The sequence below is a fragment of the Mytilus californianus genome, unplaced genomic scaffold (assembly GCF_021869535.1).
Source record: "Mytilus californianus isolate M0D057914Y unplaced genomic scaffold, xbMytCali1.0.p SCAF_17, whole genome shotgun sequence".
NCBI classification, from domain to species: Eukaryota; Metazoa; Mollusca; class Bivalvia; order Mytilida; family Mytilidae; genus Mytilus; species Mytilus californianus.
The window spans coordinates 7,168,349-7,312,527 of NW_026262659.1; the positions used below are offsets into that span (position 1 = coordinate 7,168,349).

The following is a 144,179-nucleotide window of genomic DNA, read 5'->3' on the forward strand; positions in this document are numbered from 1 at the left end:
ACAAATTTCCGGAAATGCACGAAGTTGCATGTGATAAACGTCACGGAAATTAACGGAAAGGCATGTGATAACATTCCGGAAGCAGTCAATAAAGGTTCCTCTTATCAGCTCGCTGAGGAAATTCTTAGGAATCTGGTCAATAAACCTAGTAATCCTTCCATAGCCTATTAACATTTTTAAATGTTATTGAACAGTTAAATTTTAGTAATATTTTATACAAGTATATGATAAATATATATATACAAGTCTAAATTGAAAACAACGTTCAAACCTATGATTGCATTGGATAAAAACCGCAATTTTTATACGTGTGCATGCAAAACAAATTTCTTGGTAGAGGGGTCTAAATACAGCACAAACAACATTTTTTCCAATAGACCAAAAAAGTGAAAAAGTATATTTTAACAAAACACATTTGACTAGCAGGTCGAACAACGGATGTTGTTAAACCCTGCTGACTGCAATTGGCGATTGCCAAATAAACGGATCACCAGATGTAACAAAATGGATCTTTACTATTAATTTAATACCAAACAGAAAACAATAAACTTGCGGAAAAGATCGTATACCGCAAACAAAAGGTGCAAAAATTAGTACACCATATCCGGATTTCGACAATTAATGTCTCTTCAGTGATGTTAGGAATCGAAACGGTATTTGGAAGGCCATATAATTTACCTCAATTTAGGATAGACTCTTGAATTTTGAAGAGTCGAAATAGGATGAACGGATCATATAAACCCGAAGGCAAATATAATACAAGCCCAAACGAAAAAATATAAACAAGTCTAAATTGAAAACAACGTTCAAACCTATGATTGCGTTGGATAAAAACCGCAATTTTTATACGTGTGCATGCAAAACAAATTTCTTGGTAGAGGGGTCTAAATACAGCACAAACAACATTTTCCAAAAGACCAAAAAAGTGAAAAAGTATATTTTAACAAAACGCATTTGACTAGCAGGTCGAACAACGGATGTTCTTAAACACTGCTGACTGCCATTGGCGATTGCCAAATAAACGGATCACCAGATGTAACAAAATGGATCTTAACTATTAATTTAATACCAAACAGAAAACAATATATATATAAGATAATTACAAACAAACAAATGAGGCAAAGGCTAACTGTAAGTTGATTAAGTACCTGTATAAATTTACAGATACTTTTTCTTGGGGAAGGGGGGGGGGGGGGGGTGCAATAATTTACAAAATTTACCTACATTTCTTATGCTGTTAGTAAAGAAATTCAAAAACTGCTCCAGAAGTCTTTGACATAATTATTTTACTTATGTAAACATAATGAGATACGGTAAGAACACAATTGAAACAAATATCCACCAACAGATAAACAGACAAGGTCACCGTACGGGCTTCAACATTTAGCAAATCCTATACCGAATAGTAAGCTATACAAGATTGTGGGATAACAAAACGTGAAACAATACAATAGAGAAAACAAAACAGCCTGCTATGAGCTAATAACATTAAACCAAATCCAATAATGGCAGACGGCAACCAACGACAATCATTGGAGTAGTCTTCTGGCTTTGGACAAGCACATAAAGAATGTGGTGGGGTCAAACATGTTTGTGAGCGCTTAGCCCCTCTTATTTTCACACCTAGGACAGCACAACATTAAAACTGTAAAATTGAGCTGTCAATGGTCTCAACATATCGGTACAAAGCACAAGACATCTAACAAAAATAAACCAGAGGCTCCAAGGAGTCTTTATCGCTCACCTGGAATTGTTACATAAAATTTATACTATAGTTACCACAAAAAAGCAATCAATTGGTAAGCATTATCATTAAAGGACAAAACGTCTGCAAGTAGTTGACTGACGTTTTCGGCCTTGTTGACTAACAGTTTTGTAGATCTTATCTATCTGATCAGGTGTGCTGTTTATTTTTTTAGTTTTCAAGATTAAAGCAAAAATCGCCAAAAAATGAGACAGAAAAAAAATGTATTTAAAGAGCAAACATTCCTTCAAGGAATCGACTGAAGATTTCGGCCATTGACTTGCTAGTATTTGTAAATCTTTTCTTGCTGATCGTCAGTTTTTTCTCCTTAAATTTCTCTCTATCTATTTAAGTTTTAAAGATGATAGAACAAAAATCGTAAAAAATGTAAAAAATTATCATTAATGGGTTAAAATTCCTTTAAGGAATCCACTGACAATTTTGTTAAATAAATGGGGACTGTGTCCATGGGACACAGATGATGCCCCGCTTGCATATAACATTATAAAGGGACATAACTCAAGAACGGTAAAAGTGATGCTACCGAAATTTGTACTTGATCTGAATTTTGTGGTAATAAGCATTTGTATAAGTTTCATATTATTTGGGTGAGGCAAGCATAAGTTACAAAGCGGAAATGAAAAATTCAGCAATTTGTCCATTTGTAAAGAGGCATAACTCTAGAACGGTAAAAGTTAAACCACCCAAATTCAAACTTGATTTGTGTTTTGTGGTAATAAGCATTGTGTATAAGATTCATAACATTTGGTTGAGGCAAACTTAAGTTAGAGAACGGAAACGAAAAATTCAGCAATTTGTCCATTTGTAAAGGGGCATAACTCTAGAACGGTAAAAATGAAACCACCCAAATTCAAACTTGATCTGTGTGTTGTGGTAATAAGCATTGTGTATAAGTTTCATAACATTTAGTTGAGGCAAACTAAAGTTAGAGAACGGAAACCGATTTCGGGACGTACGGACGTACAGACGGACAAGGGTAAAACTTAATGCGCCCTCCGCTACGGCGGGGTCATTAAAAATAGTAGAAAGTAGATCTTGACATTCTAAACATATTTGCTCGTGCTAGATTTTTCTCAAATGCAGAGCAGCAACAAATCAATATTGCTGGGTTGTAAATATTTTGAGGAGCTTAACCGGCCTTCCATTAACCTGGGACGGTGGTTAAACACCACTGCATTAGAAAATTTATACTAAAGATTTATGTTGTCCACTTGACAAATGGTGTTAAAGGCTTATGCTCCTTTACTTGAACAGTTATGTTATAGACTCATGGTCCTTCACTTGACCAGTGATGTTATAGACTCATGGTCCTTTACTTGACAAGTGATGTTATAGACTCATGGTCTTTTACTTGACAGTTTTGTTATAGACTAATGCTCCTTTACTTGACAGTTATGTTATAGACTCATGGTCCTTTACTTGACAAGTTATGTTATAGAATCATGGTCCTGTACTTGACCAGTTATGTTATAGACTAATGCTCCTTTACTTGACAGTTATGTAATAGACTCATGGTCCTTTACTTGACAAGTTATGTTATAGAATCATGGTCCTGTACTTGACCAGTTATGTTATAGATTAATGCTCCTTTACTTGACAGTTATGTTATAGACTCATGGCCCTTTACTGACAAGTTATGTTATAGACTAATGCTCCTTTACTTGACAGTTATGTTATAGACTCATGGTCCTTTACTTGACAAGTTATGTTATAGACACAAGGTCCTTTTACTTGACCAGTTAAGTTATAGAATCATGGTCCTTTAGTTGACAAGTTATGTTATAGACTCATGCTCCTTTACTTGACCAGTTATGTTATAGACTCATGCTCCTTTACTTGACCAGTTATGTTATAGACTAATGCTCCTTTACTTGACCAGTTATGGGATAGACTCATGGTCCTTTACTTGACCAGTTATATTATAGACTCATGCTCCTTTACTTGACCAGTTATGTGATAGACTCATGCTCCTTTACTTGACCAGTTATGTTATAGACTCATGCTCCTTTACTTGACCAGTTATGTTATAGACTAATGCTCCTTTACTTGAAATGTATGTAATATACTCATGGTCCTTTATGTGACCAGTTATGTTATAGACTAATGTTCCTTTACTCGACCAGTTATGTTATAGAAAAAATGTCCTTTACTTGACCAGTTATGTGATATACTAATGCTCCTTTAATTGACCAGTTATGTTATAGACTAATGCTCCTTTAATTGACCAGTTATGTTATAGACTAATGTTCCTTTACTTGACCAGGTTAGTTATAGAATCATGGTCCTTTACTTGACCAGTGATTTGATATACTAATGCTCCTTTACTTGACTAGGTATGGTGTAGACTCATGGTCCTTTACTTGACCAGTGATGAGTGATAAACTAATACATCTTTACTTGACCTGTATGTAGTAGACTCGTGGTCCTTTACTTGACCAGTTATGTGATAGACTAATGCTCTTTTACCTGACAAGTTATGGTGTAGACTCATGCTCCTTTACTTGACTAGTGTTGTGATAGACTAATGTTCATTTACTTGATCAGTGTTGTGATAGACTAATGTTCCTTTACTTGACCAGTAATGTTATAGACACAAGGTCCTTTACTTGACTAGTTAAGTTATAGAATCATGGTCCTTTACTTGACAAGTTATGTTCTAGATTAATGCTCCTTTACTTGACTTGTATATAATAGACTTATGGTCCTTAACTTGACCAGTTATGTTGTAGACTCATGGTCCTTTACTTGACCAGTTATGTTGTAGACTCAAGGTCCTTTACTTGACCAGTTATGTTATAGACCCATGATCCTTTACTTGACCAGTTATGTTATAGACCCATGATCCTTTACTTGACCAGTTATGTTATAGAATCATGGTCCTGTACTTGACCAGTTATGTTATAGACTAATGTTCCTGCACTTGACCAGTTATGTTATAGAATCATGGTCCTGTACTTGACCAGTTATGTTATAGACTAATGTTCCTGCACTTGATCAGTTATGTGATAGACTTGTGGTCCTTTACTTGACCAGTTATATTATAGATATTGCTAATTTGAACTTTAATCTGTTGAGTATATGACTGACAGGCTTATCTGGAGTTTGAATTTGCTAGTGACAACGTACCAGTTTTTATAAAAACATGTCACCATACCAGGATATAGTAGTCCATGCATACCAGTCTTTTCTAATGTGTTTAACGGAGATGAAGCAAATCAATTTTGAAGTCTTTGATTAGACTTGTATGGGATCTTTAATATTCATTTGACATTAACATTTTGTGAAATATTCTCCATAAAACTAGTATGTAGACAACAATTAAAGATGTCAACTTTAACCTAAAGCCCTTGCATGATGATATGTTGTTACGATATAAATCAACATCCCTTTAATTATGAAATTCATCCAAAATTAAATATTGCAAGCATAAAATTGATAATTTGACAATATAGCTATAGACTGTGGTTTACTATCATATTAATAACGGGAAAGGGGTAGAATCTATTTCTCTTATGATTTAATGAAAATTAGAATATAATATCTCAATAAATTGCTTCGCCGAGCGCAGCTGGATACGACCGCAGAGGTCCAACCCTGAACAGTTGGGGCGAAAATGGACACAATATTCGCGCTTGATACAGGTCTGAATTTGGATTGTAATTAAATATTTGACACATAATAGGTTTCTGACGCAGAATGACTGTAGTCAAAGAACTTAGAATTGGTTATATGATTTGAATTTATATTCAATTTTTGCTTTTGTGCAATACACTATGCTGTTGCAAATTGTCCTCCCCCCCATTTAAAAAAAAAACCTGAAATCTTGAGGAGAAAAAATTGTCCCCCCCTCCAATTTTTTTCCCCCCCCTTTTTCCAAATCAAAATTCCTTCCCTCAGTCATGGTCATAATTTCAATTCAAATTTCCAATGGAGTTTGCAACCATAATAACCCATTTAAATACATCATAAAAGTCTTAAAAATAGAAAATGACATACATAATCATAGCTAAAATTAATTTACCTTAAAATTATTAAAAAGGTAACTTCTAAAAATGAATTGACAGCTAATCACCTCAAGACAATACAAAAAATCTTTATACATAATTTAAAAGCAGTGTAAGGGAGGTAATTCAAAGTTGTGTTTGAATTACCTCCCTTACACTGTAATTTGTACTTAAGTAATTGTCCATTAACCAGGACACCCTTGCTTTTTCTCACTTTTTTGCCCCTAATTCCTAAACGGTTTGAGCCATAACCCCCCAAAGCCAATCCTAACCATCCCTTTGTGGTATGGAAACTTGTGGTATAATTTTCAGAGAAATCCATACACTGTTCCACAAGTTATTGTCATGAAACTAGAAAAATGCTTATTTTGGCCCCTTTTTGGCCCCTAATTCCTAAACTGTTGGGAACATTAACCCCCAAAATCAATCCCAACCTTCCTTTTGTGGTTATAAACCTTATGTTTAAATTTCATAGAATTCTATTGTCCGGAAACCAAATGTCTTCGGACGACGACGACAACGACGACGAGGACAACGACGACGTGATACCAATAGGCCTATACGACCACAAATTTTTTTGCGGTCGTATAAAAAGATTTGATAGGAAATCACATGTGCACAACAATAAACCACATTCGAGTTATGTCCTTCACCGGAAATGTTTGTCAATTATGCGTGACTTTCTGAATTAATTACACCTTATATAAGAATGCCGGATTTTGATTGGTTGTTAGCCAGTGTATTTTTCGCATATTCTAACATTTTTTCCTCATTTCAAACGAATTTGTCTGTTTTTCACCACTGCCGGTGAAATTCCCCTCTCTGCCGTGGTATTTGTCATTTTGGATATTCCTTTTTTACCCTCGCGAGCCTGTTCCCGCCAAAATTATTCTGAACCTTATTCGCTTTATCCCGACAACATGGTTAAGCACTATTGATTGAGTTAAACCGAAAACTGTCAGAAATATACATATAAAGAGGGGAAAGACATGTCTATACAAATGAACGATTTAATGATGGAATAACAATGACGTTTACACATATAGATACCATGACGTTACAAAAAGACAGCACTAACGCATATAAGTACATGTATAATTCCCGCGGTACTACGATTTCCCTTCACATGTACAGACAATTTCAATCAAAATCTATTCGGTGTAATTAAACAGATATATCATGTTATGGAGGGGTATTTGCGAAAAATACCAGTCTTGGGACCAAATTTCCCTCGCCTAGCGGCTTAGAAAATTTCACCGTCCCTTGACTGGTATTTTTCGCAAATACCCCTCCATAACATGATATATCTGTTCAATATCCCTGCACTATTCAAGTCCATCAAGCGTCTTCGTGATCGTCATTATGCAGGATAAACTAGAAATAATGTTTGTTCCGTAGGTACTTAATCACAATTCCCTAATGACAGAGCAGTGCTGATTATCAATTATAAGAATTTAATTTGCCTAATTCGTGCAAAATAGCATCATATTTTTTCAACCGCTCGCTCAACACAGGAAGGAAGTAACAATGCGGTAGACACTAAAAATGTATCAAGCTGACCCAGTAAACGAGTTTATATTCAAATAAGCATAACAATGATTGTATAACTAATTTTTAGACTTTTAATCGTCAAAAAATATTCATCATGGTTAATGGTTAAATAATTATTCATGTCTGAAATGTAAAGATTTATAACAATATGTAAATGAGTTCTGACCTGTTAAATGCCAAATGGAAATTAATACAACAAACTTTCTGCAACAGGAATTTATGCACTATTTTCCATTTTATAATTGACATTTCTCTGAACTTTTAAAACAACTTTGTAACAAAAATAATTTTCTGCATCATGTAACAAAACTACTTTTAATGTATACATAATGTTTTACTATAAATTGAAGTTTGAATTAAAAAATAATGCCTCAAACTTCTACAAAGAAAGGAAACTTATAAATTTCAACATGCACAAAATTAAAAGTGAATTTTTTCTTTAAAAAATCAACTTTGAAAGTAAGTTCACTTTTAAAAATATTTCAAGAAAAAATCCCAGTTAGTTAATAGTCAAGTAAAACCATCAAATGTTTGGAGCAAGCATGACTATATGAGAAGAATAAGATCAACAATTACCTATGGTAGTATTAAAGACTTGTCATAGGTTACAATAGTACATTTATGAAACCATTTTGCTTATGGTATTTCCAATATAAAAAATCTATCTCAAAAGAAAAAAAGTTTTCTAGCCCAAAAATATAAATTGCTAAAGGGTTTTAATTTAGCCTTGAGGTCAAAGTCATGTGTTGACTATAATGGTATTCTAAACTTTGTTTTTTTTTTTGTGTGGGAAAAACCCACATGTCAAAGTCCATGTCAAAATTACAAATTTCTCACTTGGACATGGTTACTGCCAAAAAGATTTATTATAATTCAAACTTAAAACTTCATCAACCCAAGTTCAAGTTAAGGAGCTACCATTTGATTTTTATGGGGGGAGGGGGGCTAGGATGAGATTTGAAAAAATAGGCAGGACAGGAGTTTTTGAGTAAAAAAAAAAGGAATGATGAGACACTTGCAAAAAAAAAGTCAGGATGACAATTTAGGTAAAAAAAAAGGCAGGACCGAATAGAGTGAAAAATAAAAAGGCAGGACAGAGATTACAATTAAAATCAAAGCACTGTAAGCGCTGTAGGCAGTTAACCAAAAACCAAGGCAAACGTAAATATGAAAACTGTGGCAGTGTTGCTTCAATTTTTTTTAAGATTTGAAAAAACAAACATTAAACATTCGTATATTGTACATTTATGTTCATTAAATGAATTGATTATTAAGGCAAATTAATTAATATTTCATCAAGGTCTTCAAAAGCAACTCATATATCAATGTAAATGACCCCCATCTTCACCCCCAAGTGCATGATGTTACTCCATACCAAGTTTGGAATAAAATGACAGGTGATTATAAAACAGTTGGTTATACATTCTCGGGCTTTACACTGCTTGAAAGATTCATATGTTTTCTTTAAATGAGCCATAAATGAAAATTATTATAGGCCCAGAAATAATTTAATAAATAATTAAAGTAAATTCAATTAACCTAGACTCATTTTTTGCATCAATAAAATTTTATAATAAACAAGAAATAATTGTATGAGGATGCCGTTACGAAGTCTCCCAAACAAAGCCCCCATAATTCGTCATTCCCATGGTCTCCTGACTTTGGGCAAAGTCCAGTTCATATTGGTTTGGTCTAGTAAAATGATATGCATATGTGACACCTAGGAGATTGACCCTGTATATCATTCAAATCTTTTTGAAATGATGAACAGGAATAAATATGGTTTAGGAGTGGGTATCTCGACCGTTTACAAATTCTCAAACAGGAGGGGGTGGGGTGACCCCAGGGACTCCCCCTATATTTCATTTGATTTGTTATATTGTCCCATACATGAATTCATATGGTTAAGGGGTTGGGATCTTGACCATTTCCAAGTTCTCAAACAGGAGGATGTGGGGTGACCCCAGGGACTCCACAAATATTTCATTTGATTTGTTATATTGTCCCATACATGAATATATATGGTTTAGGGGTGGGGATCTTGACTGTTTACAAGTTCTCAAACAAGAGGGGGTGGGGTGTTCCCATGGACTCCCCCTATATTTCATTTGATTTGTTTTATTGTCCCATACATGAATAAATATGGTTTAGGGGTGGGGTGACTAGAGGAACTCCCCATATATTTCATTTGATTTGTTATATTGTCCCATACATGAATATATATGGTTTAGGGGTGGGGATCTTGACTGTTTACAAGTTCTCAAACAAGAGGGGGTGGGGTGTTCCCATGGACTCCCCCTATATTTCATTTGATTTGTTTTATTGTCCCATACATGAATAAATATGGTTTAGGGGTGGGGTGACTAGAGGAACTCCCCATATATTTCATTTGATTTGTTATATTGTCCCATACATGAATATATATGGTTTAGGGGTGGGGATCTTGACTGTTTACAAGTTCTCAAACAAGAGGGGGTGGGGTGTCCCCAGGGACTCCCCCTATATTTCATTTGATTTGTTTTATTGTCCCATACATGAATGTATATGGTTTAGGGGTGTGGATCTCAACAATTTCCAAGTTCTCAAACAGGAGGGGTTGGGGTGACCCCAGGGACTCCCCATATATTTCATTTGATTTGTTATATTGTCCCATACATGAATAAATATGGTTCAGGGGTGGGGATCTCGACCGTTTACAAGTTCTCAAACAGGAGGGGGTAGGGTGTCCCCAGGGACTCCCCCTGTATTTCATTTGATTTGTTTTATTGTCCCATACATGAATATATATGGTTTAGGGGTGGGGATCTCGACCATTTCCAAGTTCTCAAACAGGACGGGGTGGGGTGACCCGAGGAACTCCCCATATATTTCATTTGATTTGTTATTTTGTCCCATACATGAGTATGTATGGTTTAGGGGTGGGGATCTTGACTGTTAAAAGTTCTCAAACAGGAGGGGGTGGGATGTCCCCAGGGACTCCCCCTATATTTCATTTGATTTGTTTTATTGTCCCATACATGAATGTATATGGTTTAGGGATGGGGATCTCAACCATTTCCAAGTTCTCAAACAGGAGGGGTTGGGGTGACCCCAGGGACTCCCCATATATTTCATTTGATTTGTTATATTGTCCCATACATGAATATATATGGTTTAGGGGTGGGGGTCTCGACCGTTTACAAATTCTCAAACAGGAGGGGTGGGATGACCCCAGGGACTCCCCCTATAGTTCATTTGATTTGTTGTATTGTCCCATACCTGAATATATATGGTTTAGGGGTGGGGATCTCGACCATTTCCAAGTTCTCAAACAGGAAGGGGTGGGACGACACCTGGGACTCCCCCAAATTATTTTCATTTGGTTTCTTTTATTGTCCCATACAAGTATATATATTGTTTAGGGGTGGGGATCGCGGCGGTTTACAAGATAAAAGTACATTTTCAAATTGAAGGGGGTTGGGATGACCCCCAGGGACTCACTCTATATTTTGGTTGATTTTTTTTATTGTCCTGTTCTCATTACTGAAGACTGCATGTGTCTATCACTTACTGTTTTCGAGAAATAGTCATTGGAAAATTTTAAAAAATAAAATCCCATAGGGTTCTATAGTAAACCCCTCCCTTCTTCAGGCCCTCCAAATACCCCTAAATTAGACCCCAATGCACAAACAAAAGATTAATGGCTCCGCTAGACATGTTATTCTAATGTTTTATGAAACCCTAAGTAAAACTGACAAACGGTCAAAGTTGTCTTCTTAGGCGGTTTGAGTGGATTTGGTCCGACTTGTCTCGGGGACGAGTTGTCCAAATTTCTTAAAACATCCCATCAAAATCGATTTCCTGTTTCATGACCTCGTTTCATTCATAAAATAACAACAACCTTATTTGGCAAGATAAGTTAAAAATTACCGCCCACTTATATAACTTTATTTCCTCTATCATAGAGATTTGTTGTACATGAACAATATTCCTGCGCATTTTGCCATTTGGGAAATATAAACGACTTGTAATTACTGATTTTCGGCAATGAAATATTTCATACAATTGTTCTTTGACATCGTAGCCAAAAGCATAGGGGATAATAAACTACGTACGGATTTCTATTGAGCACTACTTCCTTTGTGCAACTTCAAAAGTTTTGGGTAGTTCGACGATCATTTAAGGTTTTTCTGGTCATATTTTTTGTATTCCAGAAATAAAAGTATTAAAAAAATGTCCAATTAGTTATAAATAACATAATAGCCAGCTAGATAATAACAATGACACGTATTTCAGCATTTATTGGGTAGAACACAAATCTAGGGTGCTCGCATAAGCATAAAAAATGAAGGACAAAATTTTTCATCCTAGCCCCCCCCCCCCCCCCATAAAAATCAAATGGTAGCTCCCTTAACATGACAAGTCTATTTGAAAATATAATACTGATTTGGTATGTAAAATACTTAAGACCTATTCTTAATTTGAGGTCAAGCTCATATGTATGTTTAATTACTAAAGTATATATCCTGACAGACAACTATAGCTTGAGTATTTCTCAACATAAGCTACCTAAGTTAGAGGGGTTTACAACAGCTTTTACTCACTCAACACAGGTTACCTAAGTTAGGGGTTTACAACAGCATTTACTGACTCAACACAGGTTACCTAAGTAAGAGGGGTTTACAACAGCATTTACTGACTCAACACAGGTTACCTAAGTTAGAGGGGTTTACAACATCATTTACTCACTCAACACAGATTACCTAAGTTAGAGGGTTTTACAACAGCATTTACTGACTCAACACAGGTAACCTAAGTTAGAGGGGGTTACAACAGCATTTACTGACTCAACACAGGTTACCTAAGTTAGGGGTTTACAACAGCATTTACTCACTCAACACAAGTTACCTAAGTTAGAGGGTTTTACAACAGCTTTTACTCACTCAACACAGGTTACCTATGTTAGATGGTTTACAACAGCATTTACTCACTCTACACAGGTTACCTTAGTTAGAGGGGTTTACAACAGCTTTTACTCACTCAACACAGATTACCTAAGTTAGAGGGTTTTACAACAGCATTTACTCACTCAACACAGGTTACCTATGTTAGATGGTTTTACAACAGCATTTATTCACTCAACATAGATTACCTAAGTTAGAGGGTTTTACAACAGCATTTACTCACTCAACACAGGTTACCTAAGTTAGGGGGGTTACAACAGCATTTACTCACTCAACACAGGTTACCTTAGAGGGGTTTACAACAGCTTTTACTCACTCAACACAGGTTACCTAAGTTAGGGGGGTTACAACAGCATTTACTCACTCAACACAGGTTACCTTAGTTAGAGGGGTTTACAACAGCTTTTACTCACTCAACACAGGTTACCTAAGTTAGAGGGTTTTACAACAGCATTTACTCAGTCAACACAGGCTACCTAAGTTAGAGGGGTTTACAACAGCATTTACTCACTCAACACAGATTACCTAAGTTAGAGGGTTTTACAACAGCATTTACTCACTCAACACAGGTTACCTAAGTTAGAGGGTTTTACAACAGCATTTACTCAGTCAACACAGGTTACCTAAGTTAGGGGTTTACAACAGCATTTACTCACTCAACACAGGTTACCTAAGTTAGGGGGTTTACAACAGCATTTACTCACTCAACACAGGTTACCTTAGAGGGGTTTACAACAGCTTTTACTCACTCAACACAGGCTACCTAAGTTAGAGGGGTTTACAACAGCATTTACTCACTCAATACAGGTTACCTTAGTTAGAGGGTTTTACAACAGCATTTACTCACTCAACTATTAATTACATGGGTTTGAATCCCATACTATGACATCAGATTAAGATTAAACTAGAGACTCTAAATAGACTGTGTGGCTTGGGGCCCAAGTGGCTCACCTGAATAAATGAGTATCTTTATTAATGGTCACTTTCAAACATTGATTAATTTCTTGAATAAAATCTTTTCTGATGATCTTGTAATGTTGATAATTTTTCTGTATACAGTTTATCTGTATCTACTAGAGTTTTTGCTGAAAATTCATAATAAGATCTGAAATCATTGTCATCAAATCAGCTAATCTAGTTTAAAAACTGACGATTTTTTCGAAAGACATCTCTGTATTACTGAAAAATTATTACACCAATGTTTTCGATATGACAAACTTGTCAAAACATTTACTAAATTTTATCATCTGTACAATGACATCATTCGTATATATAAATCAACGTGCAGACATCTTATACCTTTAGGTATTTTACATCCCATCTTTTATGGTAATATTCTATACAAAGCACAAAAATGTCGTCATTCATCTCAAAAGCTAACCAAACCTTTTAACAGACTTATTCAGAAGGGGTATAGTTACGATACTGTTGTCAGGTTATTAAAGATGGCTCTTTTTGGAATTAATATTGGCTCACACATAGGGTCTTTGCAATGGAAATACACATTTATTCTAAAACCAGCTGTTGGCATGATGCGGGTTATGTTCTTCTCGTATATTTTATGATGGTATGATACTAAACCCCTAATGGGAGGGATTGTGCTTGATTTTCATATGATGAAGACATAATCTTTAAATAAGTTTAATTGAGGTCTGGAGCTGGCATTTCAGTTACTGCTAGTAGTCCTTTGTTAATTTATATTGATCATTGTCATTTTGCTTAGTTTCTTCTGTTACCTATTCTAACATCGGACTCAGACTTCTTCTAAACTTAGTGTGACTGTGCGTATTGCTTTGAGTTTGTTTATTCTAAACTGGCTAGAGTTATAGGGGGAGGGTTGAGATCTCAAAAAACATGTTCAACTTTAACCGTGCTGCATTTTGGAGCCTGTCCCAAGTCAGCATCCTCTGGCCTTTGTTGGTCTTGTATGTTTTTAGCTCACCTGGCCCAAAGGGCCAAGTGAGCTTTTCTCACCACTTGGTGTCCGTTGTTGTCGTCATCCGTCGTCGTTAACTTTTTACATTTTGAACTTCTTCTAGGGAACCACTGAATGGAACGAATCCAAACATGGCATGAATGTTCCTTATGAGGTGCTGACCAAGTGTTGTTACTTTGAAGCAAATCCATTATCCAAGATGGCTGCCAGCGGGGGACTTTGTTTAACATAGGACCCTATGGACAATACATACAAATGTAATCTTTTAGAGAACCACTGAATGGAATGAAACCAAACATGGCATGAATGTTCCTTATGAGGTGCTGACCAAGTGTTGTTACTTTGAGGCTGATCCATCATCCAAGATGGCAGCCAGCGGGAGACTTCGTTCAACATAAGACAATGGACAATACATACAAATGTCTTCTTATAGAGAACCACTGAATGGAATGAAACCAAACATGCCATGATTGTTCCTTATGAGGTGGTGACCAAGTGTTGTTACTTTGCAGCCGATCCAGCATCCAAGATGGCAGCCAGCGGGGGACTTCGTTTAACATAGGACCCTATGGACAATACATACAAATGTCTTCTATTAGAGAACCACTGTAAGGAATGGAACCAAACATGGCATGAATGTTCCTTATGAGGTGCTGAACAAGAGTTGTTACTTTGAAGCCGATCCATCATCCACGATGGCCGCCAGCGGGGGACTTAGTTTAACATAGGACCCTATGGACAATACATACAAATGTCTTCTTTTAGAGAACCACTGAATGAAATGAAACCAAACATGGCATGAATGTTCCTTATGAGGTGCTAACCAAGATGGCCACCAGTGGGGTACTTCGTTTAACACAGGACCCTATGGACAATACATACGAATGTCTTCTTTTAGAGAACCACTGAATGGAATAAAACCAAACATAACATGAATGTTCCTTATGAGGTGCTGAACAAGTGTTGTTACTTTGTAGCAAATCCATCAACCAAGATGACTGCCAACGGGGAACTTAGTTTAACAAAGGACCCTATGGGAAATATATATAAATATCTTCTTCTAGAAAACTGCTTAATTGATTGAAACCAAAAATGGTATGAACGTTTTTTTTTGAGGTGCTGACCAAGTGTTGTTACTTTGTAGCTGATTTGTCATCTAAGATGACCGCCAGCAGGGGACTTAGTTTAACATAAGACATACAAACAAATGTCTTCTTTTAGAGAATCACTGAATGGAATGAAACCAAACATGACATGAATGTTCCTTATGAGTTGCTGACCAAGTGTTGTTACTTTGTAGCCAAATCATCATCCAAGATGGCCACCAGCAGGGGACTTAGTTTAACATAAGACCCTATGGGAAATACATACAAATGCTTCTTCTAGAGGTGCATTGAATGGAATGAAACCAAACATGGCATAAATGTTCCTTATGAGGTGCTGATGAAGTGTTGCTACTTTGTTGCTGATTTAGGGAGCTACCATTTGATTTTTATGGGGGAGGGGGGCTAGGATGAAATTTGAAAAAAAAGGCAGGACAGGAGCAACTTGGCAAAAAAAAAAGGCTGGATGATAATTTATGTAAAAAAAGTCAGGATAAAATATTAAAAAAAAAAAGGCAGGACCGAATAGAGTGAAAAATAAAAAGGCAGGACAAAATTTTTCATCCTAGCCCCCCCATAAAAATCAAATGGTAGCTCCCTTACTGTTCAAGATGGCCACCAGGATATTTTATTAAATTACAGGGCCAATATTAAACCAAATTTGGCCTCAATCATTATTAAGGTATCTGTTATGATTTTAATCTATTTTTACATGAGTTCCAAAACCAAAGTAGAATCAGGTGAGCAACACAGGCTCTTGAGAGCCTCTAGTTTCATTTTGGTTCATTTATATGTTTTGGAGTTTAATCTGATGTCCATTTTCGCTGAACTAGTATACATTTTTGTTTAGGGGCCAGCTGAAGCCCGCCTCCGGGTGCAGGATTTTCTCGCTGTGTTAAAGACCCATTGGTGGCCTTGGGCTGTTTTCTGCTCTTTGGTCGGGTTGCAGTCTCTTTGACACATTCCCTGTTTCCATTGTCAATTTTATTAATTTAGACTAAAAACTGAAAACAGACAAATATAAGTAACATATATAGAGAATATTATATGGCTTGATCAATATCACACTTGTATCAACCCTTCTAACACAGAGATCATATTGGTTGGGGATTAATAAAGACTTTATTTGACACTTAAAACATGTTTTTCATGTGACATGGCGTAACACAGATTTCTTTGGTCTGATGAAGCATGTGGAATCGTGACTGATATAGATATCATTATAAATTGCTAATACAGAACAAATTCCTTGGATTATATGGCACATAAAATTACTTGTACTTAATGCTAAGTATATAATATGATAAAAATATAATAAATACACTGCTTTCTGACTAAAATCTATGCATTACAATAAAGATTTTACAAAATAACCTCTAAATATACCATTAAGGATGTACTTAGGTGAAATTAATTGCAAGGTTATATATATATTGTTCCACATTGTTGTTCAAATACACCAAGAAAGTTAGAAGCTTTACAAAATTAAAGGTGGAATAAAGTATCTGCAAAAATATGTTGGTTTACATCTTATTGTTTGGCATTGAATAAAACAGAAGAATTAAAATGACAAAGTAATAATATAATCAAAGTACTGAAGTACTGAACATCGGATGACCGCAAGTTCTTGTGGATGGTCAAAAGCACTTGTCACAGAAAAAAATCACATCTCTATACCTGAAACTGAGGTTAATGTACAGAGAAATGTATTTTTCTGAGAAAAGTTCGTGCGTGGATGATGAATAAATGACAGGAAATTCAACCTCACCGTAATAACTATTATATTGTAGTGATACAAATCAGTATACACTGGTTTGTTGTTATATATTATATTAATATAACAGTTACATATATATATAATTTTCATCCATTTGTATATCATTCTATTATACTATTCTAATAATAGTGCAGTGCAAGTGCATGGTGGACACTCTTCTGTAAAAATTCGATTTTTCTAAAAGATTGGATATGAGTAGGCATTCATATTTTCCCGCAAAAACAATTACAGAGTTACCGGTCCTTGCCTGGATTCTTGAGATATTCTTCCGCATGCTTTAACACAATTTTTTTGGTACGTGTGCATAGATATTATCAATGATTTTTTACTTATATATATATATATATATATCTAACGACAAAACATTTTCATATTACTAATTTAATTATGATCTAAACAAAAATATTTTTATCAGTATTCATTGTATTTATGTATTTATAACAAACAATAAGGAATGTTAGTTTGCACTCGTTAATATCCGCGTATTTATCATGTTTATAGATCGGTGACAAACCCAAAACGAAAGTTACGTAATGGAAATCTAGGCGATAGCAATACATCAGAATGCCCTCACGGTCATCGCGATGTAAAAATTAATGTTTTTCAATAAATTCATGAGACATGTAGTTGTATGAAAATTTATCCCAGTCAATCTATCATGAAATGAAGGTCAGATTTTGAGTTTCAAGTTTAACCTATACAAAACATACAGTTTAAACTACCGGTATGGGCATTATACAACAACAGATATGTTACTGAAATACATGATCATAAAATTAAATAAATGTCTTTTAACTATATACAAATGGTTAACAACAGAATTATAATGAATATTCTGATTCTGTTAACAAATTAGTGGTATATATCTATAGCATCATTTTTGAACACTTAAAAGTTCTATTTGGCAGTGAGAACAACATCTGTTAACTTTGAACACTGTCATGGCTACAACTTGTGTCCATGATTTATCCTTGATCATTGTCACAGGTATAGTTTTGCTTCATATTTTATCCTTTAACATTGCCAGGTGCATTTTTTGTTAATATTCTCTCATTGAACATATCCCATCAACAAAATTTAGAAGTTGTAGCACTTTGGTTCATATCTTATTCTTGAACATTGCCGCATGTACCATTTGGAGGTCGGTAAAGTTTTGGTATATATTCTATCCCTGAACATTGCCATATGTACCATTTGGAGGTCGGTAAAGTTTTGGTACATAAAGTAACTGGAAACTGTTAAATGCATATTTTCTACATCCAATGTTTTTTAACGTGTTTTCTCTTCTAACTCCCTCACTGAAAAAAAAACATCTCTTAAATTATTTAAATCTACTTCTGTAAATATCAAGTCTTATAGCTCTAGTCACTTAATTTTAAAACTGCACAAATATAAAAATATTTTACAAATTCATATAATTACCGTCTTTTTATGATTTTATGACTTGACCATAGAGACATGCTAAGGTAGTATACAGACCTACCTTGTGAAGCAGTCTAAGACATGAGAAAATACATGGATGTTATTTTGGTAGTATAAAAACCTACCTTCTGAAGGAGTCTAAGACATGAGAAAATACATGGGATGTTATTTTGGTAGCATACAGACCTATCTTCTGAAGCAGTCTAAGCCATGAGAAAATACATGGGATGTTATTTTGGTAGCAAACAGACCAACCTTCTGAAGGAGTCTAAGACATGAGAAAATACATGGGATGTTATTTTGGTAGCATACAGACCAACCTTCTGAAGCAGTCTAAGACATGAGAAAATACATGGGATGTTATTTTGGTAGCATACAGACCAACCTTCTGAAGGAGTCTAAGACATGAGAAAATACATGGGATGTTATTTTGGTAGCATATATACAGACCTACCTTCTGAAGCAGTCTAAGACATGAGAAAATACATGGGACGTAATTTTGGTAGCATATATACAGACCTACCTTCTGAAGCAGTCTAAGACATGAGAAAATACATGGGATATTATTTTGGTAGCATACAGACCAACCTTCTGAAGGAGTCTAAGACATGAGAAAATACATGGGATGTTATTTTGGTAGCATACAGACCAACCTTCTGAAGCTGAGAAAATACATGGGATGTTATTTTGGTAGCATACAGACCAACCTTCTGAAGCAGTCTAAGACATGAGAAAATACATGGGATGTTATTTTGGTAGAATACAGACCTACCTTCTGAAGCAGTCTAAGACATGAGAAAATACATGGGATGTTATTTTGGTAGCATACAGACCTACCTTATGAAGCAGTCTAAGACATGAGAAAATACATGGGATGTTATTTTGGTAGTATACAGACTACCTTCTGAAGCAGTCTAAGACATGAGAAAATACATGGGATGTTATTTTGGTAGTATACAGACCTACCTTATGAAGCAGTCTAAGACATGAGAAAATACATGGGATGTTATTTTGGTAGCATACAGACCTACCTTCTGAAGCAGTCTAAGACATGAGAAAATACATGGGGTGTTATTTTGGTAGTATACAGACCTACCTTCTGAAGCAGTCTAAGACATGAGAAAATACATGGGATGTTATTTTGGTAGTATACAGACCTACCTTCTGAAGGAGTCTAAGACATGAGAAAATACATGGGATGTTATTTTGGTAGAATACAGACCTACCTTCTGAAGCAGTCTAAGACATGAGAAAATACATGGGATGTTATTTTGGTAGCATACAGACCTACCTTCTGAAGCAGTCTAAGACATGAGAAAATACATGGGATGTTATTTTGGTAGCATACAGACCTACCTTCTGAAGCAGTCTAAGACATGAGAAAATACATGGGATGTTATTTTGGTAGCATACAGACCTACCTTCTGAAGCAGTCTAAGACATGAGAAAAGACATGGGATGTTATTTGGGTAGCATACAGACCTACCTTCTGAAGCAGTCTAAGACATGAGAAAATACATGGGATGTTATTTTGGTAGCATACAGACCTACCTTCTGAAGCAGTCTAAGACATGAGAAAATACATGGGATGTTATTTTGGTAGTATACAGACCTACCTTCTGAAGCAGTCTAAGACATGAGAAAAGACATGGGATGTTATTTGGGTAGCATACAGACCTACCTTCTGAAGCAGTCTAAGACATGAGAAAATACATGGGATGTTATTTTGGTAGCATACAGACCTACCTTCTGAAGCAGTCTAAGACATGAGAAAATACATGGGATGTTATTTTGGTAGCATACAGACCTACCTTATGAAGCAGTCTAAGACATGAGAAAATACATGGGATGTTATTTTGGTAGTATACAGACCTACCTTCTGAAGCAGTCTAAGACATGAGAAAAGACATGGGATGTTATTTGGGTAGCATACAGACCTACCTTCTGAAGCAGTCTAAGACATGAGAAAATACATGGGATGTTATTTTGGTAGCATACAGACCTACCTTCTGAAGCAGTCTAAGACATGAGAAAATACATGGGATGTTATTTTGGTAGCATACAGACCTACCTTCTGAAGCAGTCTAAGACATGAGAAAAGACATGGGATGTTATTTGGGTAGCATACAGACCTACCTTCTGAAGCAGTCTAAGACATGAGAAAATACATGGGATGTTATTTTGGTAGTATACAGACCTACCTTCTGAAGCAGTCTAAGACATGAGAAAAGACATGGGATGTTATTTGGGTAGCATACAGAACCACCTACTTCAGTCTAAAGCCTCCATAAATACTGTAAATTCAGAAATTATTGAAAAGTTTTTATTAATACCAATAATGTGACTGTATAAGTATCGCAGTAATAATAAAAGAACAGAGTTCCAATGTCCTCCACGTTGCACATCCAAGGTACAAGGACAAATACTACCAAAATAAAACTTTTTATTAATATCTTAGAGAACTGAAGGCTTCAGAGCAAATATTTCCATTATAATTAAAATTTCCAAGGGGCATAACTCGTTAAAAATATTTGATTAGAACTTTATTTTTGAAAGTGTCAAAGACATTGCTGATATAAACCTATGATATAAGTTTCATAAAATTCAGGCCAGGATTGAACTTATGAGAGCATTAACAATGCAATTTTCTGTAAAATCAATATTTCTAAGGGGCATAACTCTTTTAAAAATAATTGATCGGCACTGATTTTCGAACTTGTAAAAGACATTGATGATATAAACCTATGATATAAATTTCATAAAAATCTGGCAAGATTTGTACATATCTGAGCGCTCATAAGGCAATTTTCCATATAATTAATATCTCTAAGGGGCATAACTCTTTTAAAATTTTTTGATCGGCACTGATTTTCGAACTCATCAAAGACATTGCTGATATAAACCTATGATTTAATTTTCATAAAATTCTGGCAAGAATTGTACACATGAGAGCACTAACAATGCATTTTTCAATATTATTAATGTTTCCAAGGGCATAACTCTTTTAAAAATAATTGATCAGCACTGATTTTCGAACTAGTCAAAGGCATTGCTGATATTAACCTATGATGTAAGTTTCATAAAAATCTGGCAAGAATTGAACACATGAGAGCGCTAGAAATGCATTTTTCCATATAATTAATGTTTCCAAGGGGCATAACTCTTTTCAAAATAATTGATCAGGCCTGATTTTCAAATTCCTCCAAGACATTGCTAATATGAACCTATGATATAAGTTTCATAAAAATCTGGCAAGAATTGAACAGATGAGAATGCAAAAGATGCAATTTTCCATATAATTAATGTTTCCAAGGAGCATAACTCTTTCAAAAATAATTGATCGGGACTGATTTTCGAACTTGTCCAAGACATTGCTGATATAAACCTATGATATAAGTTTCATAAAAATCTGGCAAGAATTGTACATAGAGAGCGCCAACAAGACCGCTCAGACGGACACCTGGTATTTCTATGTCCCCTGCAACCCGTTGCGCAGGGGACAACAACTCACATTATGATATCAGATACATATATCTGTATGCAGATTTCCATTCTTGAAAAATCACAATAGTAAATGCACCCAATAATTTCTGAATTTTATATACAGTCTGTGAGAATTTGATTAATGTTTTGTAGAATATAAACATATCTTTTGAAGCAATCTAAGTCCTGAGGGAACACATGGGATGTTAACTCATGTTCTTATAGTAAATAAACCTAGACTTCTGAAGCAATCTAAGTCCTGAGGGAACACATGGGCTTTTAACTCATGTTCTTATAGTGCATAAACCTACCTTCTGAAGCAATATAAGGGCCTGAGTGAACACATGGAATGTTAACTCATGTTCTTATAGTTAATAAACTTAGACTTCTGAAGCAATATAAGGGCCAAATTGAACACATGGGATGTTAACTCATGTTCTTATAGTGCATAAACCTACCTTCTGAAGCAATATAAGGGCCTGAGTGAACACATGGAATGTTAACTCATGTTCTTATAGTGTATAAACCTAGACTTTCTGAAGCAATCTAAGACCAAAGTGAACACATAGGATGCTGAATAATGTTCTTATTGTGTATAAACCTAGACCTTCTGAAGCAATCTAGGGCCTGGATGTACACATAGGATGTTAACTCATGTTCTTATAGTATATAAACCTACCTCCTGAAGCAACCCAGGGCCTGAGTGAACACATGGGATGTTAACTCATGTTCTTATAGTATATAAACCTACTTTCAGAAGCAATCTAAGGCCTGTGTGAACACATGGGATATTAACTCATGTTGTTATAGTATATAAACCTACCTTCTGAAGCAATCTAAGACATGAGTGAACATCCCATTTTAACTCATGTTCTTATAGTATATAAACCTACCTTCTGAAGCAATCTAAGGCCTGAGTGAACACATGGGATGCTAAATCATGTTCCTGTTGTAGTATATACACCTGTTCTAGTGTGATTGACATAGCTGTTCTATCTTTAGCACTTTTACAACTTGTGAATCTTATACCCTGTAACTTTCTTGTCAACTGAAAATAAGAAGGAAAAAACATTGGAGCAATTCCTAATAATATACTAGGTTTAACAAGTGGTTGTATTGAATAAATAAAATGCTTTGCAGAGCGCAGCCTGATAAGACTGCAGATGTCAAACCCTGAACAGTAGGGGCAAGTTTGGACACAATATTCAAATCTGAATTTGGATTGTGATCAAATTTTTCACATAAAATAGGTTTCTGACAAAAAATAAATGTGGTCAAAGATCTTAAAAATTTGAAATGGGACATTTAATTTACCTAGTATGTCTGATATCCAAAATCTAACAACATGGTTAGATTCAGCATATAAAAAAAAACACCAGAAATTTAATTTAGGTTGAAATCAAACAAAGATTAATTTTGGACCCTTTGGACCTCAATGTAGACCAATTTAAAAATGGGGCCCAATATCCAAAATAGTAATACAAGGTTAGAACCCCCAAAAACTTTGTAGCAAATCCATCAACCAAGATGACTGCCAACGGGGAACTTAGTTTAACAAAGGACCCTATGGAAAATATATACAAATGTCTTCTTCTAGAAAGCTGCTTAATTGATTGAAACCAAAAATGGTATGAACCAATTGTTGTTACTTTGTAGCTGATTTGTCATCCAAGATGGCTGCCAGCAGGGGACTTAGTTTAACATAAGACATACATACAAATGTCTTCTTATAGAGAACCACTGAATGGGATGAAACCAAACATGGCATGAATGTTCCTTATGAGGTGTCGACCAAGTGTTGTTACTTTGAAGCCGATCCATCATCCAAGATGGCCACCTGTATTACATTTCTTAACTTTTTTTAGGGGATGGGGGATGTCCGAAACTTGGGTTAATATAAAACATTATCCATCTAAGTACACAATAATATGTCTACCAGAGATGAACATTTAAAGTGGTATGTGAGGTAATCTATTCCACTGCCACTATAACAGTCTTTAAAGTCATATGAAACTTCAAATTTAAAAAAAAAGTTGAACATGTTTTATATACTTTGATGGCTAAGTCTTACTATAAAACATGTGTAAGTGAATTTTCATTTTCTTGTAAAGGAAATCCTTTATATTATCAAAATCTTCATTGATATACTGCTATTGAATTATTGTCTTCTCGTTCACTAATTCGCCGATATTTTTCTGTATACAGTGACCTTAACTAAGATCTCTCTTTAAAACTTCGGCCACCGCACAGTGCAAATGCAGGGGTAAAATCATGATGAAAGAATGTAAACAAACGTGCACTGGACGGTAAATAGTATTAACTGATTCTTAAAGAACAAATTGTGTCATAGATCAAATTTATTCGTTCAGTGTATGTTCACTTGTTTTTGTTAATATGTGCTTTTGATTGAGTTAAGCCATTTCAATTGATATTTTATAGTGTGTCTTTCTATGTTGTGATGTTACACTATTGTTTCAGGGTAGGGTGAATGTTGGCGCCTATTAAAACGTTTAAATCCACTGCATTTGTTTGCACCTGTCCTAAGTCAGGAACCTGATGTTCAGTGGTTGTCGTTTGTTGTTGTGGTTCATAAATGTTTCTCGTTTTTCATATAGATTAGACCGTTTGTTTTCCTATTTGAATGGTTTTACACTAATTAGTCATTTTTGGGGCCCTTTATAGCTTGCTGTTCGGTGTAAGCCAAGGCTCCGTGTTGAAGGCGGTACTTTGACCTATAATGGTTTACTTTTACAAATTGTGACTTGGATGGAAAGTTGCACTCATACCACATCTTCTTATATCTAAATATAATACAGCAATTCATTCATCAAATGTTATGGAAAAGTTTAATTAACAAATGGGAATGCATGGAAAATATAAAAGAAAACATATCATGGCTCATCAATTCGTCTATTTGTCATGTGTGCCACTTGCTCTGTGTTGATTTTTTATCAATATCACGATTCCGGTATACTTTGGCAACAAACTCGAAAGTTAATTAGCTTGCGTTCAACAATCACTGAATGAAACATAATTTGTCGAAAATACATAACAGATTCGTAATAAATATAAAAAAACTTGCATCCTGACTTAGTTTAGTATATATGCATGTATTGGTTCAATAAATTCGATAATATTAAAATTACAAGAAACTCGTTTCATATGACTTTAAGTGTTACATATCATTTCATAAGCTCAGGTGATTAACATATGAGCCTCGTCGGATAGAAATCCACCTTATGCAAGTGCACGTATACATGTACATATGTAAGACTTTGATTGATTTTAGAACATTCAAATACGAAACAAACGATGAAATTGGGTCGGTTTTGTAGGGTTCTTATATCAACTCAATTTTTAAACAGTTATAGACTTTGCATAGAAATTTTTTTGACCCGAAATAAGTTAACAGATGTATTGACATTTATTTGCATAAGGTCGATTTCTATCCGACGCAGCTCATATAATTACTTGTATAACAAGCACCTGCCGTATGTGTTAATACAAAAGTCAATATTTAAACCTAACTGACGCAAGCAATTTAAACACTAAATTTTGAAATCAACCGCATTTGTCGTACATTGAACATTATATATGTCTAGCTTGCTATTAGCACCTCAAGTAATTTGAATGGGATGGCCAAGCTTTATACTAATTATGTGTCATGGTATTAGCACTTCATGTTATATCGATGTGGGTCCAACTTCATGATACTGTAAATTCAGAATTTATTGCGTGCATTAATTATTGCGATTTTGTCCTTTTAGACTAAAATGCGATTTTAATTTTTGCGATATTGTGAAAAATCTTGTTCAATTCATATAAAAAATTTCAAAATGCAAGTTTAAATTATTGCGATTATAACCCTGTCGCGTTTTTCGCAAAAATAAAAACATCGCAATAATTTCTGAATTTACAGTCATTATATCTCTTGTTTAATCGCTATTAAAGTCATATATATATACTTGTTGCAAGGATTCTTCAAGACAACTACATCACTAACTTTAGACCAATCAAAATAATAGATTTGTAAAAAAAATTAATAACAAAGCTTCATTACAACTACATGTCTTGTTATAAGAACTTATAGTCATATAAATACTTGATAACCAAGGTACTTGTACATGTCTTGTTATAAGAACTTATAGTCATATAAATACTTGATAACCAAGGTACTTGTACATGTCTTGTTATAAGAACTTATAGTCATATAAATACTTGATAACCAAGGTACTTGTACATGTCTTGCTATCAGAAGGAATAGATTTATACAATCTCTGAAAATTTTTGTATGTGGCATGATTTATCTTTAATATTCACTATAAATCCATTAGTGAATGCTAATTGAATCACCTTCTTTAAATAAGGTCATTATTATTATTATTATTCAAATGCATCATATAAGGTCATAAAAAAAACTATCAATGAATGGTGACTAAATATAATTGCATCAAAGGGATTTCATAGGAAATATACCTATTTTGTTTCGTAGGAAGAAAATGAGTACAGTGACCACAATTTTTCTATTATTTTCTGAAAGCTCATCTCCTCAAAATTTATTTCAAAATTCTATTGCTTAGTTTTCTTTCTATTCACACAAATGTGGTTGTACAAATGTATTATCCTTACACCATCTGTCTATTTTACATAACCTGTAGCATGTACAAATGCTATATGCCCCATACTTTTTTTTTATTTTTGAAAAGAAGATGATAGAAGCTATGTTTTAGGAAAATATTAAAAAATTCTATCAATCACTCAAGAAGGAAACCATGATTTTTCATGTTTGCATAAGAATTTGCCCCTTATGTGACTAATCAATACAATGGCCAATTTCTCCTATTCACTCACAGGCTAAAGATCCTAATGTTTATAAAACCTAATGGGATTTGAATATTCACATGTTTCTGTACAACATTGTATCGAATGACATGATTACATCAGTAAAGTAATTTGTATCAGAAAAGTAATTCATAAATTATGTCTGATGGAAGTTTTTAAAAGAAAATGTCAATCATGAACCAACTATTTATTTTCTAATCCTAGCTTTGTGTTATTCAAGACTCATTGACATATCTTCAATAGTTCTGTAAGAGTTTAAAACTTAAAATGTATTCAAAAATTACTTTTTTTTTTAAAAGTTGAACAATAATGTTAAAAAAAAATTGTTTTATAGATTCTGTGTATTCCATATTCTACACATTATAATACATATAATTTTAAAATACTGCTTGCATACATACATAAACCCTATAATTGATTTATTGTTGATATGTCAATATTCTGACATTCATAAAAAAAAAATGAAAACACACATGTGTGTTTCTTTATTCTACATTGGCTAGAGGTATAGGGGGTCAGGGTTGAGATCTCACAAAACATGTTTAACCCCGCCGCATTTTTGCACCTGTCCCAAGTCAGGAGTCTCTGGCCTTTGTTAGTCTTGTATGTTTTTTTAATTTTAGTTCCTTTATATGTTTTGGAGTTTAGTGTGACGTCCATTTTCACTGAACCAGTACGCAATTTTATTTAGGGGCCAGCTGAGGACCACCTACGGGTGCGGGATTTTCCCGCTGCGTTGAAGACCCATTGGTGGTCTTCGGCTGTTATCTGCTCTTTGGTCGGGTTGTTGTCTCTTTGACATATTCCCCATTTCCATTCTCAATTTTATAGCTATTCCAAATGGCACGTGTATTCAATTAGCAAGTTCAATCCTATTAAACAGGCAAGGTGGTCTATATGTTAAGATATGGCATCCTTGCACAAGCCCATGTATTACATAATGGCACATATATGTCAACTAAATGGTACAAAATGGCATACATGTACAAGTCTTCCATAAATGACTATATTAATTACAAAAGCATCTCCCATTCAAAGCAGTCTTAAAAAAAAAAAAAAACAACCAATGAAATCTCGATCTCAATAATTAATAGCTTATTTATAAATTTTGCTGTGTACAGTTCTCTCTTCCCATTATTGCTTTCCAAATAATATCTAAAAGCTCTACAGATAAAAGAAGAATGTGTCAATGGGATACAGATGCCCCCCGCTTGTAAAGTTGGAGTGCAGAAACAGAAAATTTAGCAATTTTATCATATATAAAGGAACATAACTCGAGAACTGTGAAATTGATGACACCTAAATTCAAACTTGATTTGTGTTTGGTGGTAATTAGGGTTTTGTATAAGTTTCATAACATTTGGTTGAGCCAAACCAGGAAAAAAGCATCATTGTAGGGCAATTAATCCTAATCCTCATCTGCTTGGATGTACTCAAGTTTAGATCTTGACTTATTACAAATGCCAGATTTTTCTTTTATTTATTTTCTATTACAGTTTTTAATATATAAGACAATTATTTTCATTAAAACACTGTGTTTGAATGTTAAGTTTAGAAAATTGCTATGTTGGTTATAGTTCACAAACTTAATTCTAAACACACTAAGCATTATGCATGTCAAATTTAGTATCACAGATTAAGATCTTAAAAACAAAAATGCAAATTAGAGGTAACATTTAGGTGTAATTTAAGGGCAATAACTCAAATAAACATCCAATGGACAGTTTTGGCCAAGAGTCTTAACTGTAATGTAGATTTCTAATTGCTGTAATTTTTCTGTTTACAATTTTGTTTTTCTGTTAAAGTTTTGAGATATGAGAAGAATATAACAGTAAAAATTGGAAACATTTATTTCCAATGCAATAACTTCTATAAGTAGCCAATTCATGGCTGTATTCCCATTGGTTTTTTTATAGATCTGGTCCTGTTGATCATTTTCGCTGTACAGCTTTCAGCAGATCTATTATAAGTTTTCATGACAATAAATCATGGGCGATAATTCTTAAGAGGTGTGCATGTAACTTTTAATTTTGGTGAAAATAGAGGGCCAATCATAAACAATAAGTTGATGAAAAACCGACAAAACCATACATGATAAAACAAGAGTGCACACGCTGAAATGCATTGCATACTATATCTTGGTAGTCCTACATATAAAGTTTTACTACAAGTATCACATTAACATTTATGATTCAAGAAAATGAGGTCAAGGTCAGATCAACCAAGCTGGAAATATATGTACACCTTTAATACAATCATTCCATACACAGAATATAGACGACCTATTGCTTATAGTATAAAAGAAACAGACCAAACCATGGAAATTCTATATCGACCAATGAACCATGAAAATGAGGTCAAGGTCAGATGAACCCTGCCAGACAGACATGTACACATTAAAATCATTACATGCATCAAATATAGTTGACCTATTGCTTATAGTATCTAAGAAACAAAGATAACCAGGAAAACTGAACGTTGACCAAGGAACCATGAAAATGAGGTGAAGGTCAGATGATACCTGCCAAACAGACATATACACCTTACAATCATTCCATACACCAAATATAGTTGCTTAAAGTTTAAGAAAAACAGACCAAAACACAAAAACTTAACATAAGCAATGAACCATGAAAATGAGGTCAAGGTCAAATAAAACCTGCCAGACTGATATGTACATCGTAAAATATTCCATACACCAAATATAGTTGACCTAATGCATACAGTATTAGAAAAACAGACCAAAACACAAAAACTTAACATTGAGCAATGAACCTTGAAAAGGAGGTCAAGGTCAAATAAAACCTGCCAGACTGACATGTACATCATTAAATATTCCCATACACCAAATATAGTTGACCTACTGTATACAGTATTAGAAAAACAGACCAAAACACAAAAACTTAACATTGAGCAATGAACTGTGAAAATGAAGTCAAGGTCAGATGATACCTGCCAGACAGACATATACACCTTACAATCATTCCATACACCAAATCTAGTTGACCTATTGCTTAAAGTGTAAGAAAAACAGACCAAAACACAAAAACTTAACATAAGCAATGAACCATGAAAATGAGGTCAAGGTCAATAAAAAACCTGCCAGACTGACATGTACATGGTAAAATATTTCTATACACCAATTATAGTTGTCTTACTACATACAGTATTAAAAAAACAGACCAAAACACAAAAACTTAACATTGAGCAATGAACCGTGAAAATGAGGTAAAGGTCAAATAAACCTGCCAGACTGACATGTACATCATAAAATATTTCCATACACCAAATATAGTTGACCTACTGCATACAGTATAAGAAAAACAGACCGAAACACAAAAACTTAACATTGAGCAATTAACCGTGAAAATGAGGTCAAGGTCAAATAAAACCTGCCAGACTGACATGTACATCATAAAATATTTCCATACACCAAATATGGTTAACCTATTGCATACAGTATTAGAAAAACAGACCAAAACACAAAAACTAAACTATTACCACTGAACCATGAAAATGAGGTCAAGGTCAGATGATGTTCAACATGTACACCTTTCAATCATTACATACACCAAATATAGTAGACCTATTGCTTATAGTATGTGAGATATGGGTTTGACCACGAAAACTTAACCTTGTTCACTGATCCATGAAATGAGGTCGAGGTCAAGTGAAAACTGTCTGACAGGCATGAGGACCTTGCAAGGTACGCACATACCAAATATAGTTATCCCATTACTCATAATAAGAGAGAAATTAACATTACAAAAAATATAAACTTTTTTTTAAGTAGTCACTGAACCATGAAAATGAGGTCAAGGACAATGGACATATGACAGGCGGAAACTTCATATCATAAGGCATCTATATATATAAAGTATGAAGCATCCAGGTCTTCTACCTTCTGAAATATTAAGCTTTTAAGAAGTTAGTAAATGCTGCCACCGCTTGGTTAACTATCCCTATGTCGAGCTTTCTGCGACAAAAGTCGCAGGCTCGACAAAAATAAGGAGAACAATGACAAAAAGCCAAACAATAGTCTATAAAATACTTCATAGAAAACACTTCACTGAGCAACACAAATCCTGAAAGTGATCTATAATACCTAAGGCTCTGACATTTGATTATAAAGGCGTTTCACCTGCTGTGTGTTAAAATAAAATAATTTTTGTGACATATAGATTTTAAAATTCTAAACTTTCAATGACGTCAATGAAATCATGAATGAGATATAAAGTTTGTACTTATGCTGAACCTTTAAAATTTAATTCAATTGTTTTATAACTGACATTTTATTGTCAAGGTATTTCATGGTACAATTATTAAACACTTAATTAATTCAATTGTTTCATAACCAACTTTTTTGTTGTTGTAAATAAATAGCACCTGCCATGTGCCAAAATCACAAATTTTTAGGGACTTTTATTCAAAACATTTTTTTTCATTTTGTTATTAAACATCAGAATTTGATACTGTGGATAACATCAATGACATCAGAATTGAATACTGTGGATTCAGAAATGATTGTGTACATCATTATTGGTATTGTTGAACAATGGACACTAATGTGAGATTGATTATTGGGATTTCAGGAAATAGTTCATACAAATAATGCTATCAAAATTTAAAAAGCAAGGTTTTATTTTTGTGACACCTGTCTCGTCCCAATTTTCGCTATAATAAAAACATCACAGAAAATTTCTGAATTTACAGTGTGTAAACAGGGGCTGATCCAGGATTTTAGGTTAGGGGGGCCCAAAATTAAATTTTTCGCTGAGTGGACAGGGCGAAAAAATTTTTGAGGCAAAATCATCAAAATATTCTTTATTAAGCTGAGGACAACCCATGCTTTGCAAATTTTAGGGAGGTGGAGGGGGGTGGGGGTTGCACTCCCTCCACGCCGCCGCCTGAATCTGCCCCTGGTAAATAATTGAATTATGGTTAACCTTATCTCTATTATAATGATATGTAGTTGTATGATTGTTATATTCAGTTCAAAGGTTATCACTATGAAATTAAAATCTGTAAATTCAAATGAATAAAAAGTAAAATAACAAAAATACCAAATTCCAAGGGAAATTAAAAACGGAAAGACCCTTAACAAATGGCAAAAATCTAAGTTTGTTAAGTGCACATGTTCATACATCTATGCAATGAATTCACACATACCGGTTTATAATTTTCAGTCAGTCATATATAATTCTAGAATACACATCTAACAACTTTTTTTAAATTTGTGGACTATATAACCACAGGCAAAACAATATTTTTTTATGTAAAGGTAATGACTCACTTCTTTATATCTAGTTATTTATTTGTGTTAAGAGTCAAAATAAAATTCTTATATAAGTGAAAAAGTCAAGGTTGTTCTATGATTGTTTGTGGCAAAATTCAAACAAGAATCATTTAAAGCTCATAAATCAAAGTAGCTCAGAGAGAAATCTGTAAATCATATTGGTTCAATTCTCAAAAACTTGCACACAGTATAGGTGAATAAAAGTATTAGGGAGACATCTAGTTGGCATATTCTACTATATATGAGCCTTTAAATAGGAAAACTTCAATCAATTAAGTTCCTTTACTCCTGAAAATGCTTCAAACATTCTTTTTGTTTTTAGTTCCTTTAATTCAAATGGTCAAAGATTTCAAGTACTTAATTAACACAATAACAGGGATAAAAAGGAAGATTAAATGTTATCCTCCCAGAAAATGGTCATGACCTATATTTTCAATTTCATTAGTCCACAGGTATGTGTAAGTATGTGTTTTTTAAGTATAATTCTAATTTGAAAGTAATAAATCCTTTTTTGAATTCTCTTTTTATCATTATTCTAGGAAACATTGACATAATACACTGACTTCATGTTTAATTTCATCATCCAGCTAAGGAAGGAAATCTGGGGTGTTCCAAAACCATTCCTATTCCAATAATTTTGTGAAAAAAAAACTCATTTAAACAGGTTATTAAATTGAGGCAATGGTACTTCCTCCATTAGACAACTTAATTGGCCCCAGAACAGTTATTTCGTAGTGCATTTCTTTTAGACAATAAATTCAAATTAAAAAAAATCGCACCTGCTCTATCTCAAAAAGATTTTTACAGTGTAGTGTACTACTTTAGGGGCAAAAAATATATAAATTATAGAAAATTTGGATGATTATTTTTGATGTTTAAATAGAACAATTTCAACTATCAAGATTTGGGCATAAAAAATTTAAATATTGCAAAAGTTTGCTTTTATATAATGTATTATGTATTAAAAGCAACTGAACACTTATTTGATTTATCAGATTTATTACAATGATTCAAAAGTCAAATCTATATGAACCCGTGCCTGAAAATGTATGATGGACCTCAACCTTTATGTATAAAGCTCTTCACATTTCATGTGAATGAAACTGGCCGTTCAACCAGGACCATAAATACAACACATTTTGCACATTTTTTCTGTGAAAATCTACTTTTCTCTAGATTCAGATTTCACAAATGAATAATGCAGCTTGAATTAAGCATAGAAACACAAATATCAAAACATAAAAACCTGTCAGATAGAAATTCAGCATGTCTCTTAGGCATAACAATGGAAACTGCTTTAAAATGCTTATTTTAGCCGTACAATGGCAAAATGGGACATTTTTACAGAATTTCTATCAAATAAAGATGTAAATCCGTTTGACAAATTGAAACCAGCAAACCATTCAGGGAAGTTGCCAAAGTACAGAATCTACATTTACTGAATTCATCTCTTAGGCCCGAGAACACAATAATTTCGTAGTGCATTTCTTCAAGACAATAAATTCAAATTAAAAATATTTTTTTAACATTTAATAAATTTGGAAATTGTATGAAAAAAATTTGCAAGTTATACACTGTCCACCCTAGGGACTATATATGTAGACAACGAAAATCAAAAGACGATAACTGTGTCCTCGGACCAATTAATTGATTTAAACTCTCGGAAGCATAATGGATGCACAATACTGCTTACCTCTGATGCCAGTTTTAAAACCTCGGTATTTTTACTTTTCTTTGCCATCACTTGATACTGCAATCTTTTCATTAAATCTCCAACTGTACCAAGACCTGTTTTACCATCATCTGGAGAAACATAAAACAAGAAGTGCACAAGGAAATAAAGATACTGAGAGAGTTCGACAGGAAACCAGTCACTTGTTTAGGTGAACCTGTTGATTAAAATCTCATTTCTATATTGTAAATTATGCTTTGGGAAACATCAAATATCATTTGGGTCAAACTAGAGGCTTCTAATAGCCTGAAAAACTCACCTGCCAAATCTTATTGCTCTAGAGGAGGTAAATTCTGATAAATTCAGCTACACATAGTTCAATTTCCTCAACTCATTTTACGAGCAGAAAAAAAAAACCAAAATAAATAGCTTGGTTTTAAATTTGAAAATTGAACTGTCTTGATTGGAGAAATATGGTATCACACTTGATCCGGTAGTAGAGTTTATATATAATCTCTATATCTTTAAGCTATATATACCTAGGTCTCCTATTTTAGATATTTCTCTAAATATCTGTATAATATACCTTATTCAACTAAGCTATATATACCTGGGTCTCCTATTTTAGATATTTCTCTATATATCTGTATAATATACCTTATCTAACTAAGCTATATATACCTGGGTCTCCTATTTTAGACTGGTATTTCTCTATATATCTGTATAATATTCCATAGTTATCAAAATTTAACTTCTCTTGTAATGATGTGTCACCAAATCTGAAACATATAAGAATTAATCTGTAATCATTTACAGAGATCCTAGCTAAGACAGCATAAGAGATTAGCCTACTGTGTAATCATTTACAAAGATCCTAGCTAAGACAACATCAGAGATTAGCCTACTGTGTAATCATTTACAAAGATCCTAGCTAAGACAGCATCAGAGATTAACCTACTGTGTAATCATTTACAAAGATCCTAGCTAAGACAGCATCAGAGATTAACCTACTGTGTAATCATTTACAAAGATCCTAGCTAAGACAGCATCAGAGATTAACCTACTATGTTATCATTTACAAAGATCCTAGCTAAGACAGCACCAGAGATTAACCTACTGTGTAATCATTTACAAAGATCCTAGCTAAGACAGCATTTTAATGTTTGATGACTTGTCAGCTTGTTCTAAATAACTAGAAATACCTCCTGTAATGTCAAAATTATTATTGAAAATCTTCATTAATGGACACATGGTATTTCTCAATCTATAGTTTTATTAAAATGTTACATAACTAAACAAACTTTTCTCTGTGATGGTAAATACAAAGAACCAATCTATTTAAATCAAATGCTTTTAAGAAACATTCATCATTAGAGCTTAGACGATATGTTTTATTTACTTCAGTTTAGAAGTGTGAAAATTCAAAACCATAAGTAAAGGAAAAACAGACTACTTCATAAATACCTAGGGGGCAGGAAAAACAGACTACTTCATAGATACCTAGGGGGCAGGAAAAACAGACTACTTCATAGACACCTAGGGGGCAGGAAAAACAGACTACTTCATAGACACCTAGGGGGCAGGAAAAACAGACTACTTCATAGACACCTAGGGGGCAGGAAAAACAGACTACTTCATAGACACCTAGGGGGCAGGAAAAACAGACTACTTCATAGACACCTAGGGGGCAGGAAAAACAGACTACTTCATAGACACCTAGGGGGCAGGAAAAACAGACTACTTCATAGACACGTAGGGGGCAGGAAAAACAGACTACTTCATAGATACCTAGGGGGCAGGAAAAACAGACTACTTCATAGATACCTAGGGGGCAGGAAAAACAGACTACTTCATAGACACCTAGGGGGCAGGAAAAACAGACTACTTCATAGACACCTAGGGGGCAGGAAAAACAGACTACTTCATAGATACCTAGGGGGCAGGAAAAACAGACTACTTCATAGATACCTAGGGGGCAGGAAAAACAGACTACTTCATAGATACCTAGGGGGCAGGAAAAACAGACTACTTCATAGACACCTAGGGGGCAGGAAAAACAGACTACTTCATAGACACGTAGGGGGCAGGAAAAACAGACTACTTCATAGATACCTAGGGGGCAGGAAAAACAGACTACTTCATAGACACGTAGGGGGCAGGAAAAACAGACTACTTCATAGACACCTAGGGGGCAGGAAAAACAGACTACTTCATAGACACCTAGGGGGCAGGAAAAACAGACTACTTCATAGATACCTAGGGGGCAGGAAAAACAGACTACTTCATAGATACCTAGGGGGCAGGAAAAACAGACTACTTCATAGATACCTAGGGGGCAGGAAAAACAGACTACTTCATAGATACCTAGGGGGCAGGAAAAACAGACTACTTCATAGACACCTAGGGGGCAGGGCCTCGAAATAGCCATCAAACTGATATGTATTGATAGTAATGCAACTTTATAGAAAATGTCATTGATCTATCACAAGTAGTTCCTATCAAACTGACTTAAGCAGAAAACTTAACAATTGTTGACGCATCCTCCCCAGCGGCCTCCAGAAAAGCAATACCTAAGTCTCGCTACTTTCGTCGCAGTTGAGACAACTAGGAAATTAGGAAAAAAGAAATCATTTAAGTGCAATAACTCCTAAAAAAAAAGAAAGAAAAAAACATGTTACAAATTTAATGCATCCGAAGCGCTTTTCTGGATTTACCTTCATCAGGAACGCTCAAAGCCGAATATTTGAAAGCCAAGGATGTATAAGGACCGAAAACTTTGAAGAGTTTTAAACCAAAAAGGACCTAAAAAGAAATAGCCAAATCCATCCAAGGTCAACTTTGCCTGAGGGAGTTGAAACCTTAGTTTCTGTATAATTTCACAATTTATAAATGGGCAATTTAAGATACTTTGTTATAAATCATGTCAGTACCGAAGTACTGACTACTGAGCTGATAATACCCTCAGGGACTGATAGTCCACCAGCAGAGGTATCGAGGAGTCATCTGATAAGTTTGATGAAAATGGTCAGTACAAACATCTTGACATTGGAAGTATATTTGCCCTGTTGTTTTTTCCTTTTCTATTATATTTGCTCTGTTGTTTTTCCCTTTCTATTATGGTTTTCAAGATATTAGACAGTTAATGCATTTTACCCTTTTGTTCATTTTTTAGTCAGGGCAGCCATGTTGGATGATTGGCAAGGCATAAAACATACTTGATACTACACATCATTAGGATCATTGAGTTTAAGTTTAGTCTAAGTTGGTCAAGTTGGATTTTTAAGAAGACTTTTGTAAAATTTTACAACAATGATGGATGCAAAAGCTCAAATGATCCATTTGGCCTAGTGAGCTAAAAACAATCACATAATTTCAACTGAACTGAACTATTTGATTGTTTAAATGCCTACCAATTAAATGTTATATACCATAAAAATAACTGTGTTGTTTAGCTTATGTAAGCTTGTCATTTGGGTTCTTTAAATTACGTGTAAATGTATATTTGAGAGATTGATCTGTTTTAGCACATAATTACTTCATACGAATTGATTGTATATCTCCAATCTGAAAAAAAAACCCAGTTATGTAACAGTAAGTCCAATCTCCAATTAACTAGTAGACTTGGCAGAATACATGCATAATACCATACACGTGTAAGATATATCTCTGTCAGAAGTGTCACATTCATTTGTAAGACATAATAGTGTCCTGTGAAAAGTGTCCACCTGGACAGTTTTTCATAGAATTTTGGTATTTAATAATGTCCATTGCCATGAAATATTGTCCCTCAAGTGGACAGATAATTACTGCAAAAGTTATGAAATAGTGTCCACCCACAGGACAATTTTTCATAGTAGCTGCTATTAAATTGTGTCCTCATAGCGAAGTAATACAAATGTCATTAAAAAGTTTATTATATTTGATTTTTGATAAAATTTGAACGATTGATTAGAAATTGATTAATATAAACAAACAAATAATGGATGGAAGTGAATATAGAGATATTTTTAAAGTTCTAAGATACCAAGCTAATGCTAATGACAATGAAAGAAAAACAATAAGAAGAAGGTGTGTTAAGTATAAAATCAAATGTGAAGAACTTTACTATATTTATTATGAGAAGAAGGCAAAAGAAAATATAGAATTTTGGTATTAAATATTGTCTCCTAAGTGGACAGCATTGTATAGAAACAGTTATGAAATATGGTCCACCTACAGGACAATTTTTCGTAATAATTGTAATTAAATTGTGTCCTCCAAGGAAAATAATACTGAACAACATCTGTTACTTGTTTGAATTTAAATCATTATATACATGTATATATATATATATAAAAATCTTAATAAGAAGATCAGGATGGTATGAGTGCCAATGAGACAACTCTCTGTCAAAGTAACAATTTGTATTAAAGTTCGCAATTATAAGTTAAAATACGTCTAGTAATAACTAAGCAATGGATATCATTTAATACTTTAATCACATCAAAAAAGTCCTAGCAGACATAATGTCCTGTGAAAAAATGTCCACCTGGACAGAAATACAGTATTAAATATTGTGCATGTTCATGGACATTTTTTCATACCTGAGGACATATTTTCATAGGAAATTGTGTCCAGGACACATTTAAATAAGTAAATATTGTCCATGGACAGTATTTACTATGAAATTATGTCCAGTGGACATTATTTCATGGGGGACATTATTTAATCCTACACATTATCATACAAATTGCACATGTAACATTCACACAGGCAATTGAAACAATGAAACAGCGGAGTGAAAATTACAGAAATTAAATATCTGAAATACTCAAGTCATAACAAGTGAAACTGTTAGCTAATGCTCCCTGATGATACCCCCGCTCAAATATTTCGGTAAACAGGAAGTTGTTAAGTGATGAATTTGAAAAAAAATCACACGGTAAAGCTGACTTATATAAATCCTGAAACCAAATTTCAGAAATCCTTATGATGTAGTTCCTGAGAAAGCTGCGACAATAAATATTCATGGGACGGATGGACGGACTGACGGATGGACGGATGGATGGATGGACCGATGGATGGACGGACAGACAGAGGTAAAACAGTATACCCCCACTTTTTTAAAGCGGGGGTATAATTATTCAAACAACTTCTGATAAAAAAAGAAGAAAAACCCAGCATTTTATGTAATATCAATTAAGAGTAAAGTTTTGCTTACACTTCTATATAAAGATCAGAAATGTCTGTGTGCATTTACTACTCAGATTGTTGAACAACAATTTGCGAAAATGCTGCATACAAATAATGGTAAATTTGTCTGTTTCCAGATTATCAATTGATAGCATAAAGCCAGCTAATTCTAGCCTAAACCTAAAGACAGCTAATTCTAGCCTAAACCTAAAGGAGATCAAACAAGAAATAAAGGTGCACAATAAGTATCAGTTCCTTTATGAACAGACTGTGAATCTTCCCAAAGTTTTCAATGAACCATCTAAATTTAAAGGTGATGACTATTGGGTCAGCTTGACTGCAGGGAATATAATTACCTCTCAGCTACAGTAGCTTGCTCATTTATACCAATATTGAAGAATACAGGTGTAATGTTTATATGTTTTCCTTTCTGCAGGGGGTCAGGTAATCTCTCGAACAACTCTGCCTTCACTGGCACAGTAACAATTAAACCATGTCTGAAAAATATATAAAGAATATAACATTGACAGTGACATTTATATATTATCACATAATTGTTTCGAACACATTGGGTTTTGCATACTTTTGCATACTAGTATGTAAAAACTATAGAATTGCCCTAGTCAAATCTGCCTGGGGTAAATGACCTGTATTTTGCCATATTCTCAATGCGTCGTCAGCATTCTTAACAACATTGGTGAACCAGGAAGATGCTTGTTTTGCAATATTGAGCAAAACTAAACAGCAAAATTTGTTAAACAAATACAGAAAGTTAAAAAATGGGTTTTTGTCATTGTTGAAGGCCGTACGGTGATCTATAAATGCTTAAATTCATTTCATTTGAACTCCAGTGGATAGTTGTCTCATTGTCAATCATACCACATCTTCTTATTTTCATAGTTAAAGAAAAACTTTTAAAGCATTTGTTAAATATGTGGTAAATGATTTTAACATGTCTTTATCCATATTGGTCCACATTTGTGCCCTATACTTGCACCATGGGCTGATGAAGGAGTCTTGTGATTATACCAGGGATGATATTGATGATATTACATGGTAGTTTCCATAATAGCCCTGGTATCATCCTGATACTCCTATAAAGATCGTGGGCTTAAAGCCAAGGGTTGATATGGGATGAGGGATGATACAAGTCATACAAGCATGCAAGATTTCAATCTAGGTCTTATGAAGGGTGATACAGTTTATTTACCAAACTTATTGAATCAACAACAGAAGATGCTACCTATTTATGATGATTGGAGAATTAACTTATTACACAACAGGATGATGATATCAAGTCACTGATATGATATCACCTGCAAGTCCTACATAGCAGCAGTATATGACATGGTTTGACTAGAAATTCTTTATATCATAACTTCATACATACCTTTGAAAATCTGGATTGGAACCATATTTTAATTTTCTGAAATTAAACAATTAGATTATTATTTAGCAGGATATCAAAACATTATAATTTTCTTAACACTCCAATGTTGTATGTTATTAAATCTTTTTTCATTAGTGAGTATCAAAGCAACCAAACAGTTTATACATATATAACAAGAATGTGTCAATAGTACATGGATGCCCCACTCGCACTATCATTTTCTATGTTCAGTGGACCGTGAAATTGGGGTCAAAACTCTAATTTGGCATTAAAATTAGAAAGATCATATGATAGGAAACATGTGTACTATGTTTCAAGTTGATTGGACTTCAACTTCAGCAAAAACTACCTTGACCAAAAACTTAAACCTGACTTGACCAAAAACTTTAACCTGAAGTGGGACAGACGGACAGACGAACGAACGGACAGACGAACGAACAGACGCACAGGCCGATAAAAACATAATGCCCCTAGGTGGGGCGTAAAAATAAGAAGATGTGCTATGAATGCCAATGAGACAACTCTCAAAAAGAGACCAAATGACACAGAAGTTTACAACTATAGGTCACTGTATGGTCAACAATGAGCAAATCTCATACCACATAGTTAGCTATAAAAGGTCCCAAAATGACAAATGTAAAATAATTCAAACAAGAAAACTAACGGCCTGATTTATGTACAAAACAATAATAGAAATACAAATATGATATACAGCAACAAATGACAACCACTGAATTACAGGCTCCTGTTTTGGCCAAGCCACATACATAATGTGGCCGGGTTAAACACAAGTTTGCTGGCATCCAACCCTCCCCCTAACATGGGACAGTGGTGTAATAAACCCATTACATGATGTTATTTGTAGGAATTCCCACACATGCCAAACAGTCTTGAAAGTGCTAGTGAAATTTTATATTTGGACAATAACTTTTCAGTATATTTTTTGGAATTAGAAGTTATACATTTTATTTTTCATTAAGTTAACCATCCTGTACTTTTGATTTTTGTCAGTTTGTGAGTGAGTCATTCAAGTTTAAAGATCAACTAATGGTTAACCACGTATTCATAAATACACTTACATTACTATGGAGAAGCGAGAGGATAAAAAGTGATTAACTTAAAATACTAAATTTTGTAAAAAATAAAGTGTAATTTGTCTTCACTGGAATCATTTCCTTATTGTCCCTAGGTTTTTTTACAATGTAAGTAAAATGTATTTTCACTTTCTCCTGTAGATGCTGTCTCATAAAGCAGGTACACAAGATTGATGCAGTTTTTAATTTTTTTTTAGATACTTAAAAGAAATAAGATGATGATGAATGGCTGCTTAATGAAGAAAATAAGAAGATGTGGTATGACTGCCCATGAGACAAGTCTCCACCAGAGACCAAATGACATAGAAGTTAACAACTATAGGTCTCCGTACGGCCTTCAACAATTAACAAAGCCCATACTGCACAACAATCTATAAAAGGCCAAGAAATGACAAATGTTTAACAATTCAAACGAAGACTAACGGCCTGATATATGTAAAAATTAACTTTAACCTACAACTTAAAGTGACACAAAATATCAGTCATCGCTTGTTTTATGATATTTTTGGACTCATATATCCATGTTAATTACTAGTTTTGAGAATATGACTTCTTAATTTGATACTTAAAACATACTGATGTCAATGGTTAACCAAGTGTTCATAAATACCCTTACATAACTACGGGGAAGTCAGGGGATAAATGTAATCAACTCAAATTACTAAATTATAATAGTGTAATTTAATGCAATTATCAGTCAAGGATTAAGTATTTCTAGAATAAAAGCTTAACAGTTCATCTAAATGGCAATAACAATACAGCATTAACTTCCTATATATATTGTAATTTTAATAATTATCACTTAATGATACTGAATTACTTATTGGAGTATCATTAGCCTGATCAATTGGTAAATAGACAATTATCATAATTACCTGACAATAATATAAAGAAAGATAACTCTTGTCATCCTTTCAGGAAAATATGAGAAGTCTGAAATAATTTCCAATAAATATCCCTTATAACATGTCAAAAAAAAACTAAAGGATCATTGAGAAAATTTTACATTTTTAGGGTATGGCATATGTTTAAACTTTTAAATAACAATAACCTGATAGAGTAATATAATCATATATCATAACAAATGATAATCAATGACTCAAAATGACAAAAATTGATCATTTCAGAATCTACTGCAACTTTGAAGTGCTATATAATAATGCCTTTAAATTTTATCCTTCATAAAAACAGGATATAAGTTATCTAAGGTATGCTGACAGACTGTGCCAGACCCTCATGGGTAAAAACACCCTTGTAGTAGTAGTAGTAGATATACTGATACATGAACATGTACTGTTATGTTCAAATTTAGGATAAGCAGTCCTATCCTGTCAGCAAAATAATGTTATACTTACCCATGAAGTGATAGAACAGGGCCTTCATCAATATGTTCTTCAACTTTAACCTTGAACACAACCTGACTGAGATCATCAACAGCAACTATCATGTCTTCTATCATACCATTTTCATCGCTATGACAACTAAGTAAACCTTCAAACTGGACCAGCATACCAACCTGACAGAGCTGGTTTAAGAAGTGTGTATCTGTGGTATGAGTTGTCAACTTGGTCATAAAACCTGTTACTAAGGCAGTTACCTGTTAAATACAGAAAAGAAAATAAACACAAGGTTTTATTTGTATTGTACAATGCTAAAATTTGTTATTTCTTCTGATTCAGCTTGTTTTTTTAGACATTACTATCACATATAAACTTAATACTTTTCATTTGTTTTGTGTTTTTGTTGTCTGAAGTACACATGTCATGAAGTTCTTTTTCAGAGCCGATTTTCATTGCACCTTTTATTTACTGTTTGAGGTAATGGTGGTTTGAATAATTCAAATATAGTTTGGCCTTGCCACATGCTTATGAGCAAATTATTAAATTGTCTGGAATTCAGGTGTTAATGGCAGATTTCTGGTACCTTTCCTTAAAATTGATCCCTAAAATCTTACGTGTGGAATGCTTCATCTTTCATCTTCATCGATCAAAATTCAATTATGACATCAAATGTTTTTGCTTTTTACCTGAATTTGCTATTGACAATGTTAAAAATGTAATAGCTAGCTTTTGTATTACACATATGTTATTGTAATGCAGATGACTTACCGCATGAGAAAAACAAACATCTCTTCTGTACTTTATTGTATAGTTCAACTTAGAATGACCTTTATTTTCCTGACAAAAAAAAAATGCATATTTAATAATTATCAAATTGCAATAAGTAACCTAAAAATAGCTTTATAGATATTCTAATCATCTAAAATCAATATAAAATATGTTAATATAAATAAATGGAGAATGTGTCTATGGGCCACATAGGCCACAGACCACAATTAAATTCCCCTATTAGTTCTTTATAACGTTTTGTTTCATTAAAAAAATTGCACCATGCATTTTTGTCAAATCTTTTGTGTGTGTTATGTATAGTACTAGTCCAATAAACTGCTTCGCTGAGCGCAGCTAGATACGCCCGCAGGTCTGAATTTGCATTGTATTAAAAATTTGACATATTATAGGTTTCTGAATAAATAACTCAAAAATGTTGTCAGACTATAAACAATTAAAGTTCAATTAATTGTCAATGTCATATTAGAAACTTATGAAAATGTAAAGGGAGCTTACATCAATAGATATAAACAATTCACCACAATTTCTTGCGAGTTGGTGAAAGCATTCTTGAGTTATTGTCCGAAAACTGGAAAATCCCCCTTTTTTTAATGAATAAAACCCCATAACTCGGAAATGTAAAATCTAAAATTTATAAAAAACTAAAGGGAGCTCACGTCAATAGATATAAACAATTCACCAAAATTTTATGCAAATTGGTTAAAGCGTTTTTGAGTTAATGTCCGACATGTTGACGACGGACAGACGGACAGACAGACGGACGGACAGAAGGACAGACAGACGGACAACGGTATACCATAATACGTCCCGTAAACGGGCGTATAAAAATATATCCAAAATTCAGAAAGATTGAACCAATGACTCTTACAACAAATTTAGCCAATACACATCCATACCCCTATGGACAAGTCAAGAGATGTTCCGAAAACTGTAAATATCACCTTTTTGCACCTGGCCTAATCACTCTTTCCATATCAAAATCAGTTAAAATACAACATCCAAAAGTTTATTTCACCTCTCTTCTTTTATTTCCACCCAAAAAAAACTAAGAAATGAGTGAGGAAGGGAAAGAAAAAAAATTAAGAAAAAATACACTCTAATTAAAAGGAACTATATTCGTGGACAACGAAAAGCTGGATCATTAATTGTGGTCTTGGGCCTATTAGGGGTCTAAAACTTGACCAATTCTAATAAAACTTGGCAAGATTTAAGCTTAGTGTATTATAAAACAGTTTACAAAGTTTCAAAGCCATATGATACCAATTATAAAAAATGTGGTATTTTTTATATCTGAACTTTGGGTGCTGAATTGTGGCGTTGAATTAGAACAATTTCAACTATCAAATTTGGGCTTCTAAAAACCAAAATATACCAAAACTTACACTTTTTAATGTCTCTATGTATAAGTTATCACCTATTAAAAGCAACAGATAGCATACTTCATGTTTCAGACTTATAAAAAATGGCCAGAAGTAAATTTTATATGAGCCTGTGCCAAAAAATAGAGGTTTTCAAATGAAGTCAGGCCTTATATGAAATGTAATATTTTTCACTTACCACAATTTTCTGAAGTTGTTAAGTTATAAAAAAACCTTTTACATGTTATAAATGTACTTTTAATGGAAATATAAGTTTCAAATAGCATAACACATGTGAATAAAATGGTCTTCAGCAATGTCAAGCTTAAAAAAACAGGTTGTCAATTTAGGTCGTTCCCCACATTTGCATATTAAAAAGCTTATAAATGATATGGGAGATAGAGATATGCTTCTTTTTGCTCAAATCTTTGTTAAGATATGATAACACATGGAGCCTGGATGTAACAAGACTGTCACTTTCAACTATATATGTAGACAGTATGATTTGATGCAAAGTTATTTACTTTACTTTTTAAAACCGGCATGAAATTTCAGCCTCAAAAGGCCAATATTTTAACCACTAGCTATCAAACAAAAGAAAGTTAAGGTAGTTTGTGAAACAGACAAGGTCAAACAACCAGTAATAAGTGCTTTTGATACAGATTCAGTGAAATCTGCTAAAAGGAATTCAACTTGTATGTGCATAGAACCTCATTTTTCAATTGCTTCATACTGACCGTTAGACTAAGACCATTAAAGCAGCACATTTTGCACTCTTATTCTGATTTTATCTACTTTTTTTTTGTGTTCAGTGTTCAAAAATGAGTTAAACATCTTCATTAGATACCACAAACACAAATAGAAAACCAGAAAAATCTGTCAGAGAGAAAGTAAGCATGCTACTTTTGTAAAAATATTGAAAGAACTGAAAAAGTTCAATTTTGGGCATTTAGGCTGAAATGTCACTTTTTTACAAAATTTCTATCAAATAAAAGTAGAAATCATTTATTCTCATGTAGTTTGACAAATTAGTACCAATAGATCATTCAGGGAAGTTGTCAAAGTACAAATTCAATATTTCCTGAATTCACCTCTTAGGCCACAGACCACAATTAAATTCCCCTATTAGTTCTTTATAACGTTTTGTTTCATTAAAAAAATTGCACCATGCATTTTTGTCAAATCTTTTGTGTGTGTAATGTATAATACTAGTCCAAAGATATATTCAAAATTCAGAAAGATTGAACCAATGACTCTTACAAATTTAGCCAATACACATCCATACCCCTATGGACAAGTCAAGAGATGTTCCGAAAACTGTAAATATCACCTTTTTGCACCTGGCCTAATCACTCTTTCCATATCAAAATCAGTTAAAATACAACATCCAAAAGTTTATTTCACCTCTCTTCTTTTATTTCCACCCCAAAAAAACTAAGAAATGAGTGAGGAAGGGAAAGAAAAAAAATTAAGAAAAAATACACTCTAATTAAAAGGAACTATATTCGTGGACAACGAAAAGCTGGATCATTAATTGTGGTCTTGGGCCACATTGTAAATATGCACGAGTCAACTTCTACAAACAGATGCAGGATTCACGTAGTTAAGACCATTTTGAGATTATAAGCATTGTGAATAAGTTTCATAAACATTTGGTTGAGACAAACTAAAGTTAGAGAACGGAAACGATAGATTTAGCAATTTTCCATTTCAAAATGGGCATAACTGAAGAACGGTAAAAGTGACGCCACCCAATTTCAAACTTGATCTGTGTTTTGTGGTAATAAACATTGAGTATAAGTTTCATAACATTTGGTTGAGGCAAACTAAAGTTAGAGAACGGAAACCAATTATGGGGATGTACACGAGGGATGGGACGGGACGGATGGACAAGGGTAACACTTGATGCCCCCTCTGCTACAGCAGGGGGCATAACAAGGGTAACACTTAATGCCCCCTCTGCTAAGGCAGGGGCATAACAAGGGTAACACTTAATGCCCCCTCTCCTACGGCGGGGGCATAAAAATAGCAGAAAATGTCCAATAAACCTTCACAAATTGATAGTCAGTTTTGCCTTTTAATTCTCAACTTACATCAAAAAATTCTCCATCTTTCTTTTTCACTTGAAAAATTTAGAAATAATAATACATTTGACATTGCTTTGTTTGAGAACTGAAAGTAGAGTGTCATATTAGAATGACAGAATTTTTCACACATATGTCTTTGTTGATGTTTCTTGTGATATTATTTTTACACAAGAGACCGATAATGACAGTATTCCTTACCATAATATTAAGAAATGTCATGAAAGACACAGCTTTGTTATGTAACACAGCCACAAAATTCTTCAGTTTAGCTACGTCCTGGGATATAGAATTTAGCCATTTTGTTCTATCGACTGATTCCAGACTTTCTACAAGCGACGTTAAACAAACACAAGCTGCTTCAGTGTTCACCCTGCTTAATTCCTGTGAACATAAAACATTTAATTATAGTTACTGAAGATTCATTTGCCAGGTACTAATTTTTGTTGAATAATTTGACACATATGCTCATGTGACACGGCAGGCATATTTCATTATAAATGAAATAAAATGCTTCGCTGGGCGCAGCTTGATACGACCGCAGAGGTGGAACCCTGAACAGTTGGGGCAAGTATGGACACAACATTCAAGCTTGATACAGCTCTGAATTTGGATTGTGATTAAATATTTGACACAGCATAGGTTTCTGACACAGAAAGAATGTGGTCTAAGAACTTCAATTTTTTTAATTTACCTATTATGGTCAAATGTCCAAAATCAAAATACATGGTTAGATTCAGCATATCAAAGAACCCCATATATTCAATTTTTGTTGAAATCAAACAAAGTTTAATTTTGGACCCCAACTTGGACCAACTTGAAAACTGGTCCCATAATCAAAAATCTAAACACATGTTTAGATTCAGCATATCAAAGTACCCCAAGAATTCAATTTTTGTTAAAATCAAACTAAGTTTAATTTTGGACCCTTTGGACCTTAATGTAGACCAATTTAAAAAAACGGGACCCAAAATTAAAAATCTAAAAACACGGTTAGGTTTGGCATATCAAAGAACCCCAATAATTCAATTTTTGATGAAATCAAACAAAGTTTAATTTTGGACCCTTTTGACCTCAATATGAACCAATCTGATAGCGGGGTCCACAAATAAAAAATCTAAATACATGGTAAGATTCAGCATATCAAAGAACCCCAAAAATTCAGTTTTTGTTAAAATCAAACTAAGTTTAATTTTGGACCCTTTGGACCTTAATGTAGACCAATTTAAAAAACGGGACCCAAAATAAAAAATCTAAATTCATGGTTAGATTTGGCATATCAAAGAACCCCAATAATTAAATTTTTGATGAAATCAAACAAAGTTTAATTTTGGACCCTTTTGACCTCAATATGAACCAATTCGATAGGGGGCCCACAAATAAAAAATCTAAATACATGGTAAGATTCAGCATATCAAAGAACCCCATATATTCAATTTTTGTTGAAATCAAACAAAGTTTAATTTTGGACCCCAATTTGGACCAACTTGAAAACTGGGCCAAAAATCTAAAATCTAAATACAAGTTTAGATTCAGCATATCAAAGAACCCCATATATTCAATTTTTGTTGAAATCAAACAAAGTTTAATTTTGGACCCCAACTTGGACCAACTTGAAAACTGGGCCCATAATCAAAAATCTAAACACATGTTTAGATTCAGCATATCAAAGAACCCCAAGAATTCAATTTTTGTTAAAATCAAACTAAGTTTAATTTTGGACCCTTTGGACCTTAATGTAGACCAATTTAAAAAACGGGACCCAAAATTAAAAATCTAAATACACGGTTAGATTTGGCATATCAAAGAACCCCAATAATTCAATTTTTGATGAAATCAAACAAAGTTTAATTTTGGACCCTTTTGACCTCAATATGAACCAATTTGATAGCGGGGTCCACAAATAAAAAATATAAATACATGGTTAGATTCAGCATATCAAAGAACCCCATATATTCAATTTTTGTTGAAATCAAACAAAGTTTAATTTTGGACCCCAATTTGGACCAACTTGAAAACTGGGCCAAAAATCAAAAATCTAAATACATGTTTAGATTCAGCATATCAAAGAACCCCATATATTCAATTTTGTTAAAATCAAACAAAGTTTAATTTTGGACCCTTTGGACCTTAATGTAGACCAATTTGAAAAACTGGACCCAAAATTAAAAATCTAAATACACGGTTAGATTCAGCATAACAAATAAATAAATGTGGTCAAAGATTTTACAAATCTAATGCGCCATACTGGTCTTCCTTTATAAATATGCATTTCTTTAAACATAATTTAAAAGCAGTGTAAGGGAAGTAACCAAAACGTTGTATTTGGATTACCTCCCTTACACTGTTTTAAATTATCTTAATTGTTCATTAACCATTACTTTATACATAATTTAAAAGCAGTGTAAGGGAGATAATTTCAATGATGTATTTGATTTATCTCCCTTACACTGCTTTAAATTATGTTTTGTACTTAAGTATTTGTCCATTAATGAGGACAACCTTGTTCTTCCCCCTTTTTTGCCCCTAATTCTTAAACGGTTTGAGCAATAACCCCCCAAAGCAAATCCTAACCATCCCTTTGTGGTATGGAAACTTGTAGTATAATTTCAGAGAGATCCATACACCGTTCCACAGTTATTGTCTGGAAACTAGAAAATGCTTATTTTTGGCCCCTTTTTGGCCCCTAATTCCTTAACTGTTGGTACCATAACCCCCAAAATCAATCCCCACCTTCCTTTTGTGGTATTGAACCTTATGGTAAAATTTCATAGAGATCCATTCACTTAAACTAAAGTTAGAGTGCGAAAACTAATGCGTCTTCGGACGACGACGACGCCAACGTCATACCAATATACGACCACAAAAATTTTTTTGCGGTCGTATAAAAATTGGCATGAAACCTCTAAGTTAGTGAAAAGTGAGGCGAGAAATAACTCATTAATTTTTACTCATATTTTTGTTTGCCTTGTTGTAGACAAAAGAATTTAATTTAAGGCTATGGTGGCATTTCAGACTCTTAAAATCTCCTTCAAAGACATATTTTTAGACTAAAACATGTTAGAAAGAAAGTATTTTTTTCTCTCAAAACATGTACTTAGACAAAATTTTGTAAATGTAGTTTATATAGAACATCAGTAGTATCATATTAGCCTACTATCTGAGTGTGAACAGAAAAAGAGTGTGCTTCACCTTCACAAGTGAAAGGTTTAGCTAGCTATAAAACCAGGTTCAATCCACCATTTTCTACATAAGAAAATGCCTGTACCAAGTCAGGAATATGACAGTTGTTATCCATTCGTTTGATGTGTTTGAGCTTTTGATTTTGCCATTTGATTAGGGACTTTCCTTTTTGAATTTTCCTCAGAGTTCAGTATTTTTGTGATTTTACTTCAAGTTCAATCTATTCAATTCTGGTATAATTATTTATGAAAAGGTACCTAAAATTCAAAACATAACATATTAATCCTGAATTTACCCTGATAACATTTGCCTATCCAATACAAGTTTTCAAATAAAAGAAGAATGTGTCTGAGGACACACATGCCCCTGCTCAAGCTTGGTTTTCAAACGAAAATGGAACATATGGAAAGATGGAAGGAACGAAAGATGGAAAGAAGGAAGGACGGAAAGACAGAAAGACGAAAATACGGAAGGACAGAAGGTTAAGGATAACCATTAATGCCCCCTTCGTCTTACGGCGGGGGCATAAAAATACTAATTTACTAAAGGTCTGTATGCAGAATTTGTTAACACATGAATTCAAGTATCCACAAAAAATACTATTTAACCCAATCCATGAAAATTAGGACCAATTTATGAACATTTGCCATAGTCAGGAACAATGTTCTTATTTATTTTTGACTTAGAAAACATTAAATTAATCAACTCTGAAACATGACATATATTTTATTGTGTAGGTGTTAATTGCAGATCTTAAACACTTCCTATTTAATTTATTCACATCTTTTTGTAAAAACTTGATTCAAGGAATGGAAAAAATTGTGATAACATTACCCAAGGTTCCATAGATGGATTCTTTTTAAAGTTAGTGCCACTGAGGTTTTCTGTAGATGATTCCATGTCCAGATCTGTAAAACTTTCTGTCAATTCATTTTTAGACATTTCCAAAGTCTTTTGATATAGCACTTCCTCCCTGACTGCATTATACAGTTCTTCTGAACCCTGTAGTAATTTATTATCACAAACATTAACTAACTCTTTCACATGTTCCGTTATATGTTCTGCTATCGACTTCATTTCACTAAATAATCCATTGGAAGCAATATCACATAGTCTCTGACAATCATTGTTTACTTTCACATTCAGTTTGTATATACTGTTAATGAGTTGACATGCTTTGTCTAGTTTGGTGTTTTTACTAAGTGTCCCGTCGGCACTGTAAAATTCCTTTTGATGTTGTAATAATTTCATCAAACCACCATGTTTGTATTTTTGTGCATAAGCTGTGAAGGCTCCTACAGTCACTATATCATACCAAGAGGCTGAAAAAAAACCCCACAATTATAAGAGAGGAAATACATCTGAAATCTTAAGCGGCATATTCATATGGTACTTAATCTATCTAGTGAAAACAAATTTCTGTACAAACGATTTATCCTCTTTCGCTTTGGAAACAAAGCCATGTTCTAATTACAATAAAACATGGGCTGCACGTGATTGACGTCACAATTGAAATTGCAACGTCAGTTGTATTTTGAACAACGCTGGAGGTCGAAATGGACAGTTTTGTCGCTGTTGCTCGCTAGGAAATTAAATAAAATCATTCTAAAAGTAAGTTTACGTATATATGTTAATTTTTTATCGTTCAACTGTTGATTTTCTATAACGCTTTTTGTTCATCAAATCAAAATGGCTGCCTTTTGAATGTGTATTATAGGTCCGCTTCAAAGTACAAAAGTTCTAAATATTCCTATTAGAATCAAAATAATTCTATCATGCCATGCTTTATGCTCATTTTATCATGGGTAGGCATTATATTTGTCAATATTTTACACCTTGCTAATGCTCGGTATAAAGATATTGACAAATATAATGCCTACCCATGTTAAAATTAGCATAGAACATGGCATGAAAGAATTATTTCTTAAATATAACACAGATTTTCAAATTAATGTGAGTGATTTGTATATAATACAAGCAAGCTTGGAAAAATGAAAGCTCTTAATATGTTATTAAATCTGATGAGGTATATATATGTGTAATGAAAATTATGGTTGGATGGACAAGTGAAAGGAAGGGCAAGGTTATTGCATTTACCACACACTCGGTGGTAAAATATTTTTTTAAAACTTTTTTAGACTCTTCTAAATAGTTTTATGTGCTTTGGATCTGGTATAACTTGTAGCATCTTATATCTTTGTTCCTATGCATGCCTATGCTGGGGAAAATGTTTAACAGTTCCTGATTTTTATTTCAAATTAGTTTTGTCTTTATATTTAATGAGCTGCCATACTTCATTTAGATAATTTAGAGAATGTTACGGAAAGTTTTATATTTCTTCTATTCAAAATTTGTTTCTTTTTAAATAATACATTAATGTGGACATTAATCAAAATCTTAATACTGGCTGATTATCACGGTGTGTGTCCCACTCACCCTAAGAAAGTAATTTCTAAATAATATATATATCCATTAAATTTAAAAAAAGCATATGGTAAGAATTTAGTTTTTTAGCGTGTACATAATTCATTATATATGCAAAAACATTGAAAATTGGACACAATGGACGAAATTAAATCATATGTTTGTATTGATATCAACCCCTGCTTCAAAAGCATTGTGTGTGTGTGTGGGGGGGGGGGGGAGGGGGGGAGGAAGGCTGCCTTGCCTTATTAGTTCATCTAGTTATTAGTAGCCTGTCAAAATTAAGGTTATGAGTTCCAAACCCACTCGTGCCGAGGTACATCTAACTCTGATCTAAATTGACAAGGATTGCCATTTTTCTGCTGAAGGTTGATGGTTCTCCACAGCTTCTTTAACAAATATAAGCTGGCCACCAAGGGGACTGAAACTGGTATTTAACACCAACAAACAAACATATACCTTGGAATGATATATTGAGCCAAAAAAAAAAAAATAGGTGCAGTATAATCTGTTGCTGCTTTTTTTTGTTAGTATAGTAATTTTGATAAAAGCCAACTTCCAATAGATGCTGGGACACACAGTAAGATACAAACTGCTTACTTGCTTTATTTTGAGATGGCCATTTAGCTGTAAGAACATTACAGACATTTAAAATGATTCTTAACTGAAGATTTAGGTGCAGTTTACCATGAATGTCATGATATAAATCTAATCTAAGACAGACCTTACACAAATATTTTCTACTGTAAATCTACTGATTTTTACCTGTAGAAGTGTATAAAAATAAGCAGAGGTTGAAAATAGAAAAATTAGCATTGCAATTAAAAAACATTGAATCACAACAATTTTTTTTCAATCATCATCACTTTCCTTCTTTAAATAAACCAAATCGTAGAAAAATAGACAAAATACTTGACTATCAGAATTAAAAGTTCTTGTAACATGAAGTTTGGACAAATTTGATGTTGTTGGAATGGATGTGAATCTGATTATAAATATGACAGATATTATACTCACTCCTCTCATTTTGAAAGAAATGTGGATGCCCTAAATAGAATATACCTCAATCAAAATTATTTATGAAAACTATAACTATAAAATTACAATATTAAAACGGTAAGTCAATTATTAAAATCATACGTAAAGACACTAAAAAAAGTGTATGTATACAATCCATTAGTAGTGCCTAAACAAACATCTATTTAGATAATTAAGAACAATCTGTGACAAAAAAGATCTACTTCATTCTATTTCTTCAATTTTAACATATGTCCTAGAACATAAAGGGTAGCCAATTGTTCTGCAAAGAAAAACTATTTTTTCAAGGGTTTTAAAATAGTATCATGTTTTTTATGTTATATGTTCTTACTTGTATCATTGAGTTCATTAATGACTGTCATTCTCTGTAAGTGGAGATTCAGGGGAGCAAACTCTAGGTCTTTGTCCCCTTTCTTGATGCTAGGCTTGAAACTAGGACCTGTAACAGAATAGTGAAAAGAATTTAGCCTTGAATGTAAAACATGATATATTGGAAATATTTCTGAACAGTTATAGTATTATTTTTAAACTTTTCATATGAACTTACAATGTATAGAATTAATTTATATTACTTAAAATGTAAATCCCTTTTCTCCATAAGGGTTTTTCCAGTTTTCCTTTCACAACAATTCTGTTTCAAGAAAACTCTATTCAACATATTTATTCCATTTTCCTATTATTTTGTAAAATATAACAAAATTACTAATTTTTTCAAACATATCTGATTTTTACAAAATTTCAATTATTTACTCACAATTAAAAGACAGGAACAAAAATCAGCATATCCAAATTGAATGTATAGAATTATCTCAAACAAATATATGATAAATGTGTCTGATTAGTATATGTATGATTCACAACACCAATGCAATATATGTAGGAATTAGTTTATAGTGTCTTTACATTTAAAGCAGGCTTTTTGTTATTATAATTTTTCTATTCTGGTGGAATTAACTGTCTATGTTTAAAAAATTTTATGCTGAATATTTCAGAAAAATCTTTCACAAAGTATCAAACATTAAATTTAAACAACCACTATGTGGTAGCAGAGGTTGTGTTTCTCCAATCAAACTGTGTGTAATAGTAAGCCAACTTGTGTTTCTCCATGCAAAGACAACTGATTTGTCCATTTGCACTTCATTTTAATTACATGCACTTTTCAATGGATAACATTTTAAAAGGGTGAGATACACAAAAACATTTTCTGGTTAAGTTTCCACACATGATTACTCAAAACAAATTTATCTTTTACCATAAAAAATCACTTCTAAAACATATTTTAACTTTATATCACAACTTTCCTTTGTTCTATAATTACAAACAAGTTACCTTTAAATGATGAAATAAGATGATAATGTTGCTCATATAACATGACAATACTCGTGCAATGTTCTGTAGCCTCTTGACATGCATGCTGACACCTAGTGGACATCTGTTAGGGGAGATAATTATGTTAGCAGTGACATTACTAGCTCTTCATTCTGTAAATTCCATTTTTTCCAAAAAATTGTAGGGTCTATGAAAATTAGGATCTACAAGATCTGGTCCAGTATTTGGGACTGAAAGTTTGGTCGAGGCCTTATCTTACAATTTTGACCTTTTTCCACTGCTTTTAGAAATTAACATATGAATGATTTATACAGATGTGCCATCAAGATATGTTCTGATCCCTGAATGATAAATCTAGATATTAATTAAATGCTGATGGTGAGAGATCTGTATAGCCAGTCAAGGTGGTCATCATCAACTTAAAGTTTTTAACTGTTGACAATGACTCAATTTCTATACAGATATACTGGTAATGACTTATTTTAACATATGTCAAATTTTGTGAAAGTGTTCCCAGTATATAATTGATATGAATGAATTTTTGTCTTTCAGAATAAATGGAGTTTACAGATTTCATTTATACATTTCCTGTCAGAGGGCCACAATGAATTTCCTGTAAAGTCCATATCAAAAGTCTCAATTTTGGATATTTAATGTGATAAGACATTTTGACCCTTTATATGATAGAAATTGATAAAATGTGCATGGTTTTAAATTTGAAATTCCTGCTAATTAATTTATTTCATAACAATTTTCCCATTAGTTTGTAATTATTTAAGGCAAATATATCTTCTTCATATCCATTAAATTACAAAAAAAATAAAATAAAAATAACGCTATGTAAATGTTATGCGTCCAAAGAACTTTTCTGTATTTACCTTCATCAGGAGCCAAAGCCAAATATTTGAAAGCCAAATGTATAAGAACTGAAACTAGTGACGAGCTATTTGACCAAAAAGGGACATAAGAATAATAGCCAAATCCATCTAAAGTCAACATTGACTGAGGGAGTTGGAACCTTAGTTTTTTTAATAATTTCTGAATTTCTAAATGGGCAATTTTTCAATTTTTTTTAGTGTTGAAATATTTTACTGTATTTTTCAGCCATATCAATATCATTTTAAGCTGTTGGGATACAAAAAAGAGTTCTAAAAAGATTTTTACTTCATTATGAGATTAAAAGTTTCAAAATTTCAATTTTTTTCACAATTAAAGAATAAAATGTGAAATATTACTTAACCTGTTTTTGACCAAAGAGTAAAAATAAAAGATGAAAAATTGAATATGCAACATTAAAAGAATTAACCCTAAAAATGATAATGATTTGGCTTATTTCTTTTACTCTTGTAAAGTCTTCCAAAGACTTTGGAAAGTTGAAAATGAAAAATATCAGAAGGAATTCCTATACTTATAAATACATGATAACAGATAGCTTTCAGGTTTCACATAGTCAGTTTATTTAAAACTCAAAATGGCATAAAAAAACAATAATTTTGAAGCCCATTGTCTTGTACACATGCTTAAATAAAGTAAACATGAAAATGGACTGATTGCCTTTAACAACAACTATGTCCAAAGTAAAAGAGCTGTCCCAATCTTGGCAATAGGAGGACCAATCAGAGAAATTGATACATATCACCAATATACCACAGAGTTGACAACTTGATGTAAGTTTGTAATTAAAGTTTAACGATGGTAACTGAGCATAAATATTAATGAAATTAAGTTATTTCAAGAGGCTGTCATTATCGTATCCTAAATCAATGACCTATGATGGCAATGTTTCCTTCCGGTTTAAAGTACGCCCACACATTGCAGATAGACATTAGATATTGTTTTGACTTCCTGTTTAAAAAAGTAATGCATGTGTACAAGTTAACAAATCATCCCTATTTTGTATCTGACCAACGAAACAAGACAATCCTGAATAACTACCTGTAACCACGTTTTAAAACATGGATTAATCTGATTATATATTACATTCAGTTAGTTCTGGTGGAAACATTTCCTACACACCAATAGTTTCTTTCATATATTTTAAATAATAAAACTATAAAACTATATAAAATAATGAAATTTCAGTACATCTCGATAAATATTCAAGAAAAAGTAGGAGATAATATTTCTATTCTTCAAAGCTTGCTTTAGGCATGTCCTGAAGAATTCTATAGAGCAATATGTACAGGGCATTACGGGTAATACAAAAGGCTGCTTGTGATCTTGTTTAAAGATGCTTACAAAAAAAGGTATGACCTATTAATGAAATATTTTTAGTTTTATATTTGAAAGAAACTCAGCTATACCAATTAAAATTGGATTAAGTTACCAATATCATGACCAGTATCAAGGTAATTGGTCAAATAATTGTATGCCTTTGTATATTCTGTTACTATGGTAGCACAGAGGTCAATTGCAGTCACTTGTTCTTTTTCATACCAGGACCAAAGCTATAAATATACTACATGTATCAAGATATATGGTAACAATGGTTTTTTTCTATAGCCAAGTAATTATTTTGTGTTTAATCTCAACCAAACAATACAACATTCCCCTCCCTCAAAAGATGTATAGAAAACATATACAGCCTACAACAGTGGACCGTATGTCAAGCTCTAAACCTGTTGTCTGGAAAATTGTGAATAAATTTAACAGACCATCAAAAATCATCCTTCAACATTAAGGTGAATGGAGTTATAATAAGTACAAACAATTAAGGTATTTGTGTCTATGATTTGGCCAATATAAGATACACACTGCTTTTAGAACTAAGCAAAAAAAAAAAGAAAGTATTCTGTTAAAAAATCAATTTATCTATAATCTGTGATAGACAGACTATTCCTACCTGTCCTAGATTCTTAATTTGATCTATCATTGACTTTTCTTCATCTATCCACAGTTTACTGAAGAAAAAAAAAAGAATTTCCTAAGTAAGGTATAAAACATAATGAATTTTGAATTATTTGAATCCTTAATATTTAACTGTCTACTCCTTTCCAATACATTTGTTTATCATAGATTTTTTTAATTGTTTACATCCTTGTATAATAGTTATTTATCAATTATAGACTTTTGAGGAAGTCCGAGTGTCAATATAATCTTAAACAGGTCCATATATAATGTATTGACTGAGTGAAAGTCCTTAATTTATATATTACATATGTAAATAATGTATTAGGAAAATGGCATTCAATGTTCTTTCTGTGTATTTCTAAATTGTATTTTGCAAGAATTTTAACATGTTATTGAAAATATCAATATTCTTTGAACAACTTCATAGCTTGTTGCATTAGCTTTCTTGCATTCTTAGCGTCTGCCTTTAACGTAAAAATTCTTGTGATAAACTTGCAAATTTTCTTTTATCCGCTTCCTCCATGGTTGTTATGTGTGACGTCATGACGTCATAAATCTTAATTTAGCAAGATTTTTCATATTGACCTTCAAAATATACATATGAATTGAAACATAGCGTCAATATACTTAAAAAAGGAAACAAGGCTTCGGATACATAAAATAACCTTTCAAACACGTTATCGTAATATCCAATGAAAACAGGAGAATGCTACACCATATGTAATATATCTCTTTATTTCTGTGACATGATTAATTTTATAAAACATGTATGCCAGTTTCAAACCAGACACCTGTAATCCAATGATTGTTGTTAATTGGTGTATGCTATTTTTGCTTTCCCGGTAGTTTCTTGTTGTAGAATAAATCAGGCCCTTGGTTTTCTCATTTAACCAGTTGTTTCCCTTTATGTCATGCCAGGATCTTTTATAGCTTATTAAAGATTTTATTATGGATTTTGCTCATTTTTGAAGGCCATACAGTAACGTGTTATTGTTCATGTCTTTGTCATTTTGTCTTTTTTAAATGGATAGTTGTCTCTATGACAATCATATCATATCTAGTTCTTGTTTGAATTGTTTAATATTTTATCATACTGGGGCCTTTTATAGTTTACTATACAATATAGGTTTTGATCTTTCCAATTGTTTACATCTTCATTTTTTCATGTCTGGTGTGTCGTTGTACCATTGGCAATCATACCATATCTTCTGATTTTGATATGTAAACCATTAATGCCATTTTTTTCATTCACAATATTTTATATAATTAAAACAATACATACATCAACTGTAATGGTATATCAAAAGCCAGTTTTGCCTCAGCCATATACTCATGAACAAGTAATTTGACTCTGCCATCTGACGTATCAAATCTAAAAGTCCGTGTGATGATACCACGATATAAGGGACGTAACGTGTCCACTCTCTTAGAACGTCTTCTACACGGTGACTTTTTTAACTTGTCATTTTTACAGTCATCAGCCTGTGTAAATAAAAATGTAGGATTATTATTTAAAGCATAATATTCACATTACATGTATGTTTCTTTAGAATCCCTTATTTTGATTGGATGACAACAATATCATATTTTATTTCCGTACAAAATACAACAGCTATGACTTCACGTGCTATCCATGACAATGTTAAAGTAATGCATTGAAAAACAAACAAAAAGCTTGATATAACTCTTAATTTAAAAGGTTGTAGCATAAAAATGTAATTATAAGAATTGAATGCTTCTTTTCAATAGGGCTGTAAAACGTTGATTGTTGAACACATGAACTTAGAAACATTATGAAAAATGTTCTCCTGATTATTTGTGTTGGGTTGCTGTCTCATTGATGTAAACCCCATATCTTTCATATATTCTATACTTCACTTCTAAATATAAAACTGATTAATAGATGTTTTATAAGATTTATCATTATTTCTTTTTCTGATATGGCGGCTAATCAGAAACTTGATATAAAGTGTTTTAATCAGCAAGCATAAAGAAGAAAATGAGCTGACAACTGTTTATTAATGACAATACAGAAGAGGTTGGACCAACAGACATGGGTCAAACTATACACCTCTTACTGGTGTATTAATGACAATACAGAAGAGGTTGGACCAACAGACATGGGTCAAACTATACACCTCTTACTGGCGTAGTAACATACCTCTTGGATTATCACTGTCATTTCCTTATTACTGATATATATTTATCAATAATACTGTATATTTTTTTATTATAAGAATCATGCATTAGAAGGAATATAAAAAACATTCTTACACAAACTGAAAATAAGGAAGGGCAGAAAAAACACAATCAAAGTTACTATCTTTAACAGGCTATTAATTATAGTTACTGTTAATTCAGACATTTTTGTGAAGATTGCCACCAGATAGGTTTAACACAAAATAAAAATGCATTATTTGTAGACAGCATTTTCTGAAATAATTCATCTCGTAATTTGTTATGTCTTATTCAACAATTGTAATAATAAGAGAGCATAACATTTTCTGAATACAGTATAAGCCACCCTTAAAAAAAATCTTAGTTTGATGTTGCCTACCCATGCCTTGTACGGTTGGATAGGTAGGTAAAGATTTTATCTATTTTTGGCCAATAACATAAGTTACATATTTTAAAGTAGAAAACGATATAAGAGCAGGAAAAAACTTTTAAAAAATTTGAAACGATTAGTGTCATAAAATTTTCTAGGTAGGCTGTATTTAGGTGGGTAGGTAGGCAACATCAAACAATTTAAATTTTATTTTTGGCCATTGTTGTCTATGTTACAAGCATACTTATAATAACCAAAGGCTAGTTTTTATATTTCTTCAGTTCAGTTTATTTTTCACCTATATGCAGAATAAATCTTAGCTTGAAATAAATATTGATGAAGAAATTTCCAGAGAAAAGATTTACCTTATTCTTCACAAGCACAAAAATAATTTAATTTTCCTCTTACAGTTCTCCTAAAAGTTGTAAGTTGTAATAGCATATTGTGGATTCATTATTTTTGGTGGATTTTGTGGGTAAGGGTGAACCACAGATATAAATGTTCAATTAAGTACTAATTTTCAATCTGCTTGTATGAGGGTAGGAATTCCCTTTACCGTCAAATGACCTTTTTCTGCTACCGTTAGCGTCAAATGAGGCTTATTTTTTTTAACGTCATTAGTCAAATCTAATTTTGTAGCTACTGTTAGTGTCAAATGAAGTAAAATATTTATCGTTAACTTTATTGTCATTTGTCAAATCTAATTTTGTAGCTACTTTTAGCGTCAAATGAAGTAAAATTTTTATCGTTATATTTATTTTAACAAATATTTTACTGTCATTTGTCAAGTGGGGTACCCCATTACTACCCTCTTGTATGCAGAATTTAACAAAACCATGAAATTCAAATATCCACAAAAATTAAAATAATTCTTCATCCACTAAAAAATTGGTTCCCACGAAAATACATGAATCCACTGTAAAAGGAATATGAAGGAATTGTGGTGTGTTTTGAATAATTATTATAGAAGAATATTTAGAAAGACATAGTTTCATAGCTATTTACTTTATATAACAAACAATGCAAGCTTAAGCGTTAATATACATACAGGCCCATTAGGAACAGATATATTTGTGTCATTTACCCAGGCCATAACTTTAACAGTTCCACAGTCCACAGGATCTGGTCCTCTGTAAATAGAAATAACTATATACATGTGCAAGGATATGTATCCAGGTGATAAATTGACATCCCTATATCCTCAAAATATGGTCCTCTGTAAGCTACAGAAGTGACCTTAAACAAATAATTACCCTGAAATAACTTAAAGCAGTCCCATTAGTCCAAATGTTCATAGCTGACAGTCCAAAATCATATTTCACCTAATTATTTCCCCTCCCTGAAACCCTTATGGTAAGGTTGAAAGAAGGGAAACAATATTTTAATTTTTTGATCCTATCCAAATAAATACATTACCAAATGCAATAAGAAATGCTCTCCTGAATAATAAGCTTCACTTTGTGGAAAACAAAAAGTGAGTTATGTAATCCAGATTTTTCTAACACACACAAGTTTATAAATCATATCTGTTTTTCTTGGAAAAAGGACAAAAAATAAATCTCATCAAATTCTAATGATAGTACAAAGTTCTTAGTATAAATATAACTGTAGTTAATATCCATATATGTATTCTTAACTTAACTAAAATGTGCAGTTACAAGATCCAAACCATATAGCCTATGATAATGTATGGAGCAAGACTTAACTAGCTACTATGGTTACAGGTTATAGTTATATAACTGGAAAAGTCCAGTATAATGAATGCTTAGGAATTGAACCATTCCAGGAAACTAAAGCTGAAATGCTTTTTCAACTATAACATCACAGTACCCAAATTGCACAGAATACCCAATTTGCCAAAAAAATAAAACAGAGGAAATCTTAAAGGTTTTCTTCAAGACTAAATAGTTGGTATTTTAATAAATTGCCACTATGCATGTCTTTCAACATAGATAAATATACATTGGACTTCAATGTCTTTTAACTGCGTATTGCTGTGTGTTTTTTTTTTCTTATCCAAAAGTGTATATCCAAATACTATAGAAATATATTCATAGATCAGTTCTCCATTACCCTTACTATTATTTTATTCAATCTGGATTCTAATTTTCAGTATATTATTTCGTCTCCTTTCAATAACTTGTTCTTAATTCTATTACTCATTCAAGTCAACAGAACTTAAATCAATCAGAACTTACTTTTGTTAGGTAAACATCATGTGAAGCAATAAAGAAATTTTGTGAAAAATTTATTTTCGAGCCAGTATGCAAAAAAGTTTTATTTCGTGATGACTGTTGAACAAAAAATTTAACTGCATAATAGTAACCCCCAAAAAACTTGATATAAATATTTTACTTCCTTCCTTTAAAAAAAAAATCATTTCCGTAATTCAGCAATAAGTCATAAAACTAGTTCAATGTGAACATAACCTGATTAAATGCATTAGCATTCACTCATATAAAATTTATACTTGTTTTTTTTTAAATCTGATAAATCTTTGTGTTAAAAATAACAATTGTGCATTTTCTTTGAAAGTAAAAATATTCTCTTTGATTAACAATGCCCTTTTTTAATTCATTTTTACATTTTTAGTTCTTTCAATATAAAGAAATTTTATAACTCACTTGATCATCTTTCTGTATAAAACAATAACAATCAATATCTTTGTCGAGTGGTATAAAAACGTGATATATTGGATTAAACTTAAGGAGATAAGTTTGTTAGGCTTTAAAGTTAATTATAACTGAGGAATGCACAAGGAAGTCCTTCAACTATAAAACACTTATTATCTCTAAATAAAAAGTTGCAATAATTTTTTAAAGTTATTATTAAAATTCTCAACAAAATTATTCCTAAATATATTGTTAGTCTTTGTAATTGTTGTGTATAACTATGTTTGTTTCAATCATATATATGGACATTAGGACCAAGTGGTCATAGTACTGTGGATTCATGGACATTAGGACCAAGTGGTCATAGTACTGTGGATTCATGGACCTTAGGACCAAGTGGTCATAGTACTGTGGATTCATGGACCTTAGGACCAAGTGGTCATAGTACTGTGGATTCATGGACCTTAGGACCAAGTGGTCATAGTACTGTGGATTCATGGACCTTAGGACCAAGTGGTCATAGTACTGTGGATTCATGGACCTTATGACCAAGTGGTCATAGTACTGTGGATTCATGGACTTTAGGACCAAGTGGTCATAGTAATGTGGATTCATAGACCTTAGGACCAAGTGGTCATAGTACTGTGGATTCATTATTATTTCTTAGATACCAATTTTTGTGGATTTCAAGGATACAAAAGAACAATGAATTTAAAGGTTCAACGAAAGCCACATTTTCACATTTTAAAGTTGTAAGTATCCACGAAGTGGCAAGTTTTCCTCTATCCATGAAAATTGGTACCCACGAAAATAAATGAATTCACAAGTGTTTCTATCTGGCTGCCTTCATCAATTCAAAATGGTCCCCATGATAAAGCCAAGGAAGCAGAAAGTTGGGTTAAACACCAACACACAAACAAACAAACAATCAAAAAATTCAAATTATATATTCTCTTACAGCTCTTCTATAAAAGCATGCAAAGCAAACCTTTGATCAACTTGCTTGCTATGTTTGTTTGGATGTTTGTAAACAAAAGGTAGGTAGTCTGTTTACTATACACTGGAATTTGATTGGACAATAAACATTAACTTCACTGCATGTCAATTTTTATTGTCTAATCAAATTCCAGTATATACAAAACAGACTGAAACTCTGCCTACCTATTGTTTGCAAACATCCAAGCAAACCTAGCAAGCAAGTTGATCAAAGTTTGCTTTGCATGCTTTTATAGAAGAGCTGTAATCTATGTTAAGTCTTCATATTAATAAATTATTCTGTTAAACTGTGTTAAGTGTTTTTATTAATTAAATATACTGCAAATCTATGTTAAGATTTTGATGTTTTTCCCTATGTTAAGTCAACATATGAAATGATCAGTTCTCTAGACTATAGGCAGATTTCTCACCATGGTCAATTAATTGTCTAAAAGTCAAGTTACTTTGTAAGAAATAAAAAAACCAACATAAATAGTGGCAAGTCCAACAAACACTTTTACCAATACTCAAGTATAACAGCATAGTCTTGGATGTTTTTTTTTTTTAGATATCTCAAGTATAGGCTCAGATAGAGATATCTCAAGTATAGACTCAGACAGAGATATCTCAAGTATAGGCTCCGACAGAGATATCTCAAGTATAGGCTCAGACAGAGATATCTCAAGTATTGTCACAGACAGAAATATCTCGAATGTTGTCACAAAATGTAAAAAAATTCAAATGCATGCAAGCTTGTTACCAGACATCTTGAAATTGATAATATTTTGACTTTAAAACTTCATATAAATGTGACTATCATATTTAAAAAAGCAGTATTCACTTCAATACATAGTACTAACAAGGACAGTACCAGTTTTACTTAAACCTTAAAACTTCCTGTATATGAAGAATATGATTGTTGCTCACTTAACATCCAGGGGGGCAGGGTTCTAATCTACCTTCCTTAACTGATAAAAGCACAATTTTTAGTCATTATCAACTTACAATAATAGCTTTCTATCTGTACAAGTCCTAATCATAAATAATGCCTTATTGAAAGATTTTTTTTGATTTTTACAATCAAAATCACAATATACTTTGCTATAAATATTGCTATACAATTATGAACCCTAATGATCCTACATCACGTCAATGCTTGTATTTTGGCATTGCACAAGGTCAAGATTTTGTCAAACTGTTTATGATGTCTTTAAACTAGCTTTCAGTAACTGCTTATTACTAATTGATTGGTACTCTGTGTCTTTGTTTTGTTTTGCACTCTGATGGGTAAAGCCCTTTCCAAATATTTTTTTTTAGTTTTCACAAGATGTGTCTCAGGGTATTTGGAGGCTTGAATCAAAAGTTGAGTGATACATTTACAAAAAAATGTATGTGCCTGTCCCAATTCAATAGCTTGAATTCAGGGATGTCATTAGTTGTTGTCTAACATAAATCAGGCTATTGGTTTTCTCAGTTGAATTGTTTAACATTTTGTCATTTCAGTGGCCTTTTATAGCCTTCTATATGGTTTTGGTTTAACTCATTCATTGAAGGCCACCCTGTGACTTATAGTGATACTCATTTATCAAAGGCCACCCTGTGACTTATAGTTTTACTCATTCATTGAATGCCACCCTGTGACTAATAGTTTTACTCATTATTGAAGGCCATCCTGTGACTTAAAGTTTTACTCATTATTGAAGGCCACCCTGTGACTTATAGTTTTACTCATTATTGAAGGCCACACTGTGACTTATAGTTTTACTCATTTATTGAAGGCCACCCTGTGACTTATAGTTTTACTCATTGTTGAAGGCCACCCTGTGACTTATAGTTTTACTCATTATTGAAGGCCACCCTGTGACTTATAGTTTTACTCATTTATCAAAGGCCACCCTGTGACTTATAGTTTTACTCATTTATCAAAGGCCACCCTGTGACTTATAGTTTTACTCATTTATTGAAGGCCACCCTGTGACTTCTAGTTTTACTCATTCATTGAAGGCCACCCTGTGAATTATAGTTTTACTCATTTATTGAAGGCCACCCTGTGACTTATAATTTTACTCATTTATTGAAGGCCACCCTGTGACTTATAATTTTACTCATTTATTGAAGGCCACCCTGTGACTTATAGTTTTACTCATTCATTGCAGGCCACCCTGTGACATATAGTTTTACTCATTCATTGAATGCCGCCCTGTGACTAATAGTTTTACTCATTATTGAAGGCCACCCTGTGACTTATAGTTTTACTCATTATTGAAGGCCACACTGTGACTTATAGTTTTACTCAATTATTGAAGGCCACCCTGTGACTTATAGTTTTACTCATTGTTGAAGGCCACCCTGTGACTTATAGTTTTACTCATTATTGAAGGCTACCCTGTGACTTATAGTTTTACTCATTTATCAAAGGCCACCCTGTGACTTATAGTTTTACTCATTTATTGAAGGCCACCCTGTGACTTATAGTTTTACTCATTTATTGAAGGTCACCCTGTGACTTATAGTTTTACTCATTATTGAAGGCCACACTGTGACTTATAGTTTTACTCATTTATTGAAGGCCACCCTGTGACTTATAGTTTTACTCATTATTGAAGGCTACCCTGTGACTTATAGTTTTACTCATTTATCAAAGGCCACCCTGTGACTTATAGTTTTACTCATTTATTGAAGGCCACCCTGTGACTCATAGTTTTACTCATTTATTGATGGCCACCCTGTGACTTATAGTTTTACTCATTCATTGAAGGCCACCCTGTGACTAATAGTTTTACTCATTTATTGAAGGCCACCCTGTGACTTCTAGTTTTACTCATTTATTGAAGGCCACCCTGTGACTTATAGTTTTACTCATTCATTGAAGGCCACCCTGTGACTTATAGTTTTACTCATTCATTGAAGGCCACCCTGTGACTTATAGTTTTACTCATTTATTGAAGGCCACCCTGTGACTTATAGTTTTACTCATTCATTGAAGGCCACCCTGTGACTTATAGTTTTACTCATTCATTGAAGGCCACCCTGTGACTTATAGTTTTACTCATTCATTGAAGGCCACCCTGTGACTTATAGTTTTACTCATTCATTGAAGGCCATCCTGCGACTACTAGTTTTACTCTTTCATTGAAGGCCACCCTGTGACTTCTAGTTTTACTCATTTATTGAAGGCCACCCTGTGACTTCTAGTTTTACTCATTTATTGAAGGCCACCCTGTGACTTATAGTTTTACTCATTCATTGAAGGCCACCCTGTGACTTATAGTTTTACTCATTTATTGATGGCCACCCTGTGACTTATAGTTTTACTCATTATTGAAGGCCACCCTGTGACTTATAGTTGTATACATCCACATCCTATGGTCTCTAGTTAATAGTCATTTTCTTGGCAATCATACCACATCTTCTTATTTTCATATTAAACATATTGTTTTCGTTGGCATTTCATTTGCCTAAATAGAAAGCTTTAGTTTATGCAGATTATCAAAGAAACTTACAATTTAGTTACTAACCCTTTTTCTATTGAAATTAGCTGTCAAAAAGAGGCCCTTTACACTTCTAGCTTGTAAATATATCTGTGCTCCTTAAGAGACCCTATACACTTCTAGCTTGTAAAGATATCTGTGCTCCTTAAGAGACCCTATAGACTTCTAGCTTGTAAAGATATCTGTGCTCCTTAAGAGACCCTATAGACTTCTAGCTTGTAAAGATATCTGTGCTCCTTAAGAGACCCTATAGACTTCTAGCTTGTAAAGATATCTGTGCTCCTTAAGAGACCCTATAGACTTCTAGCTTGTAAAGATATCTGTGCTCCTTAAGAGACCCTATAGACTTCTAGCTTGTAAAGATATCTGTGCTCCTTAAGAGACCCTATAGACTTCTAGCTTGTAAAGATATCTGTGCTCCTTAAGAGACCCTATACACTTCTAACTTGTAAAGATATCTGTGCTCCTTAAGAGACCCTATACACTTCTAGCTTGTAAAGATATCTGTGCTCCTTAAGAGACCCTATAGACTTCTAGCTTGTAAAGATATCTGTGCTCCTTAAGAGACCCTATAGACTTCTAGCTTGTAAAGATATCTGTGCTCCTTAAGAGACCCTATAGACTTCTAGCTTGTAAAGATATCTGTGCTCCTTAAGAGACCCTATAGACTTCTAGCTTGTAAAGATATCTGTGCTCCTTAAGAGACCCTATACACTTCTAGCTTGTAAAGATATCTGTGCTCCTTAAGAGACCCTATACACTTCTAGCTTGTAAAGATATCTGTGCTCCTTAAGAGACCCTATAGACTTCTAGCTTGTAAAGATATCTGTGCTCCTTATTTTATTTTGATTGATTGTTGTTTTATTTATGTCTTCATTGAGACATTAGAGCTTACATTCTGAGGGAAAAAGTACAGTAGTGATCTAGCTATAGACTGAAAATATGCAATCATTACATCAACCTTGATATAAACTATCATTTGTGCCAATTGATTTGCATCTTGACTTTGGACCTTCTTGGGGTTAGCATGCTACCCTGCAGTGCAGGAGATCATGGGTTCATTCCCCTTCTGGGTCAAACCAACCATGCAGCATTTAGAAGTAAGAGTAAAGACTGGTTGGCTTGGAGTTAGAATAATGTGTCCAGATAAGGAGACAAGTCTTCCTTTGGACAGTTACCCTGTGAACTAGCATGTTGAAATCCAGATCTGAGTGTAGGTCTAGTACAAAGCATGTAAGATTTGCCACTGGATGTAAAACGCCAATCATTCATCATCCTTGGATTGACCATTTATTTTATTTTTTATTTTTCAAGTGTTCTTTGTTTACTTTTTTCTGACTGCAATGCCTTTTGACTTTGTAATGGATTTGGCTTTCCAACTATTTCTATTAGAGCACCACTGATGATTCATTTGTAGATGAAATGTACCTCTGACATACTAAATCATAAGCCAAGTATCTTTAATAAAAAAAATTTCAAGTATAATCTATAAACAATCTAACCATTGTGAACTTGATATAAGGAGATGTTGTACAATTGCCAATGAGACAACTATCCACAAAAGATCAAATGACGAAGATAAAAGCAATTATAGGTCACCATAAGTCATGTTATATTCAATTAAAAAATACCTCTTCATCTTAGTGTGTAAAACAGATCTTGATAGAAAAGATGTGCATTTGAACAAAATGTGTGTTTACTCAAAGTCCTATATATGTATAGCAGAATAACAAAGTAAAGCATCTTAAAACTACTATAGGATGTTATAAAATAGAAGGTAGTTAATAAAATCTCTGAAACATCACACTATTATGTACAGAAAAATACCAACTGATGGGTTCACTTACAAAAATCGTACAGCACCACTGAAATATCATATAATATCTCATTATTATTGAGCATACATACATCAAAAATCTGTTAGAAGAAACTTTGACAAATTAAAATTTACCCAAAGTGTATTAAAAATAAAAGGTCAAGATAGGTATGTCATAATGAATTCTTTTAAGTAAAGCTGGTTTCCTGTTACATGTATATATGACAACAACAAAATATCAATTGATTCATCAGCAAATACACGAAAAGAATGTGACAAGAAGACATGGTCATCAAACATTATTCTTTTAATTATAAGCAGCATTAATCAATATTTAATATACTTTTACTTTCAGAATGATGGAATCAAGATTCTATAAATGGCTTTAGGTTACCATAACAACCATCTGTTCACTTTCTACATATAACTAATATTAAAATAATCAATGATTTTCTCTAATTTGATGAAGAAATTAATTCACATGATACAGACATTCAAGAATAAACAGTAATTAAATATATGGTCCAAGGATAATAAAAATTATAGCAGATTCAAAGGCCCTGTTTTATGTAAAAAATTTTTTGATTAAGAAAATACCTTATGGTGGTTCGGTTTGATTGATTGATTTTTTGTGTTTAATGTCACTTTCAGCACTCTCAGCTATATCATGGATGCCAGTTTTTATCGTTGAAGATAACTGGAGTAAACAGAGAGAACTATTAATTTTGGAAGGAAAACTGGCAACCCAAGTCAATAAAGATTGGAGTCGAACACAACCGCCATGAGTTGGGTATGAACTCACAACCTCAGTGTTGACAGGCTAGTGATACAGTAGATGAACTACACGGCCAACCAAAGTTACAGTTCAATTCAACCTTTTTTATATTAAAACTTGAATTAAACCAAATTACGAATTAAAAATTAAAAAAGGCATAGTTCTTCATGCTTCACTAATTAAATTACATTTATTAATAAATAACATTTTTGAAAAAACAAAACTGAAGTAAGTACAAATCAATGTTTGTAATATATAAGATAATACCTACCTTTTTGTATGTTTTGTGTGACAGTAGTTCATGATAAATAACTTATATCCTGAATCACCATCAACAGGAAGTGATCACTCTTATCCTGTATCTAACTTCATGACATAAGGTAAATAACAATAAGAATGGTTTAACAGTAATGTTATAGTATCTTAATAAACAGCATCTAAAGTTTTCTACCCTGTTTCACAGTCTTAGCAGTATTAGTACATGTTTCATTATATATGTCATTGCCAGGAAATATATTGGTAAAGACCCCAGCATGTCCAGGGTTCACCATAGAAAAAAATTCAAGGGTGGAATTTATAAGATAACTTTAAATGTAGAAAAATATTTATAAATTTTATGCATTTTGCAACTCTTGAATACAGCTAGGTATATGTCATGCTTATGTATCTGACTTTTATGACAAACAAAATAAAATTTAATTAAAGTCTTTTAAAACTATAATAATTAAGAAATATTGTTCAAACTTATTTTATATATTCTAAAAACTTAAGGTTTATGATGAGAAAATCAAGATTAGTGCTGGAAATCCAATAGTGGGGCTAACATTTCAAGGGTGGACTAGCACCAGCCTTAAATAGCCTGTGGTAACCCCTGGGCTCCAATACTTCATCAATACTTAAATATTAGTAGCTTGATTGACTGCTTGATCAACAGTATAATATCACTTTCTGTGATTTATATTATTGAAGTAATTTTTCTTCTAATAGCTGATCCTTTTCAATATCACACTTGTATCAACCCGAGACACCAATATAATCACAAGAGCTCTGCAATTCATACACACTTTATTATTTACCTCAGGTGGATGTTTTTCACATGACGTGACATTATGCGGATTATGGTTTTGATAAAGCCTTTGAAACCTTGACTGATAACAATATAATCGCAGATGGCTGAAACAGCACAATTGCCATTTACTTGTATTTACTACCAAGGATATAATATAGTGTATATGATATGACTTTTTAGACATCACACACTGTATCAACCCTCAACTAAAACATCCCTCGAGCAGAGCTATCAGTGAGTTTGATGGCAGTTCTATGATATTTTCTGTTAAATTTATTGACAACTTTTCTAAACTTTATTCTATTAAGGCTATTTAGAGCTTGACATATTGCAAAGAAAATGTCCATTGTTCAAAGACTGCATGTTGACCTTTAGATGTCTTTTAATTTATGTGTTGATGGGTTACTGTCTCATTCAGATAATTCCTGGTTTTCCTTTTATTCATAAATATTTTCTATCATCATATAAATAAACTACAAAACGTAATTTGTGTGTGTTTAGATTTTTAAAAAACAGCTACATATAAACAAATCTCTTGCAGTGCATAGTAAATCTAGGAAAATCTTATATATTCATTGCACAGTGCAGGAAAATCTTATATATTCATTGCACAGTGCAAACGATTTTTACCATTTACATTACACATCAATTTCACTGAATGGTTAATTTGGCCCCAAAAAAAACATCTTTGAATGACAGGGAGAAGCAATTTTAATAGTTTTCCGATTCTAAATACGGTAATACCTTCATAAAAGTTCTTACTACAAACCAGAACGTATAATAGTGAAGTAGTATTTTAAGAATGATGAGCCAACATGACGAACTCTATATAGGCATTAATATCATTTGCTCATCATGACCAATTGTTTTGACTTCTATGATTAATCAAGACGTTCAGAAATTTGATACATTTAGGTAGAACTGTGTGTCATTACCTCTTAAGACACAAGTGTTATTAGACCAAGGAAATAATCTGTGTTATGACAAAATGGAAAATATAAAATATCTCTTTTTTAATTGATAACAACAGTCTTGTTAAATGTAAAAACTACCTTTTATTTCACAAGTTTGCATGCCTATATAATACCTACAATACTTCCTTTATAATGTTAAAGATAAAAGATTGAAGAACACAAAAATTGCACAAGATCACTGGAGAAAACCAAAGACCTTTAGGTTTTTCTATTCTTTACTCTTGTGAGTAAATTGTATGAAAGAAGTGAAAAAGGATATTTATCATAGTTTATCTTAAGAAATATATAACTTTTGTAAGAAGTACCCTTTAATATCTATGTGTCATAAGACCTATTCAACATTCTTCAGACAAAAGGGTTCCTTTATTTAAGTACTGAAGAATGAATCCTCTGATTTAAGTAGTATTTATATTATGAATGAATTAAATGTGTCATAATGATCTTTTGTACCCACTGCTGGTGGAGGTGTCCTCCCTGAGGGTATCATCAACCCAATAGTGTTGACATAAATTATCAATGATATGGTCATAATTATAAATAACTGTTTACAAACTTTTTCTACCCCAGGAATAGTTTACCCTAGATGTATTCAGAATATTTTAAAAACTTGACACATTATTATGTTACTGTAATATTTTGAACTTACAATGTCCTTTTATCTTACTTAATAAATATTAAAGATTAAAATACCATAACAGATTTCTTCCTCTTCCCTATGACTTCCATTGACATACATTTAGTAGTTTATTCAATACAGCCATACAAAAAGTTATAGCATTAATGGATAAGCTGAAATTTAAGTCTTGTTTGCCATCTTCTGTATCCCTATCAGTTACTTCATGATCAGTATTGAGGGAGTCAGTTTATTTAAGCTTTAAGTTTACATCAGCGTTAATATACTAATTCCTAGCCATATGATGTCCATGGTTTATCAACCACAACCAATACCTTCTAAATAGATACCAAAGTATTCTATTTTCATAAATATTTATTCAATGTGTCTTTACTTGCAAACATCACTATCTAGCAAAACTAAAAAAATAAAAATTGAATTTGAAATGACAGGATAAAAACAATTACTGGTAATATATACATAAAAAAATTCTTGGTACAGGAGAGAAGCTCTAAGTTTTCACCTCAATATAACCAAAAAAACTGTCAACTAAGCAAATTGGGTTTTATTTCTAGAACTATCATTCCAAAATTCAGTTTGTGGTTTAACAAAGTTTGGGAAACAATAAATTGACATAGTTTGAACATCACTGGGCAAAGGGAAGCAACTCTGATAACTCTCTATTTAACACCTTGAAAATTTTGTTTGATATTATTTTAAGCTTATTAAAACATAACCAAATTAAAACCACATTTTCTATAAGATACTACATTATACTGATCATTAATCAAAAAGAAAGTGTTGTTTCATACCACCACAAACAGAAATGTTGGTAAATTGGGGTCTGAATCCTATGATGTTGTTGACCAGACTTGTAACATTGATAAGATATAAATATTAAAACTTTTGGATGTTTCATTACACTTACTGTAATGGTAATGATAGCTCCATTTGATGAGATGTAAGAACGTCCTGTACAGTAAATATTACCTGACCCATTTGGGACATCTGTAAAAATAAAGTCAAAGATTTCATTATTCTCACTGTCAGATTTTCTCACACTATGAGAAAAGATAGTTGTTTGTTTTCATAGTATAAGATTATCCCTTTTTTAATAAGGAACTCATTACAAAATTTAAAAAAAATTAGAAAATTAATCTAACCCTTGTTGAAGATGTCAGTCTTATGAATACTATCAAAAGTGCTTTAAGGTAACTACTATACAGTCCCTGTAACGTAAAAATTAACACCTTTTTCCATTCATGCATGGTATGTATAGCGTTCATATTGCCATTGGGTATCATCAGTACAGCATTTGTATAGTGTTAGCTCAACATCCAGTCATCATCTGTCTACTTAGGGTATATGGTATCTATTAGCGTATGGTATTATATGTTATTCAGGTCTCAGACAGGGTATATACTGTGACATTCCCAGCTTAGAGTTTATATCCCCTGAGCCGAAGGCGAAGGGAATGTCACAGTATATACCCTGTCTGAGACCTGAATTACACATATATTATGGATTACCCCTGTCTTGATGTTTTTTTCCAGTGCAGGTATTTGTTAAACATTCACAATGCAGCATGTATATTCATTACATGTTTATTATTTCTTAATAATCCATTTAATTGCCCTTTTTTTATCTTGACAATTTTTTTTCCATTAAGAAAATGTTTTCAATAAAGTTTTTAGATTTCATGTTTTGTGTTTTTATGTGTGTGTTGCTTTGTTTTTTTACAACACATATATTGAAAAACCCAACCTGATATGTTCCGCATACGAGAAGGATTTTGTAATTTGCTGTAAAAATAATTTTCTTCGTGTATGTAATAACTTATAATAACACTTCAAAATATTAAATTTAGGTATTTGAAGTGTAAATTGCGTGGTTTTGTATTAAAAATGTATTATTGACGGATGCACGTCATTATTTCCCCTCTGTGAGCCTCTGACATTCTTTAGTGTTCTGTATAGCTTTTGACTACGTCACATAGTAACAGGTGTTATGATGACGTTTTTTGAGATTCCAATTGGGGATAAAAACGTCGAATATACCCCGGCAGTTTCCTGAATATATAAAAACATATCTGTGTTGTTATCCAATCACAAAACTCGACACATTTGTAATCCGTAATATAAGGTATTGTTTATAGTATGGTATATGGCATCGTTTAGAGTTTCATTTAATGTATAATTAATTGTATCATTCAGCGTTTCACTTAGGTTATGATCTATGGTATCATTTATCGTTACTTTCGGTTATTGGTTGTATAAAGTTAAATCACTAATTATTCTGCAGATTATAACAGAAAACAGTTGATTCATTTATATGTAAACCCTATACGCTAAATGAAACAATGTACACTAAACCATACAATGTACGCTGAAAGAGCGTTTATGGTTTCTTCGTAAGTCATTCACTTAGGGTCTATATAGGGTTTTGGAAGGGTACATTAATCGTTCTGGCATTGTCAATATATGATTTGATCATCATCTGTATTGTTAACTTTTAAGTTACAGGAACTGTACCAGAAAGTTTTCTTAATTGTTAAATAGTCCTAAACATTTTATTCTGCATACATTTCCCAAAGAATGTAACCCAATTACAAATCTCAGTAAGTAGGAAAGGTTTGATCGATGGTATTACTGTCTAAGTACTAACTGTTCCTGTCATTCTTTCCTTGACATGGTAGACTGTTAACTTTATCCTGGTGTTTGTGTCAATCCCAGTGGAATCACCAAACCCTATTGTCTTCAAAAACTGGGGGGAATTTGTTTTCTGAAATCAAATATGCAAAATATCTGCATATATGTCAAATATAGAAATCCATGAATTTCAAAGTATGAGATTTAATTCCACATATTTTGAACTGTAGTGTTTACATTAATTGAAAAAAGATGATTGTTTAAAGCATTGCTTTATTTGATTTTTTACAATTTTGTACAACATTCTCATACCAGCCATTTGCCAAAATCTCAATAGTGGACTTTAAACACAAGATGACCTAATGCATCTTTTATACATGTATCTAGTGTATTTAATCTAAGGTTTTATGGTTTTTAATGAGTAAATATGTGCTTAAATGCCAACAACTTTAATAAGAGTGTTTTTATTCTGTCTGTTGCTATGGTGAGTATGGTGTAAACTCATGTCTGTTGTTGTAGATGGGTTTATGTCATAGACTAACCTCATAACATCAGCTTGACTGTGTTAGACTCATGTTTGTGGTGGGTTTATGGTGAAGACTTACCTCAGAAACTTTTGTTGGACTGTTTTAGATCCATCTCTGTTGCTGTGGATGGTTTATGGTGTAGACTTACCTCAACAACTTCAGTATGACTATGTTGGACCCATGTCTGTTGTTGTAGATGGATTTATGGTGTAGACTTACCTCAACAACTTTAGTATGACTGTGTTGGACCCATGTCTGTACCTGTGGATTGTTTATGGTGTAGACTTACCTCAACAACTTCAGTATGACTGTTGAACCAATGTCTGTTGCTGGTGTAGACTTACCTAAACAACTTCAGTATGACTGTGATGGACCCATGTTTGTTGCTGTGGATGGTTTATGGTGTAGACATACCTTGTATAAACTGGCCTCAATAACTTCAGTATGACTGTGATGGACCCATGTCTGTTGATGTGGATGGTTTATGGTGTAGACTTACCTTAACTACTTCAGTATGACTGTGATGGACAAATGTCTGTTGCTGGGGTGGATTAATAGTATAAACTGGCCTCAATAACTTCAATATGACTGTGATGGACCAATGTCTGTTGCTGTGGATGGTTTATGGTGTAGACTTACCTTAACTACTTCAATATGACTGTGATGGACCAATCTCTGTTGCTGTGGATGGTTTATGGTGTAGACTTACCTCAACTACTTCAGTATGACTGTGTTGGACCCATGTTTGTTGCTGGGGTGGGTTACATAGTAGACTTACCTCAACAACTTCAGTATGACTGTGTTGGACCCATGTCTGTTGTTGGGGTGGATTAATGGTATAGATTACAATAAATGGATTAGGAGGGTTAGCTGAACTGTCATTAGGCAGATCTTCACAAGCTATCAAAATAGAAAATAAAATAATCTAAACAGTTTTATTTCAGATTGAAGGCAGATTTGTTTAATATGTATAAGATGACCTTATAATTTTACATGATACAAGGAAAATAGTTTCAAAAACTGCCACTTAATTCTGGGAAAATTGCAGATGGAAAATAGCTATGAAAGAAACTGAATAATCTTTATATTTGTCCCCATCTTTATATTTTGCACTGATATAGCTTTTTTATGCCTCCACCGTAGGCAACAGGGGCAATAAGTGTTACCCTTGACTGTCCATCTGTCTGTCCGTCTTTCCGTCCCATTTTCGTTTCCGCACCTAAGTTTTCCTCATCCAAATTTTATGAAACCCATACACAATGCTAAGAACCAAATCTAGCAGACAGAGTTCGAATTGGGCAGTTAGCCTTTTATTGTTCTAGAGTTAAGCACCTTTTCAACTATTTAAAATTGCAAAGCTTGAGTGGGGGCATTCATATCCTCAGACACATTCTTCTTTTATTTTTTGCAGTGGTGTGTAAAACGTTTCAGGGCATAAAACTTTACTAAATACTCTGAGTACAAAATTTGTGCTCAAACCACCAAATCCAATATTTTGATTAGATGAATTCTGAGTCTGAGAATGATAATCATACTCCAATTTTAATGACTGCAAGGCCAGGTATATTTAAAAGTAAAGTTATTTGATTAATTCATATGAAAAAAAAATACTACTGAAAATGTTATGTCAGATAGTCAGATAGTTTTAGTCAGATTAGGACCAACACATATAAAAAGAAACCAAAAGTACTGTTCTAAATTTTGAGTCTAAAATGGTATTTATAAATAACATCTCCAGTATAAATACAACTCTTAAGACTTTATTCCATCATTTTTCCTAATTTCTATTATAAATAAATTTTAATATTCATAAAAAGTTTTTATACTTACCTAGGCAAATTTCCATAGCTGGCTCATCATTAGTGTTTGCATTTCCTACGAAACAAGAAAAAAAATCTTTTAACTGGTCCATATTATGGTACATGCATCTTTTTGTGACATACACTAGTGCTTAAATAAAGAAACATGCATCTTTTTGTGACATACACTAGTGCTTAAATAAAGAAGGAGGCAGAAGCATTATGGAGCAGGCAAGAAAACGTCTCGACAAGCTAAATTATAATCTTATAACTTTAACAAATGTTAATTTCATCAAGGATAGAACATATTGATTTTTTACAGTTGCAAATTTACACCTTGTTTAGCAGTTAGTATTTAAGGTGAAACTGTTAAATTTGAAAAAAAAAAAAAAAATGCAAATAAAAACCTGATAAACGGGGATCTTAAAACAGAGAAAATAATATCTAGAAAAACCTTCCATGTTCAGAGAACTGCAGCACTAAACCATTAGAATCACATTTTCTATAATGGTTATCAATTTATCATCATACATTCATCATTCTTGTTTTTCATTAAATTTTACAAATGGAAAAGGTTCACATTTTTTGGGGGAAAACAGGGAGACATAATTAAAAAAAAAAGGGTTATAATACAAATAATAAAATATCAGAGGTGCCATGGGTGCATAAGCTGTGGTGTTATCTTCATCTACTTGTAGCAAAAGAAAAAACAAATTTATGTGTTTATTACGATGAACACTTTATATTCTATTGACAATATATGATGGATAGCTTAAAATTGACCAAATTTCAGTATATTAATATATATAGCTGCTGTGACCTTTGACATATTGACCACCAAAATCAATATTGGTCTTCTTCCCCCAATTTTTTGTAAAAGTTGCACATAAGATTCTGCAAATGGCATCTCGAAACCAATGATTTTGCAACAAAAATTCAGTTTATCGATAGCTGTCTTGAACCTTAACCTATTAACCCTACTGTGCATAATCTAAGTTTAATTTGGTAATGTTATCATTAAAAAGATTTTGTCTGAAGAAAGGTGATATTGATGCCAGGACAGCATTCAACATATTATATTTCTACTTTGACTTTGTCACATCTCAGCTAAACAAACAGGATCATGAAATAAGACAATCTTCAGCCCAAGACCAAGCAAGCATAAACAATATTGGTAATAAAGTGCATGACCTGGGACCACAATCCAATCCTACACCTGACATGACAAAAGATTACCAATAGAATCAGTATTTATTTTTGACAATAGTATCCTGTATATTCGCACCAGACTGTGTTTCGAATGCCATCCCTGTCTCTGTAGGTGGAGGTTGTGATACTGGGTCACGTCCTGTCTTGGCCTGGATCTGTTCCCGTAGACTCTGTAGCTGCATCTTAAGACATTCGTAACTAGAGAGGTGAAGTGCCTGAATCCATTCATCTCTTTCTGCTTCTGTTCTTGTGGCAAAATGGTAGGTAGGTTCATCTCCTTCAAAAACTGCAAAACATTTTTTCTCTCATTAATACAGAAACTAAACACACTCAAAGAAATACAGAAAAAGTTTTGAAACTTTTACAAGATATGCATGTGTATATAAATATCTTATTGTGTACCATGTAAGTCATATTAAAATATTGTAACACATCACAAAAAAATACAAGAATGAGCCTCCAAATGACATGAAAATTTCTACTTTCTCCAGAGTCTAGATAAATGGGCCCTAAAATCAAGAGTCAAAATAAGAATGACAATCAGCTGTTGATATTTGTGTGTGTTCTCATTACCTTCTATTTCAATAGGGCTATGAATCACTAACACCAGCTGTTGTGTTCTATTACCCTCTATATTATTACCCGATTATCTTAACAATATTTACCTATAATAAATGCATTATCTATTTCATCATCTAGTTCTATTGTGCATCTCTCTAATACTAACACTCCTAGTGGCTCTGTTCTCTGGAAAATATAATACACATTTTCATACCCATTTAAGAAAAATAAAAAATTATTAGACTAAGTATCATAACAGGCTTTAAGTGCATATTTGGGCTGTTCATTTCAGTAATGTAGTCCATTGGACTTAGTTGTCAGAACTTGTTTAAAAATAAAAATGAAAAAAATTAGTGTATTAGCATGATTAGTCAATCTTGTATATTATTCTTCCAGTATAAATATATAACAAAGATTAGCCTAATACACATGTTTTTTTGTAAAATAATAATCCATGTTCCTCATATAGGCTGTTTCATGTGGGCAAAAACAAGAGACAATGGTCAATATCACATTGACATATAATCTGAATTTTTTGTGTTAAAAGTTGATTTCTGACAAAATTTTCAACATTGTTCCTATTGAAATTTTTTTTTTTGTGTGTTTGACAAAATAAAAACGGGAAAATGTCGATGTTTAAATTAAGTCCTTCTTAAATGTATTCTTTAACTAAACAAAAACACAAAAATGCAAATTTCAATAGGAACAATGCTAAAAATTATGTCAGAAATCAACTTTTTATGATTAAATTAGTGTTAATATTGAACAGATTGAAAATATATTATTGATATTAAATAAATACAACATCACATGCAGTTTTGTGAGTTGAAACTTGTATTTTCATCAACTTAGAAGATAATTTTTTTACTCAGGTAAATTAATCAGAGTGATGGATTTCTCTTAGAAGAAATTTAAAGGTCCCAGTAAATAAACTACACAGAGAACAATAGCTATTGTATTTATTTAATGGGACAATAGAACTGACAACAGTCAATGACAGTTTAAATAGATTGACCATTAGGAGATGACTCTGTGGAAAAGTTTCATTTGGTTCGCAATAACATTAAGGCATCTAGGCCTAAAACATGAGATTGATAGTGGTTATTTTGCTGAGGCACTCCAACAAGTCCAAAAGATGAAATCAGTGCTGTAGCAAATAATGAAATATTCATCTGAACTTCATGTAGACTTATTTTTGCAAAGTGCAAACAGTGCAATGAAATATATACATGTACATGTAGTTCATGTGGATTGTGCTTTGTTTTAAAGGTTAGTGCTGAAAATATAATTGCTGTGAAAAACTAACTCAAATTAAAACCTAGCAAAATTATTATATAGATCAAGAATGGTTATGAGAAACTTCACACCAGATTATTGCAACAAAAAAATAAAATATTTCAAGAAGGCAGATGCAGAAGAAAAGAAGTTAAAAAACAGGCAATTAATTTATTCAGAATTTGTCATGTATGCTGAACATGTTGTTTTTTTAGTAAACTGTTTTCCAAATAGTTTTGTGTATTATATTCTGTTTCCTATTTTTCATGTTTTAATTTTAGTCTTTGTTTTGGCCAATGTGTTAAACACCAACAATCAATCAAGCTTTTGGCCAATGTGTTAAACACCAACAATCAATCAAGCTTTTGGCCAATGTGTTATGTTTCTTCAATTTAGGATATTTTTAAAGTTCATTGGTTCATTGATAAAAACATTGGTAGAAAAAAAGAGATTAAAATAAAACAAAGCAGCAAGCAACAAATTATTAAAGAATTAGGACACCATCTGTCTAATGTATTGAGAATTTGTGTCTAATTTACCATTAACAAAATAAGTGCTTAAGTATGTTCACAGTAACAATAAATTATTCAAAGAACTTTTCCTCAATTTTTTCAGAGAACATTAATTTTTTCTATTAGTTATAAGATTAAATGGACAGAGATAAATTTAAGCTGGTGGTTCTAAGAAACTATAAAAGAAATTTCTAAATCTAAAGATGAATATTTGAACCAAGACAATACAGCCAAGAAGAAGCTCATGACTCAGATAGTTGTTGTTCTTCAAGGATGTATGTGGTGCTTCAATCATCATTCTCAGCTAGTTATCAAATAATATTTATACATAGTGACATTAGTCTGATGTGTATAATTTACTTAAAAAGTCATTTTATGGTCCAATAAAACTTTTATGTGCTAAAATTTCAAAACTAAATCTATAAAGCAATTGTAAGCATCAAACAATAAAATTACCAAATATGGTGCTGAGCTCGACTTTCGATTGTTTTTCTGAAATTGTTAAAATCAAATAAAAAACAATCTAATCTTAGTTTATCTGTAAAATTTGTATCAATTTTGAAAATGAAAAAACCAGTTGTGATCATGTACAGAATGTCCAAAGAATAAATGACTGATAACAAAGTAACAGGGGTTGCTGGTACCTACACAGATGTATCAGCAGCACTGTTAATCACAATTAAATTCAGTTAAAACAATTCATGAATTGTTGTTGTTCCATAAAAAAAAGAGTTTTTTTGAAACATTGTTTGGCAATACAACTGTGACTAATTTATTAGGTGACCACTAAATAAAGAAATTGTACTACTGTGGATTCAGTAATATTCGTGGGATACCAATATTTCGTTGATTCCGTGGGTAAAGGTGAACAATGTAATTATAATGTGCAATGAATAACAAATTTTCTATAGCCTGTATGCAGACTTTGGCAAAACCACAAAATTATATATTCATGAAAATGCAAGTTTTCCTCAATCAACGACAATTGGTACCCACAAAAATAAATGAATCCACAGTATAACAAACATTTTGTTATTGAAGTTTCAAATTGATATATTATTGACTTCCTCTGGCAAATATTGAATACATTGGTAGGATGATATCATGATAACATGCTACAATGAAATAAGTATTAAATCTGCTTTGTATTAGAACTACATGCTAACCTAGATATTTTACTCTGTAAAAGGCAGCATGCTAACCTAGATATTGTACACTGTCAAAGGCAGCATGCTAACCTAGATATTTTACTCTGTAAAAGGCAGCATGCTAACCTAGATATTGTACACTGTCAAAGGCAGCATGCTAACCTAGATATTGTACACTGTCAAAGGCAGCATGCTAACCTAGATATTGTACACTGTCAAAGGCAGCATGCTAACATAGATATTTTACTCTGTCAAAGGCAGCATGCTAACCTAGATAGTTTACACTGTAAAAGGCAGCATGCTAACCTAGATATTTTACACTGTAAAAGGCAGCATGCTATCCTAGATATTTTACACTGTAAAAGGCAGCATGCTAACCTAGATATTTTTAGTCTATGTCAAGTGTGTGTAGGGATTTTGTCTGATGATTTAAAACACCTCACACAAACATATTCTGACTCCAAGCCAATTAGTCTTTACTTTTACAGAATGCTTAGTATGGCTTTGTACAAATGTCTTATATATTCATTTAAAATAAATGTGGGTGGATACGAAGGGAAATTTTATTTGTTGACAAGGGGCATAGGCCATTTATGGTTGAATATGAATAAAATGAGAAGTATTTTAGGGTACACATCAATGAGACAACAACCCATCAACAGATATGGATATCTTGAGTGTATCTTGTGTAGTCAAAGTTACTAGAGAAAGTATGTTTGTTGTGGACAGGATTTTGTAAGTCCCTTCGGCCCTCCCATGTCCATTTGAAAGGATAACATCTGACCAATACCAGACTTTGAAACATATAATATTCTACTTAAAATATATACCGATGCAAGCTAAATATACATACAGAGGAAATACACATAAATACTTACCGATTCTTTGTTCTTGTAATAAAACAACAGGTTTCCTTTTAGTTTACAATGTCTGGTTATGTATGCTATAAATATAAACAGATATCCTGCTTATACCTAAACATATAATGTATCATATATACAGCTGTTGTTATCATCAACATGTATAAAGTTATTTATGTTCACACGTTAGAATTTTAAAAAATAGCATATTAAAAGAAGGCATTTGCATACTATGAATACCAAGAATACTGCTTAAAATAATTCAAGGATTACTATCGTATGAAAATTGTTATAGCAAGAATAGATACAAGTGATAGAGAAATGCACATTTTTTCGATTCATAAGTTTTTAAGGTACTGTAAATTCAGAAATTATTGCAAGGTTTTTATTTTTGCGAATGATGCGATTAGATGAGTACCACAATAATTAGAACTCGCATTCTGATAACGGATACATACATCAGTATGCAGATTTTCCCGAAATCCCAATAATTGGTCTCGCATTTTTGTCCACTCTTCAAAAATCGCAATAATAAATGCATGCAATAATTTCTGAATTTACAGTATTCTTTTGATCACATTTGAACCATTTTTAGTTAAAACAAATTCCTCTCATATTTTTCAATTTTAGAAAAAAATCATGTTTTTAGTTTCAAAAACAAAGCTGTCATGTTCTAACTGAAACAGGGGCCGTACATTTGCATGACATCACAATAAAACTTACAATGTCAGTTCTATTTTGAAAGAAGCAGAAGATAAAAATGAATATATATCTGTGGAATTTAATTTGCATGCTAGGAAATTTAATAGAATCTTTTTAAAATACTATTGTTTTCCTGTGAAACTTACAATTTTTATGATTTGTAACTCCCAAAATCTTCAGACTTAGAGTTACTGCCATAAATAACTTCACTAAACTTGCTATTTACATATATATTATAACTTTTCATATTTAGTGTCAGACATTTAAAAAAGCATTTGAACCTATATCAAATCTTTTAAACAAAAATTTACATGTCAAATTGTCCTGTAAAATAATTTTCCTAAGTGTTTTGACAGACATATTCTATAGTTAATAGGATATATGGACATATATATCAAAATAATCACAAAGTAGCAATCATTCTCTTTTGAAATTACCAATCTCATACAGGTAGAAAAGTTGGCATTCAAAACTCTAACATAATCATTCTTACTTTCTTCTTTCTTAAATATTCTTCCCTCTGGTTTATATTTCATGGACAGTATTCCTTCTTTATCAACCACACCCTGTTCCACTATATGTGTTAATTCTTTACTGTTAAACCTCATGGTGATCTGGGGGACATAATCTTATTTCTATCAGATAATGCCTGTTCTAAAAAATAAATTTGGTAATACATAAAAAAATCCAACATGATACAAATATTAGTTTCATTACCCTTAAAAAAAACTATATGGAATTTCCATATTAACGAGTTTTCTTTTGTAGCCTCACATCCCTGTGGATATATGTATGGTCTCTACTTTAGGTGTACCATAAAAACCATCCGTGTCTGGTGATTACATACATTGTGTAAAGTCGGAAAGCAGACCCCGGTTTGACCCCATTTCTAAAGACAACAATGGAAGTCATGTGACTACCATATTTGGGCATATTTTTGGTCATTTTTTGATCAACTGAAACGAGTTGGTTTCCTTCAAAAAGTCCTATCAAATAAAATCAAAGCAAGTTGTATGTAATAAATGACAACTGTGTATACTTTGTAGAAGTTCTAACATAAGAATTGTTTTGATTAAACGTACTGAATTAGATTACCAAGCCTTCAAACCCCAGGTCGTCACTCGTTGCATCAATTTTTTTCAACAAAGAAGTTGAAATTTCTTTCTTAACTTCTATGGAACCTATGCTGGATTTAAATTATAAATGTGATGAGGTTTTTATGAACTGGCCTGTGTCAAATATGTGCCACTTAATATGCTGTAATAAGCAAATGTGCCACTTTGATCTGTCGAAATTTCTGACGAAGCGATTCTGATCATGCTGATAGAAATTTACGAGCTACATTCCTTCGTTGACACTATTCAAGAACAAACTGATTTGTACTAAAATATATATATTTAGCACCATATGCTGTTATTTACAAGTGAACATAATTAAAATAGTTAATTACCTTTTTACTAAATATATTTTATACTACAGATACATGTAAAACATTTAGGTAAACATATTTCATCCTTTTTAAAACAGTTCCAGGACTGAAATTAGGCTTTGCAATTACTCTGTGACATACTATATTATTCCATGAGTTACTCTAATATTTTGGTAGATATTTTTACTGCTGTAACGGAATAATACCAACACAGAAATAAATTTCTACTTCATAAAGGCTAGGGCTAGCCAAAATATGCATAAATACTGAATCAAGACAGGATTCAAATGTCAAATCTAATGTTGAATTCCCTTGCAATACCTTTTTCTTTATCATGGTTATTGTATTTAAAAAAAGTTATAATCAAAGTTATCTCAATGTAAATTTCTTCATAATCTAAAATAAAAGGAAATTGGTTTGCAATCTGTGTATGATTATTAATTAAACTAAATACATACATTTATTAAACTCAATGAATATAACTATAAATTGTGCCTCATTAATTCCATACAGGTTCTACGGAAGAGACTCAAATTGTAAAAAAGAAGCCTAAACTAATGGATAATTATTTAAATGGTAAATCATGAACTTGCGAATACATCATATTTTTCTTCTTTTATTTAAAAAAAACAAAAAAACTAGGCCTATTTCAGTGCAGTTTTTGAGTGCTAATTGAGTCAATGATTATTTTTTTTGGAACACAAATAAGTCACACTTCATGTGATTATGAAAATACTTTCAATAAGAGTGATTAAAATGCATATTTAGTCAGATCTATAGAGATTGCTTTAAGTTCAAAGGACAAGACTTTTATGTTTCCATTGTACATGTAATATTTGTATTCAATGCTTTTACAGGAGTCCTTCATCACAAAAATATTAAATATCAACAATGCATGATTTTTTCCAGTCATCTTGGTTCAAGGTTATGCAAATATATGTATAACATTACCATACCTTATTGTTTCAGTTAAGTTGAAATGTCAAATATTTAACTTAAAGAGAATTATTAATTCAGTCAACTTTACAGGTAAATTCACCATTGTTTTTTCAAACAAACACACATGTGTGTGTACATTTGGTTCACTGTGCATACATGTTGATATCCATGTGTAAGACCAAAAAACTACAATGTCAAAAAATGTCTTTCTTTCAGAATTTAGTTCAAACAGGGTTTCATAAGGAGTGACAGAATGTTAGATTTGAAATATTTTTTTAACTTTGAGATACGTATTAATTCTTTTACTTCGGTAGACTATACATAATCTTAGTTTATCTGTGAAAACAGAAGAAAAACTAACAGACAATATCTCATTATTTTCAACGTATTTGTTTTAGGACGGCCAATTTGGGTTATATTTTCTTTAATAATAAGACACAGGCTTAAGAGATGGAAAGACATCAATTTCTGACTCCAAAGGTAAGTAAGAAACAGAAAACAGAAAATTTTCCAAATTGCTGCCAATTTCATTTTTCCGTGAAATTAACACAATTTATTAACTAATGAACTTATATCAGTTACAAAAAAATAATCCGTTTATTCTTTTAACAATTTTCAGGTAGTTTTTTATGTTTTAAAATTAAAAAAAAACTTAAATAAAACAAAGAAGCCATTAATGGCCAAGCTGTTGTTTAATCCACAGATGACGATAAAAACAAATTTAATCATTATAATTTAAATTGGGTTTTTTCTGCATTACCTGTCTACATGGTCTACTTGTATAAAAGAATCATACGTTAACCTTGGCACCAATTTTGTATGTTAAATACTAGTAATGTGCAGTTGTCATGAAATGATGATGATGGATGGCTGCTTAACATCCAGCGGCAAATTAATGTGCATATTCAGGACGAGAACATGTTAATGTAATATGAATATTAACCCTGCCTGCTTTGTACTAGACTGACATGCTGAGCTGGATTTTTAATGTGCTAATTCACAAGGTAACAGTCCGCTGGAAGACATGTAACCTTACCCATTATTCCGACTCCGAGCTGACCAGTCTTAGTTCTTACTCCTTAGTGCTGTGTGCTTGGCGGAGAAGCAGCAAATACCACTTATAAAGTCTTTTGTTTGATACAGCCGGGGGTACCAACCCAGGACCTCCCGCACTAGAGGGGAACAACACGCTACCACAGCACAGAGGAGGTTTATTTCATGAAATAGAAGTTCCTTTATAATACAAGTTCCAATAGAAACAGATATTATGGCATATTGTTTATAACAAAATTCCATTTGAACTCTGTTTAATTGGTAACAAATATATGTTGACACCTAGAGTGCCGAATTAACCAGGTCTCGATTGACTAGACTTCTCGATTTTGGATATAACCCCCAATAATGTATTAATGAGGACGTTCCCCAACCTGTTATGTGACACTTGTCAGGTATGATTTGTACCTGGACAGTGACTAATTACTGATAGGGGTGAAAACTTTGGATAATTAAACTTGTCTTTACAGTCATACTTATTCACCTGTCTTCGACTAAATTAAGTTGGTTAAACCATGTCAAAATTATTCATGTAAACCACTTTTCTTCCTTATGTCGTCTGAATCAGCTGGCAGATTTTATTTCAAAAGTTATCTATCTGTAGATTGATACCGATATGAACCTTTCAAGATATTACTAATACAATTTAATACATTTCAACAACAACGCACCACAAAGGACCAAAACTAGAAATATTTATTACCAATAATACTCGTTTTGCAATACGTAATATAGTTCGTCGATGGACAGTTATTGTTAAATAATGAGCATATGAAAAATTTATTCATTTGTCTTAAATTTTTAAGCGATTTCAGCTTGACATATATGAGGGTCTGGATGGGATTTCATAAGTTACCGTGAGTACCGAGCAATGGACAAATCTACAGAAAAATAGGTCAAACAATAAAGAATAGAGAGAAATAGGTCAATAAAAAAAGAATGGAGAATAATTGGGTGTTAAAATATAAAGAACAGAGAAACATGGGCAAAACGAATAAAGAGTAGAGAAAAATAACATAAAAAATTAAAGAATACAGTACAGATATGAAAGACCCCCTCCAGACACTCGTATATAATAGTTATTTTAATAATTAGTAATACAGGAATACTGTGGTTGAATATTTTTTCAGATTATTAGATAAGAACAATTAGCCGATCGTGCGACACCCCGCAGTAGTATAAACAATTTCATTTGCTGAAACACTTTTATAAAAAAAAATATAGATACTGTGACAAAAGTTCACAAATGATTATACATAGAGTAGGAAACAAACCTATGACCATAGGAAGCGGCCAGTGGAGCGATAGAGGCTGGGACTTAGACATTTACATATAGGTTACTACATTGTTTTTGTCGAATTGAGAATACTTAGTCTCATGCAAGACTTTTCATGTGATTAAAAAATGACAAAAAAACCCATTAATATCTAGTTAAGATACTTGGTATATATGAATTGCTGCATGACCTATAATTGCCTTTCTTAGGAAAACCAAATGTTGTCTCATGAGAACAAGGAGCTTCTTGACTGTTTTTTAGACGGTCTGCAAAGATAGATATTTTTTTTTAAATGAAGGGTCAAGCATAATGAAGTAATGTAGGAGAAAAAAAACCTAACTGTCAATACCAGTAGCTTCATAAATGTTGATCTTCCAGATCGTTTTAAAACAAATTCTTCAAAACTCAAGATATATCAGTATCATTTTACACCAGACACGCGTCTCGGCCACTTAATGACATCATCACTCAAAATAGGATCTTTGCCTGCAGTTTATTTGAACACTTGATTTGCCAGTTTAGATCATGTAGCATTTCAGATACACTGCTGGTGTTGTGCTATCTGTTGCAGGCATATCGTGCAGCTTTTCTTTGCATTTCTAAAAGTCTGTTTATATTTTCTGAAGTGTGTAGATCCCAAACTGTGCAACAATTTTCTAGGTTTGATCTGACATAGTTTGGTAAGCTCTTTCCTTAACTAATTTTGAGTTAATCTCTAGGTTTCACCTGATGAATGACAGGGATCGATTTGCCTTTGCTGTTGATTGCTGTATATGTGTGTTCGGTTTGAGATCTGCAGAGAATGTGGTGCCTAGATATTTTGTGGATTGGACTTGTTCTAGAATGTGACCATGCATGTTGTAGTAAAAATGTCTTTTATTTTTCTTAGTTGAGACTATGAGGATGTTACATTTGTCCCGGTGGAATGACATGAGTCAAGTCTTTCTCCCATTATATAGCTGCTTCAATGTCTTCTTGAAGCTTAACGTAATCGTTTTGGTAGGTAGTAGGCCGGTAAATAATGCTGCAGTCAGCAAAACCTCTTATTTAGCTGTGTTTTAGGTAGTTAGGTAAGTCGTTAATGTAAATGAGAAAGATGATTGCTAAGATTTTACAAGTTCTATTTGAGTGGGCAGCAATTCTAATATCATATGATTCATGACAATTGACTTCTACATGTCTTCGAAACTTTAATTTGTTGTCGTTAACGTAAAAACCATGAACTCGATTGACTATAAACCACATCTGCAAGTAATATTCCTTCTGTCAACTTTTATTTTGACTGACACTGCATACGGTTATGGTTTTCTCAGACTGTTTATGACGTCTTTACACTAAACCAGTGTATTCGGATTTATATAATAGTATGAGGAAACCTTTTCTATTGATTAGTGTACATTGGGCTTCAAATTAGCTTTCAGTAACGACTGCGAGTACTCTTAAATCAGTACTTTCTTCATTTTGATAGCTGTTTTTATGCTTTCTACCGAAGACGATATTATCAAAATACTGTACTTTGTTTTTATCGACAACAGATTGAGTTTGATGGATTGGTTATTCAGCAAACAATCGGTTTTTCAATGGGTACTTATTGTGCACCCATCATCGCCAACTTGTTTCTGTACTCATATGAATTAAAATTCATACAAAAACTGGCTAAAGGTAAACAGAAAAGGCATTTTGCGAGATAATTTAATTCCAATTTTAGATATATTGATACCTTGTCTATCAATAATCCACATTTCAATGAGTACAGTGAACTTAGAATAAAGGAAACTGCCGAATTTAGAGGGTCCGTTTCATATATGGATGTATTTCTCGATATTGACACAGATGGACGATTTTAAAATATATGACAAAAACGTTTAGCAAAAATACTGAACTCGAAGGCAAATTCAAAAAGGGGAAGTCCATAAAAATTGACAAAATCAAACGCTATCAACATATGAGACATTTTCGACTTTCCCATTGTCAACCCATCTCTCAGCATAACATAATCTCCGCTCCATCGTACGACGTTCGCACTTCTTAACTGATATTTTACACGCGTTGATCTTCTCAATATAAATGCTTCTATTAAAGGAGTTTTTTCCGAACACAAAAGGTTATAGGTTTGAGTGTCTGAGATCTATATTACAAAAGTTTTTGCGGTTCCAATCACTAATTGGTTAACTGTTCCGATGATGATGTGTTTCAACTCACAAGCGACATATGTTTGCGGTCTTAGATCTTTAGATACCAAAATAGTCGTCTAATTATAAATTATCATTCTGTATTATTCTTCATAGGGAGGTTTTGACTGAGCTTGATTAGCATGCCGGGTGATTCTATCATAGTAGGAAACACTTTCCTTGTCGACGTACCTTGTCTCGACCCGATCGAGGTTAATGCGATTTCATCGTGTTTTGTTTTTAAACTTGCTTTGCATCGTCTGAACGGAGTTACCAAATTTGAACATAGGCAAACTAGCGTTTTCTCTAACAAATCATGTTAGTGCTGCAGCTGAACTGATGATACCTCCGGTTACCCTGTGCTACAAGAAGAAAAGAACACTTCTTAAATGTGGTATGTCCGAAGCGAATTTTGTTTTAAATATACCTTTATCAAGAACACTCCAACATCCTCATAGTCTCAACTAAGAAAAATAAAAGTCAAGGATAAATAAATACTGTAAACCAACTTATTTTTGCGAGCGATTTATTTTCGCGACTTTCGTGAGTAGAAAAATAACGCGAATATAAATCGTCGCGATTATGTATAACTTGGATAATTCCTTATTAAACTTCATCAAGTAAGTCAAGAAATCGCGAAAGTAAATAGCCGCGAAGTGGTTTACAAAGGGTAAAACGCGAAATAAAGTATCCGCGAAAATAAGTTGGTTTACAGTACTTGAATCCTTAAGGAACTATATAACTAAAATAGACATATAAAGAATGACCAAAAGAAAGTATAGTATGCTTTCAATATAAGGCAATTCCCAAATCAAATATTAATTTACTGTTCCGATAATTTCAGAAAAGATCATACTGTTAGTCAAACACTGAAAGGACATTCAAACATGCATGCCATATCACTGGAGAGAAGTCAGAACCAGAAGATCAAAAAAAAAAAAAAAAAAAAAAAAAAAAAAAACATCAACATATTGGCTTTTTGTCCTCGAGGTTAATACTATCCTTGCACCAGCCTACACTGCTGGTATGTAGTATCATTGATACAGTCACTTTCTGTACTACAACTAAAATTTTGTAGTCATTCTAACCACCATGTTTGTTCATCACATTACAAATTAAAGATGTCCGTTGCCAATTTTGGCTATTTTTTCTGAAATTTCTGGTTTTCAACTTATTATTGATGTTGCCTTCCAGCTGTTTTCTAATTTAAGTAGCACCGACAGGACTTGTGTAGTTGACACGGGCGTCTATAATATTCATTAGTAATTAATATTTTACATGATAGCGTTTTTGACTTTTTACAACGATTGGGTCGATACTGCTGCTGACAGATGTCAGAATATGCGCAAGATTTGGTAAGAAATATATAGCAGAAAACGTTGTTTTTTTTTTTCGATGACAGATGAGACAGCGTTTATTATAAATAATCATAAAGAATTAGTTCTTTATTACACATTTCTTATAGATATTTTTGTTCTCGTTCTTATTTTTGCTTTTAGCGATTGTTTTCCGTATTACGATTTTGTTGTTGTTGTAGTTCATGGTAAAACAATTTGTTTTAACGACACAATAGGTAATGTATAATGAAACAAACTGAAATATAAAAAAGGAAACGAAATGCATTGTGTTTAAAATGTAACATAGAAGTGAATAATGAAAGTCATCCATCATGGGTTACATGGGGGAAATAAATTAAATAAGTTTCAGAAAAGTTATCACAAAATTCTGTGTGATGTGAAGCAAATTAATTTCACCAGCAGTTTCCCACTCATATATTTGTTGTATAAACTGTATTAATATCTTTGATCACGCTATCATATTACTTGGCGTCAATCAGGTCTTATTGAAATGGAGAACAATAATTACTCACATGTTCTCTTTAGTAATATTGGCTTTCTATATTGTACTCTTATTTTGTACTAATTACGGAAATTCTTCCTCTGTTATTAGCGTCGATAAATGAATGTTCCGTTCAGTAATTATTCGAGCGACTTGTTCTAATAATTATGTTGCATAATACTGGACGTATCTTAGAGCGGATATTGGTTTGCTTGCTTTAGAGGTCGTCATGTCCTATAAAAGTGCTCTGACTAATTATTCACCTTGTACTCTATTAAGTGACAAACTTTTACAGGAAATTAATAGAAAATAAATGAAAAAAGTAAATTACACACAAAGAAAACATAGAAATAATTCCACGATTAAAGAATATCCAATTACAATACAATCAAGTGCACCTTTAGGTAAAATGTAGGCATTCTTGTAACAATTATTTGAAACTCTGATATTTTTTCTCCACTTTAATGAAAAATAAAAGAAACACTTTTCCATAAGTGTTTGGTCTCATTTTTGTAAACCATAAATTTCCCTTGAATAATCACCAAAAAAACTTTAATAGCGACAATATTTGTTTACATCAGATTTTTTAAAACTTTTGGTCGATGTTAATTTTATTGACTGTAGTAGATCATAATCAGTTTTATTTGGTATATGTAGTTCACCACCATGCACCAACATGATTTTATAAAATATGCGCATGCATTCGCATGCAGTATTGCTAATATACAATATGTTTTTGCATTATTGTATATTTGAAAGAGCCGTAAAGTTTATGTAGACACCGCCAATAATTGTAATGGTAAGTTCACAATTTGGAAACTGCAACTATTTCTTTTGTAAGTTTGGTTATAGATTAAAATCTTAGAACCACACACAGTTGACTCCACATTAAAAGATTGATTTCATATAACTTCTATAATTTTCTACCCCAGGAATAGATTACCATAGCAGTATTTGGCTAAACCGTTCGGAATTTTGGGTGCTCAATGCTCATCAACTTCGTACTTAATTTGGCCCTTTTAACTTTTTTAATTCGATTTTTTTAGACAAAATCGCGTCTGGCGTATACAATTTAAATCCTGGTATGTATGATGGGTTTATTCTATCTTGACGTACATCTAGAAATTGACAATAAGGGTCGGTTGAGAGCAAATAATTACAACAAAAGGGATGATTTCAGTCTTCCAATTGTGAGCTGTGTTTTTCTATGAAGCAATAATCTAGTCGCTCATGTATATGGAGTATAAAATTTATATCTCCCAGTTGATACGATATTTCAGGGCTTATGCTTTTTATCTTGATTTCTTCGATAGAACGTTGGTGCTCACAAGGAAGCGATTAAATTAAGAGTCCCAAGTCGAAAAGTTGAAAGCTTCGAGAATTTTTACGAAGGCCATCACGAGTTGGTTGACCGATAAGAAATATCTGTTTCACAGATAAAGACGGATAGAGTGTAATTGTCGTAACCACAATCCCGTTCTCTTTTTATCGAATGTAAAATCACCGAATGATGCTAAACATCGGTTTAGAACTAACATGAGCAACACGAAAGGTGCAACATGCGGAGCAGGATCTGCGTACTATTCCGAAGCACTTTAGATCATCCCCTGTTTTGTGGAGTTCGGGTTTCTTTCTTTTTAGTTTTCTGTGTTGTATTTTGTAGACAGTTGTTTGTTTTTTTCGGTTTTTTTGTCAGTGCGTTGGCAGTTTGTCTTCGGCCTAGGAGTTTGAATGTATCAGTTATTCTTCAACTGATGATACTTTATTGTCCCTTTGGTATTTTATACTTCTTTTTGCTATCTGTTTTCTCGATAGTCATTGTAGCTTGTCAAAACTGTCTAGATACGTATACCGCTCAATATTTGCTTCATTGCATAACGTTGGATGGCTAGCACTTTTGATATTCCAAGTAGAATCGTTCTACTCGTTTACTTGTTTCATTTCAAGAATATCTTTTATCTTTAATAAGGAATAGAGCATTTTCTTTCCAGCGTCTGTCGTCTGTTCGTTCTGAGAGCAATATGGTCTCATTTTTTAAATATTAATCGACGTGTTATTTGTCCATATACATTCTCCGACACCTCTGATACCGATTTTGTATCTCATTGACTGAGACTCAGACATAATCGGCTCATTCCAAAGTGAATCTTTTCCAATAACTAAGACTTATGATTCTGACTGCATCTGTGTTTATGCAATCCCAAAGTAGTATTTGGATGACGTGGGAAATCGCTCAACCAATTCGAAGTTTTTTTGGTGTGGTTACCTTATCGGTCTTCTTAAAGTAGTTATAAATTATTGCAAGCCTCTCATACAAACTTCTTCTCTCATCAACGGCTCGTGACATGGTAATGGCTTAGCTGTTGTATAGCAGGTTATTTGAAAATGAAATTGAGAATGGAAATGGGGAATGTGTCAAAGAGACAACAACCCGACCACAGAACAGACAACAGCAGAAGGCCACCAACAGGTCTTCAATGCAGCGAGAAATTCCCGCACCCGGAGGCGTCCTTCAGCTGGCCCCTAAACAAATATATATACTAGTTCAGTGATAATGAACGCCATACTAAACTCCAAATTGTACACAAGAAACTAAAATTAAAAATAATACAAGACTAACAAAGGCTAGAGGCTCCTGACTTGGGACAGGCGCAAAAATGCTGCGGGGTTAAACATGTTTATGAGATCTCAACCCTCCCCCTATACCTCTAGCCAATGTAGAAAAGTAAACGCATAACAATACGCACATTAAAATTCAGTTCAAGAGAAGTCCGAGTCTGATGTCAGAAGATGTAACCAAAGAAAATAAACAAAATGACAATAATACATAAATAACTACAGACTACTAGCAGTTAACTGACATGCCAGCTCCAGACTTCAATTAAACTGATTGAAAGATTATGTCTTCATCATATGAATATCAGGCACAATCCTTCCCGTTAGGGGTTTAGTATCATACCATCATAACATATATGAGAAGAACATAACCCGTGTCATGCCAACAACTGGTTTTTAAATAAATGTGTTTAGTGCCGATGCAAAGACCCTATAAGTGAATCAATATTAACGCCAAAATATGCAATCTTGGTATACATACGACCAGTTTTCATCATGGTTTAAGCCCATTTTTCAATTGTGTTCTTCGACACGATATCGGTAGTATTTACTCGTGTACGTAATTAATGTGCAAAAGCTATAAAGTAATGGCATTAGTTAGCCTATCTAATTAACTATTATTAATTTATCATATACGACGAAAAGATCATGTTGTCTTTTTCATCTGATCCAGCACATATATTTGAACTAGTAAACTAGATTTTGGTTAACAGGATTGGTATTGGAGTTGCTAATTTGTGTATATAATTTACTTTAATATTAAACCAGAGTTATCTCTCTTTGAATCTTATTTTACTGCGGATTGTCACTAACCTCTTTATCTTAATATATTACGTAAGGCACATACAGATTGGCCTGGGAAATCCTGCACACTAAATTTTACCAAATGTTTTGGTAGGTTTGAAGAAAACTTGTTGTTTTCAACTTGTTTCATTATTTCATGTAATTATAACGCACATGTTTATATGCGAATTAACTTAGATAAATTCATTGATACATGAAATTTATTTATTAAATCAATCCCAGGCTTCCATCGACAGTTAGCTTATGCATTGCTTACCTTATAGTACCATCCAAGCTTGAGAGATGATAAGAAAAAAGTCTTTATTTGAGCACCAAACGTAATTGATATCTTTTTTTCAATAAACACACATTGCATTTAGCACGAAAATATATTTCATTTTCACTCAAAGGCGTCCCATGAAGGGGTTATTAGCATAAAAGAGAGACGAAAGATACCGAATGGACATTAAAACTCATAAGACGAAAATCAACTGACAACGCCATGAGACAAAAGACAAAACAAACAAACAACAGTACACAAAATACAACATAGAAAACTAAAGACTGAGCAACACGAACCCCACCAAAAACTGGGGGTGATCTCAGGTGCTCCGGAAGGGTAAGCAGATCCTGCTCCGTGTGGCACGCGTCGTGTTACTCATGTTAGTACAAACCCGGTGATGAGTCTAATTCGGTAGGTCACATTCGGGGAAAAGAGGACGGAGTTGTAGTTACGACAATTGGAACATATCCGTTGTCATCTGTGAAATAGATATTCCATAACGGTCAACCAACTCGTGGTGGCGTCCGTAAAATTTACGAAGTGATGATTTCAACTTCACCACATGGAACTCTTGGTTTAATAGCTTCCCTGCGAGCAGCAACCCTCTATCAAAGAAATCATGATAGGAAATACAAGCCCTGGAATATCGTATCAAATGGCGTACAAGCCCTGGAATACGGTATTGTATCATAACGTGACATATGTATCTCAGTTGAAATTACCATTGTAACGTTTTTTTACGTTTTTTAAATCATGTCTCACAAATTATAAGCCTGTGATCTTGTATTACAATTGACATAAAATCAGTAGTTATGATAGCCATTACTACTGAACTTAATTCTAATATTAAAATCACCCTTTTCTTTCTTCTGTTAGGCCCTTGGCCTTTTATACCTACAATCTTATTTTTCATTTTGAATGTAAAGAAAAATCAATATTTTGCCTATTTTATTCCCTTCTTTAATTTAATATTCTATATCAGTCAGTTCTTAGTTATAATCACATCGAGGCTTAATATTCCTCGTTTTGGAAGGATTGGTTTTCTTTATACTTAGTTTGATTTTAACTCTTTATTTCATTACATCAGCATTTACTAAATAAACCTATAGAAAATATTCATGTCCCATTTTAAGTCAGGGAAGGAAGTCCTCTGAAAAGATACTACGCAGTAATAGGATTCGATAGTTAATTACAAAAACGATTAATATACCATAAGTTTAATTAACATAAAGACTAAAATAATTGATTTATATACAACAGTCATGAATCTAAATAGGTTTGGTAACTTAATATTGTTATTTATTAAAAGAATATTAAACATAGCATATGTCACTGACTCAAACGAACTACATGAGACATTGATATGTTATTTTGACATTTATTGACATATTCTTTTGTTTTCAGTATAATAATCTTAGAAGGATTATTTAGAAGGTACTGATTAAAGACAAAGAGACAAACCAATGAACCATACATTGGAGAAGATTAGGAGCTTTACTTAAAACGTACATACAAATGTTTACAGTTGATGTCCGTATGTCTAGATATCTTTTAAGTTTTTATTGTATTGTGGGATTGCTGTTTCGTTCATGTATACCCAAAAATTTTCTAGTTATACCAGTTTTATTATTATCCTTTTGGAACATTATATGTCATTAAATGAAATATGTGTTACAAAAAATTAAAAATAGAATAAATCCAGCATCAATAAATTGAATAAATGCAGTAATGAATTGATTTGCGAATAGTTTTATCACGATACCCTAAAAAGTTAAAATGCACAAACGAAAGATGTGTTATATATATTATTATCCTGGTTAATAATGAATCCTCACTTACAAAGATTGAGATTGCACATTTTCAGACTCCCCATCTGATTGACACCATTTATTGAATATACCTCATCACAACATTTCCGAGGGCCATATTTTACTGTAGAAAAAATGTCGGAAAGAACTTTAGAAAATAGACAAAGTGTCCAGATTTGATTCATCTTACTCGTAGTTAACCCATTTTCTGTCATAGTCCTCAACTGCATCAATTTTCTTTCGATTGTTTGGCTGGGAATGCATATGAAGTATGTATTACCTCAGTTGAAACTATATTCTAGGGATTGCTATCCTATCATGATTTCGCTTATCGATGTGAAAATTTCACGGACGCTACATGATTCGGTTGACCTTCAAGCGATATATATGTCACAGACTGTCACGGACATATTGGTCTGAAGTAGACACAGCACTGTCTATCATATCGTGCCCCTTTATTATATAAACGAATGCACCTTTTTGCCAGATATTCAACACAAAAGGTGTCATTAATGGATCAGTATCTACTTCACATTCGTTAACACATGAGGTTATCCAGGTATTTTTCTGTATACTATATTGTCGAATGTTTTTTGTTCGTCTTTTATTTTTTTCTGTCTTTTGTTGAGATATAGATTAGAATAGCCCCTTGTTTCTTCTTCCCCTTTAGAGGTTGATGTAACAAGGCTATCATAATTTTGATATGGTCATAATTAAAAATTAACTGTGTACAAATCTTTGAATTCTTCGAAATGCAAAGGATTTTCTACCCCAGGAATGTATTACCGTAGCTGTATTTGGCAAACCCTTTCAGAATGTTGGGTCTATAATGCTCTTCAACTTTTATTTGAATCACATGATATACTCTTTGAAGAACGTAAAAGAAAATCTACCGAGATATTTAAAATGCTTTATGTTTCATCATCAATCACTTGTCAATTACAATAAATATAGATGGATTTATTCCACCAGTTTAATGGTTTCAAAGTATTAAAATTCCCATGAAGCATTGATTTTAAATAAATCCCGGAAACAAATGTACTTTCTCTAACTATAATGGTAAAATCAATAAGTAAAATTTCTAACATTAAAATGTCCTTCATCTCTTTAACGAGCTTTAAATAGGAAAAGAGCACAATGAATCATTTCAAAATCCTACACTGGTAAAAGTTATTCGTCTGCTTTAATATCCATTTTAAGAAAATTTAGTAAGTGCTGACGTAATATTTGTAGACTTTTTAACTTTTATACACCGTAAGGTTTGTCATGTGGTGATTTGTTAGGTTGGTCAGTTTACTTTCAGCCTTTTAAATATTTACATTTCAAATAGGAAGAATTGTGATTTACAATGTTATGCCGTAATTATACCATTTTAAAGTTTTAAAATTTGTTTAAAGCCACCGAATTATCCACCATGCAGATTGCTTATATAATGGAAAAGAAAGGGTATGAGGTACTCTATTCATTACACAAATTCGTACATGCTTCAAGAAACAGTGCTTTGCATCTCAAACATTTCAAATCCGACCTTAATTAGGAAAAGCTCACACCTCCACTTTTTTGTTTTTTGTTTTGTTTATAAGCTCTTCATTTTTAATAAGCTTTGGATTTTCATCACCGAAGAGACATTTAATATCGAAATGCGCATCTGGTGCAGACAAATTGGGACCGTTAATGTGATTCTAACTCATCCAAGACTTGTTAGTGATAAGTACAGCATTCCAGATAATTCCCTTATTTTACAAATTTTGAGCATTCCTGATGAACAAAAATCCAGAAAAGCGATTCGGACGAACTTCTTTATTATACCATGCAGAAAAGATATATGGGCTATGAGCAACGATAGAATTCATTAGGATTCTACCACTAATATTATAATAATGGTCTACATTTACAGGAAAAAAAATTTATGCGTTTGGTATATTATGTTATATTCCCAGTATTTCGATAACGTGTTGTCTCATAACCAATCGATTAGTATCCCTTTCGTCTTTTCAGATGTCGTATTTTCCTTTTTATGAAAGTATAAAAGAGTTCAGCTGTCTTATTCTAATGCCAACAACGACAAAAATTGTGTTTTAGTAGAATTGTACTACATTCTTTTTTCAGTAAAATAAATATTGAATAAAAGGCATCGTATGGACAGACTACAATAAACAACAAGGCAACGAAAAAGGTCTTCTTTCCTATAGTATTTATTAATCTTTACAGTCGCTCGAACGTACATATAACTATACTAAACAATGTGAGATAACCATCACGGTTCAGGGTTTTCCAGATTCAACTGATTCGTAAAAGGTCATACAATTTATTTTTTACACATTAAAATACGTCTGCAGCCAACATAATAAATATTTCATAATGGTTAGATTTCTGCAAATTAATGGGAAACATCATTTGATGATTGTTCTGTTTCCTATATTTAGTCGGACAATACAAGTTTCAAATTGCCTTTTCAAACGTTGAATGTTACTAGAATTGTGTTATCTTACAATTACAAACCTCATTTCCATTAAATGCATATTTCCAGACGTAACAAATAGATGAAACGTAATGTGTCGGTTTGTAAAAAAACCCAAATCACCAAGGCAAATTACTTTTTCAAAGGGATTCTTCGTCAAAAACGTTAAAAAGTTTACTGGAAACTTTAGAAAAAACACCAGTCGTAAATTCAAAGTTTATCTTTGTGGCACATCAAAACAAAAAGAAATTAAAAATGATTATTTTAAAGTCGGTAAACAGATCAGCATAAAGAAAAATCTTGTCCTGTGTGATGGAACTTGACCTGTGTGATGGAACTTGTCCTGTGTGATGGAACTTGTCCAGTGTTATTTGTATTGTAATGGGCCTTGCCCTGTGTAATTTGCATTGTAATGGGTCATTATCCTGTGTGATGCATATTGTAACGGATATTTAGCCGGAATAATTTGTTTTCTTAGGGGTGTTTGTAGGAATAACATTTCTTGCCTGCGTAATTTGTATAATAAAGGGTGTTTTGATCTTGTACTGTGTTTTTGTTATATGTAATATAAAGGGTGTTTTGATCTTGTACTGTATTTTTGTATTTAAATGCCTGGTTGTGATGCTCTCAAAATTGTACCACACATTTGGTGTTAAATTTGACTGAAATGGAAATGAATTCATTGTCAAAGCCCTCTAAAACAGTGAAATAGGGAATTATATTTTTATTGTTGGGTTTACGGTGTATGTTTGTGAAAGATGGGGAATAGGGCCTATATGACTACCAAAAACTTTAAGAAGCAAACGGTTCAATTAAATTAGAATCTAATAAATTAGTTGACGAGGTTTTCTGTTGCAAATAGACATACTTGTCGTTAGTCTGGTGCATGGAATTATTATTAAATATTGCATATTGTTAGTTACAATCAAATATAATCTATGGACAATTTAACCTAAAATATACTTGCAATGAAGACGAGTAATCATTTAGAATACTTGAGGCGTCTGTTATCCAGTCGTAAAACACAAGGTTGCAGTGAAAGATCCAATGAAGGATTCTGTTTTGTAATTATGTGGTATTTGTGATTTTAATTAACTCTATGCAATTATACATGTTATACGAGAAGTGTTTTCAATTCCATCTTTGAATAAAGCATTCAGAATGCTAGATATTTAATGATGATTGTTTTAGTTGCACATTTAAAGGCGCAAATCAGAGAATTTATCTTTTTCGGATATTGTTCATAGTGTTATGTCTCTCCTCTTGAATTTGATATTTTAATGGAAATTATTTTCAAAGGTTTTCAAGCGTTACGACCGGAATTTGTGAGGTTCCATTTCAAATGATGATATTTCTGCCATTGTAGAAATTCTTCCTACGTTTGATTTTTTTTCTATAAGCAATGCATTAATATGTCATCATGACCCCTTAGTAGCCCTATAACAGAACAAAACTTAGTGTTTTTTAATCAGGAAAAGAACGAATGGTCTTATAAAGGAGAAGACGTCAAAGAGACAGCAATTTAACGACACAAATAAACAAAGACATGTGGAGGTCAATATACAGTTTTAAACAAATTAAAGTTGTCCAAGCAATATATCAATCCGTCCAAATCGAAAAAGACGTAAATAATTGAAACTATCAAAGACCAACCATCGACGCCAAATTTAAAGAAAAGGAGGAGAGTATAGAAACCAGGACTAACACAACAACATAACAGAAGAAAATATTGACATTTTATATTAAATACGTTTATGATAATTTATTGTTCCGACTTTTCAAATGATTTTAAGATCAAAATAACCGTTTCAAACTAAAAATCATTTACTAGTGATTGATTTGTTAACAAATATCCCTAAATGGAGAGCAAGGTTGCAAACCCAATTGTCAAAACACTGTTTATGCAGCTCCTCAATTTTTCTGTTGATTAGGATTATAAACGTATTTACACTTTTGGTATTTAGCTATATTTTGCCTCTGAATGACCTTAGATCTACTCCGAATCACCTTTTGACGTCAGGCAACAATCACTTTTTAATTGTGACGTCAAATGTTTTGAATTATGATGTAAAAGTTTACGGGAACATGTGTGATTTTACGTAATGGCGAACAAATTTACATACAAGTGTAAATACGTCTATTAGATTGCATAATAAGAGTTATTGATAATGAGGTCAGAACCTTTTCAGTACATTTCATTTCACAATTGAGAATAAAATGTATTAGAAAATGAAAACAACATTTTATCAATTTCATCCGAAGCGAATTTCTGTATGACCTTCATCAGCAAAGCATAATACATGCATTTGAAAGCAAAGGACGTATAAGAACCGAAACAAATGAAGAGCTAACAGGACTTAAGAATAATAGCCAAATTCATCTAAGGTCAATTTTGCCTGCGGGAGTTGAAACCTTAGTTTCTTTATAATTTATAATTCATAAACAGACAAATGTGCATATTGTATTTGCTTTTTTCTTAGTAACAATCTTTAATCCTTGTACATGTATTCTACACCAATAGAATGCCTTTTTCTGTTATATTGTTTTTGTTATATCATATCAAGCTATTGTTTATCAACTCGTTACCCATACTTTTTGTATCCATGCAATGCCATATTACGGTCCAGCTTATCAGAAACACTAATTTCTGGGCATATAAAACTGTTGTCCTTATAACTGTTCTGTGACTGACCTTTGATGTCTTATTTCCATATAATTATGTACTGTCAGACGTAGTTTACTTCTTCATTTATCATGAGATTTGTTATTCAATTAAACTGTCAGTTGATTCCGTACCATTAATTATTGTGTAGATAATACTATAATTATATATACAACAAAGAAACCTAATATCAATCTTTAATGTTCTTATTGGCTACGTGAGTTCATTCAATCGGTAACTTTGTGATTTAGTTTTCCTCGATGTAGTAATTACTTTGTTCTCGTTTGCGAGTTCGAACAACATTCCTGAGTGAAGGTATATATATTTAAAATTAGTTAAAATTTGTTCATGATTTGTTCATGATTTGATTTAATTATTTTTTTGTGATGTTGTACCCTTTTAGACTTGTTTTATATATATATATATATATAGTGTATTAGTCTATTATTAGTATATTAGTTATAGACATAACCATTTTCCGCACGTTCTATATACAACAAAAAGACATCTTGTTTGATTGTCGATGAAAAAAAATATTAACCATAGACAAAAGGACTACAGTAACCACATGTCTTATTCTCATGCATACAGTACAATATATATTCGCCTACCTTACCGTAACCTAGTCCAAGATTTTGACATCAAGCATATTTAGATGTGAAGAAAAACAAGAGATAAGGCTAATATCATACTAAAATGTGGAGAAGAAACAAATATCATTTGCTAAATAACATATTCATTTCCCTAATGACAATCACATATTGAATATTAAACAAAGACACACGAATAACGACTGGTAAACACACTCATTAATATCCACATAGATCTTTAATCAACAACCTGCTGGTTTTGCAGAATTCATCAAAGTGAATACAAAACATAAATGATAAGTAATTGATAATAAATACCTATCACGATACAATAAAAATTTCATGTAAAAGACAAGCCTTTATTGTTTCTGATTAATTTATTCATAACTCTTATAAATTCGGGACACTGTACTTTTAATTGGAATAGGTTACTCGACAGGCGCCTCTACTAGAGCAGGAATTCACTTTCACCTCCGGTTTTGTGGATGGGTTTATGTTGCTCAATCTTTATGTGTAATGCTTTGTTATTGTTGTTTGTCTTATCGTCGATCTTCTTTTTGACTAAGATATTTTTATTGGACTTTTGATTGCCCCTTTTATATCATTTCTCTATTTTTGACATTTTTACCTATTATGTCTGTTTGTTTTGTTCACACATTGTTGTCAATATAATGGAATTTTATATGATTGTCATACAAATGAGAGGTTTAAGTAGCTATAAAACCAGGTTTAATCCACCATTTTCTACAAAGGGAAATGCCTGTACAAAGTCAGGAATATGACAGTTGTTTTCTATTCGTTTGATATGTTTGAGCCTTTGCAAAGGGACTTTTCGTTTTGAATTTTCCTTGGAGTTCGGTATTTTTGTTATTTTACTTTTTGACATATTACTTAAACGAACTGTTTATATGTGTAGAATGCCTGTTGTCTTCTAGTTGTCATCGGGTAATTTTTGTTAATTGTTTTATTAATATCGACCAGAACAAAATCATTTCATGCAAATACAAATCAAGAAACACTGTTGAAAACATAAAACTGGAAGTAACGGAAAACTTACACATGTCACAAGACAAAGTGTCCAGTGAAAAGGCTGTGTCAAAGTTTGATTTCTTTAAAGATAGATGTGGATAGTATGCAAGGAAATCATAACACCCAACCTTTAACCAGCAGTCCTTTTTAATAACCACCTAACAGGCATTATGTCACCTATAGTCAGACAAAACAGACAATTTCAGGAACAAATCAGATATATTTGAGGGACATATAAGATATTATCAAATATTTTCTCCAAGTCTAGTACTTTTCAAAATTTTGGAAGGCTCCTTTTTTCTAAATCAACCAAATATTTTTAGCTCACCTGGCCTAAATGGCCAAGTGAGCTTTTCTCAACACTAAGCGTCCGTCGTCCGTCGTTATTGCCCCTAAATGACAAATATTACCATTTTTTTTATTTTTGCCTTTTATCTTCAAAACTATCATAGATTGAAAGTAACTTTAAGTTGCAAAAATGATCAGCAAGACAAGATCTACGAATGAGTATGCATTGTTGAAATCATCAGTCGACTCCTATTTAGAGTTATTGCCCTTTGATGACAATTTTTACCCATTTTTTTGTGTTTTTGCCTTATATCTTAAAAAAATATAATATATAGAGATAAATTCTCAAATTAACAAAAATTATCAGGAAGACAAGATCTACATTTAAAACTATATGGAGAAAATTTTCCGACGACTCCTTATTGGAGTTATTGCCGTTTAATGACGATTTTTACAATTTATTTGCATTTTGCCTTTAAATAACAAAAATGATCAGCAAAGCAAGATCCACAAACAAGTTACATTTTACAGATATAGTTAGTAGACTGTCACTCTTCATGGGAGTGAATGCCTTTAAATGAGGATATTTTTACCCTCTTTTGTATTTTGAGCAAAAACTAAAGAAGATAGAGAGAAACTAAACAGACAAAATGATCAGCAGTACAAGATCAACAAAAAAGAAATTTTTGTCATGAACTCTATTCTTGTCTACAAAGTTGGAGAGAGTCCATTGTTGATTATGCAGTTAGACTTAGGTGAGCGACACAGGCTCTTTAGAGCCTCTAGTTTAATGTAGCAATAATTCGCTTTGTCTGCACATGAGGCGTCAAATCAAGAACTTCTAGAAAGCCATTTAAATGACAAATAAGGAAACAATATATTACACGCTCCATTGTTATACCCGTTCACTGCTACATCATTGTTTTTACGTAAAACTATGACATTAACGACATTAATCATGAAATCCTCATATACAGCCTGCTCCCAGTTTCTCAAGCAGAGAGGTATAACCAACCACAAAGATCGTCCATGATTATTCTATATTTACCAATTACACAATCTGTCCTCCGTGAGGGACAAAATAGTGAATCCAGTTTTGGAAAGTTCTACGCCCCTAGCAAGAAAAAGACCCATTCAGCATCATCTGTTAAGAAAAGGCTTGTTTCTGAGGCTAAATATTCCAAAAATTCCTATATTTTCATGTATTTCGCGAAGCAGTCAATATTCTCCCTTTTGTATTTGATCCATGCACCCCTTTGTTGTTCATTTTCATTTTATATCAATTTACCTATTTTTACTACTTGGGCGTAAAGAACCAATAATTAAACATTCATAAAATCCTTATTTTATATCTCAAATCCTATCTGTAAAACTCATAAAACATTTTCAAAATGAAAATCTATAAAATATTTGTACAATGGTAATTATCGAGACAAAAATACGTTCACTGTGTTCTATATTAATATCGTAAGAAGATTTTTGATAAATGGGATTAAAGTTCTTTACTTAGCAATATTAATAGGATTACGTTTAAGTACATATAGTTTATAAATGTTGCTAAGATAATGTTTGAAGGATATAGTGATCTTCTTCTCTGACCCAATACAGTTTACTATTCTAATAATTTTCCAAAAATTACGTTTTTCATCGGAATTGTAAAAAGATTAAACAGATTAATCTTGCTACTTTTCTAAATAAAGGCAACAGTAGTATACCGCTGTTCAATAGTCACAATTCGATTAAGCAAAACTAAATCCGGGTAACAAACTAAAACCGAGGGAAACACATCAACAAAGAGTAAAACAACGAAACAACAGAAACACCGAACTACAACAAAAGCAAACGCCAGCAAACATAGAAACGGACTGTAGTTAACAACTGCCATATTCCTGACTTGGTACAGGACGTTTTAAGAAAAAATGGTGGGTTGAACCTGGTTTTATGGCTAGCCAAACCTCTGCAAAACAGTCATATTCGGGAATAGGTCACGTTCGGTACTAAGCAGACCAGAAGACGTAGATGGTAAACCAAAATCTAAGACGTGGTAAAAATGTCGTTAGTTAGTTTAGACACAGACACATCGTATAGATCTATTAATTCGTGATGGTGTCCATAAAATTTACGGAGTGTCATTTTTAATCTTTACTCCTCATAACTCTGTTGGAGCAGTTTCTGCGTAAGGAGCACACTCCTGTATATTAAGTCCGTATAGTGTAAACATGCACAAGCATAACGTATCAATTGAGATATGTAAACACCATACGACAGGGCAGAGGGTATCATACTCCTATGAAATGGGAAATTGATAATAGGGAAGTTGAAATCATCCCGTTTGTCATAGATTTTAGTCTGAAGTCGTCCATCTGTGTCAATATTGAGGAAAAGGTCAAGGTATGAATCAGTCCATCTAGTATCAGTAGTATTCTTAATTTCAAGTTCACTGGGATATATGAGATGCAAGTACTGACTGAAATATGGGTTATTCAGTGATAGGACATCATCAATATATCTGAAGGTAAAATTAAAGAATTTCGCAAGGTGCTTTTTCTTTTTGTCTTTTAGAAGGTTCTGAATTAATTCTTCTTCATACGAGTACAAAAACAAATCGGGCAGTAGGGATGCACAATTAGTACCCAATGGAATACCCGACTGTCTGTTGAAATATCAATCATCCAAACTCAACAAATATATTGTCGATCAAAAAGTCCAGAATTTGATAATATCATCTTCAGTGCATTTTCTGATAGAATCGGTGTAGTTTTTTCATGAAATAAGAATTTTATTATAACCAAGACATTTATATCTACGATTCCCATTTTTATAGAAAAAGCTCTAAAAAAATGATTGGTTCATGAAAATTCGGCAATAGTAAAAAATACTCATAAGAGTATAGATAAAGTATTTGAATTTCAATAAGCGTTGAGATTCTGAAGCATACCTGGAAAAACGCCTAGGTATTATAATTAATCATGCCTATTCGTGATAGCCTTTGTATTGGTAACCTAACAATATATTCTAAAAATAACCTAATTTTTGACACAGCGATGCATTCCACCATCTTTGCTAAACAAAAACAGGAAATACACGTTGGGGAAATTTTATATCTAGATAGATAACATTTATTGTTGTTATTTACTTTACGTCCAAATTACACATATTTATTCATAACCTCCATTTATAAGTATACAATAAACAGGATAGAAGGATAGTATGAAATATTGAATGTCCAGATAAAGGCATACACATGTATGAAAGGTTCTGAGGTCATATCTTTTTACCGGTCACTTACGAAATACTACAAAGAATAGGTGAATGCGTTCTTTAACATGCTGAAAAGATATCAAACATGGATATATTATTTCATGTATCTTTAAAGGGGCATTAGCTACGAGATATACTAAAAAAATATGATTTTTTTTTGTTCAATCATTAATGCAAGTGATATAGTGAAATACTAATTTGCTTTTAGCAGCCAATTTAGTTCAATTTAGTAAAAATAAGATAAATAACATCACTGATGAATTATTCACTTGCAAGTAAATAATTCGACCTCTTTTAATCCGTATTCATGTGACCTTTAATTTAACCCCTTAGCTGGAGATGAGTTTATACGCATGTATTCAGCTATTAAAAGGGAAAGAATGTCAATACTGAAACTGAAACAAGGATGAACCATTTGGTTGACTGATTCGATCCACAAAACAATCATTCCAACACAAGTAAAAACGATGATAAACATACTTTTTAACCTACAATATGAATATCAAACAGACCTAGAACAATCCAATTGCACGTGGTCGCTATCACTTTATGTTTATATTTATGTTTATATCGGGTTATATGACCGTCGGCAGTCTTCGGAGGTTATCTCGATGATTAGACTGTTATCTCGGTGGTTAATTAAATGACGTCTGAACAAAAATACACACGAAATTTTGATACATATTATCGAGTCCATGTATTGTTAATTGGTTATTTTAGATTTTTAGTAATTTATATCTACGTTTTAGTATGTTATAAATCAAACATGAGAATTTGAGTCAAATCGATGAAGATGAATTTGACAGCTTATACCCCTTCAAACTGTTGGCGAAACTTGCTTGTGTACTTACACTTACACTTAATACCACATACATATTAAATGATTGACGTAGCTAGCTAATATTAACCTAAACAATTCCGAAAATTTAACATAACATTATTGACGAAGTTAACAGAGAATATACCAAAACTAACAAATCTAAAGGTTTCAAACAACATTATTGAAGAAGCCAGCTGATGTAAGTCAAACGATTCTGTAGGTTTATGTTACATTATTGTCAGAGCTAGCTTATGTAATATACTAATACTACACAATTGCTTTATATTGGTAAAATTACATAAGCTCTCTTACGTTTAACATTCCCCAATTTTCATCGTAAGCAAAGGTAATTTGTGATTAAAATAAGTGGTCAATAGTTTTTATTTACATGATTTGATTGCGATGTAACATACCTTGAACGGCCTATCATAAGACAGTGTTAAACTTGAATCTTTGACAAACGTAATGAATACAACTTTCCATTGGCAATTTCTCTACCAATCGAATTGCGTTGAAAATTATTTTATATCTCTACCTGTGTGACGTTTACATTCTGACGTCAAACACGCGATTCTACGCCAGAGTTAATGTTAAAATTACGATTCGGTCCCAGTGCTTAAAATCCCTCGATCCTTTATGGGTTGATTTGGCATACATAAATAAAATACAAAAATAAGTAAGCAATGAACGAGATTGTTAAATGTGATATATGCTTTTTTGTGCTTCTTTGTTAAATATTAGTTTGTTTTTGTTGTGATTAATATTTAGATTGTGACACGGTGTTGACTGTTGTACTCCTATTTTGACATTTTTACCTTTTATGTCTTACTACATAGGCACAGACAATTCATTCCATCTTTAACAATATCTGTACAATGTAAAGAACGCCAAAAAATCTCATGATATTGTTGGCATACCACAGTTACTCTTTTGTTTTAGATGCGATGTCATTTGGAATTGAAGTAGGGTCTATTTTTTCTGGGATATAAGAAAGATAAAAAGAAAGAAGTTATAAAGTTTATTTTAAACATTTTTTGGTGTTGTTACCTCTGTGTTTTTATTCTGATAAAGTATTGCTTGATTAACGTCCAGTATTTACTGCATATTAGAAACGAGAACAACTTAACAATTAATACAATAGGAAGCTTCTGCAATGTAGGTCAATTGGGAAAAAGGACGAAAACGCACGATTGCCACTGCAAAAGGCTACCTTCGGACCTTTTAGAGAGTTTTACAAGGATTTGCTAATACAAAACATTACCATACAATATAGTGTATCCAATTAAAGACCACTCATAGGACAGAATAACTAGAAAAATTTACTACTATGTGTTTGAGCTTTTGATTTTGCCAATTGATACGGGACTTTCCGTTTTGAATTCTCCTTGGAGGTTTTGTTATTTTACTTTGTATATTATTTTATATCTCTTTCTGTCCCGAGACTGGTTATTGAATTACATAGGTGTTTTCAGATCTTCTCAATTCTTACAATCCCTTAGCTTTATATTCATATTTTCCAGGTTACATTTTCTTAACCTTCAACTACAAGAACCTTTTTATCTGCGTATTGGTCAATTTACTATCACATAAAAAAACGTTTGTTGGCATCTTTGTCAAATTTACTATCAACTACAACACTTTTTGCTGGCGCCTTTATTAGTTATTTGTATATTTGTTTGAAATTTTAAGTCAGTTGTGATTTATGTTTACACAGTTTTGGCTGCTGGATCCCAATTGTCTGTTTGGGTTGCTCACCAAATTTTGTCAATATAACGAAACTATAAACAAATGTCATACAAGTGGGATGTTTAGCTAGCTATAACACCAGGTATAACCCACCATTTCCTTCGGAAAATGCTTGTACCAAGTCAGGAATCTGGAAGTTATTTTTTACTCGTTCCGTTGGCTGATTTGTTTTCGTCATTTTTTTATTAACCTTTCCTTTTTAAATTACCTTGGAGTTTGGTATTTTGTTATACCTTTTTTCTTAACGTGCAGAGATTGTGGTTCTCAACCTAGACGAAGCATTAAATTTTACGTCCACATTCTGACATGACGTTGCTGCATATTTATACAATTTTCAAAAGTAATCAGTTACAATAAGAGCAAACCTAATTGTTCTCGAATATAACCGATCTGTTCATATTTCTTTTTAGCGAGTGGGCGTATTTGAAGTTGTCTTCTTGATAACATTTAAATTACAATAATGATGTAACATGCACATCAAGTAACAACTGGAAAAAAGATTAACACAATTCATCATCATCATAGGAGCTGCAACACTTTCTAATAAAAGTTTAACTGATAGATCCTATTATTTATTTAATAGATACAGATTATGCAATCAATCACTAGCTACAAAAGGTGAATAAAACAATCACACATCTCTTAATTTCAATGCCATTTCAAAGAGTGTAGGACATGAAGGCTTTGGGCAATCGAAAAGTGTGAATTCAAGTATCAATTGGATATAAATGCTAGAAATATGGTAACTGGGCTCGGAACAAAGGTTTAAGTAATAAAACTCAGTACAAAATTAGTTTCGTGGTCCGAAGCGCTTTTAGGGAATTATCCTCGCTAGGAATGCTCAAATCTAAACATTTGAAAGGCAGTGGCTGTTTTCACAAACAATTTTAGGACTAAAATTGATTGTAAGTTATACTGAAAAAAGTAAAATAACAAAAATACCTAACTCCAAGGAAAATTAAAAACTGAAAATCCCTTAGCAAATGGAAAAATCAAAAGCTCAAACACATCAAACGAATGGAAAACAAGTGTCAAATTCCTGACTTGGTAGAGGTATTTTCTTGTGTAGAAAATGGTGGATTAAACCTGGTTTTATACTAGTTAAACCTCTCAATTGTATGACAATCGCATAAAATTCCATTATATTGACAACAACGTGAAATGTGCATGACTTAATATGGTTTTTTTGAAACGATTGGATCTATATTTCTAAAGAATCCCCAAAATCCTACTAAAACAAAGTCGTGTTTTGATAAATTCTGTCACTAATAAAGAAGAATGTGTCTGAGGACACGAATGCTCTCGCTCAAGCTTGCTTATAATATGTGAAAATACTTTTGGGACGGACTGAAGAACGGAAGGAAAGACGGACGGAGGGACGGACGGATGGTCAAAGGTAACACTTAATGCACCCTTCGGCTAGCTGCGAGTGCATAAAAAAGGAAACTGATATCAAAAGTGAAACCGATGGTGTTAAAAACAACTAAAAGTATAACAAAGGCCGTGTTTACACGAAACGTCGCGTACTCTAACCTGTTTACAATTAGTTTCCAGTTACAGTTTGCACATGGAATTTGTTCTCATCCACCGCTTTGAATCTCATGTACATGATAATTGTTCACACCAGTAAACCACATGTACACGTAATTTAAATGTACATTACATTGAGGGGTTAGATAAATTGTTTAAATTCGAATCTATTTTCAAAAAAGATTTGTTTCAGGAGGGAAATCAGAAAAAAATGTTCATTTCCATTGAAGATTAGAGGAGGGGAGTTTTATTTGGTGTGTACAAATTTTCCTGTATGTCATTGAAGAACAAAATAGTTTATCCTTCGAAGATGAATTGTTGGTGCATTATGAAAATTGGTCTACTGATTTGGAGTTCTTTGAGAGTTTAAAGATTTCACGATTACGCAGGCTTAAGAAGCATACCAAAAGGAAAGAGAAAGGATTATGAAAATGAATATTCTGGACTGGTACTAACTGTACAAATAACCTTGCCAAAGACAAGATGAAAATTAATTTTTATTCCTACAAAATGCAGGACTTTGTAAGAAATAGTTGTGTACAAAAGGTGTAAATAAAAAATCCGTTCTAGGACCAGGTGTAAAATAAATATTTCATCCGCCAAAAATCCTCCTCCCTACTTAAAATAAAATTTGAGTTTTTGTCATGTGAACAGGTAAATTACTTAATTCATTATATTATTATTACCATTTTTACTCAATATATGTATCTTCCTTAAATATTCATAATAAAATTCACGTTCTTAATATCTAGTATTATTTACACTTAACCCAAACAAGGTCTACATTGACTATCGCCTGCATGTAGTCAAAATATGAATTATACTTTTTTCAGCTCAATGTGAACACGGCTTAAACAGGTTCAACCCACCATTTTTTCTTAAAATGTCCTGTCCCAAGTCAGGAATATGGCAGTTGTTATCAGACAGTCCGTTTCTATGTATGTTGGCGTTTGCTTTTGTTGTAGTTTAATGTTTCTGTTGTTCCGTTGTTTTCCTCTTATAGTTGATGTGTTTCCCTCGGTTTTAGTTTGTTACCCGGATGTGTTTTTGTTAAATCGAATTATGACTATTGAACAAAGGTGTACTACTGTTGTCTTTATTTAAGCTTTTAGGTTTTACAAAATATATCTTATAATTGTGTTAATATTCATAATATCTACTTTAAAACCCTTTGAATTCTAATAGTTTTCAATAAAGGTTGAACTAGAATAGTTCATCTTAAGCAAAAAGGTGTATTAATGAAGAATTATGCTTAAAACATTTTTAATTGTAATATTTCAATGGCCTCAATGATAACCTAAAATCAGACATTTGATAACCTCGAACATCAAATCTTGAGTTTTAAATCAAGCATTTTAATTTTCAGAACCTACAATTTTGAGCCTTGGATAATCTTTCTGTACTTCTAGTATAATATTTTCCGATATATTTATAGGACATAAATTTTTCAAAGTGCCTTTGTTATCTCATTTTTTTCTTATACTGTTTTTTTTTTCTTTTAAGTGTTAGATGTAAAGGAACGTCAACAGTCAACTCATATGTCAACCCTTACCAACAATTCATCAAAAAGGAATAAAAGTGACATTAGATTTAACAGCTTGTTAAGAAACACACTTTAAGGTTTCATCTCCCGAAGTCACAGTTGACCTTAGATATGTTGGACTATTCTTTCGAGGTTTTAGTGTTATAAGTATATATTCATCATTGGCTTTTAAATTTTTAGTTTTGAGTATCCCTAATGGAGATAAACTCAGAAAAGGCACATTCAATATGTAGCAGACTGAAAGAAACCTGTAGATTTACCATTCATTAGTAGAACTGTTTAGTGTATATCTTGCTTTCGGCATTCTAATTGGGGCACAAGGAAACCTTTTCAGAGAGCATTTCGCAATAAACAAGCCGATCTATAAAATTCACGAAATTAAATAATTGCTATCTCAGACGTTACTAAAACATTTCATGTTTGGCAATCAACTAAAGTACGGTACGGTAATATCTGTCAATAATTTTATCAAAAGTTTATGTGATAGAACATGTCAGCCTTGAAACTACATATTACAACAATAATTAAAATGAATGACTCAGATTATATAAGACAATGTTTGTTAATGTTTCACTGAATACTCTATAAAATCTAAATTCTGCTATTCCTGGTGTTAATTACAATATAATCATAGGAACCGCAAGCAAATAATGATGTTATTAGATATTTTTTGTCGCATGAAAGATCTCCTAGCTGTACAATTATGTCACGCTTTTATTATACGATTTTATACCAGAATAATAGGAGGAGTTAAACTAATTTGTGAAACTAAAATAAAAAGATACTGCAATTAAAGTTATTTGTACTTTTTTGTTTCCATTTATTTTGACATGATATATTCCACGTGATTTCACATGTGGTTTTGGTTACATTTTTGTTTTCACTTAGTTTGACAAAAAAAAATCATCAAAGATATCAGGCTGATAAATGTGTGCACCAGAAGCAATGCGTTTCGTCTACAAAAGACTCATCAGTGACGCTCGAATAAAAAACTTGAAAAAGGCCAAATAATGTACAAAGTGGAAAAGCATTGAAGACCAAAAAATTAGAAAGTTTTATCAAATACAGCTAAGGTAATATGATATTCCTGGGGTAAAAAAATACTAAGAATTTCGAACAATTCAAAGTTTTGTTAATTGCTCATTTATCAACATTTTCATATCAATGATAAATTATGTAAACACAAATACGCTGAATGTGCCCTTTAAGTGACCAGTGGTTTTGATTTCTTTGGAGTTGAGTAGTAACATATGTAATATCCTATTGTTTTGACTAAAACTGAGATACGCGTAAAGCTCAATGCATGATGACACCAGAAATGTAATTATCATGATTATGTTACACAACAATCCCATGTAATGTTTGCATTATGCCATTATTTTTATTAATCCTGAAAGGCAAATTCCATTTAACATTAATTCTACTGTAGTCCATACAAAAAAAAAAGGAAAAACATTTTTCCAACCAATGGAAACAACGTATTTATCACTGTCAACATTGAATATTGTTTCTGTCTTTTCTGTGTTTTTTTCTTATTTATCGCCTCAAACTCAAACAAAGTATTTATGAAAAAAAACCACACATATATTAGAAACAGCTTACCTAACGAATGCAGCAACGTTTATTTTCATCAAACTAAAACGACTGTCATCAAATCACTTTGCAATCACAATCTTAAGCTCCTGCAGCATACATGTCTAACACACTGTCACACTACAAAGAAAAAAAAAAGACAAAAACATAGAATTCGTTCATATATTTCTATAAAAGAAGATCCAGTTAATGTTCTTTAAGATCTGCTGAAAAATTAGTTCGGTACAATAATAAAAAAGTAATACAAAGCGTTTCAAAATTGAAACTTTACTGCACTAAGACTGATCTACGAATGGTCAAAATAAGAAAATATATTTTCAATGTAAACTTTTACCGCGAATGACAAGTCCGTGCTATCATGAAAAGAAACTGTAAACTCTTATCTATGCTTAGATGAATTATTGTTATGCTGAATAATTCAAATACTATAGTAAATATGAACATATGTTCAGTATAACAACAAACACATGTGTGCTACTGATAGTCAATAAATACATTTATAGTACCCAAATAATTACTTTTATACAAATATAAATGAAAGCACTTTGGCCATTATCTATCGTAACAAGAAGATGAAAGAAGCCAGATCTTTTAATTTCACATTCAGATATATTTTTGATGCTCTTTCCATTAACAATCCAAACTTTTCTGATTGAGTTCCATTAATATTTCCCCAGAACTAAAAAATTAACGAAACAACAGACACGGCCTCTTGCGCATCATTTTTGACTTATACCTCGAATTTGACATCAGTGGTCATCTTAGTACCATAATCTATGACAAACGAGCCGATTTTAATTCTGAAATTATAAATTTCCCCTACCTAAGGTGCAATATACCAACTTCAATAGCATATGAGATATACATTTCCCAAATCATTCGGTATTCAAGAGTTTGCAGCTGCTACTCAGACTTTATAAAACGTGTCCGAGCAGAAAGTTGATAAACCAGGGTTATGTCAAAGAACGTCTCGTCCTTTTTTTTTTTTTAAAAGTTCATCGGAAGATACCAAGATTTTGTTGATAAATACTCCGTATCAACTTCACAAATAATACATGATGGTCTTGAAGTATAGATTCTAGGTACATCTTAATTACGTATATAGTGTTCTTTTTATTTGTCTTTTTTTACATTTTAATCTTTATTGTTTAGTCCATTTTTGACTATTTCGAAAAACTAAGGATTTTCTTATCTCAGGAATAGATTACCTTAGCCGTATTTGGCACAACTTTTTGGAATTTAGGGTCCTCAATGCGCTCTTCAACTTTGTACTTGTTTGGCTTTATAACTATTTTGTTCTGAGCGTCACTGATGAGTCTTATGTAGACGAAACGCGCGTCTGGCGTATTAAATTATAATCCTGGTACCTTTGATAACTATTTACACCACTGGATCGATGCCACTGCTGGTGGACGTTTCGTCCCCGATGGTATCACCAGCCCAGTAGTCATCACTTCGGTGTTGACATGAATATCAATTATATGGTCATTTTTATAAACTTCCTGTTACAAAACTTTAAATATTTCGAAAAACTAAGGATTTTCTTATCCCAGGAAAAGATTACCTTAGCAGTATTTGGCACGACGTTTTGGAATTTTGGGTCCTCAATGCTCTGTACTTTGCTTTATAACTATTTTGATCTGAGCGTCACTGATGAGTCTTATGTAGACGAAACGCGCGTCTGGCGTATTAAATTATAATCCTGGTACCTTTGATAACTATTTGGTATATACTTTTGACGTGGCTAGGTGTTTATATATCCCGCCATTGTGTTATTGTGCTATGGTCATTTTCATATTCTTGTCATTCATTTTTGCCTACTTTATTTTGTCTATAGAGTGTTTATATGACATTTTGTTTTTCTTTGTTTAAATAGTTATTTGTTTTTGTAGTGATTAAGATTATAACACAATGTTGACTGCTGCACCCCAATTTTGACATTTTTACATATTTTGTCTGTTTGTTTCGCTCACACATTGTTGATAGTATAATTGAATACTATATGACAGTCATACAAGTGAGAGGATTAGCTAGCTATAAAACCAGGTTTAGTACACCATTTTCTACGTAAGAAAATGACTGTACCGAGTCCGAAATATGACAGTTGTTTCCATTCGTTTGATGTGTTTGATCTTTTGATTTTGCCATTTGATGAGGGACTTTCAGTTTTGAATTTTCATTGGAGTTCGGTATTTTTATTATTTTATTTTTTATTGTAATTGATTTTTCAGTTAATCATTAATATGCAGTTTTGGGTAAAAACCTACCTAAATTGAGACACTTGGTCAATCTGGTTTAAACTAGAAGTATTTATATCTTTACGCATGTATTGTAAAACGCATATAGCGTTCCCAATGATGGTTAAGCCTGAAACACTCTTTAAAGATATTGTATGGTTAGCTTTTCATTATCACAGCAATATAATAAAGTGAAGAAAAAATAATTGATAACCAAATCATATGAAACCTATCGTAAAGCTCTAGTCAATTAATTACGGACAACCGTATAGCAGAACGAAAACGGATATGACCTTGATCTATCTTGTAATTTAAATAAAAGTTAAATTAATAACTTACTACAAGAAACTTTGAGTTTCCATAGGAAAGAATAATCTACCCCTTTGTTAAATAATCTTCTTCAGTATAATGTGGAGTCTTGTTACAGTGAGATATCATATAAACTTTGGACAACTGTAATCTTGTAGTAAAACGCCATACCATATCTCTTTATTTTATATACACAAAGATTCTGTCTTTATTGTTGCTACAGACTAGTAGAACTATTCGCGTGTTATCTCAAACAAACAGACAGAATAATTTAATATTTTCATTATAAAAGACTGATGAGGAATACGTCAGTGTATGGAATTATTTTGTTGATAAATATGTGAAATTGTCTAGGTCAAACAATTTGTAGATGCTAATGTCCGTCGTAAGTTGGTTAATTTTATATATATTTAAACAGATCTTAAGTTTTGATTAACCAGGAATCATTCTTCATAGTAGTATTGTAATTGATCTTCTTCATCATTTCATATGATGCATGTTAAACACAATATAAAGGACATAATAGTATCAGTCATGAAACTCTTTCAACATTATGTGTATCGTCATGAGTTTCCAGGTAATCAATATTGTCAAGGTCTTTTGGGATCATAGTTTTAAACGAAAATTGGATATGACCTTGACCGATCGTGCAATATTTTCAAATTTTAACATTCCCAATAAGAAATCTGTGTAAAATAAGTACACCATCGATTTAAATATTAAAAAGAGAAAAAAAAGTAAGTTCTTAGATATGCATCAAATACATTTTTTCTCGTGTATTTCCTTCTCTTTTCAGTGAAGGTCTATTATCATATTAGCAGTCTGGAAATTATAACACTGAAATAATTGTTGTATTTGAATGTACAGTTTAGATCCATTAAAAAAACAAGCACTTGCAGCATCTGTGTCATTGACTATTAAACGTTATGACTAGGTTACCATGAATTAATAAACTATTAATCCAACAGTTTACAGTTACAATGAATATTTATCTATCTTGAATTCATAACGTATTTTAGTTCAACAAAAAAAATGTATAGTTAATAAATAATGAAATAAAATGGCATTTTGTCGATTCTTTATTATTTCTCATAATATCTATTCCACAGAGTGGTGTAAACAGATATAGCATACTAATTACTCAAATTAGTTATCATTTAAATTACACCATAAATCATTTCTGTTTGTTGAAGCATATGTTAAAATATGGTATTATTTTTCAATTAATATTGCATAATAATTATCTTATTGAACATTTAAATGTACATAAAATAATTTAGTGAGTGATAAATTACCGGAATAACTTTCCAAACGTGAATAAAATCAGGAGATAAATCTACAGATATCGTAAGGATACAAACACTAAACATATTTTGATTGTTAATTACATTGTGCCTTTACGTATCCCCAATGAAAACAAAATAATGTAACCTATGTACAAATAATTAATAGGTATGATAGCTAGACATTTTCGTGATTTCGGGTTTTCTCTCTACAAAAGATTGCAAAATTAAAAAAAAATAAAAAAAAAAATGCACTCGGTCAATAGTAGGTTAATACATTTTTGGATGTCAAGTTTGAATACATATCATATTTATCATACGTCTGAGAAAGTAATTTGAAGCACCAACAAAAATTAATCATTAAAGACGGAACAAAATACAAAAGTACAAAAATGCTTGCAATGAGCTGCTTTTAAAGTATTTCTTGAAACCATCACGAATTGGTTGATCTATACGATGTGTCTGTGTCTAAACTAACTAATGACATTTTTACCACGTCTTAGATTGTTGTTTAACATCTATGTTGTCGGTCGTCTTAGTACCGAACGTGACCTATTCCGGAATATGACTGTTTTGTCGAGTGTGAATTTGCATTGCTATTCGACGTGTCTCGGTATTTATACATCCAACAATCATGTCTTTATTTATGATGTTTCTGTTGTTGTTTCGATTGGATATTGTGTTATGTCTTATCGTTTGTGGTTTGTATTTTCGCTACATTTCACATATGTCTTATTTGTCAGTATAGTCGAGTTAATTTCCATTTTCAATGGATAAAGTATTATGTTAGTCCAAATAATTATGACGTCGTCACAGCATTTATTTAAAATAGCCTTTCGATACCGTCATAGTCATGATAATTGTTTGGACTAGTATTGTGAAAATAATTTAATGGATTTCAAGATTATACATTCGTTACAAAAATACGTCACTGTTTGTGATGTCCTGTTCTGTCGTTAATGGAAGACTTTCGTTGTTATTCTGCGGTTTACATGTTGTAACGACTATTATATTATTTATTTGTGCGTTTCTCTGTGCTGAGTGTTCTTGCGTTTGTTTGTGCTGCATTTCTGTCACATAGTGTTGTCATTTTATCGATATTATTTTAACATTGCAATATAAGCGGGAGGTTTGGCTAGTCATAAAACCAGATTCAACCCATCATTTTTTCTTAAAATGTATTGTACCAAGTCAGGAATATGGCAGTTGTTATCTAATAGTTCGTTTCTATGGATGTTGGCGGTTTTTTTTTGTTGCACTTCAGTGTTTCTGTTGTTCCGTTGTTTTCCTCTTATAGTTGATGTGTTTACCTTGGTTTTAGTTTGTAACCTGGATTTGTTTTCTCTCAATTGATTTATGACTTTTGAACAGCGGTTTACTACTGTTGCCTTTATCTTGAACCAGTTCATAATTGATTGAAACCATGTGACTGTTTTATATGTATCTTTACTGACAATGTCAACTTACATAACAAAACAAGTGCAATAAACAGGAGTAACAAATATACCATCTTTTATGCTCATACAGTGTATATATACACCAAATTTTCATTACTGTTCCGCATCAAGACAGTGACTGTAATGTCTTTAGAGATTGTCATCAACTTTAAAACTACACTTTCATATTTACTGCCATGCAAAGGGTTTTTAAGATCAACAAAGGTAGAATAAAAGTAATAATCAATAAATTACAATACTGTTACTCTTATTAACCTACTTCCACAGGCCCTTTCATACTTGTGTCTTCCTCTTTTATCGTATCCACATTATTTCTTCTCCATAATGACTGGGATTTTCAGGGACAAATTTCTATAAAATAATCTTTATACGGCATTTCAAGCTGAAGTATTGAACATAAAATGTCGTCAAAATTTAAAGTGCTATCACCGTCATATATAGTAAAACACATTTAGCAATTATTTCGAACATGCAGTTTGAAGTTGAAAAAAAAGAGAAAATACATCGGGTTGGACAAGACAAAACATGATTCGAGGGAGAAAAAAGGAATGTTTCGACCAAAGAAAGAAGAAAAACAATAGTCAACAAAATATTACTCCACTGATGCAAAACATGATTGAACTTTTGAAATGTCGGTAGTTCCTTCTCCACCAGTTACACTTATTGTGTTGTTCATGGAAGTTAAAAAGCCGGTGATACGTCATATGATTACATTTTTTTATGTCATTATAAGGAAAAAAGACTGTAGCTTCAACAAGTGGAACATATATCTTGATCATTTGTGACATAGATATTACCTAATGATCACTAAAATTAGGATGAAGTGTTAAGATTCTTGGTTCAATAGCTTCCTTGAAAGGAAAGTAGCAACCCTGTTTTAAAGTAGGAGAAAACCAAATTATTATGTACATAATCTAGAATTAAACTAGACAAAAAGTGTACCAAATCATAGGGTTACACATATTTCCTGTTTAAAGAATGTACAAAAGCTATCAGTTTGGTATATTTTTGTTAGTCTTTTAACAATTTCCGCCGTAAACTATTCCGATTCAATTCAGCATCAGAATAAACACAACTTAAATATTCTACAATCCAGAGTTTTTAAGGAGAGATTATCAGATAAGTTAATGTTAAGATCTAACTTCGAACCAAACAAATAAATTTTGCTTTGTTGGAATTCCGTAGCGGAGTCATCAAATCAATCAGCTGATCGAATTTTAACTTTGAGAGACTGTTGCGATTGTTAATATTGTCTGGTAATACCAACAAATAAGGAATGCATATGATTCATGCACTAAAATTCGTCCAACAAATGTAAAATTGAGAATGGAAATGGGGAATGTGCCAAAGAGACAACAACCCGACCATAGAACAGACAACAGCAGAAGGTCACCAAGAGGTCTTCAATGCAGCGAGAAATTCCCGCACCCAGAGGCGTCCTTCAGCTGGCCCCTAAACAAATATATATACTAGTTCAGTGATAATGAACGCCATACTAAACTCCAAATTGTACACAAGAAACTAAAATTAAAAATAATACAAGACTAACAAAGGCTTGAGGCTCCTGACTTGGGACAGGCGCAAAAATGCGGCGGGGTTAAACATGTTTATGAGATCTCAACCCTCCTCCTATACCTCTAGCCAATGTAGAAAAGTAAACGCATAACAATACGCACATTAAAATTCAGTTCAAGAGAAGTCCGAGTCTGATGTCAGAAGATGTAACCAAAGAAAATAAACAAAATGACAATAATACATAAATAACAACAGACTACTAGCAGTTAACTGACATGCCAGCTCCAGACTTCAATTAAACTGATTGAAAGATTATGTCTTCATTATATGAATATCAGGCACAATCCTTCCCGTTAGGGGTTTAGTATCATACCATCATAACATATATGAGAAGAACATAACCCGTGTCATGCCAACAACTGGTTTTTAAATAAATGTGTTTAGTGCCGATGCAAAGACCCTATAAGTGAATCAATATTAACGCCAAAATATGCAATCTTTAATGACCTGACAACAGTATCGTAGCTATATCCCTTCTTAATAAGTCTATTTAAAGGTTTTGTTAGCTTCAGAAGTGAATACTGACATTTTTGTGCTTTATAAAGAATATTTCCATAAAAATTGGATGTGAAATACCTGAACGTATAAGAAGTCTGCATGTTGAGCTATATTTACGAATGATGTCCTTATACCGATGATAAAATTTAGTAAATGTTTTGACTAGTTTGTGATATCGAAAACCCTGGTGTAATAATTTTTCAGTAATACATAAATTTCTCTCGTTAAAATCTAAAACATTGTTACATACACGAGCGAATCGTACAAGTTGAGATATATAAACACCGTAAGATGGTGACAAGGGAACGTCACCATCTAAAAATGGATAATTAACGATAGGAAATGAAAAATCATCTCTTTTATCATATATTTTAGTATTAAGCTTTCCATTAATGATATATATATCAAGATCGAGGAAAGGACAGTGGTCATTGTTAGTATTAGCTTTATTTAAAGTAAGTTCAACAGGATAAATTTCTTTAGTATACATACTGAAGTCGTCATTATTGAGAGCCAAAATATCATCCAAATATCTAAAAGTATTATTAAATTTGTGTATCAGATGTTGTTTCGATGGGTCTTTGCTGATTTTTGTCATAAATTGTAACTCATAGCAATACAAAAAAAGGTCCGCAATAAGTGGTGCACAGTTAGTCCCCATTGGAATTCCGATAACCTGACGATATACAGAATCTCCAAAGCGAACAAAAATGTTATCTAGTAAAAATTCAAGGGCATATATAGTATCAAAGCATATCCAATTGACATAGTTTTTTTGTTTATTGCTACTAAAAACTGACCTAAAAGAGTTTGAACATATATATTCACATTCTGACTTTTTAAATGCCCATTTAATTAGGTGTGTGAATTTTTTCTTAATGAGAATGTGAGGCAATGTGGTATATAGGGTAGAAAAATCAAAACTTTGAACAGATTCAAAATCACCAATATATGCATGTAATTTATCAAGTACTTCCAACGAGTTCTTGACACTCCAAAAGTAATTAATTCCACTATTTTCGAAGGCCTTATTTGAACAATTTATTATCAGGTTTTTGATTGTACCAAGTGTACTGGTAAGAAGAATAGACAATTTAGTAGTGGAACAATGGCTTGAAGACGAAATGAATCTATATTTGTAAGGTGTTTTGTGTAGCTTCGGAAGCCAATACATAGTTGGGACTTTCATTGTATTTGGTTCTGCTTGTAAAGCGGTAGCTAACAGTTTATGTTTGTTACAGATGTTGTATACTATTATCAATTTATTACCGGTACAAAGGAACAAAAAGCTGATTCTTGCTACAACGTAATGGAGACATGACAATAGGAATGGTAGCTATGACTTAAAAAAGTACACTTTTTGTACTCTCCAACTGTTTTAATATGAGCGCCGCTTGTGAGTCTTATATGTATGAAACGCGTGCATGGCGGTCCAAATGAAAAGTCATGGGGTATTTCTGGTGAGTTTTCTTATTTCTTCATATATCATCAAAAATTCTTGCTGTATCAGTCATAAAAGCTTTTCAGTGTCCAGCCTATAATTTGGTACGAGTTTTGCACTTGTGTTATTATGCTATGGTAATATTTGTATTCTTGTCTTTCTTTCTTCTTATGAACTTTGTCTATAGAGATTCTATATGCCATTTTGTTTTTCTTTGTTGAAATAGTTATTTGTTTTTATAGTTATTAAGATTATAACACAATGTTGACTGATGTACCCCAATTTTGACATTTTTACCTATTATGTCTGTTTGTGTTACTCACACATTGTTGTCAATATAATGTAATTCTATATGACTGTCTAACAAGCGAGAGGTTAAGCTAGCTACAAAACCAGGTTTAATCCACTATTTCCTAAATGTCTGTAGCAAGTCAGGAATATGACAGTTGTTTTCCATTCATTTGATGTGTTTGAGCTTTTGAATTTGTCATATGATAAGGGACTTCCCGTTTTGAATTCCTTGGAGTTCGGTATTTTTGATATTTTACTTTTGTCTAGACTTATTATTTGTGTTCGAATGAAAACAGCAGGAAGGCAAAACAATGAACGAAGTGGTAAAGCAATAACAACAGAATATTCAGAAAAGGCTAAATACGCCGTAGACCATCAGATATAGCTGTTGTCTCAGTTATAAATCATTGAATATAGCTTCATATAAAATCAGTAAGTAATTTCATGTTTGTGTTGTCTGGTAGTTTTGTCTGGAAAACGTATGTATCATTACATTAAAATGCTTTTAACGATCCTTAACTCAATCAATTTCAATTGTTGTCCATTTGAATAAAAATCAGAAAAATACTCAAAAGGACAAAATTAATGACAAACGTGACCTTGCATCAAGCTATGAGACAGAAGTAATGATATAATAACCTAGGCCTGTTAACAGCATATAGAAAGTTGTCATGACCTAGCTTAATCTGATAAATGACTTCATGTCTTTATTAAATCATCAGCATTTACTTGAATATGATCATAAAGGATAGTTTGTACAAGAAAATGCTTGATTTAGAGATTCTAGAGTGATGCTTTAGTACACTTTTTTGCATTTCGTCCAATACGATATCTCTGTTTGACCAGACTGGTGTAAAGGAGATCTCTAACATAGAACCATCGTGATAAATAGGAAGCTTCCAAATTAGATTATCATAACACAAACTAATTGTAATACTGCTAAAATGCTATATGGAAAAAAGTAATAAAAGTTCCACAAACATATGGAATATTTACTCCTACTAAGTGAACTAACATCACTGCTTAAAATATATATGTACGTCTCTTTTTTAAAAATGAATATTTGAAAGTGCTGGAGACGCTCAAAACAAACATCGAAAAGACGAACGACTTCACAGCATTTGAAAATATGCAATGACCTAACCGGGTTTAAGCCTTGGCATTGAAAATTTCTAAAAGATTTTAACGAAACCATTGAGGATAAAAAAAAGCTTAAAAAATGTACTGAAACAACTGGTTTTCAACACCACGAAAGTTAAATCGCAATATTAGACTTACCAAATGAGACTAAGAAATGCTTCATTTATAAAGTGTGTAGCTATTCAAAAGAGCAGACACCATTTAAAACCAACGCTTGAGTCAAACACATAATTATATCATGATTATATCATCAGTTTCTAAATAACCAAAAAAAAAAAACATAACAAAAGGTTGTATGATTGCTAGTGACATTAATTGCCATGAAGACAAAAGGAAACATATGTAAACAATTACATTTACAAGTCAACTAACGGCCTTTAACAATTAGCAAAATCCATACCATATCGCAAGCTATAAAAGGTCCCGAGAGTATATCATGTGAAATAATTCAAAAGAAATAAAAAATTGTATTCGTTTCAACGTTAACACCACATGCAAGTCTGTGCCATAAAAAATCAACATCAAATATAACAACAACAAAAAAAAAAATTAAAAAAAAACCCCATACAGAACAGAACAAGCGACAAATCAACGCGAACTCTCATAGCATGATCCCAAAAGACATGTATTCAGTTCTCACACAGTGATACTATTATTTTTTTGCAGTTGATGGGTAGGGACTGGATAGAAAAATGGAAACAAAATTGACTGACACAAGAAATATATTATTGGGTAAGATAGGAATAGTTCGCCCTTTGTATTGGTCATATGCGGTCATCACGTTTTGTTTCAAACTATCAAAGGGATTTTAATATTCATGTAGCGTGATACTGTACATACACGTAAAGGTTATGGTCAACGACACGGCTTTTCGTACTTTTGTTTGACTATCAATGGGACGATAAGTTCTGCCAATCAACCAACCATGGACGATATACTACTAAATGGTAAGAGCTACTGTTCGCCGACGGATATTTTACAGTATTTATATCTATTTATATGGAACTAAATGTAAACGGTTGATTTGTATACAATTATTTAATATTTTTGTGACACCAACAAAAATACATGACTGAGGATATGTGTCATCATAGCAATTGAAGCAACTATCCATCAGAGACCATATGACAAAGATGTGATAATTACAGATCACACTTATGGTCTTCAACAATGAGAAAAACAAATACTGTATAATGAGCTATTGAAGCAACATGATAGCAAAATATGAATCAATTCAAAAATGAAAACCAAAGTTCTCATTAGTGATTAACCAGTAAACGAAAAACAATAATGTCAGACAGCAACGAACGACAATCCCTAGATAGCTGGTTCCATGCCTAAGACATGCACATTCAGGTTACGATCTTTAAGGTCGGATTTTTGTGAGCTCAGCTAACACCCTTACCCGGGAAAGGGACGAGATAGTACAACAATAGAACGAACTATAAAAAAAACATTGGAAAGGAGGCTGGACCCATCAGATTGATTACAAAAAAAGAACATAAAAACATAAAATTCAATTTTCATGTAAATAAAGAACCATGTTTTCGCAGACTAAAAAGTAACGCCGTTTGAACAGAAAGATGTAATACTAATAGTTTAAAAAAAAATGTAACTAAGATTGCAATAATCAGTTTTCTTTGGATTCATTTCACTCGAGACTATGAAAATAGTTTTATAAATTCGTTCTTCGTTTCATATTGAATACAAATGTCTATATAAGTTCTATTTTATATTTCTAATAAATATTCATGTCTAATTCCAGAATCTACAATCTAAGCATGCCTGAAATAGAATTAATCGTTTATTTGAAATATACATACCGCATTGGCAATTAAATTTGATCGCAGGATAGATAACATTAATTTTATAATCAAACAAAAGTAATAAGAGAGCCATTTCTGGCCCAGAAATTGAAACAAATAGTTAATTTCTCTAATCTTTTAAAAATTATTTAAATTGTTAGTGCAAAAATGTCTGTGTTAATGTTAATATCGTGTTGAAAGCATATCAAAATAGAAACATTTGATATCATATGTCCATTTTGCAAAATATAAAATCAGACATTGCTCTGCATGAAATCATATTTAACCAACATTACTATTATGTTGCAAATGTCTTATTTGGGAAAAACTGTTTTGTAGCTATCAAAATATCAATGGAAAAATTCCTATTGACTGTTAATTAAAGGCATCAGTAGTTTATTGATGTTAAAATCTCCCTAATCGATTAAAAAAAAATACAAATCAAGGTATAAACGTACTATGAACATCAAAAGTATTTCATTTCTCCTTAAATACTGTTCTTGAACCTGTACAGGAAGTTTTATCTAGCACTAATTGTATAGTTTTATTGTTGATATTCACCCCATATGTACCAAGTGTTAGATTAGTTTTATTGATATTAAAGAAATTTCTTGGTATTCCTAAACGGAAGCTTTTATACACACAGAAGAAGAAGTATACTTAACAACAAAATTATTTTCATTTACCTGTGTATAATTTGACGCAGGTTTTTTCAAAAGTGATGATTTTCTAAATATTGTTTAACATTTCACAGTGATATCATACTTTAACTTTGTTTAAACCTGTTAATTACTTTTGACCTCAATTATTTATCCCTTATAAATTTTATTAACTATGTATTTGCATTCAGGTATCACAGATAAAATTTATTCGTTCATTGTGTGTTAATTTGCGTTTTTTGATTGAGTTAAACCTTCCAATTGATATTTTATAGTATGTCTTTCTATGTTGTGATGTTATACTATTGTTTCAGGAAAGGGAGAAGGTTTGGTACCATAAAAACGTTTAATCCCGCTGCAAATGTTTGCACCTGTCCTAAGTCAGGAATCTGATGTACAGTAGTTGTCGTCTGTTTATGTAGTTCATACGTGTTTCTCGTTTCTCGTTTTTATATAGATTAGACCGCTGGTTTTCCCGTTTGAATGGTTTTACACTAGTAATTTTTGGGGCCCTTTATAGCTAGCTGTTCGATGTGAGCCAATGCTCCGTGTTGAAGGCCGTACCTTGACCTATAATGGTTTACTTTTATAAATTGTTACTTTGATTGAGAGTTGTCTCATTGGCACTCATACCACATCTTCCTATATCTATAAAAACCACTAAGGAAATCGCATCACTTCCACAAGGAGCAAGATTCGGCGACAGAGTAAGCATTTTATTGCTATGTGTGCTTCGGCTGCCATGCGAATCCACATTCACATTCAGTTGAAAGATGTAAGACAAAATACAAAAATATATTGATAGGCATAATAGAGAGTGAAGATGTACGTAACCAGAAAGGACATACAACCGATAACCTTTGGTCGAGGGATTTTTTTTAGAAATCCTTGTTATAAATCATGTCAGAACCGACGCCTTGACTACCTTCTTGGATGATGAAAACCATAAACTATTAAACACATTGTCATTTGTATCAAAGACAATAGAAATAGATGTAGATAGTAGTAACAAAATACGGGAAATTGAATCCAATGACATATATTCTTTTTGTATTTAAATCATCTGATATGTAAAGCTATTTATTATATACATGTACTTAGTAGTAAATACAGGTAAACTGTATGTGTAATACAATCAATGACAATCGTGATCATCCGTGATCATATCGATATCAGTCATTGTTACGTAAGCTTTATCAACCCCTTAAACTCTATGACGTCACGTCATCGATATCAGTCACGCTTTAAAGGCTTTATTTAACCCCTAATCTGTATTAAATCAACCCACGTGAAAAGAAAACATCTTCTTGAAGTATATTACAAAGTGTATATAATATGGCTTTTTCAATATCACACCACGTATCAACCCTCAACCAATATAATCCCTCGAGCAGATCTCTTGGAATTATATTGATGTACTAGGTTAATACTAGTGTGATATTGAAAAAGCCATATGATTTCATCTATAAAATTGTCTTAACTTAAAGCTTAAAAAGAAAGTCATGATATGATCGAACTATCACGATACCCTTCAATATTGCAAGGAGATGATAGTCAATAATCTGAAATCACCTACTTTAAATTTATTAAAAAGTATAACTAAGATACCGAAATCAAGTGCAAGTTGAAATACACTAAGTATTTCTATAAGTTTCTCGGCATAGAACAGTCGTTATAAAGAGATCACAGCGACAGTACTATTGATAAGAAATATCAAAACCATTGAATGATAAAGCTAGGAAGGAGATATTTGTGTGTTTCATGTCCTGTGACACAGTTACTAAAAACACGTACGCTATAATTTTTGAATCACGAAGCAAAAAAAATATTTATTTGTTAAACGTGAAATTAAATAATGCTCAATATGGGATTGGGAAATTCAAATTGTTCGCTCCTCATAAGATTGTCAGGTATTCTTGCATCATCAGCAGTAATACAGTAACGTTTTATTCTGCGTAAGTCTCAATATATTAAATTTTATTAATGCATATCGTGTTAAATAGTTCGTTTTACAGTGAAAATAGATTTAATGAATGTGTTCGTGGTATATTATAGAATTGAGAATTCTTAGAAATTTCGATTTATTCTATTTATGGTAACAAATATTGCATTATTGAACATACAAATGTTTATATGATTCTTCTGTTAATAAACCAATTAATTCGTGTCAAATATGCAAATCATTTTTGAAATATACGTTTGTTGTGGGCTGTAAAGATCAAAGCATAAATAGATCAAATATTTTATAGAAGAGGATATAAAGCTCACGTGGTACCTTCATATGGTAAAGTTAACATCAAACAGTTTATATTTTCTGTTTAGCCTTGTCCTCATACTTTTTGTTTTGGCTGTTCTTTTGGTTTCGAGCATTTTTAATGAACATTTTACCAGAGATACGCGCAGTACTCAGTGCAAAGAATTTCTTTTGTATGTTAGTAATTTTGATGGTCAGTTTCATTATTATATAGTCTTGACCAGTTCGTCCATGGATAGGTTATAAAACGTGTTATATTTAATTTGGTCATAATAAGTATTGAAATAATCACTTCGTGTAGCAATTACGTCACACATTAGGATTGTTCTAATTAATGTAATATGGAACGCTAGTCCCAAAAATGTTACATCAACTGTTGAGATATATTCCGTTTGCAGGTGCTGCAGGAATGATCTTGCAACCATATTGAGAGTTGAAGGCATATCTTATCGCTATGTTCACAATCAACTGAAAAATTTCTTGCTTTATCGGGTCTAAATCATTTTATATGGCTTTGTATAAAATCTTTATGTATTTCAATGCCTATTTTGTCAAATAATTGATCTGAAAAACCTACCTATTCTTACAATAAAATCCTTTAATAGAATTTTTGTACTGCCACAAATTTAATCACCAACCAAAATCACTGTACATTTGAATAGAAATTAAAAACATAAAATCCAGAAAAAGACGAGACTACTAACAAATGTGATCTTGAATCAATTTATCAGATGTAGGTGATCAATTCTAGATATAAATTATTTTATATTATAAGCTGTAAACAGCATTTGGAAAGTTGTCGTTACGTACTATAAATGGTATAGCCTCCATCAAATTATCAGCAATTACTTAAATATGGTCCTAAAAGGATAGTTTTGTACCAGAAATAAAAAAATGATTTAAAATCATTCTAGAATGCAACAAAAGTACAAAGCTTTTACATTTCGTCCAATAAAAATATATCAGTTTGACCAGACTTGCTGTTGTTAATGAGATCTTTAACATAGAACCAAATGTGATAAAAAGGACGCTTTCAAATGAGATTTTGACAATTATTTACATAAATGTTGATAAGCAAACTGATTAAAATGTTGTTAAAGTGCTAATATACAAAGTCCGTTTTGATTCATGACTTAATTTAAGGTATCAAATTTCGCTGCGCATATTTACGCACTTCTGATTTTGAAAAAGAACATTTACATTGTGGAAGATGATCAAAACAAACCTATCGAAGGGTTTCACAGCGTTAGGTTGCAAATACTGACCTTGCAGCCTTGACATTTGCTATTTCGTAAAGTTGGAAAACAATCCTGAAACACATCAGAAAAGGAAAAAGACAACTTTTAAATGACAGTATCCTAAAATAGAATTATAATACAGTTTAACAGATATCTTCTGCCCTTTTTTTTTTTAGGAATAACATCATTCAATTTATTGTAATTCGTGAAAAATGAAAATAAGTCTGGTATGCATTGATTTCCATTAAAAATTAGAAAGCTTAAACTTTTGAAAAGGCGGAATCAAAAAGTTTTTTCATTGTGAAGTGTACGCAATTTGATGGTATTTCACATTTGCATAGGACTTTGCATATAGAACATAATAAAATTGAAAGAGAACAAGATGGAATAACAATGACTTTACATTTTGATTGAGTACGAATTCGCATGGATGATGCATGCATACCTGAAGATGCTGAACCTGAAACGATCTTGAGCACTGAATAAAGTTAAGCAACGTTTTAAGTTTCGTTTTTGTGCATTTCTCTGAAGAGCAATAAACTAACGCCTTATTAATGTAGCCATGTTCTGACTTATTGAACTTCTATATTCAGATAGGTTGATAACAAACTGAACACACCTAATATGCAGAACGATCTTATAATGCCACTACTACGTTGTAAAGTAGATTTGTCCTTCTCTAGATCTGAGGAAAACACTTGACTTATTGATAGTGATAACTGAATTATCAGAGTGCTTTTAGACCAATGTCTATCTCCTTTTATAGTGTATTGCATCTTAACATATCAAATCATCGAAAAGCATTAACACACAAGTATGTATCTACCTTTGTAAAATAACATTGAAACGTACAAATGATACAACATTATATAGAATTAACAAAAGACAAAAATATATTTCTTAAATAATAATGTGAAGTTTTATGTAGGGAGAGTTGATAGATAGTAAGAATTCAATATACTTGCAGCCTTAGTGATTGATGCTTGTTTTGTAGGAAGGTATAATATGTTTTGAAAAGTTCACATTTTAGAACTTTTGAACTTTTGAATTTTAACATGATCAAGATAAGCTATGCATTATTCCAACAGACTGGTCATTACTGTGTATTGATACATATAACTTATATTTCAATTCGCAAAGTTCAAACGAATATAAACTATTTGATACCAATCAAACGGGAAAACCAACGGTCTAATCTATATAAAAAACAAGAAACGAGAAACAGTTATGAACCATATGCATATTAACTATAATCAACTCAAAAAGATTGGGTGGGTTGATAAACATAATACGAAACTGCTACTACATAAACTATAAGTACATTTTGATTAACTTTAAATGCTTCAACGAGCACCTTAAGTAATACTTTAGCATGCTTTTCACGAATCTCATGAGCTGCATATACCCGTAAAAGCCGTATTACGGGTATATGCCATCCAATCATAACAGACATAAACACAAAACATGTGCTTAGTATCAACCAAAACACGTGTTTGTAGTAAACCGTTACTTCATCATTGGACCAATAACTTTAATAAATACATATTTATATTCTAATCCGCCAAGCTCAAACGAATATAAATTATTTAATAAATAAAACAGCACATGAATAGATTGATTGATTGTTGGTTGATTAACGTCCAGTGGCAAATATTTCATGCATGTTCAGGACGAGAACAAGTTAACAATAAATACAATAGGAAGGTCCTGTAATAGAGGCCGTCCGGGATGAAGGTCGGGGAAATTTTGACTGCCACGGGAAAATAAGGGTATATTGGATAAGGACAGAAATTTAGCCTTGCAACAGGCCACCTACGGACCCCTCAAAGAGTTGTTGCAAGTGTTCTTAACGTGCTAAGAGCGTGTCACTCTCTTTACACGAGGCATCGGATTTAACGTCCCCATTCTGACCGGACGTGACTGCGAACTTGTACATCCCGCACAGCCAAACGGACGCCCCACTTTAGCGAGGGTTTTACAGCCGGTCGGAGGAAGACCAATGGTGACCATATTTCTATTCCCCAGTCACCCATGAATAGAATAAGTGTGCCTAGTGTAGCAGCGTTTCGAATGACAAAGGAAGCCAAATAGATCTGAATAAAAGCAAAATATACAAAAATTAAATTCCAAAACTAAGTAACTGTCAATTGACCATGTCTCTTACATAACCTATCGTGAATTCCAGGGTTGCAGCTGCAGTAGCTCCACCTGATCTCACGCTATGTAATCAACTTTAGACTTATCTTAGCCAATAGATTCAAGAGCTGATAATATAATTTCTCTAACTCTAGTATATGACAAAGGTTTAAGAACTCTCAATTCATAAGATCTAAATTTTCGACATAAATATATAGACGAAAATATATAATCTGATGATGATACATCTTTATTAGATAATACTAAATATTTCTCCAAAATACTAAAAAGACATGTATGTCTTTTAGTTCTAGCAATTAGAACTTGTGTGCCTTCTCTATAATGATCAGCCTTGCTTTCCTGTATAAACAAAGAGACGTGTATATCAGCAAATTTTAGATCAGATCTTTTTCAATTAACCCTTTGTTTTGTACATAGATCAGGCCGTTAGTTTTCTCGTTTGAATTTTTTTACGTTTGTCATTTCGGGACCTTTTATAGCTTACTATGCAGTATGGGTTTTGCTCGTTGTTGAAGGCCGTACGGTGACCTATAATTGTTAACTTCTATGCCATTTGGTCCCTGGTTGAGGGTTGTCCTATTGGCAATCATACCACATCTTCTAATATTTTTATATACATACAACAAACTCTAACATCTATAAGAATATTACTTTCTTTACCAAATTTTTTAACAAATTTCTTTAAAATATTTGACTTAATTGGTTCCTTATTTGTTTACAATAGCATGTCAAATCTTTGTATTAACTCCTTCTTTAACCAATATGCACAACTGGGATTCACATGGATTAGAATAACCAGCTAGTTTGTGAGACCAATTTATTGAATAATATGCTTCTTCAACCTTAGCATTACATATCTTTGAGATACGTATTAAATACAAAGAAAATTTAATAAAAATAGTTTATATTACAACATTTACAGAAATTGTTAAATGCATAAGAATATTTTCTTTTTGTGTTCTCAGCTTTCGACTGGATACAGAATTGAGGTAAGCGATTTGATAAAGATGACATGTCTTGATCGACTAGTTTAGGCAAGGATTTGTCCACAGGAAAAACAACATCTGAAAAACCATTAACTGTGTTGTCTTGACGTCCCTGTGACAACTGGTTGCAGTTGTAACAGATATGATGCGATGAGGGTTCCCTCCATCTGCTGGTCCAAAGCGGCTGTTGATAGTTATTTTGCCGTACATGATGTGGCTGCTTGGAAACGGAAGCAGTTGGAGCGGATACAGTCGATCAAGCGGTTTTATAAGGGTGTGGTATTTTCTTCTCTTGATAGAATTATTACCGGTATGCTTTGCAGAGTTAACATCAGGCAACGAATGTACATAAAAACCAACCAAAGATTCATGATCGGAATCTTAAAGTTTCTCCGAGTCAGACATAACTCAATAACGAACTGCTACTACATTATAAACAATAGGCAAACTTCGAATACTAGTGACTGAAAATGCTTCAGCGAACCCATTAAGTAATACTTAATCATACTTTTAACGAATATCATGAGCTGCATATGCCCATAAAAGCCGAATTGTAGGTATATACCATCCAATTATAACATAAAGAAAAAAAAACAAGTGCTTAGTATAAACACAAACACGTGTTTATAGTAAACCCTCACTTGACCGTTGCTTCATCATGTGACCAATAACTTTAATAAATATATACAGTCCGCCAAAAGTTAAGCACCACATAAATATAACTGGCAATATTTTTTAACTATTGCGAAAAAAATATTAATGTTTGGTGTTATGAATTGCCTTGAACATACACTAAGAAAGTTCATTACGACCAAAAAGATTGAACTCCGATAAACCCGTCAAGCAACTTTTTATTGAAGGTCATCTGCATTTTTACAAATACACTGTTTCGATACCTTTAAATCATCTTCCTACTGTCCCGCGTACAGTTGAAATTTGACCTTCATCCAGTCATTGTGTAATATGGCAAGGCGTAAGTTATCTGTGGCTGAACGTTGGCAAGCAATTGGCATGTCAAATGCCGGTTGGAGCACTAGGAGCATAGGTGACCATTTTAATGTTAATCACACCGTCATTGTCAGACTTTTACAACGTCATGTTGACACAGGAACTGTAAATGATAGACCAAGGTCTGGTAGACCCCGTTTAACTACCCGTCGTGATGACAGACTGCTTATTCGTCGTGCTAAAGCCAACCCATTTACCCCTGCCCCGCAGCTTAGACATCACTGGCCTCCAGGTTGTCGTGTTAGTGTTCGAACATTGGTCCGTCGACTTCATAGAGGCAACCTAAGAGCACGTCGTGTTGTCAAGAGACCTGCCCTGACAGCCAGGCACCGTATAATCAGGTTTCAATGGGCTAATGACCATCGACGCTGGAACATGAGAAGCTGGCAAAAAATTCATTGGTCAGATAAGAGTCGGTTTCTGTTACGACCTGTAGACGGCAGAATACGAATTTGGCGGGAAAATTAAACTGCCTATGACCAAAACAACATTAGCCCAACGACTACATTCGTTGCTGGTGGTGTTATAGTATGGGGTTGCTTCTCATACCGTTGTAAGCTGGGTATGCATATCCTGCAGGGTAACATGAACGGACAGACATACAGGGATTTGGTGCTTAGAATATTGTATTCCCTCATTTTGATAATCGTCCACTTGCGTCAAGACCCTTGTACATGGACGACAACGCTAGACCACACAGGGCAAGGATTGTAACCGAGTACAAAGAGCAAGAAGCCATTGACACTATCTTTTGGCCTTCCATGTCTACAGACATGAACCCTATCGAACATGTCTGGGATGCCATTGACAGAAATCTCAATCGTAGAGATCCACCGTTGCAAATCTTGGCGGTTTAAGAGTGGCAGTTGTTGATGAAAGGAATAGATTTCCTCAACTAAAGTTCAGAAGGCTTGTACAGAGTATGAAACGCCGTGTTATGGAAATGTACCGGAAGAGAGATGGTTACACATCCTATTGACTCAAATATTGACATTAAATTTGCCGAACATACCAAAGATCATTTGTAGAAAATTTTAATGATATTGGGTGATTAATTGTTGTAAAAAAATAAAATCACAGTGAAACTTAAATTGGTTTTTGATTTGTGTAATTTACACTATTTCTATGAACGCAAAACTTAAATGCATAGAATCTTCATAAGTGCCCAAACTTAAGTTTATGCTTTGTTTATGGTATATGACAGCAAAATTGCTACATAAATGTTTTCTCTTTTTCGAGGAATAATTGATTTTATAAAATGAAAAAAATTTCGATGCAATAAAAATAGGTGGTGCTTAACTTTTGGCGGACTGTATATATAGTCAGACTCATATGCCTTTAATCTGCAAGTCATCAATACTTATGTTTGTTAAAAATGATAAGTGGAAAAAAGGCACGACAACATTACATAACAGCAGTGGATATAAAAATTTATATAATATATTTATACATCCCCGAAACAAAAAAGACACTTAGTACAGATCTGAGATTACTCGCCGTTTCTGACAACTAATTCAAAGCCAATAACTAATAAAAAATCATGCATCTAAGACTAGAATATCAATCAAAACATATTAAATATCCAGTGGATTTAGTGTAAAGACGTCGATAACAGTCAGAAAAAAACATGAGTCTGCTTTAATAGTTCTTTTTTCATTCCTCTATTCATGGGTTGAAATTATTCTATCTGATAACAGAAAGCCAATAACATAAGAAAAAGTACATGATGGCATTTAACAGAAAGTCAGAGGAATATAAACGCATGTTATTTTATCATTAACCTAATATACTTTTTTCAACATTACAAACAGTTCTACGGTGATATAGGAATGATGTTTTCGTATATCCTTTAATCATTTCGTAATATGTCAAACAAAACAGACGATGTATACTTTTGTTCATTTTTGTCGTTGATTTGCTGTCTCATGGCTCCGTTTATTGATTTACAAATAACGAGTACAATAATTTGTTCTATATCAACAACTCCGAAGAAAATAATACAAACAACTGCTAAATATGGAATATTTTTCACAAAGCAAAGACAAAAGATCGACCTAAAACCGATTATGGAAAAAGCAAGCAAGGAAATACAATGAACAGTTAAACTCTAACGTGAATAGAAATATTTGACCTGGTTACATAGAACTCAAAGATTGAGATCAAAAACAAAATAATTACGACTATTGGAAAGGACATTAAAGTGCATATCTTTCTATATTAGCATCAGATGTCTAGGGCAGAACGTCACTTAGTGTTATTTATTAGGCTTTCAAATCCTTTGTTAATTAATCTTAGAAGCATAAATGTTCAGAATATGTGTAGATAGGAAAACAGGAAACGACAATACAGAAGGATTAAAAGATAACACATCCTCTTGGCATTGGTGTGATCAATACAAGAAATTTGTCGCATTTTACAGAATATTTTGCAATGTGTTCTTCAGTTGATTATTAATGAAATGTTTCATGTGGGTGAAAAGGAAGATAAAACTATTAGAGTATCTATAAGGCAGATTTTGAAATGGCGTTATGTAGTTAAGGGTGATATAAATCTAAAAGGCAGAGAGTGCTAAGGGTTGAACCCCTCCTTGTCTTACTTGGACACCGATCCTGCCAATAGATTTATAATATCTATTATAGCTACATTACATGCAATCCACCCGTGGTAATGTATCTCCGTAAACCGAAATGTTTTAAGACTTGCCATTCAGGACTGATATGTTTTAAACAAATAATGTATACCAAGACTTTCAAGAGTTACATAATTAGGTAACATAAAAAAGAATGGCTAACGTAGATACCAGCATCTTGTCTTAGGGAGGGATAAATCGTACTTTGTAAAAAAATACTCTGATTCAAACAAAAAAATCTCTGAAACTGACATTATCAACATGCTTGATTTCTTGATTGACAACATATTTGTTACGTTTGGAGGACGTGTTTTTTCAACAAACAATCGGCATTCCCATGGGACTAACTGGGTTCCTCTTCTTGCCGACTTGTTCTTTTATTCATATAAGGCTGACTCCATACAGGAACTTCTTAGGAAGAAAGGAAATAAGTTAGCAGTATCCTTTAACTTTACCTTCCGCTATAAAGATGATGTTCTCTCACTAAATAATTCTAAATTTGGTGACTATGTTGAACGCATCTATCCAATCGAACTTGAGATAAAGCATACAACAGATACAGTTAAGTCTGCCTCATATCTTGACTTACATCTAAAAATTGACAATGAGGGTCGGTTGAAAACAAAACTTTTCGACAAAAGAGATGATTTCAGCTTCCCAATTGTGAACTTTCCATTTTTATGTAGCAACATTTCAGCAGCGCCTGCATACGGAGTATATATCTTCCAGTTGGTACGATATTCCAGGGCTTGTATTTCCTATCATGATTTCCTTGATAGAGGGTTGCTGCTCAAAAGGAAGCTATTAAACCAAGAGTTCTAAGTGGTGAAGTTGAAATCATCCCTTCGTAAATTTTACGGACGCCATCACGTGTTGGTTGACCGTTATGGAATATCCGTTTCACAGATGACAGCGGATATGTACAAATTGTCGTAATTACAATCCCGTCCCCCTTTTCCCGAATGTGACCTTCCGAATTAGACTAATTACCGGGTTTGTACTAACATGAGCATCACGACGGATGCCACATGTGGAGCAGGATCTGCTTACCCTTCCGGAGCAACTGAGATCACCACCAGTTTTTGGTGGGGTTCGTGTTGCTCAGTCTTTAGTTTTCTATGTTGTGTTTTGTGTACGGTTGTTTGTCTGTTTGTCTTTTTCTTGTTTATTTTCGATTTGTGAATTTGAATGTCCCTTTGGTATCTTTCGCCTCTCTTTTATACCATACACTGCAATATTACTTGCAAACTTTAAAAAATGTGCATCAGCTACTGACAAGTGTCAAATTACCGTTTCTGTCATACCGTCTAAATTTCAGGAAAAAGAAATGTACTTCTGACAAAATATTATAAAAGGGGTACGAACGAACAATATCTGAATTGCGTGCTAATAAAACAAAGGCTATCATGTAGACGATTATATTCAGAAAAAAAAGCAGTTGAAGGACAAATGCAGGTATTTCATGAATTCGTCTACTTTTTGTGAGGTTGTACATGTAATTGTTCAATCTTTACTGTTCTGTATAGTGTCTTGTTGTTAATAGAACAGAATGGATATTGGTTATTCATCCATGACACAATATCAATATATGCACTGCAAAAACATTAAACCAAAGGGTACTGGTGTCTTGCTGTTGTATGTTTGACTTTCCATGAATGACCCTGATTGGTTTGGTTAATCTCTTGGTATCTTTTCCACTTTTGTATCAAGTGATTTCTGTGTGATGTGTTCGTGTGATCATTATTCGCTTTGCTTTTTATGTCATTCGTATTTAAAACTATAAAATTGAGAATGGAAACGGGGAATGTGTCAAAGAGACAACAACCCGACCATAGAACAGACAACAGCAGAAGGTCACCAACAGGTCTTCAATGCAGCGAGAAATTCCCGCACCCGGAGGCGTCCTTCAGCTGTATGTTGACCATATGTTGATCGATGTATTTTGGTTTGTTTTTGGTGTTGTGTATGTAATATAAACCTTAAATCTCTTTACTCACAATAAGTATTGTCAAATCGATGTTCATTCTAAATCTGTTATCCTCTTTTACATTTTATTTTGACTTGTTATTTTTTTTACAAAATTTTGGACACGATTTCATCATTTTCTGAATAAAATTTTATAATGAATACCTGTAAGTTTCTTGTCGTTCAAATCTTAATGTACCTTATAGCCTTTTAAAGATGTATATTTCATTTATAAGTTCTTATACAGTAAAGTCATTTTAAACTTTCGACAGAGTGTATCCAAATTTATTTTTGGATAGACAAAGTGAATGAATACAAATTTATTTTTGGATAGACAAAGTGAATGAATATTCACTGATTGAGAACAAAAAAAAAATAAAAAAAGACAACTGATAGCCTTTGTTTTATTAGCACGCAATTCAGATATTGTTCGTTCGTACCCCTTTTATAATTTTTTGGCAGAAGTACATTTCTTTTTCCTGAAATGTAGACGCCAAATATCAAGATATTGAATGCCTGAAAAATACCTGACGCTAGTTTTTATACGGATCACAGTAAACATTAACCTTTTGGTCATGATATAGAAAAAATGACGAAATAATATTTTGAGTAGAATAATTGAATAGAAAAGTTACTGTAATTTTACACCAGCAATAAATGGAAAGTCGATCACTGTCACAATTTATCTATTTTCCTATTATACGGTTATGAAATAGTATTTAACATTTTGAATTGAACAGGATTATACGCTTAAATATGTATGATTATCTTTTCATACTTGTGTAATAAATTGGATATCCTGCATTTGTAATCATGCTTTACTATACAATAAGATCAAGTTGTTAATACGCCCCCTCCCCCTGAATTATTGAAATGACCCTTTTGAACTAACAATAATATCTTGCCATTAATGAGGCCCCTTATGGGAGTGTCCAAACAAGTAATCACATAATCACAAATGTTTTGTCAATATAATCACATAATCATTAATTATTTTTTTAAACAAGATAATTAAATAATCAAAAATACAGTCCTAGATTATCAAATAATCAAAGAATCATGGTATATTTGGTCTGGTAATCAAATAATCACTATAAAAACGGCCAAGTAAGCAAAAAGCCCATGAGGAGACTACATCCAATAGAACTGAGGCTCTCATGGGTGTATCCTATACATCTATACCAATAGGACTGAGGCTCTCATGGGTGTATCTTATACATCTATACCAATAGGACTGAGGCTCTCATGGGTGTATCCTATACATCTATACCAATAGGACTGAGGCTCCCATGGGTGTATCCTATATATCTATACCAATAGGACTGAGGCTCTCATGGGTGTATCCTATACATCTATACCAATAGGACTGAGGCTCTCATGGGTGTATCTTATACATCTATACCATTATTTGACGAAAAAGAAATATGCAAACATTTGCACTCCGAGTAAACCCTAAACATTTGTGATTAATAAACATTTACTTTCTTGCAATCAGTAACGATATACCGTTTCACTGACACAAAAACCAATAAAAACACACATTAAATCTTCAAACAAGTCAGGTCAGGTTTGATTTGATTATAAGTATTTCATCTACTTTCAAGTTTATACTGAAGAGACAAGTTCTTAAATATAAAATGAATATCATACTTTAAAAATAAGGATATGTGGTATGATTGCAGTGAGATAATTTTCCACCAGTGTACAAATCATTATGACATGGATGTAAGACAGTTTTGTTGTATAATTCTCAACTGCCCATACATCAGGGTATAAAGGATCGGTGTCTAAGCAAATGAAAATAATTTTTTAATGTACATGTAGCTCCGAAAGTAATCGGATGATATTTCTCACAAAAAAACGTTTTCGATTATTTCCAATATAGTTTCGCATATTAATGAAGGTAATGTATTGTAACAATAATCTAATAGATCGCCAACAATTTCCTAACTTTATACTGACGATACCCAGTCCAATATATATTGATATCTAATCTCACAAGAAGAGATTAACAATAAGTGTATGATAAGACTGCAAGGAAAAAAATCGCCGGTGATCTCAAAATGATAAAAAAAAAAAAACAACAACATTATATACTTTTATTATTCGTAATAGATTTTTTTTAAATTTCGGCTTTTAAGCAAAAGTACAGCAGCCGTTCCCATGAGTTTATAACGTACATTCACTAAATACATGTTCAAAGGTGACTTGGTATTCCGAGTCTGTTGAATTTCCTTAACTTTTTTCTTTCGGTCTATATATTGTTTGGTATAAGGAGTCACAATACGATTATGGTTTGGATATATTATATACCCGAGTAAATATATTTTGATCGTGGAAGGAAAATTTTAAATGACTAATAGAAATGTATTTACTTTTTAGTCTATCTTTTTGAGTGTGTTTTGTATTATTCATCATACTTTACTTTACTGTTAAGTGTTTATCTTAAAAAAAATGTCTAATCACATACAACATTCGATTTGTTTTCATGAGTTGTTACATTTTTATCATACCGTTTAGTTCCTCTATTTAAATGTTTCACATTTTGTCATACTAGTGTCTTCTATAGCCTTCAATTCAATGTATACGGTGTGGGTTTTGCTTATTGTTGAAGGCCATTAGGTGACCTATTATTTCTCACGTTATTTTACTTTATGGATAGTATTTTCATCGACAATTAAACCACAGCCACTTATTTTTATTTTTTTCATTTTTGCGGTTAAGAATTTACAACAACAAAAAATGATAAATTCAGTAATTTTCTAATTTGATCTGTCATTATTTCGAGGATATCTACTAAATTATATTTTTGCAAATACATGTCCTAACCATTTATTGTTCAAGATACATCATATTTTGTAAAAGGTAATAGGAAAGGTCAAACAATACAAAACCCACTGATATTTTATTTAGTTGAACACCGTAACGTTAAAAAAGACATGAAACAGTAGAAGCAACAAGAAAAATACGAAAACAAATCGAAGGAAAAACTAGTATCTCAATTGTTTGTAAAACAATTGAAAGGTCTTTCCCTTTAAAGTCTGATGTTTGTAATGCACTCTTTACGACCTTTCATTTGATATGCAACAATCATACCTTCTGAAACTTTTCACTTTTTGCACTTTATAACCCTATCCACCTAAATTTTCGAGATCGTAAGTATGATATTTGTAATGTAGGCTTGATGACCTTTCATTTGCTATGCGACAACATCATCTTCTAGAAAGTTTCATTTTTGCACTTTATAACCCCATCCAACTTATTTTTTGTGGACAGGAATTTGATATTGGAAACGTACATATTATGACCTTTCATTTGATATACGACAACCTTACCCTAGAAGACAATTTAATTTTTGCACTCAATGACCCCACCAACCCATTTTTGGGGGTTCATTGAAAGTTTTTAGTAATTAGTCAAACTTATAACCATGTTAAATTCTTCAATTTCTGAAAATTTTAGGTGGTAGGCTGTTCTTGATTCAGAAATACATGTCTCCGCTCGCAAAATTTCAAACTGCATTATCTCTAAAACGACAACAGATATCTCAAATCTGCTAAGTGAAAAA

General features: G+C 32.6%; 1 protein-coding gene and 3 long non-coding RNA genes across 13 annotated transcripts; 2 read left to right on the forward strand and 2 right to left on the reverse strand.

Annotated features, from left to right (window-relative positions):
• Window positions 1-16,717: 16,717 nt before the first annotated feature.
• Window positions 16,718-87,956, reverse strand: LOC127726313 (inositol polyphosphate-4-phosphatase type I A-like). Of its 7 annotated transcripts, none has more exons than XM_052233635.1 (26): window positions 87,865-87,956; window positions 84,453-84,613; window positions 83,276-83,340; window positions 81,706-81,741; window positions 79,567-79,648; window positions 78,978-79,187; window positions 77,724-77,768; window positions 76,672-76,793; window positions 75,383-75,499; window positions 73,647-73,726; window positions 61,478-61,523; window positions 59,128-59,327; window positions 57,838-57,895; window positions 57,322-57,442; window positions 53,998-54,105; window positions 53,646-53,675; window positions 51,039-51,526; window positions 47,223-47,405; window positions 43,559-43,627; window positions 42,806-43,047; window positions 40,357-40,392; window positions 39,323-39,463; window positions 34,476-34,573; window positions 33,816-33,925; window positions 22,878-23,032; window positions 16,718-18,377 (listed from the first exon to the last, which is right to left on the reverse strand). In XM_052233635.1, exons 2-26 carry the CDS (start codon window positions 84,565-84,567, stop codon window positions 18,245-18,247), a joined length of 3,090 nt encoding a protein of 1,029 aa, XP_052089595.1. In that variant the 5' UTR covers window positions 84,568-84,613; window positions 87,865-87,956; the 3' UTR covers window positions 16,718-18,244. The 7 variants fall into 7 exon arrangements, with proteins under 7 accessions (XP_052089595.1, XP_052089592.1, XP_052089591.1 ...); XM_052233632.1 differs by lacking the exon at window positions 57,322-57,442 and adding an exon at window positions 54,996-55,098 and having other exon boundaries at window positions 61,442-61,523; XM_052233631.1 differs by having other exon boundaries at window positions 61,442-61,523.
• On the reverse strand, window positions 19,275-20,725 carry LOC127726314 (uncharacterized). Of its 4 annotated transcripts, none has more exons than XR_007993496.1 (3): window positions 19,789-19,945; window positions 19,403-19,463; window positions 19,275-19,338 (listed from the first exon to the last, which is right to left on the reverse strand). It is a non-coding gene; the product is annotated as an uncharacterized LOC127726314 (long non-coding RNA). The 4 variants fall into 4 exon arrangements; XR_007993494.1 differs by having other exon boundaries at window positions 19,724-19,945; XR_007993495.1 differs by lacking the exon at window positions 19,403-19,463 and adding an exon at window positions 19,594-19,658 and having other exon boundaries at window positions 19,275-19,334; window positions 19,724-19,945.
• LOC127726315 (uncharacterized) lies at window positions 47,880-48,969 on the forward strand. Its single transcript, XR_007993498.1, has 2 exons — window positions 47,880-48,018; window positions 48,291-48,969. It is a non-coding gene; the product is annotated as an uncharacterized LOC127726315 (long non-coding RNA).
• A 15,561-nt stretch (window positions 87,957-103,517) lies between the features above and the next one.
• Window positions 103,518-114,895, forward strand: LOC127726440 (uncharacterized). The gene is made up of 2 exons (XR_007993544.1): window positions 103,518-103,594; window positions 114,047-114,895. It is a non-coding gene; the product is annotated as an uncharacterized LOC127726440 (long non-coding RNA).
• Window positions 114,896-144,179: the final 29,284 nt, after the last annotated feature.

Bases quoted from the DNA above. Each gene is read 5' to 3' on its own strand.
- LOC127726313 (XM_052233631.1), bottom strand. From the start codon at position 84,567: ATGAGGTTTAACAGTAAAGAATTAACACATATAGTGGAACAGGGTGTG. The intron at 47,406-51,038 runs GTAATGTTATCA...TTATGTTCACAG, and splicing joins ATCCATCTATGGAACCTTGG to GAATTAAGCAGGGTGAACAC. The intron at 33,926-34,475 runs GTATATATAGCT...ATGTTTCTCCAG, and splicing joins GTCTAAAATAGGAGACCCAG to ATGATGGTAAAACAGGTCTT.